Source organism: Rhipicephalus microplus, chromosome 7 (genome assembly GCF_043290135.1).
Source record: "Rhipicephalus microplus isolate Deutch F79 chromosome 7, USDA_Rmic, whole genome shotgun sequence".
NCBI classification, from domain to species: Eukaryota; Metazoa; Arthropoda; class Arachnida; order Ixodida; family Ixodidae; genus Rhipicephalus; species Rhipicephalus microplus.
The window spans coordinates 16,834,608-16,978,786 of record NC_134706.1 but is presented as its reverse complement, the minus strand read 5'-3'; the positions used below and the strand labels follow the sequence as shown (position 1 = coordinate 16,978,786).

Sequence of the window (144,179 nt, the reverse complement as noted above, 5' to 3'; positions counted from 1 at the left end):
CATGTCGGAAACTTGGCTGAGTGACCCCAGTGTCAGGAACCGCCGCCTACACAAATTGGACCCATCGAGAAAGCTTCAAGTTCCATCGGACCTCTCCCGCCAGGATGCAACTTTACTGTGCCGCCTGTGGTTAGGAGTAGCTTTTACAAAGGCGTACTCCTTTCGCATAGGAATGGCGGATAGCTCCTGATGTGAATCGTGCGACACTGACGAGACAATACAACATCTACTGTGTTCATGTGAACGTTTTGCGAGCGAACGCAATCTGCTACGCGAAACGTTGGAGACACTAAACAGTAGACCTGTTTCCGAAGAGAAGATACTTGGCTCATGGCTCTACGCGTCGCTGGCCAGCAAAGCGACGCGGGCACTGCTAAGTTTTCTGAAGACGACCGGACTACGCGACCGCTTATAAGCGTGCAATGGACAAGGTCCTACCAACATACACGTTGCCCTTCACTTCTCTCTCTCTTCTCCTTTAATCCCCTCACCCCTTCCCCCAGTGCAGGGTAGCAAACCGGACGTGCGTCTGGTTGACCTCCCTGCCTTTCATTTCTTCCCTTCCTCCTCCTCCTCCTCCTACTTACTGGAAGCTCACAAGTATCTTGCATACTTACTTTAGTAAGTGAGTGAGGCCGCATAAGGCCGGGCGAAACGACAACGCTGATCACACAAACTTGTGGCAATAAATTGTTTTATTGCAAGTCAATCGACGTTTGCATAAAATAAAGGTCACGTAGTAACGTTTTAGCATGTACAGCAGTGAACAGTATGCGTGCATCAGCGTTCATGAGCAAACAAGGTACGCACTATGCATAGCTCCAACGCAGATGCCCGGAGTGCAGAAGCTGTCCAGCGCTGGCTGATACAGCCATCGCACTCATGAAACGTTCGCTTCAGTAAGTAAAGGTGCACTGATAACGTTTTAGCACTTCTGTAGCTGAAGTTGTCGTAACACCTCGCTGACAGTATTCGGCAAACTTCTGTATTTAATATCAACGTAATTCCGAGCCTTTCGCGAGCAGTGCGGCACGACTGTTTGTCTTCTAGTCCACGTTGCCATTTAAAGTGCGTCACTTTCCAACTTTCAATGCGTTCGCGCCACGCACGCTTCTGAACGCCTAAAATAAATGAGAAACGGTTTTTTTATGCTTACCATTCTAAAGTTTAACAAATAAAATCGTCAAAAAAAGGCTTAGATAGCGTTCGTTTGCCGTCACCGGTGGGGCGCTGTCGTCGTTTTGATGGTGGCGACGCCTCACGGCGCGGACGCAAAGCTCCCAGCATGCCACGGTCCTGGCGCCACCGCCAAAGCCGAAACGACACATCGTGCGACTAGAAATGCTCCAAGCTTAAAAGTTGTTAACAATTTAGAGTACGAGGTACTCTACTATGGGAGAGCATATAGCCGTCCCGTGGGACTCACTCTTGTTGAGGCCATATTGACAAAAATACATCACATGCAGGTGTGTATCATGATAACTAACACGCCCTCGAGGCCTGAAACGGAGAGTTTCTCTCGCGTGTGGTCAGAAGAAGTGCTCAACGATGTACTGTACTATAGGAGAGCAGAAAGCCGTCCCAAATCCAAGGAGAGGCCACCCGGACAAACAGTTTCAGTTAGTTCAATGCAAAAGATTTTGGTCGGTCCAATGGTTCAAGCACCTGATGAAAGCCCATGCTCAAAGCCCACCTATCTTGATCTGGTGGCTGCGTTCGTACATGGGAACATTGTCGACCAAAAAGCGAATATTACGCATATTCGAGGGGCATCATGAACACGTAGATGTAAGGCAGTGCGTCTCTTTATTTAGAAAATGCATTTAAGCGTATTTATTAAGACTGAAGTGTTCATTATGCTGCGCTGACAGTGCGATACTCTCAAAGAAAAACTCCCAAGCATTTCCCCGAGGGTGAACATGGTTAAGTGCGAATGCACGGGGTGATGCTATGAAGGGGAGTAAAGTTAAAATCCGTTGGCATTCGCCAGTGAATTAACGTAAACTCCCTCTAGTGATCACATTGCAATTCCCAGGAACCATTAGACGCTCTCGGGAAATCTTATTGAGTTTACGCGTATATGTGAAAGTAAAATCGCACTATGACGATGTTTATATCCGCCGCCCGCTTCGCCCGCTTGCGCTCGGCAACACGGGCCTTTCGCCGCGCTGCCTATCTTCAACCGGCGCGACGTCTTCAACGACGCGTGCAATGCTCACATTCGATTGCGTTGTACTCGCAGTTGGAGGTATCGCAGTCGAGGTTGATGCCTGTGATGAATCCATGCCTATGACAACTTGCCGATCTCGAGCAAGTCGTGGTGGCGCGGGCAGCCACGGAGCGGAGGGTGGAGCACGCGCAATCACGTGGTGTGTGACGTCGCTGCGCCGTTGCTACAGACGCTCCTCTCCGCTCCTCGCGCCGTTGCTAGGGGAGAGGAGGCGCACCGTGGACGGTGGATTCAGGGTCGTTTATAAAGTGCATTTTCACTTTAAAAAATCACCGCATGTTCCCGGAGTGAATGATGATGAGTGGGGCGAAGCTTCGTGGGCTCTCTGCTCGGGATCTGCCTGTCTTTGTGCACGTTTCACCGCCGCCTCTCAGGCATGTGTCTCCAGCAGATCTGTCTGACTCCATGTCATCTAGTGATCGTTTCACGTGCTGCAATGGTGCAGCGCCATCTAGTGAACATTTCAAGAAGTAAGGCGTGGCTTCCACAATGGAGGAGAGACTGAGCCACAGCGTAAGGAGCCTCGCCCCTAAGAGTGGCTGTTTTCTACGCTTCGCTGAAAACTTCAGAGACTATCACTGAAATAACCCGGTGCTGCCACCTACCAGTGGCTCTGCGATCAAAAAAAAAAGTGAACTTTCGTTTTTTTCACATTACTGCCACATGTCTCCAATATCTGATGCAGAGTCTCAAGACACGAGACTATCGTGTTTCGACGTCTTTCATTTTCTAAGCAATCCATTGATCCTATATAAATAATAAAAATGTAGCGTTGGTCACGTCAAAACAAGTGACGTAATAAAGTCATTGTCATGTGATGATGCCACAGATTCAAAACATTTTGGCGTCAACACTGCGTCACTACGATATCACATAACACCACGTCACAAGAAGGCGTCATCACATAAAATCATGGCTTGGTCAAAGGTGCATCGATCTCGGAGGCACTGTTAAACTAGTTCAGGTGCTCAAAGCTTGCTATGCATTCGATCTCGGAGCTCATACAAAACGATGTTAGGTGCATAATAAAAACCCAGAGCAAGAACAGCAGGAAAGAAAGGAGGAGACAGAACAGAGGAGCGCTCTGTGCTGTCTCCTCTATTCTTTCGTGCTGTTTTTTCGCTGGGTTTTTAATATGTATCTGAAACAACTTGCCCAAGCTTTAACCTTAGCAGATGTTAGGTTACCAAAGCTCTCGGGGAAGGGTGCGGATATATGCATATACTGAAAACAAGAAGAAGGCTTGTATCTTTATTTGTGTTTATTTGATTTGCACAAAAGCCCCGCCACGGTGGTCTAGTGGCTAAGGTACTCGGCTGCTGACCCGCAGTTCACGGGTTCGAATCCCAGCTGCGGCGGCTGCATTTCCGATGGAGGCGGAAATGTTGTAGGCCTGTGTGCTCAGAATTGGGTGCGCGTTAAAGGACCCCAGGTGGTCGGAATTTCTGGAGCCCTCCACTACGGCGTCTCTCATAATCTTATGGTGGATTTGGGACGTTAAACCCCACATATCAATCAATTGATTTGCATACAAGGATACGCAAGTACACCGAGAAAAAAGTGAAAGAGACTGGAGGGGCACAGAATGTGCTTACTCTTACGGGAGAAGGAAACAGACAGAGGTAAAGAATATACTCCAGTATAACTCGGTGTTGGGCTACTTGCTACATGTCTGAATGAAATAGTCAACTTCGCGCCAGAATCACGACCACACAGAAGAAAACACATAGACAGGACAGACGCACACGTAGAACTGTTTATTCCTGAAGCAAACAACCTTTTATAAACACACTTCTCGTCAACGCATGCGCAACATATTCGGCCATCACTTATATAATCGGGCTATCGAACACATGCTCTCTGGATAGCGTGCTTCCGACTGATACAGGTCGAGTGACGTAAAATCAAAAGTAATAGTAAGGTCTATCACATGAAGCAAGGTCTATCACATCAGATGGAAGCCTATCACACGAAGAAACGGTTGATTAGTTGTGTTAGCGAAACGTCATTCAACCTGTGTGAGTCGGAAGCACGCTATCTAGAGAGCATGTGTCCGATATACTCTCAATAAGTAAGCGGCAGCCGGATCATGTTGCACCTGTGTTGACGAAAAGTGGGTTTAATGATATGATATGTGGGGTTTAACGTCCCAAACGACCGTATGACTTTGAGAGACGCTGTAGCGGAGGGCTCCGGATATTTCAACTACCTGGGATTCTTTAACGTGCACTAAAATCTGAGCAAATGGGTCTACAGCACGTTCGCCTCCATTGAAAATGCAGCCACCACAGCCGGGACTCGATCCCGCGACCTGCGGGTCAGCAGCCGAGTACGTTAGCCACTAGACCACAACGGCCGGGTGGTGAGCACCCATCCTGCCTATGTTTTTTCTTCTTCCGTGCGATTGTGCCCCGCCGCGGTGGTCTAGTCGCTAAAGTACTTCGCCGCTGACCTTCACGTCCCGGGATTGAATTCCGGCTGCGGCGGCTGCATTTTCGACGGAAGCGAAAAGGATGCAGGCCCGTGTGCGCAGATTTGGTTGCACTATAAAGAACCCCAGGTGGCCAAAATTTCCGGAGCCCTCCACTACGGCGTCTCTCATAATCATATGGTGGTTTTGGGACGTTAAACCCCCAAATACAATCATCTGTGTGGTTGTGATTTTTGGCTTGAGGTCGACTATTTATTTCATAGGTAAGGAAGACAGGTAGAAACAAAAGGAAGAAAAAGATAGGAGTAAAGAAGAAATGACGAAGACATATACATTTAAGTCATCTCTATGTGCACAAGAAATAATTTGCCTTCTGAGACCATCGGGGTTAAATACAATCGTACCAATTCGCAATTCTCGAAGTACATATATATATATATATATATATATATATATATATATATATATATATATATATATATATATATATATATATATATATATAGTTGGTAATTCGTTCATCCACTTTTCTTTCTTCTTATTTACATTCTATTGGTTTTAATAACTTCCCCTTTACATTCCTTGGCATTACTGTCTGTTAGATCTCATTAATATTGTGTTAAAACACGGAAAAACGAGCCCTTAGGTATACACTTCTTTCCCCTAATTTTTATATATATATATATATATATTTGCACATTAAAATTTCATTTGAAAAGCTCCAGCAGGGAAAGGCATGCTAAAACGCAGAACTGTATTGCGAATCAAAGCAATGCGCCACCTTAGCACTCACCGTTGGTGCACGGTGAACGTAAGTTAACGAGTTGCGGAGTTAAGACGACACACGCACTCCACGAAGAACAAGCTCTCTGTAATCCACACGAGGATAATCATAATTAAAATGAGTATTTCCTGACTTTCGGATTTCTCTGGCAATTTGAAAACGCGTGAATGTCGAACACCCATTTGCACATTCAATCCATCGAGATCTGATTCGAGCGCTTTGCGAGAGGAGAGTTTAAACCCCGTCTTGTTGATCTGAGCACGGTTTCATCGTCGGGGAAGCGCGAATCGAATTCCTTAAATTCGACGCTTCTCGTCAAGCGCCCACGTATTGTCGCAGTACGGTGCCGTGGTAGTGTTTCGTGTAATTACTTGCGGAGGAAGAACGGACACCGAACGCTGTTGCGTGCACGGAAATGGTACAGCGTGCGTAGTGGCACGTCATTACAGTACTTCCCGAACACACGCGCCGCGCTTTAATTTAGAGAAATTTATTCTCACAAACAGTGAACACCAATTACAACCGAATAAAACATAGCGACGAAACACAGCATTCACAGACACACAAAAAATATTTACAAAAATATATGTTTACTAATGTACAGGGAACACAACATACAAAGATACACGAGAATTGTTACGAAAAGATATATTTACATATTTATAATACATGGTAAATGAAGAACACAGAAATGAACTGTAATGATCTATATGTTGGGTATTTACATGGTATTTTGAAGGTATTTGTGCGAGCACTGAACAGAGATTAACCTACGAAAACCAGGCAGGCCTGAAAACAAGCTTTACACGTCTTTCGCAGACGAACTCAAAAGGGCAGGACCTGTGTCGAAGGAGTTTCTCCTCACCCAGAAAGAAGAGTTCCTCCGACAAAATAGATCGTATTTCTTTGTACAGTCGCTCCAAAATGGAGAAGAGAGCACGACGGCGACGACCTGCTGCAACAGCCTCACAGTCATTGCGCCAAATACAAGACAGTAGGCATCAGCAACATTGAGAAGGTCGGCGAAGCGGCCTCGAGAACGACTTCTAGAAGAATCGAAGCGGTTCACTCCGAGGCAACGAAATCCTGCATGCACAGCCCTCCAGAAAACACGAGCAACGACGCATTGTCTTAAAGCATGCTGATTTGTTTCCCGCGGGGAGCAGATCGGGCACGTTGCCGACTGGACCATTCTCCACCTCTCGAGGTGGTCAAGGGTAGGAAGAACATACCACCCCAGCCGCCACATGAAATCCCGACAGTGGCCAGGCATAAATGATACCCCCAGCGTGCCAGCGTGCCAGGGGAACTAACGGGAGCAACAAAGCGGCTGTTATGTCAACGCTTTAATCATTTAAGCACTTTTTAGTTTCGTAAGATTGTTGACGTGTTGTACGCGAACAATTTTGCCGCCGGGGAACCTCCATAAATGCGGCCCTCGAAAGTGCACCGGAGGCACCCTTATTTGTATGCGACGTTTTTTTTCTTCTTATTAATCAACGCTCTCTCATGTATGCGCTTGTGCGCATCCCTGACATTCGAATGTGATCTTTTTTTTTTTTGAGGTCAGATGATTTTTTTTACGGTGCCACATTTCATCGTCGCCTGGACTCGATATGAGCGAACGACCGTCGTTATGGCATGTACAAACTGAATGTTTGTCTACTAATCCAAGAAACAGCTCCTTTAAATCTCCTTTTGCTAAGCAGGGGTATAAGGGTCCCATTCCCTGCGTGAATGCGTAAAATGGCTAGAAGGAAGCAGTGCACAATTTTGTGAAGAAAAAAAAGATTAAAAAAGGAAAGAAAAAATTAAAGGAAGGAAATAAAGGGATAGATAGATAGATAGATAGATAGATAGATAGATAGATAGATAGATAGATAGATAGATAGATAGATAGATAGATAGATAGATAGATAGATAGATAGATAGATAGATAGATAGGTAGATAGATAGATAGATAGATAGATAGATAGATAGATAGATAGATAGATAGATAGATAGATAGATAGATAGATAGACAGACATAGAGATAGATAGATAGATAAAAAGATAGATAGATAGATAGATAGATAGATAGATAGATAGATAGATAGATAGATAGATAGATAGATAGATAGATAGATAGATAGATAGATAGATAGATAGATAGATAGATAGATAGATAGATAGATAGATAGATAGATAGATAGATAGATAGATAGATAGATAGATAGATAGACAGACAGACAGACAGACAGACAGACAGACAGACAGACAGACAGACAGACAGACAGACAGACAGACAGACAGACAGACAGACAGACAGACAGACAGACAGACAGACAGACAGACAGACAGACAGACAGACAGACAGACAGACAGACAGACAGACAGACAGACAGACAGACAGACAGACAGACAGACAGACAGACAGACAGACAGACAGACAGACAGACAGACAGACAGATAGATAGATAGATAGATAGATAGATAGATAGATAGATAGATAGATAGATAGATAGATAGATAGATAGATAGATAGATAGATAGATAGATAGATAGATAGATAGATAGATAGATAGATAGATAGATAGATAGATAGATAGATAGATAGATAGATAGATAGATAGATAGATAGATAGATAGATAGGCTTATGATTCATGAAAGAACGAAATACGTCCTAGATTGCACACAGTATTCACATAAATGTGAATTGGCGCTGCGTAATATGGCAGTTCAAAGGTTGTTATTGACGCATTGGCCCTCTCCACTAGCCACTGCTATTGATAACGGTCCTCGCATCAGGGTCAACGAAATTGCCTCCAACTAGCAGCTAGTCTTCTGAGGGGAGATATTTTAATTGGAAAGTCTTAGATGCCTCATGAAGTACAAAACACAGCGGTGCGTTCCGGCAGCGTCTACACGATTTACGCAAAATTAATGACGCCATAGCTTGTCCAAATTTGCAACGTTATCATGGCATTGTTATATTGCAATAAAGCTCTTGTTTCAGTTAGTTCATGCATTCTAGAGCACACATTGACGCGATGCACATAACTTATGTTTGAGCAAACAAAAAATGTCGGGCAACGACTTCACAGATTTTGGCAACCTGTGACGGGTCGTGATGACGTCATAGCATGGAGTCACCTCATGACGACAGTTTCTTAAAAACGCCGACGCCACATTCCCCGGTGGCTCCATTTTGTGTTTTTCGAGCGATATAAGATTGACACCTTTTACGGATTGCACTGAATCACTGAGTGAGGCAGTAGGTTGCCGTTAGAGACAGCGATAAGAGAGGTGAACAGTGTTGACAGAGACGCGTTACAAACAACGCCATGACTACTAACGCGTTATCTTTTTTTGGTTAACTTATTAACGCACTTATCACTATTTAGGAACACTGACTCGTAACGCTCTCACGTTAACGCCGCACAAATTAAGTGGCGCGCTAGCTGCACAAACATCATATGGAACTGTAGGCTTATGCCACAGGAGCGAAACAGAGACACGCCTGAACGATAACCAATGCCAGCCCCGGAACGTGAGCCGTGGCTTCACGTGCCACGGCCTAGCGCCTTCTTTATTTTCTTCTATCGCCATCGCGCGCTCTCCGGTTTGCGCGCCGCCCGAACGAGGGCGCTACAGGGCCCCCCATGTAGACTGGAAGTCGGATTGTGACATGCCGTTTGTGGTATTCCAACGGAAGATCACTCGTAGATGAGAGGCTTTCAAGGGCGGTCTCCAGGTACGTCGGCTTGAGTCGGTCCAAGCTGACTGTCTCTTCACGGCCGTTCTGAAGTAGAGTGGCAGTTTTGGGGGTGCGGTGAAGGACGCGGAATGGTCCGTCGTAGGCTGGTGTCAAAGCTGGTCTGACCGCGTCGTGGCGCCCGAAAACATGTGTTGCAGTGGCCAGATCAGGGTGGGCGAATATGGTCTTGTGTTCGGAAGGTCTGGGTGGAGTGGGCCGGAGGTCTTGAACGCAGTCGAGGAGGCGTTGTAGGAATTGCTGTGGCTGGTCTGGTAGCTTCGTTGACGTGAAGAAGTCTCCCGGAAGCCGTAGAGAAGTGCCATACACCAGCTCTGCTGTTGAGCACTGCAGGTCTGCCCGGATGACAGCTCGTAAACCTAAGAGCACCAGTGGCAAGGCATCAACCCAGGTGGCTCTATTGAGGCGGGTAGTCAAGGCGGTCTTCAGTTGTCGGTGAAGGCGTTCCACCATGCCGTTGGCACAGGGATGATAAGCCGTGGTACGACAATGTCTGGCTCCGAAGATGCGATTAAGGCAAGTAAACAGCGAGGACTCAAACTGACGTCCACGGTCTGTTGTCACGGTGCCAGGACAGCCAAAATGGGATACCCACGTAGAAATGAAAACGCGGGCGACTGTCTCGGCTGTGATATCTTGAATTGGAACAGCCTCTGGCCAGCGTGTGAAGCGATCGACCATGGTCAATATATAACGGTACCCCTGAGACACTGGTAGAGGGCCCACAATGTCTAGATGAACATGGTCGAAACGACGGCCGGGTGGAAGGAAAGGTTGGGGCGGCGTCTTAGTATGACGGGAGACCTTTGTCATCTGGCAGGGCAGGCACATGCGCGTCCAAGCGCGCACATCACCGTTGATTCCGGGCCAGACATAGCGCTGGGTGAGAAGACAATGAGTAGCCCGAATGCCAGGGTGACAGATGTCGTGTAAGGAGTGGAAAACGGTGCGTCGTAATGAAGCGGGAACGAAAGGGCGGGGAAGGTCAGCTGAGACATCGCACCACAAGCGCTCAGATGATAATGGATGAGGCACCAGGCGTAGTCGGAGAGAACGGGGGTTCTCCCGAAAAGCGGCAAGCTTTCTATCATCAGGCTGTGCCGAGGAGAATGAGGCCCAGTCGATGGTTGGCGGTGGAGAGTCAACCGCGGATATACGAGAAAGGGCATCTGCGGTGGTGTTGTCAGCTCCTTTCACGTGGCGGATGTCAGTCGTGAACTCCGATATATAAGCCAGATGGCGGAGTTCACGGGGCACGTACTTGGATGAGTTAGTGCAGAAAACATACGCCAGTGGCTTATGGTCAGTCAGCACGTAAAACGAGCATCCTTCCAGGAAATGCCGAAAGTGCTGTATTGCAGCGTAGATGGCTAGTAATTCCCGGCCAAAGACGCTGTAGCGGGTCTCAGCAGGAAGTAGCTTCCGAGAGTAAAACGACAAGGGTCTCCACTCGGAGTTAATGCATTGCTGCAAGACGGCTCCGACGGCCACGCTGAATGCGTCCACCATCAACCGAGTAGGGGCGTTGCTGCGTGGATGAATGAGAAGCACGGCGTTAGCGACCGCTTGCTTAGCAGCAGCAAAGGCGGCCTGGGCCTCTGATGACCAAGGAATGGCGGAGGACGGGCCGGCGGTCGACCGAAGGAGGTCGGTGAGCGGTCGTAGCAGTTCGGCACAGTGTGGTATGAAGCGCCTGGAAAAATTCACAAGCCCCAGGAATTGGCGTAATTGGCGCAGTGTTGTAGGCTGAGGATAATCCTGAATTGCTTTACCGAAGGCATGAATCGTTCCAGCACCTTGGTTTTAAGGTGCTGATATGGCGTGGCGTCCGAGGGGTTGGAGAGGACGTCGGAGAGCTCGCTGGCAACGTCAGGAGGAAGGACGGAGGCTACGCGTGGTAGTAGCGTGTCGTTTCCGAGGCGATGCGGTACAGGGAGAATTGCGCCTCGACCTGATGAAACCAAACTTGCGGGTCCTGTGGCCAGAAAGATGGGAGACGCAGTTGCACGGCCGAGACGTCCTGCGGACGTGAGGCTTGTTCGGTTGAGGGTGCATTCGAGTCAGTCATTGTCTTCGTCCGAGGTCACCACTTGTAGGCTTATGCCACAGGAGCGAAAGAGAGACACGCCTGAACAATAACCGATGCCAGCCCCGGAACGTGAGCCGTGGCTTCACGTGCCACGGCCTAGCGCCTTCTTTATTTTCTTCTGTCGCCATCGCGCGCTCTCCGGTTTGCGCGCCGCCCGAACGAGGGCGCTACCGAACTAACAGTACAGATACCCCCGCGGCTCCCACCAGAGTAGTCTTTTCATTATTTCCATGCGATGTTTTTGCGTCAAGTGCACAAAAAATTCGTTCTTGATCAAAATCTGCTCACAAGATTGTGAACATGCTCCCGCCAAGGAAGCCAATTCATCCTAGTCGTATTCGTTTTCGTGGCCAGTGCCCTGCTTTTAATTTTTATGGTGTTACTTCTCGACCGGACGGACTTTCATGAAAGCCCGAACGCTCGGGAAGTAATATTCATTGGGTTAGCATGTTGAAGTAACCTAATGTTCACATTACTAGTTACTTTTCCCATTTTTTGATAGTTTTGGGAAAAAAGGTAATTAGTCTAATAGTTCTATTTCGAGAAAATGAAAGAATTACAAGAAAACATGCCATGCACTTCTACTTACAAAAAAAAAAAGTTCGCCCCACTCGAATGTACAATATCTTTGGTTGCACAGAAAAGAAAATGAGGCCTCTCAAAATCAGACATCTTTCTACTAACGTGCTGCTGAATAATACCTCTATTATGAAAGAAAAACAGAAGTTGACACAGCTCCATTTTCTTAGTAAGCTTCGCAAATAGTTCGTTTTAAACTTTCAGCCACCAAAAACACCCTTAACAACAGGAACCAATGAAGGGTAAATACGTTATTTTCGCATGGAATGTTCAGGAAAGGATATCCTTTTTTTTTTTAGTTGTACGAGAGAGTGGCGATGTTCACGCGAAATGGTCGGCGGGAAATTTCTTTATTTCCAAGAAATTGAAGGAACATGAGCAAACCGACTCAAACATTTTTTTACTGAGCACCTAGCCGGAAAACACCAGAAAAGGAAGTTTCTATCGGGCTTTGTCACGGTTTTATGAATTGAAGAATCAGGTAAAAACAATAATTATGATCAATCTACCAGAATTCCTGGCCCTGTGTTCAGTTTTCAAGATGATCTTTGATCTCACAGTTCATTGAAACACAGCAAAAACAGGCGATAGTTTTTTCACGAGATATTCAACTACTCTCGTGACCCTCAGGGCTGCTCGGGGCGTTGTCAAATGGAGTTTATTACATGACGACTTCGAAAATTATCCTCATAACTTCTGCTAACCTGTCTGTAAAAAATGCGCTTTTTGTGGCACAGTACTGTGCTGCTGTTCTGCAGTTTTTAGATGCGATGCAGCTTACGGCGGAGTTCAATCAGTTCGTGTGTGCCGTGACCACCTTTAATGCGCATGCGCAACAAGTGGCACAAGCACTGCCAGAACGCGCTGACTCACTAGCGCATTCCCGCATCTCTCTGTATTTCATCTCCCTCATCCCCCTCCCATGCACAGGGTAGCAAACCGCTGGCAGCCTATAAGCTGGTTAACCTCCCTGCCATTCTTTTCCTTCTATTTTCATTCCCGCGTGTGTAAGGGGCTGGGTAAAACGCTCGGGCATCTGCCCTTTACATCCTCTTAGAAGTCACGTGATTGCGCCGGGGAACCCACGTGCTCGCGCGTGGCGTCACAATAAAATCACGTGGTATGCTTTAACGAGAGTCGGGGATGAATAACAGCATCATTAACTACAGTGAACGCATGGTGTGCTCCACTTGAAAAGACGTTAAACGTCCAGACAAAAGTCCGCAAAACAACATTCCTATAGTGAAGTACAGTTTAAAAGAATAGTTTTTTTTCTAATCATGAAATGTAGCAAAGCATTTACTGGGACCCAGTCATCTCTATTTGTTCGCGTGCTCGCCTAAGAGCCGTACAAACTCCGCACGCAGATATTCACTCAGACTCATTGGGTTCTGCGATTCGGTAGATTCCACAAAATCTTGGAACAGACGAAAAGCAGACGATGTGAGCATGCCGCACATTAGGGCCTTGATCTGACACCGAAGTCGTTGAATTGATAAAGATATATTGCGTCAAATTCTATCTGCATAATTTTAATCAATATTTAGTCTGTAAATGTGATCTGGCGAAAAATAAATGAGATGACCAGAAAAATCATTCGGATTCCTAAAACTTACAACAAATGAAATGGACAAATGATTGTGCTAATGCTCCAGCGCCATAAAAAATTACGTCCGATAACACTCGTTTTGTTTTTCTTGACACACAACGGGGCTATTCAACGAAATAAAAAAAACGTCCATAATGAACATGTACCGGTAAGGTTAATCATCGAGACTGGACGTAGTCATTTTGAATGCGAATGCACTTCTTAGTCGGGCTGTGTCAGGCATCCGGCGTTGTCCGCGGCGGTGTCCGCGCGCTAGCAGGTGTTATCTCACCACTGTTTCTCCCTCTCCCATAGGAACCGCTAAGGGGGGGGGGGGCACGCGCTTATTTCCGCCCCCAGCAACTGGAGCATGTGGTGCGAGAGAGTATAGGAGAGGGTAGGTGCAGAGCTTCGCCGCTCGTTCTCTCACCGTTCGCTCTTTCTTCTCACTGTGCCCCACTCTCCCGTCCACTCGCGCCGCACTCTCGACCGTCTGCTGGCTCGGCGCTTCTCAAGAACATCCGGAAATGTGTGCTCGAGACGCCGCTGTGAAACGCCAACGCCAAAGTCGAGAATGATGGCACCCATTTTCCAGTCCGCTCGCTCCTCATTCTCGACCGTCCACGGCTGGGCACCTCTCAAGACAATGGCATACGTCGGTGAAGGCGGCTGTCTGAAGGCAACGATACCCTTTTTTTCAGCGCAAGAAATGCACTCGCACTTCCTCACGATTTCCTTCAGAGAAGGGGGGGGGGGGGGCATTTTTTGCCAACTTCTTTTTATAATTCAGGTAGGCTCAGCTAGCAACAAACGCTCGTAATCTGAGGAGAATTCTCTTTTTAGCTGTCTAGCTTTATCTCCTGAACTATTCCTTAAACCTGTGCTCCTGAGTGTAAGGGTTTTTTTATGTACGTGTTACACTGTGCTTTGACGCTGCCGCACAAGGACCTTTCGTATTTTTGTTGTAATGTTGCTACGCGGACATAAATTCCTAAACGAGAAATTCCACATCGACAAAAGACTCTCTTGTTCTTTCAATCCACATGCTTCCTTTTACAGTCAACGTATCTAAAAAATTTAAGGCTAATTTTTTTTGTACAGTCATCCTCATAAAAAAAACTGAAGTCAAGCTCAATAAGAAAGAGCCAACCACATGAATCGGCTTCCTCAAAACTCTAGGAATCGACAAAGGGACATCAACTTAACAAGTACTTTCTAGAAATGAATACCTCTTACCACTACTATTTCCAGCCTCCATAAATAGGGCCGGAAATTTAGAAAACGCTAGTGTTGTGGTAGTAAGGTTAGCCTACGAGACTTAACTAAAAGCTCCTTTTCTTTGATTTAATTTCAATATCGGCAACAGCAAGCGAACTGCGGTGGTCTCGGAATGGCAGAAAAATGTTAATAACCATAACAGAGTTCTGTAATGAACTGTCCACTTGAATAAACTTGGAAGGACTATTTCCATCTGTCGCACGGCGCTTTTCGCTTTTCTTTACTCTCTTCTATGCATGGTACCCCCAGTTTTTTTTTTCTGTAAGCTTGAAGCTTAGTATTCTCGAGTCATGTCTATTTATCCAGTTCTCTAGTCATGTTCTTCAGTTCTCGAGCCGAGTTTATTTATATCGTAACGTAGTGGCCTCCTTGTGTATTAAAACAGAGAAGGCATCAAGCATAGAAAGATTAGTAAACGTTTGCAGATTCAAAAAAAAAAACACAACAACGACACCAGACTGAGATTTTTATTATTCAGATGCTCTTTAAGTCCTTGGTATGTCAGTGCTTCTATAATTTCCTTTTCTTTCAAATTCACAATTACAAATTTTTTCAATTTTCAATTACAATTATTTCTACGGCGGCCTGAAAAGCAACTTCATAAAAAATGCGAACACCTTCCTAAAACACCTGTTATCGAACACTCGACTAGATAGGTGCTTGTGATGAATAGCTGTGCGTAGTCAATAACAAAATGATGAGCTAGAATGTGTGCCATTGGTATAACTTGGAAACGTGTGCGTGTGAATGTTGTATCTCAATGTGAACTGCTGCACGGGAACTGTCATTGCTGTGTTATTTTCGGATAAGATGAAATATTTAGATGTCACATAAAACAGGAAAAGTTACCGTGAGTGCCAACGCATGTGATGCAAAAAGATATTGTGAAGATGTGTCCATATGAAGCTCCAGCGACACCACAAATTGGCAAAAGACGATGACATCTCACTGACGTAACATAAAGCAACGCCACGTGATGACATCACGTGTCATCATGACTGAGTCATAAGTTGGCCAATTTCGAAGACACGCTATGTGCAGCAAAGCTTGGAATTACTACGGAATTTGGGGGCTAACTTCTTGATTTGGTTGTTTTTATTGAATATTGTTTTGGGATGTGACATTGCTGTTTTATTGTACAAAGGATGCTCAACATTACCAATTCTATCTGAATAGTGTGATAAGTGTATGCAAGTTCATTAAATATATTTCAGTAAGCACTATTCGTTCTTGTAATATATTTATTGTAACCTGTTTTTATACATTTCTTGTATTTTAGATTGTTCTTGGAATTTTTTACATAATGCACTTGCTTTTTGAATTGCCCTCCCTTTATGCTCTCAGATGAGAGCAGTAGTATTGGAGATAAAAAAAATATTTATATCAAGGGTGTAAAGTCTCAAAACCCCGATATGGTTGTGAGAGACGCCGTAGTGAAGAGCTCTAAACATTTCGACCACCTGGGTTCATTACCGTGCAAATAAACCTAAGTACGTAGGCCTAGAACAATTCCACATCTATGGAAATTATACAGCCACTGCAGCCAAGATTCGATCCCGCAACCTTTGGGTTAACAGTCACGTGCCATAACTAGATCACTGTAGTGGGTCTTCTTGTTAATTTCAATGACTGCGTAACATATCCGACGCGTTTCCATAGTTTCAGATTGCTATATGTTTTGTAGTTGTTCATTTGGCGGAAGGGGGGAGGTGGAAAGGGGGAGCGGACTTTTTATTCGCTGCCGAAACTGGAGAAATGAAGTAACAGAGAAAGTGTAAACCTAGAGGTATCAATACAAGCCAATAAAAAAAAGACGGATTTTATCTTCTTCCTTATCAACGGGTAAGCGTCGTACTGTGATATATTGTCACTGAAATTGGGTCGGACGTCTCGCTTCCTGGGTTTGCATGAATGAAACATTTTCAAAAAACAAAACAAACGTCTACTACCACACGCCTGCGCGCACGCCTATACGCGGAACACTTAGAAACGACCGTGGTTGTTGCTTAGAAAGCCACTCAGACATTAATCTTGGGTGTCGTTTTCAAGTCCAATAAAAGGAAGGCGCTGGGGGTAGTACTAAGTGAGAAATGTCTTGGGAAACACGGAAGCTTGATTTCTTACTAAGCAGTTCAAAGTGACAGCTAATATATATATTTCTCCCATCACCTAGAAACCAGCATTACTTCAGTAGAATTACACGAATATAAAAGTACACCGACAACGTAAGAGGCACACCTACCGCATACTTTCATTAGGTTAATGTGCCACTGAACCTGTTTACATTAAGGCACTAGCATTGCAGAGATTTTTTCGCTTAATTCTGGTCTGGGCAAGAACGGCGTTAGGTGTCAGTGAAAATTGAGCGTTCTCCGTGAGGGAAAGTTAGGGATTGTTCCAAGCAAGCAATTACTATCAATATGTCATTTGAATTTCACTCGAACACGGAAACTTGGTGTGGAAATGAGATACTGTACTATAGAGCCACGCCCAAGCTCAAAATTATTTCCATAAATGTCACAGCTTTGTTGCAAGGGCGAAGCAATGAATGCGATAGCAGTGAGTGGGAATGTCACAAGATCAACGGAAACCAACCTTGTACTTGCGGAACGATGCCCCGCAAGTACCAAGCAATGAACGCACAAAAAGAACACATACAGCACGAGCTCCAAGTATCAACTGTCAAGGCTTGACGCTAGCACCAGGCTGCTCAAACACACAAAACGACGCTCGAAAAGAAAAAAGACACGCGATTAAGTCGAGCTCACAACTGTAACTTTACACTTAGTGCTTCAAAACATTCTTGTGACAGTGTCTACACGTGTGATAGGTCGGCAACATAGAACGTGGAAGGGAGCGTCTGTGGCGATTTCAATAGAACTGAGCCAACATTTTTCGCTCCATATTGCAATAAAACTTCTTTTTAACAGGTAGCTAGCACAAGTCACTAGGTGCCATTAGCTGAACTAGCTGAAAAGAAAGCTGTCCTTGCATTTAGGAAAAGGTATATTGCTGTATTGTTCATTAGACTCATTTGGTTAGCTGTCGTAAAGAAACAAGGCCATCAAAATAGATTTCCCTGTTTTGGTTCTTTCATCCTAATGCACACACATCCTGCGACGGCGTCTCTAAAGCCGCTTCTATAAAAGAAAAAACTTCAAAAAACGTCCAAACGCGCATGACACATTCCTGAATGAGTAAAAAAAAATAAATGAAACGGAATTCTGAAGTGAAGCGCGTCGTCGAATAGCGACGCTAACGTCAGCGTTTTGCGTGCGAATAGTTGCAGAAGTAACGTCTCCTTGCGCGCTTTGTCGTCTGCTATGACATGAAGCAAGAGTTGGTGCTTGAGAGAGAATTGTATCGCCTATGTGACATTCCGTACAGTGAAGGATGGGGGAAGAAAGGAACACATTCTATAAACGTTACAGTTGCCCGTCTCTTTGAAGCGTTGTGCCGCTTGTTTTCTGATACTAACCGACAATTGGAAATTCCGCATGAGCTTGTACACGTGCTTGAGCTCTCCTTGGACGTTGTAGTAGGGTTTTTTTTATCAAATTTATGAAGAAAAAACATCATTTTTTGTGGTTTTCTTTTCTGCCCGGAAGACGCTTATCTTTCGCGACACGCCAGTATGCAGTCTGGCAGTTTCTTTCTATTTCCCTGTCATGCTGTTCTCCCGCTGCCATATATTTGGAAAGTCTTGCGTTTTGTTTTTTTTATTACTATCTCGCCTGACCTCGAAAGCGGTCGTCTCTGCACCGTCTCAGGAATGTGTCACCAGAGCTGAAAAATGCGAAGTGTTGAAATGAGAGAAACCTTTTTTTCTTTTTTCTTGATACTTTTCGCGCGCTTTCCAACATTTCTTTTCGTCTGCTTCCCGGCTGAAGATGCCGTCTGCTGCCGTGTAGGTGTTGTCGCGAAAACCGGGGAAAGCCACAATTTAGGTGCAAGGGCGACGCGTTCAATTTGATAGCTAAAATTGAAATCGGAAACTCATCGCCTCCTAAATCTTGCAGGAGTCGTTCAGTTTTCCAGAGTGTCGCTATCACGGTGATTGTGTCCTCCGTCCGGTGAAACTGCGGTTTCGTCACGAACTCAAAGCTGAATATGTCTCTGCCTGGCTCAGTTCTTGCGAATCACGTGCCTGGAGACGACAACGCGTGCAACAACAATTTTTCGGGCTCCTCTGCCCTCCTTGCCCCCTCACTACACGTGCCACCATGGACCCCTCGCCACCGCCGATAACTCTTTCAGCAAGGGGGAGGAGTGTCTTTCCAGGCAAAGTGAAAGAAAAATTAAGGACCACCTTCCCGAAGGGTACCCTGATGAGACGCGAAGCAGCAGAGGTGCACACGGCGTTGACCAGGTCGAAACGAACGTCGGTGCGGGTGCTGGAAGAACGATTTGAAGCGAAGCTCGATGTAGCGCTTACTCGAGTAGTCCCCGGCGCGGTGGTCTAGTGGATAAGGTACTCGGCTGGTAACCCTCAGGGGGCGGGATTGGATCCCGACTGCGGCTGCTGCATTTTCTATGCAGGCGAAATGCCGTAGGCCCGAGTGCTCAGATTTGGGTGCACGCTGAAGAACCCCAGGTGGTCGAAATTTTCGGAGTTTTTCCCTACGGCGTCTCTCATAATCATATAGTGGTTTTGGGACATCAAACCCCAGATGAGAATCAACACACGTAATGTGACTTTCGACTGAATACAACTAAAACTATTAGTTTAATGTCTTTTTCAAACTTGGTTGTTTGTAAACCAAACTTCGACTTTGTAGATACGTAGACACATACATACATACATACATACATACATACATACATACATACATACATACATACATACATACATACATACATACATACATACATACATACATACATACATACATACATACATACATACATACATACATACATACATACATACATACATACATACATACATACATACATACATACATACATACATACATACATACATACATACATACATACATACATACATACATACATACATACATACATACATACATACATACATACATACATACATATAGTGCTGTGCATGGTGAAATCGTAGGTATAAATGTAGGAAAATTACTGTGATTATTAAGAGGTGAGTGTCTGGTGGAACATCCAGAACGGAAATACCATTGCGGCGTGATTTATGATTTGAAAGGTGATTAGAGAACTCTGGAATATTCATTCTTATTTATCTTGAGTTTATTTAATAGTTCCGGTTTTGAGGAGACAAAATGGAACAATATTGTTCGTGCAGCAACCACTATGACAATTGGTGAATACTACTCAACCCCCTGACCCCCCAGTCCCATAAACAATCTTTACCCCTCCTACCGCCACTGTCTTCTTCTACCCCCCTTGTACGTCGCACACTCGAACAAGGTTTAGTTTATTTTTTCATCTGGGTCTATCCGTAAAACAAATCACAATCGAAACCGAACTGAAAAATCTCACCCGCAAAATATTTAAGGAGGCTCATTCTCGTAGACGCAAGGCAATAATACAAGAAATGAACGCTGAACTCGAAGCGTCCAGCGTGTCGTGAACTTGTCCGTGAAGAAACAAAAGAAGATTATATTGTGAACAGAGCAAAACAAAACAGGTACCCTTTTCTAAACAACGCAAAAAAAAGTGAATGTGACCAAACTTCGTCAGGTCGAATCTGCAGGGAAGCCATTTGCGCTTGTCAGGCGGTGCTAGTTTGAGAATGGTTAGAGAAAAGAAGCTTTCTAAAGAAAAAATGCAGTTTATGGCTATGAGTTCGAAAGCAACGACGAGAAAGGATTTTCTTGGAATGAAATAACGTGATGCCGAGAGCAGCACGCAGGTGTTTGCGCAGCTCTGCAAAAAGAAGAAAAAAAACTTTATAAATCAAATAAGTGTAATCAAATGCACAGCATCTCGCTACGTAGAGAGTTTCAACAGTGCAGCTGAGTACACACAGAAAAACGACACCTCGTACTAAAACACGCGAACACGCACAAAGAAGAACCTGGAAGAAAACGTTTCCTAAGTGCAAAAAGAAGAGAAAAAAGATACGAGTGTGAAAAAGTTGTTTCACCTATATAGGTGTGGAAAATGAAAGACAGGAAAGCTCAGAAATGGTGGTATTCCTGAAAAGGACACAAACCTTTCATAGAGCTCTTTCTCTCGGGTTTTCGGATTTGTCGGTTGTTTCCAGAACGTGTACGTGATTCAGGTCCATGCACTTTGTGCGGAACAAATTGGTTGATTTTGCTTTCGGGCATTTTCTTTTGTTTGTTTTTTTTGCAAGTCCGGCTCTCGCAAAGAGCACGTCCGCACGGGTCCACACCTACAATCGCCATTTTGTTTCTCTTTCTAGTTCTTCATCGCCGTTTTACAAGGCTTCGTCCTCTCTAAATTATGGGGCATGACTCTTCTTATGTCCAAGAGTAAAATTCATGGACTAAGGTCTCAAAAAAAAGTATACACAAGAGTGAAATTGCTGAACTATGCTAACATGACCACTATTGTATAGCAAAGAACGAAATATTTTCTTTCTCGTCAAGGTATATCCTCTCTTTCTAGCTATTCATTGCCGTTTTACAAGGCTTCGTCCTCTCCAAATTATGGGGCATGATTCTTTTCTTGTCCAAAAGTAAAGTTCATGGACTAAGGTTTCAAAAAAGTATACACAGGGGTGAAATTGCTGAACTATGCTAACATGAACACTATTGCAGCGCCCCCTTAATGAAATAGCTGCCCGATTCAAAAATAACGCAAAACACGGAGACAGAGAAAACAGACGTAACCGAGCGCCATTGCCGGTGGTCAGCTCTTTGTGCTGTCTCTGTTGTGTACTCACTTTTAGCTCTTATGTACAGTCATATATGCAGCCACGAAGCCATAGCAAGCCGAGTTTCATATCCCTTTGAAATCGCAACCCTAACTCGACAAAATGCATGCAAGGTCTTCCCTGCCAAAATTTTCTTTGCCTATTTCATTGTTTATATATACATCAATTTCCTTTACGCTCAGCACAGCTCTGGTTTAGTCACTGTCTGATCACTTTACAAAAAAGTTCAATGTGCTTTTGTTTTGTTTTTTTACGCTTCAGAAGAGCACTATCTCCGTGCTACCCCACCAGATGCCCGCACAACCTGGGCGATCAAAGTGAAAGCGTATGGATAAAATATACAGGCTTTCTTATCCGTAACACCCTAAGCATAACAATTGCCCCTTTCCGCCACACCACCAGCTAACCAAGTTCACGGAAGAAAACACAGAGCGCTTTTAGAAACTTTAGGCAGGAACACTTTCTAACCGTACCTTTTCGCACGTCATGTATCTCCCTAGTTACCGAAACGACTGCAAATTCCGATCTGCGACGAATACACTCTGTAGCACGATATGAGTATTTGGACACTAGCCATCAGTGCCCCATGGCATTGAACGAAACCTCGAGTGCTTGAAGGCCCAGCTGATGAACTCGGGCCGGAAGGACAAGCGACCTCTGTTGAGCAGGAGAAAACTATCAGCTAAGGCCCGCGGCTTCCTGTACGAGGGACGCCATCACCTTGAACATCCCTGCCAACTGCTCTTGGTACTGAATTAAGTTCACTCCCATTCCTCTTGCAAAAAAAAATGTTCTAGTTTGCGCTACATCAGTCTAGGTGCTGCCGACCCTCTGCTTTATTGAATAACACTCAATTTCGCCCTTTTGGAGACTTATTATCTCTGACAATGTGACCGGAAGGTTGCCGACGCCCTAGTGTGGTTTCATACAGGTGTAGAGGTTTAAGCCGCGTAATTTTTACATAGGTAACCTTTGTCTATTTTTAACAAAGTATAGGAATCTAAGTATCTTCGAAAACATCTAAATTTAAATTTTCTTTACGCGTATTTCAAAGATTGGCTTTCAAATAACCCCGTTCTTGGTTAATCTCCTTGGCAGGATTTGAGCCAGCACTCGAGTGAGCTTTATGTTTCTACTAGAACCTGTTAATAAATGCTGAGGTTTAACATCCCCAAACTGCGAACTATGACAATGGGGTGCCCACTAGGAGAGAGATCTCGAAATTTTCACCCCTGTGGGGTTTCGTGAATGGCCATCTAAATGTAAGAACACGGGCACCTAGCAGTTACGCCTCCATCAAAATAACCAATGTAGCCGTGATCAAACACACAACATTCGCCATTTGTGAAATTCTAAAAAAAAACTGCGAAGTCACTAAGATTTTCAGTGTACAATGAACCATAGTGTAACGGTAACGTATATTTACGTAGAAATAACGTCCACGCACGTCGTGGTAAGCATCCCATTCGCACATTTCTCGAATCGCCCACCTGTCTCATCACGGCACCGTTTCACGAGCCGCCAACACGTCACTGCCTCGCGGACCGCCAACAGTGAGTGATTCAGTTGGTCAAGCTGAATACCTGCGCCCGGTCGGCGGAAACACTCCACCTTATACTTCACCACTCGGATCGGATAGGCTAAATAGGGCACGTCGTATCACTACCCTGGCTCTTTTTGGAAACTTCGGCACGGTCCATCAAGTTTTGCGCCAGCTTAGGATGCCGCGAGACGAACTCGACGGCACTAGCGCAGGAAAGTGACTGGTTGTCGCCGAGCTCGAAGCGCGTAGCCCGCTAGATGAGGCTTCGACAGTTATCGCGCGAGAACAAAACGACGACACAAAGACAAGAAGGACACGAAAGACACAAGCGCGTCCTTCTTGTGTCTTTGTTGTCATTTTGTTCTCTTGCCATATCTGTCGTCATGCCATACCAACTAGCCCAAGCTGCCACACGAGGCTTCGATTACGCTTGGCGACCTCCACCTCGACCTTCATCTTTTCGTTGCTGCCCTTGGTTTGGGAGGCTGACATTCAGCAGAGCATGTTTCATGGCCACCATGGGCACGAGAAGTTGCAAAAAGCGTCCACTGTCGGGTGCCGACAATGTAAGGACAAGAAGATTCGGACTGCGTCTACAGGCGTAGGCCAGCACTTGGCAGTCCTCCTCGTACAAACGATACTGGCGCAGTGTCAGCTTATGTGAGCTTATTCAAGTTCCAGTTACACGACACAGCCTCAATGAGGGGACTCTCCACTGCGCCATTTGGGACGTGAAGTTGTGGTACGGGCCCCCGTACAGGTTCACCTCGAAGTCCCTGAGCTGGTTGGGACCGATAAGGTACGAGGTCAGGGCGGTTAGCACAGAGTAGTTGAAAGTGTGATTGATCAGATGCATCTAAAGGGAGATAAGGTTGCCGCACATGGCCGGGGCCCTGAACACTGACCTAGTGTCGCATGAGGCGGCTGGGAACCATTGCGAATAGACAGTGACCGCTTTCACTTCGGTGCGCGTGGGCAAATTCATCATGCTGTGTGGCTCAAAGAGTAGTTCCTGATGATCAACTCGCTCCGTCAGGCCGTACTTCCGAATCACGCCGCACGACTGCTCACTGAAGCCCCACTCGAGCAACCTGTGCACTGTCATCCTCCAAATGCTCGGGTTTTTGGACAAGGCCAGGAACAGCATGTGGCGCTCGTTCTGGAGGAAACCCAGCATGTCCAGATAGAGGGTTTAATTCTAGCATCGTGGTGCACTCGAGCCCCTTGAGTCAGTGACGCACGCTTCGAAAGCAGCCTTTGGGCTAGTCGAACACGTCGTTAAACACGTACCGTTCCCGCCATGGAGGCAGGAGTACAGTCAAGTGGCGCAGGTAGGTGCTGCAATGAGAACATCCGCAAAAATGTCTGTACCTTCACTCCCGTAGGGCGCCATGTCCAAGACCAGTTCCATAAGCGCCGTCATTTCGTAGATGGTGCTGACGAGCCTCGCCTAGTCCGGTGCACTGTAGAAACCGAGCTACCTGAGTTCCAGACTGTGCAAAGTGGCCCTGGCCTTGGCTAGGTAATCGGTAAATTCCGGTGACGTCTTCAAGCCGGCGAAGGTGCACACTGACGTGCCGACGGCGAGCTCGATCAGGGTGTCATTGTTCATGAGCAGGCTGGTCTGCATGGTCACTTCGGGACCTCTCAAGTTCAGCTCAGCTAAAATGAGCCTTCATATTCATATGGTGGTTTTGGGACGTTAAACCCCGCATATCAATCAATCAGTCAAGCTAAGTTGAGCCTCTTGAGAGTTGTTGCAACAGCTCTGTTGAGCGAGAACGTAGGCGGGGGCACGCTGTCGATGGAAGGGTGATGTTGCTTGAGGAACACCAATTCGTCCGCGTGTTCCATAGAGGCAATCAGGTTGAGGATGACTTGCGTAAGTACTGGGTCTCTCCGCGGGACATCGTGGAAGTCATAAACGTGCAGTCGCTTCTTTCCCACGCCTCCTCGGAAGGCTGACCGGAGTGGCTCGCATCTGACGACATCGTAGTACAGCTCGACCAGCGTAATGCACCTGGATATTCAATAGCAAAGTTCCGTCGTGGGACATGAGTTGGGCAAACATTGTCGGGCTTAGTAATATGAAGAACTTTATTCAAAACATGCCACTTGAGCACAGTTGGGCCCAACGCTGATCTTGTGTTTTTAAAGGACCTCTAAATAACCAAGAGGCCGAAATTCAGTTGTGTTTACGTTTGCCCTAAACCTTAACAAACGCGCAGTCGCGAGAATTTTCGAAGAGATGAAGAACACCCGTTTGAAGTTGCAAAACGACCCCACTTCGTCCCTCACTGTGCTCTATCCTTGGCTATGCTCCGTTCATCAGCTTGCCTCTCATGAAGAAATCTCCTCCTCTCCTTGCGAGCAGGTAAATGCGCGAGCGCCCGTGTCAGCAAGCAGACATGCAGGTTCTTTGTGTAGGTGACATGGCAAGCCCGATGAGTTGATGTGTCAGCTGACACTGGGCATTACTGAAAGGCCTGGAGATAAAACGGAAATTTTCATTAGAACTCGTCATGGTTGTCCACTTGTTATAGCACTCGAATGCTCACTCTGATTTGGGGGGGTTTAACGTCCCAAAACTACCAACTACCATATGATTTTGAGAACCGGCGCAGGGGAGGACTCTGGAAATTTCGACCACCTAGGGTGCTTTAACGTGCACCCAAATCAGAGCACACGGGCCTACAGCATTACCCACTTGGCTGTTTATGAATGGAATTTACAGGATTTACCAAGTTACCGAAATGTTCGTCGTGTTTTTTCGCTTGAAGTTGTCCTCTTGGAACCAAACTGCGTAAAACGCTGAACAGTGATTTATCTTACCGACGCTATATAAGTCTGCCACTCACAGGCATTACATGAAAAGCCACTACCACCATGGCTACTCAATACAGCTGAAGGATTAGTTCTGGGCACGTAGTGCACGTGCACAGCTGACTTCGATTTGCAGCAGTGCGCCCCGAAAACTCGGTTATAGGACGCCGATTCTTCCAGGTTTTCGCAACGAATTCTGCTCAGCCAGAGCAATCTCCGTTTTGACGACAGCTCAGTTGCTTTCACACACTCTCCTAGTTTCACTTTCAGCACCCCATAAAAGCATACCGGTCCAAAATTTTCGTTGTAGAGCTTGCTGATTGTGTGGTTGGAGCAACCGTAAAACGCGCTGTTGATCATCGCTGATTTGATGTAACTACTCCGTGGATGTAACTCGACCAGCAACATTGTGTAGCTGCTGCCCGGACACTTATACATATCCATACTGCACGCATGGCTGTAGACGAAACTTCCAACGCCGAAGTATTCAAAATGTAACTCAAAAACACACGGAAGGCCTGGGAACACCACACAGCACTCGTCACGTAATCACACCTTGTGCTTATGTGACGGCATCCAATTGCAGAATACGAGCGCGCGTGTTGCTAGGTCTAACCATGATAGTTATAGCGCGAGAACGGAAGGACAAAACAGAGACAAGAAGGACACGAAGGACACGAGCGCTCTAACTATCGAGTGTCCTTCTTGACTCTGTTTAGTCGATATGTTCTCGCGCTATAAATATCTTCATGTGATACCAACTAGCCCAAGCTGCCACACTTCTGAATTACCGTATAGGATACAGCACATGACGACATTGAAAACATGCGAGACGATGGCCGTGCTGCATCACTGTCCACGCTGTTTTCGCGTGCTATGCCGCTGGTGAATCGCGCTTGTCTTCGATTTTTCGGGGAAGAAGGCAGGGAGGTTAACTAGGTAGCAGTCCGGTAGGCTACATTGTGCAGGAGGAAAGGTGAAAGTGGAGTACAAAGAAGGGAGAGAGAAAGGAAGTTTCCCAGTGTGCTTTGGGAAGAGGCACACGTGCAGCCTATGCAGAACTTATTCGCGCTGTTCACGCGTTTTGTTTGTTGCAAGTTCTCTGTGGAGTAAAGTGAGCTTCGAGAAATGCGACACGACGGCAGGAAAAAGGATGATGCCCTCAAAGAGAAACGTTGCGGAAGACGGTCGCGGTTGTTCTCATCACTGAGATGAAAAGGACTCATACCGCCGCAGTGCTGTGAGTTTCGATAGCGTAGCACGAAGTCATCTTTCTGAGGACGGCCCGAAACGGGAGCACCCTTTTTCGTGGCTCATGTTGTGCTTCAAAGCGACTTCGAAGTGACAATCAAGCTGATGAAGAAATTTTACAACTTGGGTACGAGTCGACCCTTTGTGGAGAAAGCCTTTAATGGTGTACACGAGCCATTCACTGCGATTAGACAAACAAAAAGTCATTTGTTTTCTTAGGCAGTTGCCTTCGAGGCCACTAGAATGTGAGGACCTTGTGTTTTTAACAGCGGATAACATTAAGGGGCCGAGCTGTCTTGTGCTGTACGTTGTAGTATACTGTCATCGTCCCCAGGCGTAATGCTGCAATTGTACCATGTCGAGCGCGCGCCCACGCCAAGGAGAAAACTTTGCATACATACATACATACATACATACATACATACATACATACATACATACATACATACATACATACATACATACATACATACATACATACATACATACATACATACATACACATACACACATACGTACGTAGGTACGCACGTACATACATACATACATACATACATACATACATACATACATACATACATACATACATACATACATACATACATACATACATACATACATACATACATACATACACACATACGTACGTAGGTACGCACGTACATACATACATACATACATACATATACATACATACATACATACATACATACATACATACATACATACATACATACATACATACATACATACATACATACATACGCACGTACATACATACATACATACATACATACATACATACATACATACATACATACATACATACATACATACGCACGTACATACATACATACATACATACATACATACATACATACATACATACATACATACATACATACATACATACATACATACATACATACATACATACATACATACATGCATGCATACATACATACATACATACATACATGCATGCATACATACATACATACATACATACATACATACATACATACATACATACATGCATACATACATACATACATACATACATACATACATACATACATACATACATACATACATACATACATACATACATACATACATACTGCAACGAGCAAGGTTGCGTAAAAACACAGGTTATTATTCCAGAAACGTTAGCCGCAACAAGCTGGTACAGGCAGGAACCCGGCAAGCACGAGCCACACACGGACGTCAACGTCTTCTTTCACGCTGGCACAGAGCTGGCGCCACTATGCTTCGGTACAATTACTCCCCGCGCAGAAAGGAGCCAACCTGGCGACCTAGGGAAAGCACACGACAAGGGGGTCATAGCACGGTTTGAGGCGTGATACGTGTACTGTTTCACGCCCACGGCAGCGTTGGTCCGAAGGTGGATCGATGGGCTCAACTTCATAGTTGAAAGGAGATGTTTGCCGCACCACACGGTAGGGGCCATGGTATTTCGACGAAAGCTTCGGGGAAAGACCGGGAGGGGTAGACGGGACCCAGAGCCAAACCAGCATTCCTGGGTTATAGTGTACAGTAGACGCAGAGGAATCGTGGTCAGTTTTCTGGTGCCATTGGTCTTGTGCGGTAAATGAGCGAGCGAGTTGACGACACTCTTCGGCATAAGCAGCTGCTTCGGAAACAGGCGTCGCTTCGGAAACATCAGGCCTGTAAGGGAGAATGGTGTCCATGGAGCATGATGGCTCACGTCCGTACAGGAGGAAGAAAGGAGAAAAGCCAGTGGTTGTTTGTGGCGCAGAGTTGTACGCGTACGTCACAAAAGGGAGCACTTGGTCCCAATTAGTGTGGTCGTCAGAGGCATACATGGCAAGCATATCTCCAAGGGTACGGTTAAAGCGTTCCGTCATGCCATTGGTTTGAGGATGGTATGCCGAGGATTTCCGATGGACAGTGCGACATGCCTTGAGTAGCTCGTCGACGGCGTTCGAGAGAAACACGCGTCCACGGTCACTAAGTAATTCACGAGGTGCACCGTGTCGCAAAATGAGATGGTGAAGAAGAAAGGACGCAACGTCTTTCGCAGTGGTAGCAGGCAGCGCAGATGTTTCAGCGTAGCGCGTCAAATGATCCACGGCGACGATAATCCACCGGTTGCCTCGAAGAGAGTTGGGTAGAGGACCATAAATATCAATTCCGACGCGGTCGAATGGTCTCGCTGGGCAGGTTAAGGGTTGCAAAGGGCCAGCAGTGTTGTGAGAAGGCGTCTTGCGTCGTTTACACGTGGTGCATGACCGAACGTGTTGGCGAACGTGCCGATACATGCCGCGCCAGTAGTATCTTAGACGAAGGCGAGAGTAAGTCTTAAATACTCCAGCGTGGCCACACTGGGGGTCATCGTGAGAGGCAGCGCAGATGTTCGAACGCAAATGACGAGGGATGACAAGGAGCCACCTACGGCCATCCGTCACGTAATTGCGGCGATACAACAAGCCTTCACAGACAGCAAAGTGTCTTGCTTGACGAGAGAGGGAGCGTGAAGTCGTTTCTGACGAACTGTGAGAGAGGACGTCGAGCAAAGAATTGATCCAGGGATCCTTGTGCTGTTCGGATGGCATGTCAGTGATGCTCAACGATGACGAATCGCAAATGGCAGTTGATAAGCAGGCAAGGTCAGGAGGCAGTGGAGAACGGGATAGTGCATCGGCATCTGAATGTCTGCGTCCTGAGCTATAAACAACGCGGATATCGTATTCCTGAAGGTGTAAAGCCCAACGAGCGAGGCGGTCAGTAGGATCTTTCATGGACGCTAACCAGCATAAAGCATGGTGATCTGAGACAACATCAAACTGGCGTCCGTAAAGGAAGGTGCGAAATTTTCCTATAGCCCAAATGATAGCCAAGCACTCCTTTTCCGAGACGGAATAGTAAGACTCTGCCTTCGTTAGTGTACGGCTGGCATAGGCGACAAGTACTCGTCACAGCCATCCTTGCGTTGAGCGAGAAGGGCACCGAGGCCGACACCGCTTGCATCCGTGTGAATTTCAGTGGATGCATTGGGATCGAAGTGGCGGAGAACTGGCGGAGACGTGAGTAGCCGGCGTAGCGCCGTGAATGCCTCATCGCAGTGGGAATTCCAGCCAGAGAGGTCCGCGCTACGGGAGAGAAGCTGAGTCAGAGGGGCAATTATAGAGGCAAAATTTCGAATGAAACGCCGAAAATAGGAACACAAGCCTACGAAACTACGAAGCTCCTTTAAGGTAGTAGGCTTGGGGTACTCGGCAAAGGCACGCAGTTTGGCAGGGTCTGGCGATATTCCTTCTTTTGAAACGACGTGGCCGAGAATTGTGAGTTTGCGGGTGCCAAAACGACATTTCTTGAAGTTTAGTTGCAACCCGGCTGCCGTAAGGCACTGGAGAACTTGTTCCAGACGGGAAAGATGAGTTCCGAAATTCGCCGAGAATACAACTATGTCGTCTAAATAGCAAAGACAGATGTGCCATTTAAGCCCCCTGAGGGCACTGTCCATCATTCTTTCAAAAGTCGCAGGCGCATTGCAAAGCCAAACGGCATTACATTAAATTCATACAAGCCATCAGGGGTCACAAACGCCGTTTTTGGACGGTCTGGTTCAGCCATTGGCACTTGCCAATATCCAGAGCGCAGATCCAGTGAAGAGAAAAACTCCGCACCTTGAAGGCAATCCAAGGCATCTTCTTTCACGCTGGCACAGAGCTGGCGCCACTATGCTTCGGTACAATGCATACATACATTACTGTGAAATCATGTCACACATTCGAAAGCGCCTTCAGTTCCATCCGGCGTGAAATATGAACGCCTACGTGTCTGATTACACGCCTGAAGAAACCATCATAAACTATTGGAAGTATTTCGCGTGCACAGAAAAAGACGAAAAACAAAAGGCGAGAGGACAAACGGACGTGAACGTGCAAGCTCGTCTGCCTTCTCGCCTTTCGTTTTTCGTCCATTGTGTTCATGCCGAAATGTTTGCTATTACATTGTAAACTAGTTTCAATGTGGATATTGCCCAATTTCTCACGCGATTCTTCATAAAGAGTTCAAGAGAACGTTGGTTTTGTACTAGAATTCGCACCTTTATGTCATTTGTTCATGTTTCGTTTAGAACGCTGAGTATGGGAAAATGAAAGATTCGGCACTTCTTCTTAATCCTCCGGGTGGCGACAACCGCACACTACATGCATCATGATTCTGCTGATGTTTGCTCTGCATCGGCACGATTGTTTGTTGTTGTTTTTGTTATTGTCTGGTTGCTGTTCAAGCTTCCATGCATATTGTGACACCTCCGCAGTTCGAAATGACATTTGTACTTCCTCCCGCAGTGGCGAAAAAGACAAAACAAAAATAAGTAGATAAACAGGATGCATCGAATCGCGACACTTATCTGCAGCGCCACCCCGTTCCTGCTACTTTGTTTCCAGAAATATACGTCTCTTTATTCCACTTTCAAGACACAATTTTTAGGATCTTTCGTTAAACCGTAACGGAAGCGTTTTTTATTTTTGACGACTCTGTATGCATTTGACATATGCTCCTCTCTAGCGCAACTTCCGAGACTCACTCCCCACTGAACACTGATTCTTGTGTTTTTCTGCTCACATAGCTTTTTGTTCTCGCTCCATACTGTCGTGCTCATTTCGAGGCTGCTTTTGCGATTTCGCATTCATAAGTACACGACAGCTGTCTGTTTCGCTTAGAACGGTGACATACGAGGCACTATAGGCGATGCAATCTCTGTCAGTCGCAGACACTGTGAAAGGAACTGGGAGATTTGTTCGTCCGACAAAATCTACGCATCTCCATGAAGCTAATGGTGACGAGTGGGCTAAGCCAGGCTCCAAGGTACATAACGCCTACGTTGAAGTGATCGACTAGTATAAAAAATGGACAGATGCACGGACGCACGGGCGGACAGACAGACGGATGGACGAGTGCTCGTGTGGACAGGCAGGTTGAAAGAGGGACGGATGCACGCACTCGTGGACGGAGGGACAGATGAACGCATGGATGGATGCATAGATAGATGGCCGGACGAATGGACAGATGAATGGGGCATTTGATCCCGTATTGTGATTTTATATGCTCGAGTGATGTACACATAAGGTCGGTCATTTACACAAACGTTTTCGTGTTTTGTTGTGCAGGTGTTCAGTTTCGGTTTCGTACAGGTGGTGGTAGTGATTAGAAGAAAGAAAAGACGCCTAATTTCTGCAGCCCGTTATGGAGCACGGCGCAGCGTCTGTTTTTTGTACAGCGTGACGGACGCCAACAACGCTAGGCTCTAAGGAGCTCCCTCTAAAAAGAATAAAAGGAAAACTTGACAAAGTATAAGTGAGCTTAAAATACTGATTGCGCACACAGACGAGTACACCGCCAGAAATGAGCTTAAGTACTTGTGTTTGGATTCGAAACCGGCCTTATCGTTTTGTTGTACAAGTAACAAAACAATGTCGTTACTAACGACATAGTGCGTTTAAGAACATACGACACCTTTGTACGCGCTTCGTACAGCACTCGTACTTATACAGAATTGTATTAATTGAGACTGACAAAAAAAACAGTCTTCATAAAACAGTGCGATGCGGTCAAAAGAGGCAATAAAAAACGCCATTGTTAGTGCTTTAAAATTAGGCTGCGACTGCACCACAATTCCTAAATACTTAGATGACCATCAGTGAGAAAAAAATATATTGGAACAATATGAAACACGGAAAAGCAATGTTATGCCTAATATAATACATCAATGCAAAATTTCCAGTTTTCAACTACTATTCTTCCAAACCATACACGCGATAAGCATGCACACCCTCGCCTTATCGGGAGAAGATTGCCGTGTACATGCCCAACGTATGACTATGTACTTGGAGGCGAAATCCGTTTTTTTCTCTTGTGATATATTGACCATTCGTGCGCCCTTTCAAAAGTTTTCTGCACCTACCATGATTTTTGACTGCCAATAGGTTCACTGCAAACTTTGTGCTTTTTTACCTGATTTCGTACTCCCTCCGTGACTAGTCAATATTCGACCGAGCCAAGTTGCCATATATGATTGACGAGACATTTGACATCACGTCATGTGAAGTCGTTTTTTTTTATTAAATGTATGTAAGCAGACGTTTTCAATGTGAAGTCGTAGTGTCATCGTCGTGGCGCATTATATTTTAGCGGTATATGACATCATATATAGATGCCATCTTGCGATGACTTTTCTAATCACTTGTTTCCGCCGACGCCGCGAAACAATGATCGATGGCGACGATCGAACTTGCGCATTTGATGACACATCTCAGGCTTTCACCCTAAATCTGTGCACACTTCACGAAGATACATGCAAAGAACATTACGACTCAGGTTAACAGCGCCAAATAAAAGAAAACACGCCCACTGGCATGAAATACATCCAACTAACCCAATGCAAAACCAACTAGCCCGGTCAGCAACTTCATTATGAACGAGATACATTTTTATTGTGCCAGTGGTGAATCGGGGTAAGAGCAGTATTTAACAGACATATATGCGCAGGTAGTTTTCGCGCGTGTAGGACTAATATTTGTTTCGCCTAGTCATAACCAGTTCTACTGTAAGAACAGCATAAGACACATACAAATAATTCACATCTCGTGTACCGTGTCTTTTCACACAAGCAGGAGAGAAGACTGAGGTATGAAGTTGGGCGTGTTGGTAATGGAAAACTGAAAACGTAGCGCGAAATATAAGACGTGGGACAAGGGAAGTGATGAAGGAGAGCGCTATCTTTTATCTCTTCTCTTGTCCTGTGTGATATTTTTTTTTGTGCTGCGTGATCACGAGAGAACACAGGACTCGGATATATTGTAACCTCCTCCATATGGCAGGCGTCCGACTGTGTTAGGTGCTTTGCCGGATATCAGCAGCAGAAATGTAGTTATAGGAGCCGTCATAGCATTCTTGGAAGCCACTGGACTAGATGTGCGCCTTTGGATTTGCCCCAGTGTGACAGAACCATATTCGTATCTTCACACTTCACGATTGTCATTCGTTACGCTGTCGCTCTCCTGTGCCCCCTCCCCATCGAGTGTAGTGTAGAAGGCCAGAGCAAGCTGTAGCTCAGGCCGATCTCTCTGCCTGTCTGTCAGTAAATTTTCTCTATCTGTTCGACAATACCAACCTTTATTTGACAGGTGTATAAATTCAACCAAACATAGCACGTGTCTTCTGGAATCACATCTTGTCCGAGTAATTTTTCAACTTTCGTTACACGTACCGATTCAAGAGGTGTTCGCGTCTACGGGACTCATCCGAGTGAAGAGATTCTTTCAGCTTCTGCGTGGATGCACGTATTTAATAAGAGACGAAATAGATGATGCTCTTTCGCTGACTTGTCCTGTTATGTCGCTTTTATGGGGCATCTCCTCCCCTCTATTGCTTCTTTATTATTTCTGTTTGCCTTTTCTTCCCAGATAAAGAAAGGCGCACAAGCAGCAGTAAAAATGAGATTTACGTCGGAAGAACGTTACCAGGCAGCCATTGCCATCTTTCACTTTCGGGACCAGTGACCCTTGAAGATTAACGGACGTGACTCTGACCGAGAGTCGACGACGTGCAGCTTCGTGAAAAGAGCTCGGTATCAAAAGCTTTCCGAGCGGCTTCAGTAGGTACCACGTGACAGCGACAGCGGAAGTTCTTTCATTGCTCCAGACCCAAGGTCATAACCTCGGACAAGTCTGACTCCAGGGTAAGCGCGGGAAGGGAAAGAAACAAGTTAGCTTTTGCCGCGAAGGGTGGTTAGTTGCGCAGTTGGCGAGACCTTCGAAGTTTTGTAACGAGACCATTGCTAGCTTAAGTATGCTTTCCAAGAAGCAATGGTTGCTACAGAAACATCACGTGTGTGTTGTTGATCTTGGAAGCAGTTATTATTATTTCCATTGACACGTGTGTGCGTGTACGTGTGTGTGTGTGTGCGTGTGTGTGTGTGTGTGTGTGTGTGTGTGTGTGTGTGTGTGTGTGTGTGTGTGTGTGTGTGTGTTATCTCCACCCACACTCAGGAACTTTTTATAATTATATTATTACCATCTTTCTTGATTTTCGGTAGGCGCAAAGATTACTTTTCGCTCACAACCATTGACGCCACGACACTGGCATTTCTGCAAAACGAGCTCTTTGACGCTATCGCTTTAAAAGTAAGGATGGTAGAAGGATAAACTGCGATTGCTGCGAAACATACTACGGGTAGTAAAGACAGTCTAAGCCAGGGATCCTATACCGAATTTTTTTAGCAATTGAAAATGAAAGCACTACACGACGAAATAAGATCACCAGGCATTGTGGAGAACGTCCGACGCTGAAAGTCCCTCCACTTATGCGATGCTCCATTTCTTGTTGCAGATGCTCTCGCGAATGAGGCTATATTTGTGCGACAACATCGTTTCACTCCGGAAAACATCTTTAGTGTGCGTTACGAATGCCTCCCTGTTTATTGATACAAATTTCTAACGGAGCTTTTAATAATTTCTAGTGACGACTGTGATTTGAGGTCTCATAGCTGGAATAAAATAAAAGAAAGTTCCAGTTGCGTAGACAGGAGTGAATCACTGAACATAATCGCAACAAATTTCGATCCATTGTAGATTATCACCGCTGTAACAGTTAAATATATTACTTATGAACTTCAGCCATGCAAATCTTAATGCACTGAGGACAATGAGCTGCTTTCTGTTAAAAACCCGGTACTTTTTTCGAACGGTGATTGTGCAGAATGGCGTTAATCCTTGTTTTAATTAAGAAACTCGAGAATATCGTGTGTCTACCCCAAGGCAACTGCGTCGGGCACCAGATTTTATTTACGGGTGTAGTGAGAGAACCTAACTAAAAATAGTACTTTTTCATCGAAAGCATGCGTTATATAGTTAGGTGCTTTGATGTACCTAATGAGGTTTTGGTGCACAAGCCGCGGGTAGAAAGAGAAATGTGTTCGTGTGAACGTTTCATTCTTAAGTGAACTGAAGCAAAGAAACTGAACATTGCCATGCTACTTTAGCTTGTTTCGCTCTGTTATTGTGTTTCTCTTGGCGCTCATTATTCATTTCAGGTAATCTTCGTTAATTTGTTTTTTTCGCTGCGGAACTTTTTGATACAGACTAACGGGAGTAATATTGACCTCAACCTCTCCATATTTATACAGTTAAAACAGAACAGAGCAGTACTTGTTCAATAAACTGGCAAATATACGTACTATACGTTGCGGGAGAATCGCCTAATACATCTTCAGCGATAAAGGCAGAAGAAAATTCCAGCGAAAATCAGAATCTGTTCTGTGGTAAAGACTATTTCTATTCCTGCCACCCACCTCCTTCTCTGCTGTTTGACTCTCTTATGTAGTGTAGCCAAGCTAATGGCCTTAGATGGCATCTCTAATTGCACCTCGCTTAATCCTTTACGTGGAACTCGAGTGGGGCTTCCTAAGTTCTCCCTATAGAGCAAGCAGGCCACACACAAAAAAAAGTCGAGTCACCATGAGGGTTTGAGGGAATACTCGAACGCAGAAAAAAAAGGCTTAGTAGAACGATCGAGTTACCTAAGGAAGAAGCACACAGGACGATATTGATGACCCGTTAAGGTATATCTGTCCGTGTGTCATTACACGGTGTCCGGAGTTCTTCCGCACTAGAACATTAGCGCTAAGTGGCGTGTTGGCGTTGCTTCCCCTTGCTTTCAGGACGCGGCTTTCCACGCCTCCTTATGAGCGGCATTTGAGATGCTTCTCTCTGTAATGGACAAAGAAAAAAACTTGCACTTTTGAAAAGATTGTAGCTTGTATATGACTTTCTTTTTTCTTTCCAGCCTGTTTCTGTCATTAAAGCTTCATTAGGCTTTTTTGGGGCAGATTCGGCTTTCCGGATTCTGGCAAGATAACACTAAGGTCATGACAGAGGAAATTGGCTTCTACCTGTCTTCAGTTCTAAACTACAGCTTCGATACTTTTCACATAAAAGTTTATATATTTCAGCAATATTATGAGCTGACATATTTGGTATAAAAACTATAATACAGCGGGCATGATAAAACAAAAAAAGCTTTTCAGTTATTACTTACCAATTACTTCATGCACAAAACCAACAAAAACTTGAATATTTGTCTCCTCGAATGAAGCTCTCATAGTTCTCGTTATGGTTACAGATAAAACGTGAGGTTGTTTCTCTATATTTGAAAATTGGGACAAGTTTCGTCTGAGCCATGGTCTGGGCGTTCCCAACAAACAACTTCTCACTTCTTTCTTTTATTTTTTTTACATTCCGCAGGGCCATTGCCTAACTCATCCTACTAACTTATTGCTCTTTCCATGCAAGACACTATGCCCTAGCCTACATGCATAGTCGTGAAACAATTTATTCGCCAAGGGCAACAATGACAACAATGCATTCGTATTCATTCAATAATGAAGTGTGTCAAATTCAACTGGTAAGTGACCTCGATAAGGGATCAGACTTTTCTATCAGAAACCTCTGAGCACGGAGAAGCCCAAGATTGAGAGAACCTCAGTTGTGGTGAAGCGCACGTACAAAAGCGCTTGTCACCTGCGCACCGATCAAAATCTAAATTTTGAAACTCTAATGTTTATTTTTTTAAATATTCGAAATGTTGGGGACCATAGTCAAAGCACCTATATTGGGTTATACTGGGACCACGGCCCCTTGCAAACGCGTGACACCGGCAACTACTTTATTGCAATGAAAATGTACAAACTGAGCAAACACTCTTAGTGACAGTTTCAGCAACTGTAATAAAACGTAATTATTGCAAATACTGAACTGAAAATGTGTAACCACAAATGATCGTTATGATTTTCTTATACTTACTAAATCACTGAGTGCGTGTAACGATGCAAAAAAATACAAGATTAGCGCCAAAGTCAGACTTGGCATGTGCCCATGCACTTGCTAAAAATGCATTCAGAGCATGCGCCGGCGAAAATTGCTTATCCGATGCTTCGGAAACAAACAGCACTATTGTATATGTACAGTCAGACGCTGGACGGAGCTGGGATTCTAGCATACGACACCCCCGACAAAATAGACGAGTCGTAACATCGTTCGCTCGCGAAACATTCAGGATGACTCAGAAGCAAAAATAAAGTCATACAATCGGAAAACATTACAAAATAATTGGAAAACTATTTCTCTTAATGTTCAGTATAAATATGATCAGTGTTAAACATTTCTTACAATTGTGTCGTAAATCCCATGCTCTGTGTAGTGCTCTGTTATTGTCTTAAGATTTTTTTTCGTTGCTATCACTTGTGTAAATTGTTTTGCGAAGGAAGCGTGTTGCACTGTATGTTTTTCTTCTTGCATTGTTAGTCTTTTTGCGAATGTCTTGTTATTGTATTTTGTATTTGCCCCTCCTGCATGGGCCAGCATATTGGCCTGCAGTATCAATAAGTAAATAAATAAATAAAGTTCCTCGAACGTTGTGCACGAAGGACACAGCTTCGGGGAGCATTGACATCTCGGCGGTTGCGCGAATAGTCCAGCGCGGCCGTCCGTCCCACGGGCGTTGACCTCATCATATTAACTACCCTGCAGTCAATGCACAGGTTGACTAACTATCAGGGCACGTTACTTCCCCTCACCGTTTGCAAAGTACGACACTAAAAAGCTACACGATAGTGACCCGTGTCGAATGCAAGTCACGGACGCCTCGAAAGCGTTTGACAAGTATCAATAAAAGTTTTGTGCCACTCCGGTGCCTCTCAGTCCTCAGCGCAGGTGACGCCTTTTTGAGACGGTTAGAAGACGGCAGCTTTCGACTTCAAGCAAGAGAAAAAGAAAAAAATGAAAACATGGAAAATTTTTGTCAGCTAAAAGACAGCGTTGTTAAGCTATACAGAAAAAAAAGCAAAACTGTCAGGCTGCATTCTGGGGAGACGTGAAATGTTCGTGCCCTCCAAGACATAACAGTAACACTCGAGAATACAAGATTTTTTTATGTGTACATTAAATAACACAGACGTGAGAGGTAAAGGCAAGCTCAAGCTCGCATGTAAGCCTGTGCAGGGTTCCCCATTGTTGGGCAGCGTCGCAAAACAGGAGACGGAATGCTTCAAAAAAAAAAAACGAGCATATGTAGCTTTTATAGAACATGGTCCTGCTTTTTTTTCTCCATCCTCGGCTGTACGGAATGTCGCATTCACAAAACGTTCCTTTATTGCTCGAGCAACAACTCTTGAGCCAAGTCATGTCAGACGACGATGCGAGCAAGCAGACGCTACTTCTGCAACTATTCGCACACAAAAACGCTGACGTTAGCGTCGCTATTCGAAGATGCGTTTCACTCTGGATTCCGTATCACTTATTTTGTTTTCTGTCATTTTCTCCTTTGAATCGGCAAACCGCCATGCAGGCGTAGACGCTTTTTGAAAAACGTTCTCTCGTATCGATGCGACTTTTGAAACGTCTTCGCAAGAGTGTCTGTACTAGGATGAAAGAACGAAAGCAGAAGGATTTGTTTTGAGGGCTTGTTTTTTCGCTAGATTGGGCTGAATAAATCCATACCTTTTCATAACTGTGTAGCTAGCTTTACTTCCAGTTGGTCCAGCTAATGACTGTCACATCTGGAAGCTGTTCGTTGAAACGAAGTTTGCTTGCCATAAGGAACGAGAAACACAGACTCAGCTATGCTAATATAAACACGCATAATATATAAACATGTGTGACTGGGACCTCTTCTCCCCTTGAAGCATGATAGTTGCTGCCATCAGGTGGGCGAATATGCATCGCAAGAAAGCGCAGCTAAGGATTGTCGAAAAAAGGTGTTCTAGACCAAGAAAGGTTAGGGCACAATATTTGTTTTCATTAAATTTGGTGAGCTAATTATGACACGAATACGTGGTAGAGAGTGGACGAAACGTTATCTTTTCTGTTGGTGAGAAGAACGTTGATTTCAAACTCTTAATTTCTGTTACCCTGCGGGGTGATGGTATTTAAAAAGAAGAAAAGCTTTTTTTCTTGTTTTCATTTGGCCCTCTTGTTGGCAGCTAGCTCTGTAAAGACCTTTGATTCACAAGATTCTGGTGGGATTGAGTGGGTTCATGGCCTTTACCTATGGGTTTAGGGGCGTTGCACCTAAACGGCAGGGCTTGTCCGATGTCCATTGCAATGGCCCCGTTATATGGAGCAACGCTCTGGTAACGGACGGTAGTGTCAGACACAGAAAAAAAAAGCTTTAACGATGGACTAATAGGAATCATAATTGTGACCAAACAATTTTATTGTATGGGTATGTGGGGTTTAACGTCCCAAAGCCACAATTCGATTAAGAGACACCGTAGTAGAGAGCTCCGGAAATTTCGACCACCTGGGCTTCTTTAACGTGCACCCAAATCTGAGCACATGGGCCTACAGCATTTTGTCCTCCATCGAAAACGCAGCCGTCGAAGTCGGGATTCACTCCTGCGAACGGCGGGTCAGCAGCCGAGTAGCTTAGCCGCTATACCACCACGGCGGGTCGTTGACTGAGCAATTTAAACACGTACAAGCACAAACCCTTTGTACAAGTCGGGGTCTCTCAACGTTGACATTGTGAACCTTAGTACTTACCTTTGTCGTCAACTCTTTGTAACTTTATGTCAGTCAATGTACATTACACGGGGCAACGCTCGGAATAGTGTACTGTTACTCACTCATGAAATACCCAGAGATTCGCCCACTCGTAAGGATTGACTTCGTAGAGGTGGGTGGATTTTTATTTTTCGAATGCGAAATGAATGAGGATGGAAAAAGCGAAACACGTTAACACAGAGACAAGTCCTCACGCAAAGCACTCCTCTGAAGGCAATGTGTCGTGGCTTTTTAGTCCTCTTCTGTTTTGCGCTGAAAAAAAAAGAACTTACTATGGATATCACTAAATTTCTTCAGAATACTAACAATAATAACAATAATAAACGACACGCAGGTCACAGGATCGAATCCCGGCTGCGGCGGCTGCATTTTCGATGAAGGCGGACAAGGTGTAGACCCGTGTGCTCTGATTTGGGCCCACGTTAAAGAACCGCAGGTGGTCAAAATTTCCGGAGCCCTCCACTAAGGCGTCTCCCATAATCATATGGTGGTTTTGGGACGTTAAACCCCACTTATCAATCAATCAATTAACAATAATAAACACGGTTTGAAGGCGTTTGTACTTCGCCTTCAAAAGTTGAAGGCGATAGCGTAATTGGGCTCCACGTGCATCGCCTTCTCAATCACTAACGGGTAGCCTGCTTTCGTTCTAGATGGATGCCTCATCAACGCCGCAGAGAAGCGAACGTCCGTGCACGTAAAATGAGACCATTTCAAACTACTAGAACGCCTACGGTAAGTGGCGTCGCTCAATTCTCAGTATACGCCATATATATTGTTTTTGAGAATCAGCGAGTAGTTTGCTACGCTCCCGTAAGACAACACGAGAACCTACGCGGCCGCTCCCTTTATCGGTGATTTTGCTGATAAAAATGGTTGAACACATCTGAGCGTTTCGCAATCGGTGGGCCTTGGAACATCCACTTGCTGAGCTACTGACGTGTTTGCGTGACTGGTGCGATTCGGCGCTTGTGTCACGGAATATTGCACGCACTGAGAAAAACGCCTTCCACTACACGACTTTCACAGTCTTGCAACACGACCGTGTTTTATACCTGGCTTCACCACGGCTTCACGGACATATTTCCGTCACGGATATGACGTTTTAAAACATATATTTAGAGATGGCAAAGGAAAAGTTCCGTCACCGAGAGTCGAACCTATGACCTCGCGCTCCGTAGCGTGTGCTGCGAACTGACTCGGCCACAAAACGCATATCCCTGAGTTTGCTAATGGCGATCTATTTATATAGATCATTTCCAGCTTGCATGCAGTACCCAGAGATCGTTCATTTTAGTGTGTTTTTGTTGTCAGTGTCCAGATGGCGCGCTTTAAAGGTTGTCGCCCTGTGCGTAGCGATGCAATCGCCTCAACAGGGTGAGGCTGCTCTTGCGCGTGCGCTTATCTCATGATCACGGCAATTTGTACGCCTTTCGCTTTCACCACAAGTGTGCATTTGTGTTATAGACAACTTGAGGGACACTTACTAGCTGCAACAGCCTCGCTCGCGATAGAATTTCGCCTCCATCAGAATGTGGCCACGATAGCTTGGATTGAATTCAGCTACGACCTTCGAAGTCAGTAGCTGAGCTCTCTTTGTACCATACCCCCAAGGGCGGCTCAAACTTTTTCCAATCACCCAGCAAGCCAGTTCGGAAACTCGGGACGGAACGATGATATATGTGTTGCAACATTGTCGTGATAGTGGGCTTTCGGGATAAGAAACCTGCAAAAACCTTTCGTAGTCGCGTGATTGAAAAATCTAGTTGTTGCCTTTCAGGTACAAGAAGACAGTAAACGCGGTCAGGGAAGAAAGACGTGTTTGTTATATTTCTGTCGAAATCAAGATGAGAGAGAGAAAGAGAGCCCTTATTGAATTATCTAGTCAGGACAACCTATGTGGGTAAAGGTAATGAACAGAATTCGGCGCATGGTCAACCACACCGTGTTCCGACCTGGATATCTTAGGACGTCGTTTTGCTACAGGCGCGTCGACTGCCGACCGCAGGTTAGAAAAAACTCAGTAGATACTCAATCGGGAAAATTTCCGGTTATGAATGCCAAGTGAACCCCGCCTGGTAAAACGAGAGTGCTCCCACTACCACACTAAGATATCGGCCAAGTCCACACACTTCCCCCTCACCCCTTCCCCCAGTGCAGGGTAGCAAACCGGACGTGCGTCTGGTTGACCTCCCTGCCTTTCATTTCTTCCCTTCCTCCTGCTCCTCCTCCTCCTCCACACACTTCCCAAAGTATGCAATGTGAACCCCGTCCGTCCACTAAAGCAGCACATTTACGACTACCACATTGATGGCTTAGCTATGAACACACATGGTTGCATCTTTTTTTATTTCAGGTGAGTCTTTGTGCAGCTTTCCCAAGCAGAATCTGCAGCATCTAAAGAATCACTGTCGCCACTATGGAGATTACGAAATCGCTTTATCAATCGATGATATGATTTTGGCTGGTAAACGGCATGGTAATGCTTTAACAGCGAACATATATTTGCTAATAATATAGCCAATATTAGCCAGTGTTAGTCAATAATAGCTGTCCTATGGCTAGTACGTTATTCGACAGCTAGATGAAATCAGTTGACGATAGGCAGAATTTACAACACTGGGAGTGGTATTTTGATGCTGAAGTAATTGCTAACGAAAGGGTTACGCATACCTACGCCGAAAAAAAGCCATAGCTAGCCCACGTTTTCTAGGCTGGAAAGGTGCGTGTCTTCAACAGTATACGTGCCTCATTCTAAACTCCAGCAAAAAAAAAAAAAAACCTTTTCATGCCCAAATGTAATGAGGCAAAAACCCCGCAAGAAGGAAAAGGTCAGGACCTTATCATCTATGTTCTAGTGATTACTTCTTAATGAATTCCTACTAACTTATCTCAGCTCGTTCTCGCAAAAACATATTGCCTTTTACATAGCTAGCGCATGCCACAGTCAGTATTGACGGACGTAGCAGCAGTGGAGAGAAGAAGACGGGAGACTTGCAGACGAGAACTGCCACACAAATGAACAGATGAGTGGGGCAACAGAAGGCGTGATAAATTAGGGATGGTGCAGAAGTTGGCCCCTTTCTTGATCCTTACGAGCAGACTCACTAAGGCAGATCGAATAGAATATTCTTCGACGCTTGTATAGATCTTGAGACCGATCTTCTCGCCTCTCAGTATTCTGTTTTATTGAATTGTCTAATGCTGTCTTTCCCGATGGTATCGACTTTCATACCGCCGAGTGTTTGTTATCTTTACTATCGTGGTATGCTCAGCCACCTTGAGCCCAGGAACATGCTCATCTTCATTTACAAAGAATAGATAGATAGATAGATAGATAGATAGATAGATAGATAGATAGATAGATAGATAGATAGATAGATAGATAGATAGATAGATAGATAGATAGATAGATAGATAGATAGATAGATAGATAGATAGATAGATAGATAGATAGATAGATAGATAGATAGATAGATAGATAGATAGATAGATAGATAGATAGATAGATAGATAGATAGATAGATAGATAGATAGATAGATAGATAGATAGATAGATAGATAGATAGATAGATAGATAGATAGATCATAAGTAAAGTTCTATACACAGCGATTTCGACACATATTTTACAAATCACAAATATGTCATGTCAATTGTACACCACCTGGGCGCACACAAAAACTCGTGGTATGAGCTTTTGACAATAGCGGGTCCGGCTTACTGCTAAGTGGTCACTAATTTCTGTAAGATTTTTTTAACATAAACTTGAATGTATTTGACTTAAAGGCAAGTTTCGTTCATGCATGACTTGGCTCCTCATAGGAAGGTCACGGGTTCGATGCCACCCAAGGTGGTAGCGTTTCGATAAATGCAAAATAGTAGAGTCCTGTGTACTGTGCGATATTAGTGTGTGCTAAAAAACACAAGATTGTCAAATGTCCTGAAACCTTCCATCATACGCCTTTCTCATAATATTATCGGAGTTACGGGCCGTAAAACTATAGATATTATCACATCACAATTGTGCTCGGCCGTGGCTTTGCCGTCATTTATTCAAATTGTGTCTCTGCCAGCCGTTGTTAAGTCAATTAAATGTTTTAGTGCAATCAATATTGCGACACTTCTTGTGCTTCACTATCACGTCTTTTGATGCATCTGTATTGTTTTTCTTCAATAATAATTGGGAACTTTACCTGTGATATCATGTGCAGTCTCGTAGTTATCACGTAGTGATCCATAGTATGATGTCAATACATCTCGTTGAAATCACTGCCGCTCCCAGTGCAAGCGGCTGTGGAAGTCATCCTGATGCAGATATATTACTCGCTGGTTTTGATTTGTGAAGCGCGAGGTTCATGCCAGCAAAATATTTTCACAGAAAAAAAACAAAGACACTCACAGTAATTCAACAAGCTTTTTTTTTATTTTTCCGTCGACGTTAGCACGTTTCCGAAGCACTTGCCATCCAGAGTTTACAGACTGCGTATTATAGGATAACGTTAAAATATTAGCTAATTGTTTCTAAATCATTTTTCTGATCGTACTATGTTACTCATTTCAAATTTTCAGACAAAGCAGCCGCGAACAGCTTGAAATAAAAAGAAAATGCTTAGAATTACCAAGATGTCGCCGCTTCAAGTCTGTAAACGTACTTAAAAGGAGGGCAAGCCCCGAAATAAATATGGCAGAGCAGCAGTCATGGCACTGAGTACTTCACGAATAACTATATTGGGTGCGTCCAGTGCGAGCGTCAGCACTTCATGTCCAGCGTCAAGAACGGCTCTGAGAAAATAGGTTCTCAGCGCACAAGCTTTGATATAGACCACATTCAGAAGAAACACTTCACTGAACGTCTGTTAGGGTACAGGATCACTTCTCGCAGAAACTTCTTGGAGCATAGTCATGATTACCGTAGTAGTTACCATGGGTTATCAGAGCACAGACGTAGCGTAGTCATCTCCAACACTGTTGGTACTTTTCCGCAGTTGACCACTCAGTGGCTTCCGATGGCTTTCCAAGCTCTCTCTCGTGACCTTGTAAAACTCCAGAAACGAAATATCATGCACTTCAGCAGCAATTGTTGTGCGGGGTCGGCCGCGCGATCTGCAAAAAATAACAAAATTTTTAAAAATTCTTCATGACATTTTTTTTTACCTTCGTACCTACAACGGATGTGCTGTTCTGGGATAAGCGGTACTTGCGGATGACTTGTTACGGAAACTCGATTTGTAAAGTTACACATATGAGCGTTAGAGACACAAACAAACTAATGTGTATTTGCTATCGCTACGTGGTTACTGCGACTTGCATGAGCCTATATTTCGGCGGCACATTGCATGAAAAACGAAATGTGCTCTGCCACGCCTTATTCCATTTCTTCGAGAATACTGCATGGAACATAAATACCTTTCTTCTGAGCTGTTCGTTGTCGGTTGTTTTTACACTGCTTTCAAACGTTCTGGATCTTCCACGAGGCAAATACAACGCACAGGCACAATGAAGAAGAGGCATTGCGTTTGTGCCCCCATGCCCAACGGGCTTGGTTTTTGTGAAGTGTGTGCCTTGGGACAATAAATAAACCTGGCGATAATGAATTAGCCTTGTGATAAGGAATAAACCGACAAGCTCGGCTAGGATATTTCAAAACATGTGGCCACGTCGCTTTTTACAAGGCAGTACTTATTTATTACACTGACGCACATCGGTTCACGAGAGGTATTATTTAAACTACTAGTTTACTCTAGCCTTCCCAAAATGGTTTAGCCGAAAGCTTGCAACAACAAGTTCATAAGGAACAAGCTGGAATTACAGTCTCCGGTGAGCTATTCAGCATACAACCTGCAGCACTGAACAAAAGTGCTGGATTAAAAAAAACAAAGCAAAGAGGCTGCAGGAGTGGGCCATAAGACATTCATGCTGTTGGCCGAATCAACGCAAGCTATATCCACATTAAAAACACAGCATATACTATCTTCGCGGATTGCTCCTCATAGTGACTGCTAGGGGTGATTTTTTCAGATAGCCGTGTCACGTGTTTACGAATCTTCTTGCTATAGATGATTGATTGATTGATTTGTGGGGTTTAACGTCCCCAAAACCACCATATGATTATGAGAGACGCCGTAGTGGAGGGCTCCGGAAATTTTGACCACCTGGGGTTCTTTAACGTGCACCCAAATCTGAGCACACGGGCCTACAACATTTCCGCCTCCATCGGAAATGCAGCCGCCGAAACCGGGATTTGATCCCGCGACCTACGGGTCAACAGCCGAGTAACTTAGCCACTACACCAACACGGCGGGGCTGCACACTATAGCTACTGGTGGCTCTGATAAAGTGCTCGAGTCAGCAACACGCCGGTACGACACTAACTGAAAGTGCACGTGCACTGGATAGCTCGAAAGTTTCACCTTGTCAACCCGTGAGCGTTTAAAAAATTAAAACAAGCTTTAGTTAAGGCACAACCGAATTTAGGTGGGAAATTTAGGTGGGCGTTCAAGTGCCTCATGGGTTCGAAATTAATCTAGACCCCCTAAACTCAGATCGTGCTTTGCAATCGCATTCCAATATTCGCTTTTTTGAAAGAAATACACTTTCTTAGTGCACAGGAAACGTTTCAAGAAGACAGATGGGACATAAGGCACTTCGGCGTGCTCTGTCCTGTATTTTTTTTTTCTGAAACGTTTCCTGTGCACTAAGTGAGTGTTTTTTTTTTTTTTGAAAATGTAATACCAACCAGCTCAAGCGGTTACTCTATTGATGGATATTTGCTCTTAGAATCTAAAATAAGTCGTTGTTATTCGCTCGCTTACCCGCCTTTGCCGGTATATTCCATCTCTCAACACTTCAGGCGGGTGTCTTCAGTATCGGGTGACGTCAGCGGAGCAGCTGCAGCGCCGCCCAGCGCCGCCCTGTGTAACGTCCGAAGGAGCGGCGCTCGGCCACAGCAGTCACAAGAGCCGCTCGAGCTCTTGCGAGTTGGGCCCGGACTCGACGTCGTCCAAGTCGGTGTCTTCCTCGGAGGACTCCTCGTCTTCGTCTTCTTCGTCGTCCAGGTCGTCGTCCTCGTCGATGCCTCCCCACCAGCTACGGCGTTGACGCCTGCGTGGATGGAACAGGAAGTGAATGTGAGTACAGTCACCTCCGAAAGTTTGTGGACCACGCGAGCGCTTGGCTAGGAGCCTCTTCGCAACATTTCTTCTACGTCAGCGGCGATCAACAGGAGCGCTGCGTCCGATATGCATCCCTCCTATAGTCGATGACCTGTCTGTTTTCTGACTGGGCCCAAATATTTTTTTCACCTTTCACGTTTTCACGTGACGCGCTCTTTGGTAGCCGTGGCTTCCATTTCGGAAGCAGCCATTCAGCATACCTATTATCAGTAACTATCTGTTATCAGTATCTGTCAGGCTCACCGTTCGGGGCACACCGTGGTATCTTCGATTCTGCCATCAAAGTGTCGTGGTCGTACTGCTGATAAACGCTTTGCGTGAAAATTGTGCACTAAAAATGCGAACCATGGCAGTATGGAATTAAAAGTTAAGTGAATATAACAATAAGACGCAATAGGACACCTTGTGTCACTGATAGATCTATGGCGTACCGCTAGGTGGCATTGACAAGTAGTTCGGACCGCACTCGCCTGCTCCATAAACTTTTGCGGTTGACTGCACGTTCGTTGCGAGGGCATGTCTGCAAGTTCCGGCTTTTCAGTGAGCCAAACAAGTTTACGGACCACGTGAGTGCATCGTCTAAAGCCTTATCACGATATTTCGCCTACGTCAGCAGTGATCGACAGCAATGAAACGCTCAAGACGCATCTCTTTCTTTATTGATAGCCTGGCTTTTTTTCTTCTGGCCTCAGGATATCGCACCTTTCTCATTCTAAGGCTACGGGCTCTTCGGCATGCCGATTCCGTGCTTTCGCCTCGAGGTCAGTCTCTAAGAGCAACTCATAAACAACCGAACAGCCCATGCAGTGATCGAGGTGTGCCGTGATAGCTGCGATTCTGCTTTGAAAGTGGAAGTGTGACGATTGATTGATTGATATGTGGGGTTTAACGTCCCAAAACCACTATATGATTATGAGAGACGCCGTAGTGGAGGGCTCCGGAAATCTTGACCACCTTGGGTTCTTTAACGTGCACCCAAATACAAGAATGAACGCAGCCACCAGTTCAAAATGGTTGGGCGTTCATCAAGCGTTTAAACTTTGGGTGGGTGGCCGAATCGTGTTGTTAACAGACAGACAGACAGACAGACAGACAGACAGATTTATTTATTTATTTATTTATTTATTTATAGATAGATAGATAGATAGATAGATAGATAGATAGATAGATAGATAGATAGATAGATAGATAGATAGATAGATAGATAGATAGATAGATAGATAGATAGATAGATAGATAGATAGATAGATAGATAGATAGATAGATAGATAGATAGATAGATAGATAGATAGATAGACAGACAGACAGACAGACAGACAGACAGACAGATTTATTTATTTATTTATTTATAGATAGATAGATAGATAGATAGATAGATAGATAGATATATAGATAGATAGATAGATAGATAGATAGATAGATAGATAGATAGATAGATAGATAGATAGATAGATAGATAGATAGATAGATAGATAGATAGATAGATAGATAGATAGATAGATAGATAGATAGATAGATAGATAGATAGATAGATAGATAGATAGATAGATAGATAGATAGATAGATAGATAGATAGACAGACAGACAGACAGACAGACAGACAGACAGACAGACAGACAGACAGACAGACAGACAGACAGACAGACAGACAGACAGACAGACAGATAGATAGATAGATAGATAGATAGATAGATAGATAGATAGATAGATAGATAGATAGATAGATAGATAGATAGATAGATAGATAGATAGATAGATAGATAGATAGAATGATAGAATGATAGACCAAGATCTCTGCGTGTAAAGTATCCAAGAAGAAAAGACTATCGTATTTAACATTGTAAATCAATGTTTGTGGGGAAAGTTAAGAGTCATATATGCACACAGATCATATCAGACCAAGATGGCAAGTTGGGACAGTTGGATTACGTTCATAATTAAAGGTTTTGTTGAAGCTCACTGAAAAACAGACGGACAAAAGAGGCTGACAGGGAGAGCGCTTGCTCTCACAACTGAAGTATTATTAGTAAGAAGAATAATTTAAAGTGGTTACATGGTCTTTCGCGCATGTGCATCAGAACATGGTGCAAGAGAAACGACTCGTGTTGGGATTGTCCATATTTTGTGTCAATTATTATATTTTGCAAGCACTTCCTTTTCATGCAGCACGATCGTAGCTTGGCGAACACAGTCATGTCCCCTCTTTCGGATGAGGTAAGATTCCACTATCTCACGTGTTAGCCGGTCCTTGTGTCGCTGTCCTTGTCAGCCTCCTCTGTTCGTCTGTATTTTAGTGCTCTTCAACAAAAATTTTTAATTACGAACATATCGAAGCATAACTCCTGCTTAGCGAAAGGATTATGTAACTGTCAGTTTGGTGAATAATTGGAAGAATCAACACTCTATATCGACTGCATGCCCCGCCGTTGTGGTTTAGTGGCTGAGGTACTCAGTCTGACCTTCAGGTCGCGGGATCGAATTCCGGCTGCGGCGGCTGCATTTCCAATGGAAGTGGAAATCATGTAGGCCCGTGTGCTCAGATTTGGGTGCATGTTAAAGAACTCCAGGTGGTCAAAATTTCCGAAGCCCTCCACTGCAGCGTCTCTCATAACCATATGGTGGTTTTGGGACGTTAAACCCCACATATCAATCTATTGACTGCACACATCACCAGTGATTTACAATAAACCATCATACGACACCTGATGAAGGTGCTGGGGGTTTGGCAAAAGGGCCCATTCACTTTCACTATAATTAAAGTTAGTTGAGTTCTCTTAAAGACCCTGAGCAACGGGGCATTCGGCGCAGCAGTTTTCAATCACGCACTCTTTTTCGCGTACTTCGGCAGTGCGATTAAAGGCGAAGTTAACCCGGGTAATACGCCAGTGGGCACGAACGCCCACACACGTGGGCCTCTGTCAGACACCTGTGACAGGGTTTAAGGTGATTTCCAATTTTAACGATGATAGTATTTCTTGGTATACTTGAAGCAGATATCTTGGTCTGTTTGTTTGTCACACAACCAGCCATCCGGTCCCAGTTTAAGCACTTGCTGAGCGCCCAGCCACCTTGAACCTGTGGGTGCATTCATACTTGCGAACATTGTCAGTGAAAAGCAAATCTGACGCATATCTGAGGTGCGACATGAATACGTAAGCATTAGGTGGTGTGTTTCTTTATACTAGGAAATGCATAGATACGTATTTCTAAAGACTCTAGTGTTCCTTACGCTGCGCTGAAAATGCGACGCAATGCACGAAAAAGACGGACAGCAGAAGGCTATCGTCTTTCAATGGCATTTGCAGTGAAACACGCTGATACGCGGCCAGTATTTTTTTTTTTTTTTTGCTGGTCACCTTGAATGCGATTCCAGTTGGTCGTCTTCGTCTTCGTCCTCCGACCAGTGCTCCAGGGTTCCTCTGTGGTTTTCGAGAGCCAATGGGGAAGAGAAGATGGCGTCACACACGGGGCAGCCAAAGTGACGCTTTCGCTGCTGGTGTCGAGAGAGACGGCGAGCCGAGGGGAAGGAGCGCTCGCACACGTTGCACGTCAGGCACTCGTCGTCTTCTTCATCTTCGTACTCTGCACAAGAGAAGGAGAAAGAGAGTGTAGGGGACAAATCGCACATGGGCATTGTTGATGGGTGATTAAACCATTTACAAAGCAAACGAGTCAATTAATGGGCAAGTAATACAAAACTTCCGCGAGTCAATTCATGAATGATATAGTTAGGTGTTGGCAAAGTCAATGAACGAAATAATTAATGAGTGAGTTAGAGAGTGCTTCCCAAAGTCAGTGAGTAAATAATGAGTCATTGAATTGGTGAGTAAGTGATTGACAAAGTGAATGAGTTCACTAATTCAAAAAATTGAATGAGTGAATTAATACGTGAGAGAGTAGTTCGCAAAGTGTATGAGTAAATTATTTATTATTGAGTGAGTGAGCGACGGACTCTCAAATTGAATGACTGAATCTATTAATGAGTGAGTAATTGAGTAGTTCACGGAGAGGGTGGGATACCTAAAGAATAAATGTGTCAATAAATGAAATAATGCACGGGTGACTCAGTGAATTAACGTATGAGGGATTTACTGACAAAGCGATTGAGCAAGTTAATGAATGTGTGAGGGAGGAACAGGTTTGCAAAGTGAATGAGTGAGTGAGTAAAATAATTATTGGATATGTGAGCTAGTGATTGACAAAGTGAATCTGTGAATTAAGTGATGAATTAGTCAATGATCAACTTATTGGCAGAGGCTTAGTAACAAAATGAATCACTGAATTAGTAAATGAGAGAGTAAGGGACAGTTGAATTAGTAAAAAACTGAGTGAGCGTGGGAGCGATCTGCTGCGTGAATGTGTCGGTAAACACGAATGAAATTGTGAAGGAAGGAGTGAGAAAGTGAATGAGTAAATTTATGAGCGAATCATTGAAGGGAGTGAGTCAGTGACTACAATGTGAATCTGCGAATTAAATAATTATTCAGTGAATGAGTAACTTATTGGCAGAGGCTCAGTGAGTAACAAAGTGAATCAGTGAATTAATAAATGCGAGAGTAAGTGAAAATTGATTCAGTAAATAACTGAGTGAGTGTGGGAGCAATCTGCTGCGTGAATGTCAATATACATGAATATTCTCTTGAATGAATGAGTGACAAAGTGAACGAGTGAATTTATTAGTGAGCAAACAAAGTCACCATTTAAGTGGACGAGCTAGTTAGGTAATGAGCCCATTATTGACGTACGAGGCAAATGAGTGATTTATGGAGCTATTGAAGGAATAATTCACAAAGTGGATGAGTGAATTCATGATAGACGGGTGAATAAGTGACCGACTGAATGAGCACATAATGAGTGAGTGAAAGAGTGATTGCCAAAAGCAGCGAGAAGAATTAAGGAGACAGTGAGTGACACAGTGAATGACGGCATCAATGATTGAGTGAGTAAATTGAAGAGTGAGTAAAGTCGAGAGGTATAGATTCACAAAGTGAATTAGTGAAACAATGAATGTGTGAGCGAGTTAATAAAAAGTCGATGTATGAATTAACTTATGCAAGAGTTTGTGACTCGAAAGAGGTGGAGGAATTACTGAGGTGAGCGAGTGACGAAGTGATAAGTGGATAAAGAAATCAGAGAGAGGGGGAAAGAGTGCTCCCAAAAAAGGACCCTTATAAGTGGACGCAAACCGCATATAGTGGCACAGAAAGTTAGCCACAATGTATATAGCACTGCCCTTAACCTCACCTGTAAGCAATGGTATAATTTGGAAATTCATGAACTGTTCCCATATAATAATAATAATAATAATAATAATAATAATAATAATAATAATAATAATAATAATAATAATAATAAGAGTTGTTGGCAGACCGTGAGTTAGGCGATAAATTTCCTCATATGAATCGGCAAGTGTTATTCTTTTCATTGAGTTTTTTTTTTCACATGAATTCTTCGCCTGCAGTTCAACTTGACATCCTGTCAGTTAGGCCCCGTATGAGTATCCCTAGTAATAAGAGGAACAAGTTACCGTGAATGCGTCCGAGCCGCTACGAAAAAAATGACAGCATATCCACGGGGTGAATGACGGAGAGTGGGAGAAGCACTTATGTATTAAAGAACGCCAAGGGAAACCACAAGTTCTATCGCATGAAGCACAACGAAGATCGAGAGAGATGGTGGACGAATTTCGACGACTCGAGAAACACGAGCTGTTCGCCGTCACGCAGCGGCACCTCTAGTTTTTGGAGTGAGACGTCGATCGAGCGACCGAATTCACGTTCGCTCTCCTCAACGTTAGTTCCCTCACTGCAGACCTATAAGATGTGGAACGGGACCCCGTACTTTCTAACGTCGACGTCTTTTGCTTCGCTGAGACTTGGATAGCCGCGAAACTCTACATCACAGGATGCGTTCCTGTCGCGTGCATCGATGATTTCGAACGGCCTGCCGGTGGCGTCTTAATTTACGTGAGGCAATCGGAAAAGGCCGAAGTAGTAAAACTACCGCTTTCTAGCGAAACCACCTAGAGGGCTACAAAACGCCTTTCTCGTGTGGGGCAATTTCGCATCTCTCAGCGTATATGCATTCGTTATATAGTACAAGTAGCGCCATCTATGACCAGATTTTAGACTTAACGAGCGGTGGTTACAAACGAACGACAACGGGGACGAACGGGTGACGCCATAGGGAGCTTCGCCCCTGAAAAACAAACGCTTGATAACGCGTTTTCACGCTTCTCCATTAGCGCTCACCACTGTTTTATCGGTATGGACGTTCGAAAGGCTGTTACCCCATTGGGACTACAGGGAAAATCGGCCAACGGTGGCACTCAAAACAGGCGCTCGTTCAACGCTTACACAGCGCAAACTTCTGGGTGGGAAATTATATTAGCGAAGCTGCTCGCGCCACGAAAGCTGCGACCTCGTTTGGGAAAACCAGCGGTGCAGTCCGCAAACGCGTCTGCAAGCGCCTGTTGCCGCAGCCTCTCCGTCGGGGCGAATTAATTGCTCGGGGAAATTTTCTCGCCATGACCCAGGTTACTGGTTGCTTTGGCTCTTGCCTGTTTACTTATCACTGCGACGTTTACAAAGTTTCCCTCCCGGTGTATTGTCTAGGGATTTGGGAGCGTCAGCCTGACCGTTAGGGTGCATGTATTTTTGTGCGTGTGGGTCCGTAAGTTTGCATTTGTGGGCTTGCATGACTGTAGTGTGTGTGTGTGTGTGTGCGTGTGTGTGTGTGTGTGTGTGTGTGTGTGTGTGTGTGTGTGTGTGTGTGTGTGTGTGTGTGTGTGTGTGTGTGTGTGTGTGTGTGTGTGTGTGTGTGTGTGTGTGTGTGTGTGTGTGTGTGTGTGTGTGTGTGTGTGTGTGTGTGTGTGTGTGTGTGTGTGTGTGTGTGTTTACATCTCTAAATGTGTCCCTTTAAAAGTATGGGTTTGTGTCCGTGCGGTCTTGCACTTGTATGTGCGTTTGGCCCGCCGCGGTGGTCTAGTGGCTAAGGTACTCAACTGCTGACTGTCGCGGGATCAATTCTCCGCTGTGGCAGCTGCATTTCTGATGGAGGCGAAAATGTTGTAGGCCCGTGTGCTCAGATTTGGGTGCGCGTTAAAGAACCCCAGGTGGTCGAAATTTCCGGAGCCCTCCAGTATACGGCGTCTCATAATCGTACGGTGGTTTTGGGACGTTACACCACATATCAATCAATCAATTCTATGTGCGTTTGGACATCTTCGTGTGCGGATGTGTGCGCGTGTGTCTGCGGGCGTCCGTGCGGGCGTCTCTCTGTCTGAAATAACTCGGAGCATCTTCAATCTATAACTCAACTACACGCTCATTAACAAATATTGAGTCAACAACGTTTCACCAACACCTTCAAAATCTCGAATTAGGATGGCCTTTTAAATCATTTGTAAATAGGCTGTAGAGAAACAACACATCTCATTAGTATTAATGAGGGAAGTATGGCAATTCACTTCTCCGCCTCCTTTATGGCGTTCGACACCTCACTCGAAGGTTGCAAGATCAAATATTTGCCTTGTAGGCAACTATTCGATCAAGACAAAATGGTTGCGGCACTTAGATTTAGGTTCGCGATAAAGAACACCAGACGATTGAAATTTCTGGGGTGTTTGCATTATGGCGTAAGCCATAACTATATGGTGGTTGTGGAAGTTAAAAACCTCAACAATTAATAATACTATCAACCTCTTTTATAACTTAATTAGGGCGCGTCAGACCAGTTTAAACAACGACCCGAAACAAGAGAGCCAAACACAAGCACTTAATTTCAACTCTTGTTACATTTATCAAAAAGGCATCCACCCAATCGTGTTAGTCTGACAGGTTACAGGTGATTTCACTTCTATTCTCCGTTTAGGATACTCGTGAAATCCTTCTACGGAGTATTCGGACGGCTTTTATCTTGCATAGTTGTAGCGCATAGGCTGCCTGGTCAGTTCGGAGACCGAAATTTCTAAGTGTGCAATAGTTTGCTTAACCGAGTTCCCAAACCCGTTTTGTTTTTCTACAATGAAGAAAGCTTCGTTTATTCCTGCTATTTCGCAGCACACTCGGGGGCAGGCACTGCGGTTCTGTAGCTTCCACAACGTTGACACAAGGTGCAGTCGCCGAGTTTAGTACGCCAGTGCATTTCATTCAGGTACCCTTTCTTACGCAGCTCAGGTCTGTCTTTGAATTCAGGTCGTTTCGGTGTAAACTTGGGTTTTCAACTGCCTTCGGCATCGATCTTCATTCATCTGTTATCATTCCGCGCGCAATCATGTTTCAATCGTTCAACAAAATAAGGCCGGTGGTTGAGCTGACAAGTGTCGGCTATCCAGGTCAATAACATTGACATAGTGTTTTCGTAAATACTAACACAAATTTGATTCGTAATTTAATTCTGACAGGGGTTGCTGAAACGGTCCGTAAGGCTAGCGCTCCGAGCTGAATATTACTACGCCTGAAGGCAGGCTTTCGAAATTACGTTTTAAAAATGGTACAGCGCCATGATGTGTCAGGTCTCAACGAATCCTCTCAGACATAGAGGAAGCATAACAGTTTATTTGTTCCATTTTTTTAATAGGTACACGGGCCATTCCATCTTTAATCATATTCTAGAGAACTTTGTTCACGCTAAAAAATTGAAAATGCACACAGTGAGAAAAACCACTACCGCTTATGGGAGCTCTCCTCTTGTTATTGTTTCATTTCATTTTTATATACCTTCTTGTTTTAACATTTTCATTTACCTGTCTCGTTTTGCGAAGCGCTGATGAAGTCTCTCTCTTAAGGGCCACGCGAAATTGGTTTTTATGTAAACCCTGGAAGCCACGCTGGACACTGCACATGTAGGAGCAGTTTAAGCGCGAAGAAAAGCCATCCTCTCTTCTCCGGTTCGCTTTACGGCTCGCATGAAACAAGCTTGAAGGCAAAGAAACGTTTAATAACTTTCCTCTTCTCTCTCCTTCTTTCTTCCCTTATTTCCTCTATGCCTCCCCTTCCCGAAGGAGAAGGCAGGCTTTGTGCCCCTATAGGTGGCAGTTGTCAGCCTGTTCCCTCTCCTATTTCCTCTGTCTTCGTGCTCTCCTTGTACTAAAACCAAATAAATAATGAACAAACGTGACATTGAGTAAACGTGATTTATTTGCGGAATTCGAGAAGCACACGGTGTGTACCGACGTGACTTTTTTTTTGCACCAGTCGTGGAGAATAATTAACACGGGAATAAGAAATTCGTCGAGGAACACATTTCCTTGTTGCACACGACCAAGTGAGAACAGCAGATAACAGGTGTGAGCACGATATGAATTCATGGATTAACACTCGTCTTTCAGCTGTAGCGCTGCAGTAATCATGGAGTAAATTATATAATTGTGGACGTTTAACATTCTAAAACTAGGACATGGTTATGAGAGGCTCCAGATTCTGAGCACTCGAGCAGAAGGCCACTGTCACTCCTGGTCGCTGTCTACTTTATGGTCTTCTGAACTGTTTTTTTTTTAGATTTACTGCACATGGCCATGAAACAGCTTAGCACATGTTACTGCTGGGAAGTATAAAGATATCGTATGGTTGCTACGACCACGCTACTGGAAAAAAGTTCACAGTAGATGTAAAGTTTAAAAGCGTACAGTTGAAGTAAAATAGGAGGGCTTCATAACTTCATACCAAGTAGTCTTGTTTGACGTGCACCTAAATCTCATTACACGGGCCTCAAACACTTGCACTTCCACCGGGAAACATCGCCGCCACAGTCGGCATTCGATCCTGCGATCTATCTTCCGGTCAGCTGTGAAGCAGCATAAGAGCTCTGTCACCACGGCAGTGGACATGACGTGAATCGGAACGAACAAAAGTGCACTACAAAAGTTCGCGACACGACAGTGAGCAGCCAGTCATGCAAAAAAATTATTAACGTAACCATGCGGAATAAAAAGAGAGCGGAGTGGGTCGGGAAAAAAACGAGTGCTGTGGACCTTTGAGTTTCCTATAGATACACTTGAGGTAACCCTGGCGCTAGTGTCGATGGGAGCTGCAACCCACAGCGCGTCAGCCTGCCTGAGAATGATGGGTAGTACAAGGATGTGTCTGAATTTTTAATCTCCTGGCTCCATTTGGCTTGGCGTGGCTTGGAGCTGCTTTGTCACGAAACGACAATTGGCAAATGTTCTGCAGTTGCACTTCACCACTTTAACCTTTTAATCGGGTCACGATGTTCGCAACGATTCGTTCTTTCATTCGAAAGAAAAGCAAAACGAAACAGCAATAAACCAAGCCACAAGTGCGCTGAAAACCCTCAAGCTCAAAGACTCAACAATTAAAGTACTGCATATAGAGTACTGCATTTTTTAATCGTATGCAGTTTGAGTGTCTTTACTAAGTAGAGTGAGAATATGTGTGCATTCCTTGTACTCACTGTATTGATATTTTGGTATTGTATTTTTTTTTAGTGTACTATTAGTGCCCTTCCTGCAATGACCAAATTACGGTCTGCAGTACGTTATAAAATAAAAATAAAGTTGTGCCCCTATTGTAGAAAACATGATGAAATGGGCTTAAACGGGGCATGTAGCGCGTGCGAAAAATAATCACCGTTAATTAAGGCTGACTGACGGAATTCCGAAGACAATTGTGAAAGAGAGACAGAAAGTTGCGGAGGGCAGGTGGCATTAAGAAATTGCGAGTATAATGTTTCGCTGCAAGCCCATAACCGAGTTTATTAGCTGAATATAGGAAAAAGCCTTTACTCTGTACTTGGCGTAGCCAAGCTGATGACGACATAGATGACGTATTCATGCAATTGGATCTCTATAACGTTTTCTTCGGCATCAAAAGTGGGATCGCCGCGGGCAAAAGCGATCATACCGACATTCCTAGCGGTAAAAATGTTTCTGCCGTAGGCAATACTTTTGTCGAAAATATAATGGTACGGCCGCTTTAGGCACTTTTCTTTATTTTTCTCTGTCTCTTTGTTTCACATGCATTCGGTTAACCACGCGGGGATTTTTCCGGCGTACGAGACCACAGCCAATATGTATTATTCAATTGATTCCCTTTCGGTACACGCGGGTTGGCATTTGGATACATAAAAAAAAAAAACGGTGGGTGAGATGTCTCGTTCAAGTCAGCAGGGATTCGATAGGGAAGAAAATGTATTGAAAGAAGATGAAATTGCGAACATTCTGAAAATGCCCCAGTATACCGACCAAACTGAAATTCAAAACAGTGCTGCGCGTTCAATTCACGAAACCGCCTAAGGTGGCTTTGGCAGCGGCAACATATTAGTCGAAATACTAGCATCTCGAACGTGTTTTTTTTTTTTCGCGCCCTTAATTCTTTTACGCCATTGCACGAGGAACGAGCGTGGAAAGAATGCGTGACATTACAAAAACGCGGGGAATATTTCCGTCTTGACAGCAGTTGGAGCCGATTCGTCGATCCCCTTGTCGGTGTGGATAAAATTCCATCCCCCCTTCCCACCCTTTCTACCACTACACCAAGAGAGGTCGTATTCTTTTCTCTCTTTTTTAAGTCCATCGTTTCGTCTTTACTTTATCTTTTGTTTGTTTGTCATTTCCTTTGCTGCTTTCATTCGTTAAGGTTGGTTCCATATCTTTATCGCTAATTTCTTAGTGGCCATGCATATCTCCTTCGTTCATTATATTATTCTGTCATTAATTCATTGCTTCGTTCACTCCTTCATGAATTATTTTGCTCATTCGATCCTCCATTTCTTTTTTAAATATTTTCATTCAAAGATTGCCTTGTTCGTTGAATCATTAAATCAATTGTTCATTTGATTGTTCATTCGTTCCTCCGTTCGTTCCGTCATTCACTGGATAGTTAATTTGCGGTTTAATTTATCCAGCCACTTGTGCGTTCCTTCATTTTTTTTTCACCGATTCACTTGTATCTTCATTCCTTTTTTTTGCCTTTTTTGCTTTCTATTGATGCTCAAACCTCTCTCATAACTGTTTACTTCATCTATGCCGAGAATCAGATCTCGGTGACCGTGCTTTGCAGCGCGAAATTTCAGCAGCTGCAGGCAACAATAGTGACCGGCCGTTCATAAACAGGTAACAATAGAATGCGGCAAGTTGAAACTACAAGTTTTCTCCATAAAGATTACCGTATCAGAAACGGCAGATTCTTGACAAGCCCATGGTAGAAAAAGAATGATTTACAATGTAACTGGGCAGAAAACTAAATATAACTTTTCCGACTGTATTATGTGCTAACTGCAGTTGGCGCTAACTGTCGTTCACCCCTGTTAACTGAGGTTCGTCGTAACTGGGGTTAACTTACCCGTGTAACAAGAGTATCCTTGTTACACGGGCACGCTAAGCTAAGTTACTACGAACCTCAACTGCCATTTACCCCTCTTAAATGAAGCTCATTGTAACTGAGCTTAACGTAGCCGTGTAACAAAGTCTTTGTGACACGGCTACGCTAAGGTCAGTTACGACGAACCTCAACTGCCGTTTACCCCTGTTAACTCAGGTTCGTCGTAACTGGGGTTAGCGTGTTACACGGGCACGCTATGAATATCGTGCCCATGTAACAAGGATACCCTTGTTACCATAGAGCTTCCTAAATATACACTAGAGGGAACTCTGGCGCTAGTGACTATAGGAGCTGCAATGCATGACGCTTCAGCGAGCATGAGATTTATGGGCGTGGCACGGAATTGCCTAGTCTTCGTGCTTTACGTTCGTTCTGGCTTCGCGTGGCTTCAAGCTGCTTTGTCACGAGACAACAATTGGCGAAGTTTCGACAGTTACGATTCACAACCTTGATTTTTTAGGCTTACCACTTCAAATGGCGTTATAAATGAAAAACAACGGTTTGTTCTTCCTTCAAAACAAAACCGAAACAGAGCAATAAACGAAGCCGTGAGTGCATTCGCTACCCGCGAGCCCGAAGACTAGGCTAATTCCTGCCATACTCATGATTCCCATGGTCGCTGAACGATCGCAGCACTAGTGTGTCCTCTAGTTTATATTAGGAAACTCTAGAGTATACTTGTTACACGGGCTCAATATCCTCAGTTATACAGCGGACCTCAGTTAACTCGAGTAAACTACAGTTATCGCCGCAACTGCACACAGTTATCCCGTGTCAGACGCGAAAAGTTATCCTTACTTTGCGGTATGATGTGAGTCACGTTACACTCAGTTTCACGTTTGAAAATATAAACGGTAACTCAGCTTCGCCGTAACTGAAGTTAGCTTGCCCGTGAAACAAGGCCATTCGACGGCTTCTTCTCTATACAGAGAAGAAGCCGTTGTTGCTCTCTGGCACCACCTTTACCTTCTAAGGGACTTACCAAAATTTATTATTAATATATGGTGTTTTGCGTCCCAATACCGTGATATGCTCAATGGAGATGATGTAGTGGAGGACTATACGAATGTTTCGACCATTCGGTGTTCATTAACATCGCACATCGCACGGCTTCAATACCATTTTCGCCTTCGTCGAAGTGTTAGCGCCTCGGTCGCCATAGAACCCGCAACCTTTGGGTGAGCAGCCGAGCACTGTTGACGTCGAGGACATACTGTAACGCCACCTACGTGATGACGTCACTCATAGGTCCGTGTTGTGTTGTCTGCAAGAACACCGCATTTCTGGCGCTTTTGCTGTGGACACCATGCGCATTTCTCTTTGTTTTCAAAGGGTAAGACCTGAAAATACTGGCAAGTAAACTATGAATCAGTGGCCCCGGTGGCATTTTTGTGTCTAATTTGCACCGTAAAATTGCAACTAAGAACCGGTGCAGCCATGGGAGACGATGCAAGCAAGGCGAGCGCACGCATCCTATCTGTGACGTCAAAACGATCGCATCGCTGGCCTCTCTGGTGGAGACCCTCGCGGCCATGACTTCCGGAGCCCTTCACTACTGCGTCTCTCATAATCACATGGTGGTTTTGGGACGTTAAGCCCCACACATCAATCAATCAACCAGCACTGCTCCACCGCAATGGACACACGCACCGAATACTGCGAGCTATAGCAAGGTTTGCTCGAGAAACGAGCATATATACGCGTGAAGTCGTCACGCTTGATATACCTAACTACTCGTTTAGTCACCTATGTCGAAACACGCGCGAAATAGCATATTGACGAAAAAAATTTTATAGTTGGAAATCTATAAGGATTGAAGCATTGCGGCTGCGTCGGGATTCCTCTATGTAGAAACAAATCTGACACAAACAAAATAGCTATAAAGATTGATTGATTTGATTGATTGATTGATTGATTGATTGATTAAATAATTGATTGATTGATTGATTGATTGATTGATTGATTGATTGATTGATTGATTGATTGATTGATTGATTGATTGATTGATTGATATGTGGGGGGTTAACGTCCCATGACCACCGCGTGGTTTTGTGACGTTAAATTATGAGAGACGCCGTAGTCGAGGGCTCCGGAAAATTCGACCACCTCGGGTTGTTTAACGTGCACCCAAATCTGAGCACACGGGCCTACAACATTTCCGCCTCCATCGGAAATGCAGCCGTTGCAGCCGGGATTCGATCCCGCGAACTGCGGGTCAGCAGCCGAGCACCTTAGCCCCTAGACCACCGCGGCGGGGCCAAGCTATAAAGATTGAAGCACAAAAAAGGACATACATTCCGATGAAAGGGTTGAGCTGTCGGTTCCTATCAGAGCTGAGAAATGTTCGGAACGAATTCAATTACGTTTCGTTTTATCCGCACCGTACTTCTTTCTCTGTGCATTTATTCCGTGTCGCGTTCCCTTTTTTCTCCGTCCAATATTTTTTTTTTACACTCTCCTTTTCAACATTTCACGAACAATATAAAGAAGTATTTCTCACACTTGCCAGGATGCTCTTTCCGAAAGACAGGCTAAAAAGAACGAAAAATGAAATCGAGATGCTATACGATCTCGGTACTACGGGTTCCGAATGCGCCGATGCGGTGAGAATCTCAGCCGCCCGAAAATAGACGGTTACATATTGATGCACGACGTTTGATTCAATGTTCATTGTTTCTTTCTTTCTTTCTTTCTTTCTTTCTTTGTTTACTTCTTTCCTTCTTTCTTTTTTTCTTTCTTTCGTTCGATCGTTCGTTCTTTCCAACTCTTCCCTTATCTCCAACAAAACTAAGTCGTCAATGACAACGCGAGAACGTAACAGCGTTGAAACTAAAAAGAGAGTGGGTCAGTGCTATCCTTTCAGTTGGAAATGTACGTTACGGTGCGGACTGCTAGAATATGTCACGTGGGCTTCTATGGAAATCCGACTAGATATATGAGCGAACAGTAAGTGACGCTCAAAGTGCATTTTCGTGCTAACGTTGCACACGGCTCGGCGTAGGTGTTCGCTTACGAAAAGCGCTCAGCCAAAGCCAATTTGAGGCGCCTGCTACACTGAAGCTCCTTTCAATATTTCAAAGGCACACAATATTTCTCACTGACAAATATTCTTTTATTATGAAAGTACAAACGGAAGTGTTTTTATTTGTGGTTTTGTGTATACATCACTCTGCCTTTCTCTTACACCAAGAGCGTCTAAAAATACAGAAGTACCTCGTATGCCGATCTTTGTGAGTCGTTTCGTCTTGGCGTCTTGGTCGTCTTTATAATTTGTGCAGGTTGAAGAAGAAGGGTAAACGTTTTAATTAAGAAAACGGGCTCTACTCACCGTACTCATCTTCGTACTCGTCTTCGTCCTCTTCTTCGTCGTCTTCGTCGTCATCGCTACTGCTGCTGCTGTCGACGCGCACGTTAGTTGTTCGAGGACCGTCACCCGACGGGCGAGGCTTGAGGAAGAACCGCCGATGACGACCGTCTGCTTCGCAGCTGGCATCTGCATCACGCGAGAGGGCGCAGCATGAGACCACGTGCTTTCACTAAAGGGCGTTAGCAGGCATCCTGACTTCCTAATACAGATCATCCATCCATTCTTGTTACACCTCAACTCGTTCCGAGCCCGCCAAAAAATTTCCTTCAACAGGACACACGTGGTCTTGTCACACGCTGTGACTGCCAGTTTCCATTTCAACTTACTATGGTGAATGAAGTTGTGCTCAGGAGGTTTCGACCGGAGCTCTTACAACAGTTGTACTGTCAATGTGAAACTAGCCGTATTCACTACTGGGGGTGACGTAATCTTACTACTCAATTCTAGTCATGCCAACTGATGCATAGCTTCTTATATGAACTGGCCAAGGGTTACAGCCAGAACATTGCCGTTTCCTTCTACAAGCCGGCCTTCGCTACAATGACACGGCCAATTGGTACCACTGGTTATACGGCATGTTTCACAAGACACAGCTTCACCGCACACACACGACTGTTTTTATAGCACATATCTAATAGACTTAGGCACACAAAATATTATTTCTAAGGGTGACTCTGTAGGCCTGAATGTAAAAAAAAAACTGGTTTTACCACGCACTAATTTCGCACAATGTGCGACCATACATTTTTATTACAGTGTATTGAAGCTGGTTCTAGTACACTCTCCCCATACACAATATGCACATAGGACAAATATGAGAGTGCACGCTTTTATTTTATCTCCTCGTTATGAGTACAAGCAACTAGTCGTACCCCTGTTTCTCTTCAAGGCACTTCCGGTCACACGCTTACTTCAAGTTTTTCCAATATTCAGAAAACAAGTTCAGAAAAAAAAGACTAGTACAAAATGTCGGCTGGTATTGCAAGTTGCAACTTACACTGAATACATTCAATATCGCAGCATACTTATACCTAACAAGGGGGACAGTTTATTGGAACGATAATCAATGAAAATGAACTGAAGAATTCATCGAAAGTGCAAAAGGTTTGTTTATGGGGAACAGGGATCATCGCGGCACCTGACGGACGAAATCCTAACCACGCGCCTTCTTGTATGTGGCCTCTGCGATTTGCTTGGCCAGCGGCAGGAAACACAATGGTAAACCAATGTATACAGCAGGCCACAGAAACGTGGAGGAGTGAGTGCCACCTCCATACAACAATACCTCTAGTTGTTCATTGTTAACAAATGTTAGCTTCACGATACAGAACACAAGAGGTCTTCACTGAGCAGCACGTTGTTAACGGCACACAGAGATTAGTGTATATCATCGCTTATTAATTCATGAGGAAGTGTGGGCGCCTGTGCAGTTGTTCCTCAATGTACCATGCAGAAACGCTTTTTGAAAGAGCGGTGGCCATTCGTGGCGGATGTGAAATACGCATAGTGGGTCACGCTTACGCTAACGCCGACTTGTCAGGTTCTTCTTGAGAGTTGGTTGCGGGAAGTTCGTTTATTTTTTTTTTTTTTCGAGAACCAAAATAGCGAGAGTGCAAGCTGCCAATATAGGTGACCTTGAGAATGCAGTTCGATCGTTGTTCGGAATAAAAAAAACGCTGTAGCGGTGCAGTACGAGATAAGAGCATGACAATGGTGCAGCGTAATAAAAAAAATTTACAGGGAAGCATTCGTTACAGGGAAGCCAATGATATGATGCACTACTTCAAAGGGTTTACCCAATTCACTTGACTCTTCATAAGCCTACGCAGTGCAGCATAACAACCGCCGTGGCATAAATAGCAATCCGTCAAATTCTTCAGGTGGATTTAAATGCTGCAACCTAACGTCTCCAAACGGGATGTTTTAAGCACGCATCTTTTAAATGTCCTGATGGAGAATATCACAATGTACAATACAGTATGCGTTTGTGTCATTTTTTTCTTTCTTTGTCCGATCTTCTAGTGCGCCCTACAAGTTGCATTTAGCTTAACACATACCAATTAACCCAAGTGAATGTGTGTTTTGCTGCAAAACATTTTGATCGATGCCAGCGTCGGGTGAAAAGCGTAATCACTCGCTTCGTGTTTGCTGGTACATCATAACTACGGAGTGCCGGGGCGGTAACTGTTCTTTTTAACTTCTAAACCAAATATTCCAAATTAAAGTGTTTTTGCGGGGTCACAAAAGTAGTATACGTGAAGTAAGAAGCTTAAGTTTTCGGCGTCGCGTACGTAATGGAGTGTTTGTTATTTCCACAATTTTTTTTCGATTTGCAAACACTTCGGAGTGTTGAGATATACCCATATTCGGAGCTCCAGCAGCAGTGAGCATCAGCTTACCGACGTTAAAGTGCATTCGCACCCACTGAAACGTCGCGCTAAGCGCCTGGCCAAGTGGACAGACCTCGCGAACACAAGTTTCCTAGTTTAGCATCGTTCGCATTTTTTTCTTATTACCAGTCAATGTTTTGTTCATCGAAAACTTTCCTGTCAGAAAAAACCGGGTGCCTGCGAGGGATACTCTCATCACTTTCTGCCATGTTTCCAGTCAAAGTACCGAGTCGGACAGAGTGGCCGAGGACAAACCATCACTCATGTTTTATCGCACCTAAAACACCTGTGCCGCATTTCCTTCGTGGTGGTTGCACACAATACGAACGAGCACATTGGCTCCCTGGTGTACTATATATATATATATATATATATATATATATATATATATATATATATATATATATATATATATATATATATATTGGAAGAGAGAGAAAGAGAGTGAAGCGAAGAGATACACTTTGGAAGTCGTAATTTTATTTGCCACGGTTTTGACCGGTGGAACGGTCTTCATCATGGTTTGCGAACAAGTTCAAGTAAGACAAATAGCGTCGCACTTGTTGTGTCTCTTCTCTTCCTAAGTACGTATAGCCCATTCGAGAAACTTCTTCAGTATAAGCTGTCTATTCGTATATATGGCTGGTATGCAACTTGCTCATAGGGATTTGATGCCCAGCTTCGCCGCTTCCAAAGTTTTAGTTAAGTAGCAGGGTTTTATTTCCCAATAGAAAGAATACAAAAAAAAACGTCCAGACGTGCGCGGAATTTTCAGCACAGTCACAGTAAGAGATCGAGGCACACCCTTTATAAAACCTTTTTAATTTATTGAGCAACTACTAAAGCACGCTTTCATGGTGCCCACTGCAGCGAATAAGCCTCCTTCACCATGTCATCATTCGTCATTATTCTGAAAAAGAGTGGCATCCACACTTCTAGGACATTATGCGCTCATTGTTGATGCTGTGACTGACGACTATGAAGAATTATGCCTGCCGCTTCTGTATTGAGTTGGAGCTTTCAACGACACCCTAGTTACGCAATTCGCGTTGTGTGACGCCTGAGCGTTACATTTTTGCTCTAAAATGCTTTAATATTCATGTTAACGCAATTCATTACCCGACATGAAGCATGTACAGGGTCAGTTCGAAACGTTGTTTCACGCACCGTGCATTACGCACAGTTGTAAGAAATACCATTAAAAAAAGAAAACCGGCGTAGCTTGGGTAGGGTACTCGGTTGCCACGTAGAGCACTGAGTGTGCATTACCACCCTAAGGGCGGTATTTCTTATTTAATTTTTTTAGGGGCGAAGGTCCTTATGGTGTCACCTGTTCGTCTTCAGTTATCGTTTGTAACCACCGTGGCACATACCCGAGAAAGCGGGTATGTGCCACAGGGGATAAACTTCTAGGGGCGAAGCTCTTTAACACGTGGGTCGTACGTCCTCGATGTATGTAGTAGGCAGCCACCTCTCGTTTAGTTCTTAGAATTTCGAAGCTCCTTGAGCTGTCGGTCGTTCGTCCCCGATGTATGTAGTAGGTGGCCACCTCTCGTTTAGTACTTGGAATGTCCGCTAGATGGCGGTACTTGTGTATAATCAATATATGATGAAAATATGCGAGATGGTTGTAGTTGCAGTGTTCAATAGATGGACTGACATAAAGACAGGCAGGCGGACAGACGCACGGATCGACCCACAGTTGGACGGACGGACGGACGGACCGATGCACGAACCGATGAACAGACGGACGCTTCGCCCCTCTCATCATCATTCAGTTCACAGATATGCTGCGATTTTTTTTATTTTGCGTGACAGCAGTTACAGACACCGGTGGCTCTGGCGGTGGACAACTACGGCGCCAGAATCCTCAATTCCGCTGTACAATAGTGAGACGTACTTTACGCAGTCGTCAGCAATGTGCCTTTGTTTGCGTTTTCATAGTGCATCCGCCTATAATTATTCTTTATTCTCTTCGGAGATATAGCAGAGGAATCATATATATATATATATATATATATATATATATATATATATATATATATATATATATATATATATATATATATATATATATATATATATATATATATATAATCAGGACTGTGTGATTAGATTAGTTTTGAATTCTTAAATTGTTTAGCGGCCAATCATACCTATCCTAAGTTATGTAAGAAATGATTTTTGGACAACATTGTCTTTTGTTCACATGTACGTAAATAAAATTCACCTCTCCTGTTTCATGTCTGATTGAGACAAATATATAAGCATGCAAAGTAGGAACCACAATGAAATGTGTAATTCTGCTATCAACATACATCATAGCGTACAAAAACTGAAAATGCTCCGCCTGGTTCCAAGCTACCTTGAACGACTATCATATTGATGTGTTTGTAAGACCAGCACAGTCGAATTTTTTCTTGCTGTCAGCTAAAATTGTCTCGGTCGTGTATACTTGGCTATCGGCTCTTCTACCAATTGTAATATAGTGTTACATGTGTGTTAAAATGATTCTGCATTATCGCGTTTGGTCGTATACTCTGAGATGCCGTATTGAATTTCGATCCATCTTTTTTTTTTCATGAACGTGTTTTACGGTGGGGTCCAGCAGAACTTTTCTGACGTAACATCCGTCACGGAAATGTCATGCGTTAAAACGTTTGTGAAGGAGTCAAAAAAAAAAGAAATTGAGGAAGGAAATTCTTTTGGTCGGCAATTTCTGGACACCACACAATTTAGGGCACCTTCATTTCTGATGTTCTAAAAAACTGGCTGCTTAAGACAATCGTTGCAGCAGTCCTTTCATTTTCCCAGTTTTTTTTTGCTACGTCATCATTTGTAACATTCTCAAATTTCTTCCTCTTTTTAAAAGAACTTCTACACGCAGCGCGAAAAATTGAAGCTGTCAGTCTTCCGTCTGCCTAATGAAAACTTAGGGAGAAAGCATTAGCATCTTAATCTTTCTAAGTCAACACGTTAGGTGCACGTACGTACTTAGTTGACTAAATAAGACAGCATCATTTAAATGTGTCACGTGCTCCACGCTAATAAAGCTTCACGGCAAGTTAATGAAGTCGGCCTGGCAAGTGATTCGTGATGTCCAAGCTTAGGTGTCGATCACTCCCACCTTACCCTTCATTAGGACTTCGCAAATCAGAACTTTTCAGCAAGTTTCAACCGTGCTACGCGAGGAACCATTTCATACAAATTCACGAAGCCAGCATTCCCTCTCCACCTCATATTGTTGTACTAACTTCTTGTGTTGTTCATAAACAAAACTTCTATATCAAATTCACCGCTTTGTTTAGCTCTCCTAAAAACTTATTCAGGCTGTAAAAAGTAGAATTTATCCGTGGCACATGCCTCACCCTTCTGAGCCGTTTGTTTAGATGTCACCTATACTAAGACGCCTCGTTCACGCCTCCATGTAGACATATTCACGACGTAAATATGGCGTCGGTAATATATTTTCTTGTGCAAATGTTATAGACAACCTGGCTCCCCTACTTTCCCAAACCCCGCTATACTTATTTTTTTTTCTATTAAGACAACGGTGGCATCAGCTCGAACATCTAATTAACGACTTCATTTAATGGTCTCCAAGACGCCAAACCGACTTCACTTGCCTGTCATGAGCGCAGCCAGTCCCATCCTAATTTTATTTTATTTCTTTACTTAACGGCCATTCAAACCGAGATATCAAATTAAGAACTTTATTTGGTGGACTTCAAGACATTCCTAGACTGTCAGGGGGTCGACCTCGTTTGACCATTTCGCGCATCTCACCACACTTTATTGTTTGCTTTCCTATATCCAGACATATATGTTACGGCTATGTTTAGACGTCTTATGGCTGTAAATGGGATGCCAGGAGGAGAATTTCATTTCTGTACGTCATATGCAACCTATCTCTCCCAACCTCACTGTCTTTACATTTTCTTTCTATTTAGCTCACGAGTTTTAAACTACGACACGTAATTTCGAAGCGCAGATTGGCATCAGTGCACGTTTAATTTTTCATTGCTTCATTGGCAGTTTTCAAATGAAAACTTCTTGTCAAATGTCAACCGTGCTACTTCAGACACTATTTCAATCGAAATCACCCAGCCCCTGATTTTCCCCCTTCCCTCCCATCTACTTTTCTACTCACTTTTTTGTGGTGTTGTTAAAGGTCACCGAAACTTGGACATCAAATTCACAGCTTCATTTAGCTGTCTTTAAGACATCCCGAACTGCCGAAAAGTCGAGTTCATTTGCCTATGTGACATACCTCATCCCACCTTGTTTCTTTATTTACAAGTCACCTATTCGCAGACATTTATTTCTCGCCTATATTTACAGAACTTCAAGACATCGGTGGGATTTCGGAAAGGTGATTTTCGCTTGCACTCGTCATAGCGAACTTGGCTCCCCACTTCTCGCTATTGCCGTAGTTCTTGTTTAATTCACTAGCACCTACACTTGGACATCTGAATCACAACTTCACGAAGTGTTCGTGAAGATAATTTAAATGTCGTGGACTTCATTTTTCTGTCACAGCTGCGTTTCATGCCACTTTCTTTTACTTTCCTTTTGTTAGGCAAACGATCGCCCAAACTGAGACGTCTAGCGCATAGCTTCATTTAGCGGTCCTCGACACGCCGTTGAGACGTACATATATAGACAACGTATCACTCCGCTGTAACATATAGTCTAGTTGCTCTCCACAATGAAGAACGGTAGGAATCGCTTCAAAGTCATCGTTTATTTCTTTCACTCGAGTAAGTCTCTAATCACGCGTGACATTTTAATTTAGTCTCCCCTCCGAAAAACGGAGCTGAGGCACCAATACATTACAGCACGGCTAGCTTGCTCCGTAATTACGCAATGACTGAGAAAGGCTATGAGTACAGTGCTTGGCGAATGTTGCCGCTGTCGCACGAAATTAATCGCTTCAATCTGCCGCCTGCCTGGAAGCCAGACACCTCAAGACGCTCTATTTTGTGCAGAAGCCGCCTGCGCTGCGAAAATAGCTGACGTGAAACTTGGGTTAAGCTTACCAACTTGGAGACTTTTTTTTTTTCATTGGATGCATAAATCACTTGCGTGAAGCGCTTTGCAAGTTTCGGGGAGAAGGGATCTATTATATGGCTCCGAAACGGTTCCTTGAAGTCTATGGTTTGGGAAAAACTCGTCTGGCAAAGAAGAATCATGGTATAAAAAAAACGTGCTGTCGTATTGGAATCGTTTTGCGTTCTCTTTTTATTTGACTAGCGCACGTTTTTTTTTTGTACAATGAAACAGCGCCCAAACAGCCCCCCGAGTCTCTTCAGTCGTTTCCCATCTCTTCGGCGCTGTTCGTATACGGCAGCTACCTGTTCGTGAGACATCGCAAAGGAATAAGCTCTCGATTGATAAACACGATACAAATCGGTTGTCAATTATCCTCTATCCTGCTTTGTGATGCTGCATAAAGCCCGTCCTTCCTTATCTCGCATGCATGTCATGCGTGCGAAGTGCATTTCACTTCGTTTTGTGCGTTTTGTATGCACCGCCATCGGATATAACAGCTCGTTGCTGAAATGCGCAAACTTCTGATAGGCTGAGCGCTGAGTGCTGATGCTGTCCACCTATTTCGTTCAGAAATCAGCGGCGAGAGGGAAATATCCCCTGTGGGAAGAGTTGATTGATTGATCAATTGAATAAAAAATTGATCGATTGAATTATTGATTGATTGATTGATTGATTGATTGATTGATATGTGAGGTTTAACGTCCCCAAACCACCATTGATTATGAGAGACGACTTAGTGGAGGGATCCGGAAATGTCAACCCACTGGGGTTCTTTAACGTGCACCCAAATCTTAGCACACGGGCCTACAGCACTTTCGCCTCCATCGAAAATTCAGCCGCCGCAGCCGGCATTCGATCCCGCGACCCGCGGGTCAGCATCCATAGGAAGAGTAGTGAAAGCGAGAACCTATAGCTCATGTTCTTGAACTCGGAACACTTTAGGCGCCCTTGAAAAGCGAGTTCCCTTCAACGTAAGAGTGTGCCCTTCTTGTATTGATTTTCGGAGCAGTTATAAAATGTGCGCACGATCCGCTTAGTATAGTCTACTTCATGTTATTTTTTTTTATGCCTACACGCTCTTCTGACGTTGCGAAATTACTTTTAAAGATGTCTCCGTCGTAATAAATTATGTGACGGCATATAAACTTTCATAACTGTGACGTCAAAGACGGCATTGAAGTTGTCTAAGGGGATACATTAAATAAATTCACCCGCACCCGCCTTAAAGAGCGGCATTCGCCGGAAGCCGTTTTGTTGCGTCAACGATCCTCGGCACAGTTCAGAAAAAAAAAATGTGGAATTAGGAGTCTCGACATGAGAGTATCCTTCGCGGAAAAGTATCGATTTCAAAGTGACGTCAGCAACATGGAGTACGTGGCTCTGAGGACATTCTTCGCGAAACTTAACGCTCAATGAGGGTTACTAGAAGCTGCGCTGACATTTCTTCGCTAAGTATGCTGCTCACTACGAATCAGTTCTGCAGAATTCCGCAACGGGGCGGGACGATTCAGAAAGTTGATAGGTGATTATTCGTTTGTAGCACGAGTACGTAAACAAATCCGCACGAATTTCTCAGAAATGTTTACTATTTTAGAAAGAGTGTACAACTTAGGGTAGTCTAGGGGTTTTGGTGCTCGACTACTCGCCTGTAGGTCACCGGTTCAAACCCCGCCTGCGGCAACCACGTCTTGATGGAGGCGGAATAGTTGAGGCATGTTTATTTGGGTCCAGGTGCATGTGCAGGAACACGTACAGGTTAAAAATTCTGGAACCCTAGACAAGGAGATGCCTCATCGTCATATCGTAAATTTAGAACATGAAGCTTTAGCAATTATTATATTAACCCTCATTCAGGGCTCGAAAAAGCCTTTAAAGTGGGAATGCCAAAGTAATGTAGGATGTCTCCATCAAAGTGAACGTATACTCTCAAAAAATATCGAGTAAAAAAAGTGTCTTTTTGTCCCACAACAATAATCGTCATCAGGCTTGCGTGCGCTTCCTTTCTTGAAAACTCGGCGCTGGCCACTTTCCTATCGAGAATGCAATGTAACCCTGATAACGGGCATGTCGATCGTGACTGGAATGTACCGGGCGCGGGGCGATAGCGCAAGGATGGAACGCAATATAGATGACGTTTATTGTTGTGGGACAAAAAGACACCCTTTTTACTCGCTCTTTTTTTAGAGTGTATGCCTTAAGAGAACTGTCTACCACTCGAAAAGACTCTCCTGGTTGTGGCGCAAACGAGAAGATTGCTCATCACGTCGGCGGAAACGAGCATGCTTCTGTCCCATAAAAAAAAAGAATTGTAATTTTAAATTTATGTTGAACGTTGACCAAAATTGACCGATAGCGCCACCCAACAGCGATGTTGTAAATCTAATGGTAGGACGAGAAATTCTCGCAGGTAGACACACTTTGCCTAAAAACAAACTTGTATAACCTGAAACTGCATTTTACCCCCTCTAACCAGCTTGAGGCTGTGCCAGAGACCAATTTTCGCTTTTTTTTTTCTCACGCGTTCAAAGGGGCACCCGATGGCGCGGCCACTGATGTGTTGACTTGCCTGCCTGAAAACGGCGGAAAAACACCAGCACAGCTTCTACGGCCACTAAAAGAACAACAAAAAAGTGTGTGCGTGCCTGAAGTGACCACTAGCACTTGTTTTCTTAATAAACAAAACTTCACGAAGCCTACAAAAACCACACGCGGTTTCAGTTTTCTTCTTTCACGGGCAGTATAATTGTGATCGCCTCCACCGACCAGTGTTGTGGGCGTTCATCCCACCGATGGAAGGACACCAAACGCTGACAAAAAAAAATCTGTTTCAAAATTTCTCACACGCTTTCTATTAGACACTTCGGATGGTATGATTTTCATTGCGACACAATAGAAAAAAATCAATGAAGGACAGTATACCGTCTCTTTCAACACCGGTGTGCTGCCTTAATTGTGTATTTAAGTGCAGGATGGTAAGGTTGCTTCTCGGAGGGACCGCACCAGTAAGGCATTGGTCTTGGGTTCGATTCCCAGTCTAAGACAAACTTTAGGGGCGAAGCTCTTTAATGTTGAAGGTTTTTCGTTGGCGTTGCATGCCGTAGCCGCCGCTGACGATAAGGATGGCGAAGTTGCTGATGACGATGAAAAAGCAAGCGTGTCACAGACCACACATGCGCTCTTTCCTGTCTCCCTTGTGTTTTTTTTCTTCAAGTTTGTGCAGCAATTCAATTTTTCAAGTATGAACCAAGTAGTCTGCACGAAAGTATGGTTTCACACATTCTCTTTCAGCCGTCACGGGGCAACACATGCAAGGTATCCAACATCTGTCATGACCATGGCGATAATGACGACCAAGAACGAGAACGTGCACTCACTCATTTAAATGCGTTAGTGGTCAATGTTGCAGGTGATGAACGGTAACATAGAACGACCCGCTGCTTCACCTACTCATCACCACTTTTCCAGTGAACATTCCATGACTTTTTCTCTAAAATTGAAGGTTTCATATTCTGAGAAATCTATATGGGGCTGTATTTCTCGCTTCGTATTTCGAATGGGAGGTTGTTAATGATTCCTTCATAAGAAACTAACTATGACGTTGCACCGAATTCCAATTAGGGCACGTATACAAAAGTTTTAGCACATCTGATTATTTGCGGATGTCCTGCATTTTGGTTGAAGGAGGGGCGAAGCCCGAAGCATTTCTCTGTTGCGATACCGGGTTCGATTTTTAAAAGCGTAACTGCGGCACGCCTGGTATCATCGTCATCAGCCGTACTGCGCCCACTGCAGGGCAAACGGCTCTCCCGTGTTCCACCAATCAACCCGGTGTTGTGCTTACTGCTGCCACGCTATCCCCACAGAAATTGGTAATTTCGTTGGCCCACCTAACTTTTTGTCTTCTATTCGCTCACTTTCCTTGTCTTGGAATTTACCCCTAAAAATTGTTACATAGGCAGCAGGCATAAGTAATCCTCTTTGAGCGAAGCGTGAATGAAATACAGTTTTGGTGTGGTGGTGGTGGTGGCGTGGCAACTTATGACAAGATTTCATGTAGCACGAGGCCAAACATGGACAAGAGAAAGAACATATGGACATCATAGACGCCACTTTGGACATATAGACGCCTATGGACATATGGCCACTATGGACGCCACAATGGACGTATGGACGCCTGTGAACATATGGGCACTATTGGCGCTACTATTATTACGGGCGCCACTATGGACATATGGGCACTATGGCTGCCACTATGGGCATACGGACGCCTGGGGCACTATGGTCGCCACTGTGGCCACTATGGACATATAGACGCCTGTGGACGTATGGGCACTATGGGCGCCATTTTGGACATATGGACGCCTGTGGATATATGGACACTATGGGCGCTACTTTGTACATATGGACGCCTATGGACATACGGGCACTGTGGACGCCACTTTGGGCACGTGGACGCCTGTGGGCATAAGGGTACCATGGGCGCCACTGTGGACACATAGCCTATGTGCATATGGACACTATGGATGCCACTGTGGACGTATGAACACTATGGAAGTGGCTATGTCTTTCCCTTAGCGCTGCATCAAATCTATTCAAGTGTATCGCCAAAAATCCCACATTGCAACTCTCGCGGGTGGCAGCTTAGAGAGTTAAAAAACCTGACTGCGGCAAGCGTAGGGATACGAAAGCTTCAGAGATACGTCGGTCCAGTGTGTATACATGAGCACTGTTTCCTGGTGGTCTCTTGATCGTCGAATCACTAGCTATCAGCCGTTGCTGATAAGAAAATCTGATGGTGTATCAAGGTCAGAGGTATCTTCACATTTACGCATTACATTAGTGCCAAGATTTGAACTCATGACCACTTGTGTTGCCTGTAACAACAGAATTGCCAGCGCTCCTAAGTAGGAAAGTTCACGGTCCCATAGCCGGTGTGGAGGGTAAAAGCGTTCGGTGGGAACATTTCCCAAGTTCGATGGATCGATTAATTGATATGTGAAGTTTAACGTCCCAAACCACCATATGATTTGACTAACGCGTAGTGAAGAGCTTCAGAAATTTTGACCTCCTAGGGTTCTTTAACGTGCACCTGAATCAGAGCACATGGGCCTACACAATTTGCGCCTTCATCGAAAATGGAGCCGCCTCAGCCGGGATTCGATCGTGCGACCAGCGGGTCATTAAGCAAGTACCCTAGCCTCTAGATTACTGCGGCGGAGCATTTCGCGAATTCGAAGAAACAAAAAAAGGACATGAATGAAAGTAAGAAAGAAAGAAAAGAAGAGAGTAAATGGAGAAAAGACAGAAAGAAAGAAAGAAAGAAAGAAAGAAAGAAAGAAAGAAAGAAAGAAAGAAAGAAAGAAAGAAAGAAAGAAAGAAAGAAAGAAAGAAAGAAAGAAAGAAAGAAAGAAAGAAAGAAAGAAAGAAAGAAAGAAAGAAAGAAAGAAAGAAAGAAAGAAAGAACATTAAGCACGCACAAGCCACGCATCGCTTGCCCTGACTTTCCGCGATGGAAAATAGCTCCTACACTTCTTTTCCGTCGCTTCAACAAATCCAAAACTCGTAGAAGCCGCTTTCCGTGTTCTCGTGTCTCTGTATGGAATTATAGCGAGCCAATACCGTCGCGACGGTGGTAGATAAACAAGAACATAAATCTGGTCGAGTGAGCCACAGTAGAACTCGTGACGACGAAAGCCCGAGTCTCTTTCGCTCGCGAAAATAGGTCGGTGAAGGGATTACTCCGATGCAGTTACGGAGCGCGTGGGAAGACATTCTTGAAGGAAAAAAAAACACTACATGCAAGCCCGCCAAGGACTTCTTCAGAGTTTCCACGGCAGCTGCTCCTTCAACTGGAAGTGGCGAATGGCTTCATTCCCGCTGCGGTAGACTTAAAAGGCTCGTTACTTTCTAAGTATGGGCTGAGATTACGACAAACTCCGAGTATGCTCCATTTTATGCCACTCTATATTCTTAAGGCCGCTTTGAGCTAGCTGAAAACTCCACCACAACTACGCCTACATACCCTAGTGTATTTTTCTCATTCGAATTGAAAGGGAAAGCCCTCTCCTTCTTTTTCTACTCGGTCGGACTGAAGCACTCCCCTGATACTTAAAGCTATTCGTATTCAATGTTGTATTGAATTTCCTTCAAGATCGGAGGCAATGGAAGCTTCCTGCATTTTAGGTTTTTTCACGTAGCCCCCGGGAGTGGAGTAATTGAACACTTCCTGCACCTCACATGGTCTTCCAGAGTTATTAAATCATATCAGTTGCGAAACAGCAATCCGAAACCCAGACACGCAAATGGCCCAATTTTTCGGGAGTTGGCAGACTGTTGCGCCATCTGGAAGCGCAAGCAAAAAACCCAAATAATATGTTTGATCGCAAGTGTGCTGATCAACAGTAGCGCGACCATCTGCACACTCCCGACATCTGGGCCAATGGCGAGTCCGGGTTTCGATACAGAGAGCCTATGAGGTGCATCGCAACTATTATGATTGAATAACTCTGACGGTCTTCCGGTGCCTTTAGGACGGGTGACGACGTGAGAATATCATGTCAAGCTGTATTACGTCACTAAAATTGGTGATTTGTGTTGTTATATTGACGTGAAAGGCTTACATCCACTGGTATAGCCATGGTTAATGGAGATTCAACCCCCCCCCCTCTTTCCAATTTTTTTTCAATGTTTTATGTGTAAACAAAAAGCTGCGCACACAAGCGTACGCAAGAACACGCATACAACCTTGACGACATATTGAGCGCCAAGAGACAGGGACATCAGAGAGAGGACAACAAAGTCCCCTCTCTGATGTCCATGTCTCTTAGCGTTCAATATGTCGTCAAGTTCCGCTTACCAACACGCCCAAAAACGGCAATGCACAGGACCTGTTTGAAAGTTCTGTTTTATGGGCACCATAAGACCACTGTTTCTTCGAGCACCCGTAAACAGTCGATTTTTCCACGGTCGAAAAAGCATGAATGAAATGTTGCCTGTCACGCTGCCATATGATTGCGATGCACGCTGTAGTGGGGTTAGACGGATTAGTTTTGTCTGCGTGGGATTCTTCAATTAGGTTCTGAATCTCTCGACACAACGTTCTATTTTTTTACAGCGAAAGCTGTTATGAGATTACAATGGCCATGTGCACTGGTCCGCCGCCGCCGGTGTCTGTAACAACTATGGCACACAATGGGACTTGAACCCCAATTAACTGCGTGCCAGCCCAGCATTCTACCGCAGAACCACGCTGAGCTTAAAATTTCCTTTCAAACTGGCCTTGGGCAGGCTTGATGTCGGCAAAAGAACCGCGTTAATATTAGTAATAAAGCGTTTTATAACAGTAAAAGAACAACCACGCGTCACACAACGCGATTTGCGTGACGAGTGCGTCGTCGAATGCTTCAACTAATTACAGAAGCTTCAGGCATAATAATTCATTGTCGTCAGCTACGGCATCAGAAGACAATTGCACAAAATTTCTTCCAAGTGTGTAGTGTATACCAGGCTTCTCCGCAGAATGACGAAGAATAGAATAAAAAAATATGATTGTTAATGGCATAAAGGGTACCCTGCAAGCGTGCTTGAAAGTTGGAAAGCCTCTGAAAGGCCGCTCTTCTAGCTGTCACTATGACTGTGTTGCGCGTTCCGAGCAGGCTTGCAGTGTTTTTTTGTTTTTTTTTCGTTCAAGGGTGAAGCTCTCACAAGCGTGGATCTATTTATCTCTTATATGTATGTCCTTGACCACCTATAGTTCCACATTAGCCGACTGCCCACTACATTGTCCTTGCAAACATCCTATTACGCCCCACCACCGATTCACCACTTCAACGATCATAAAGCAAATACTGTTGATAAGTAGCCAATATGAAATGCAAGATGGTCGTGTACTTTTATCCGGGTGCACGTTACAGAACCATACATTGTTCCACAGTGTCCATTCCTCATTTCTACGTGACCGCCTATAGTTCCACCTTTGCAAACTGCCCAATACTCCAGCCTTGCGAATATCACGCTATGCCCCTTCACCGATCCACCACTTCGACGACCATAAAGTCGTTATAATGAAGGGGGAACGGAAGCGACGTATAGCTACCACTTACGAATAATAAAGTACCTTGTATAACTTTACATTTACTTTTTCACGTCTTTGATGACGTAGTGGGCGATTTTTGCGGATGGTTCACTGTTTATCGATGAAACCGTCCTGCGCTTGGTCCCACTCATCAGCATTCACTCCGTCTATATGCTGTGATTTTTTTTTCCTTTCGCTTTATTGAAAATGTGGCTATTATGAGCGGGCGGATTAATCCATGGGGTGAATCAACTTTAGAGCTTCATAGGGAGAAAAAAAAGTTATGAAACATAATCATCCTCAATGTAAAGACGGGCTTTCAAATACAAACCGCACTCAACGTTGTTACGAACGATCGTGCATGGTGTGAAGCAACGTTAGAGATTCTATCTTTAAAGCGACATTGTTAAGCCAGTTTCGCTGTGTACCTTCGCATGGCTTTGAAGCGTGGAACGGATACCCCATGACAAGCCACGCGAAATTTAGTTGGGGCGTCACATTTATGCACCCGCCTATTGCGAACGTGCTTGTCAGCTCGTCTGTGTACTTCAACGGATGCCCTTCCTCAACGTCAGAGGTGAAAACCTATGTAGTTGAAAGCTTATATACAATATATATCAAACTTCACGCCACCTTCGTGTTTCCGAGCAAGTTTCTGTGCCCTGAAAGATAATTTTTCAAAATTAGTCAGTCGCAGCAAATATGGTAAATACCTAAAATTTTAGTTTCATCTTAGCTAGCCTGTATACATAGCGGGATATTACATGTTGCGGCGTCCACTGCACCTGCGAGTACTGCTTGTTAGCCGTGGCCAAATTGCTTTGTAGAAGCACCGGACGTAAAAAATTTTTGCTGTTGGTATGGACACCTAAAGGCAGTAAGGAGCTGTTTATTAGGTCGCGAGGCGGAGCTCAGAAGCTGCCAAGTAGTGAGCGATCCTCCCGATCCCTTCCTCCTTCTCCTTTCTAAATTGGAGTGGCAAGCGCGTTCACCGTGGTCTTCGTTGTGTTTGTTCATGTGCGCAAGTATATATATATATATATATATATATATATATATATATATATATATATATATATATATATATATATATATATATATATATATATATATATATATATATATATACATATATATATATATATATATATATAAGGTAAAGAAGTGTATACCTAAGGGCTCGTTTTTTCGTGTTTTGACACAATATTAATGACATCTAACAGCCAGTAACACCAAGGATTGTATAGGGGAAGTTATTAGAACAAATGGAATGTCAATAAGAAGAAAGAAAAGTGGGTGAAAAAATGACCAGCCGTGAGCAGGAATCGAACCTACGACCTTTGAATAACGCGTTCGATGCTCTTAATAATCTCATTAATTTATATACATTATATTATACTATATATATATATATATATATATATATTTCGTCCACTTTTCTTTCTTCTTAGTTACACTCCATTGGTTCTAATAACTATCCCTGTACATTCCTTGGCATTACTGTCTGTTAGATCTCATTAATATTGTGTTAAAACATGGAAAAACGAGCCCTTAGGAATAGACTTCTCTCCGTTATATATATATATATATATATATATATATATATATATATATATATATATATATATATATATATATATATATATATATATATATATATATATATATATATATATAAGTGTGTGTGTTGGGTATTGGGTGTGCAGTAAGATGCAACACAGCCTTATCCGTAGATGCATACGTATTGACTTGTTTTGAGGCTTGAAGCTGGAAGCTCACCTGGCTCTAAATACCCGAATAGTAGAATTCAACCGACTCTTATGCATGGACGCTCTCAGAACTACTAATACTGAGTGCTTCTGAGCGCTTAACGAACATTTGTGTGCCGCCTGTGCTGGTACACGCCGCGCCTTTGAATATTCGTTAACGCATGCTTAAGTTATCTGACACGCATTCGTAGTGTAAATACGAGTATTATGTATACACCAGTGCCACAAGTGAGTGAATCTAGCCTGTAACACTATCGCTACGTCGTTCACCATCCATGCGTAGGTGTGACTTCGTGTATTGTTTATGTGTAACGTATACAAGCCTTTATGCATTTGCATTCGTGGCTTGTTTTGGCGCAAGTTCACGTGGTCTAAAACAAACAAAGCATGACAGCACAACCACGAGCGCGCAGTTTTGCATCGCGTATCCACCCGAGGCGACGGCACACGCACTTTTTTCTCGCGTGTCACACGCAAAGTTTGCGTGGATAAACTGCCTATTTATGTTTTCCCACTTCCCGGGCTCTCCATTAATAATTCAACACTGATCCCCCAGTTATGACCCGCCTGTGTGTGTTTATACCCGAGGCGTAAACAGTGTCACATGCTGGCCTTGACTTGCTATGTTATGTTCTTTTTACTTTAATAGTAATTATATGAGCACTCTACGCGAGCATTTTCCGTCGCCGTCGCCGTAACGTCCTGTATAAAACCAAATCAACGACGTCGACCCGTGTTTCGTAGGTTTTACAAGTGGTCAAAAGCTTGCGAACGCTGCAAAATGAAGCATGAAGGGGTGTGAGGAACTTCAATCGAAAGCGTAACCAAGTTCGTTTCTGATCTAGTTGGCTCATAATCTAAAATATTTGAAAGTGTTTGTTGGCCACACGGATGGGATGGAACACAAATGCACAGTACAAGCGCAATATTGTGCATCAGTATTCTTTCTCTGTCCATTGTTTTATTATCGCTATTCAGTATTCAATATAATATTAAAATAACTGTATGTCTTATGTTGCATGTGCGAGGAAAATCTTGCCAAGACTGCTCACATACGTAGCTCAGACACCTATGTAATGCGTTAGCCTGCTCCAATCGTTTATGAAGCGTGAAGGCCATTAGTTTTCTAAAATACTAGAGGGGACTCTGGCAGTGCGATTCTTCGGAGACCACGGGAATGATGGGTAGTACACGGATTTGCCTAGCCTTCGTATTTGCGGACGGCGAATCGTACTGGTGGCTTCGTTTCTTTCTGCGTTTCGGTTTTGTTTCGAAGGTAAGAGCGAACCCTTTTGAACTTCGTTGCCCAATTCGAAAAAGTAAGCCTAAGAGAATAAGGTGGTGAAGTGCAACTGCTGAACATATGCTGATTCTTGTTTCGTGAGGAAACAGCTTCAAGTCACGCAAACACTCACGGAGCCAGAAGTGCGAAGATTAAACAAGTCTGTGTACTACCATTCATTCCCATGTTCGCTGAAGCACCGTGCGTTGAAGCTTCCGTAGACACTATAGTGCAAGAGTTCCCTCTAGTGTGTATTCAGGAAACTCCATGCATGAAGGTGTGCCGGCTAGGGGATTAGGGGGCGTCGCTCAAGCAGCGGCTATACTTTTTGGAAGAATTTTTTTAACATTCGTTACAAGCACCATTCCCTTGACTCTTTCCCATTTCTGCCTTCGTAGAAATATTGCGCTATACCATTTCAGGGATTGAAGAGCTCCAGCATTTTTTTCGTGCTTTATGACAGATCGTTGTAAAGAACCGACTCTGTGTAGCTCTCACGATGGTTCTGAGTCTGGGCGGCTTTGAGGTTCCCGCGGGACATAAACCATCCGGGGATTTTCGGTTTCACCCCATAGTTGACTCTTCGGCGGTGAGGCTGCTTGTCGGCTCATACAACGTTTCTTTTTTTTTTCTACCGTTTGAGAAGAGCTAGCTGACTCACACGAAAATCTACTTTGGCGTTCACTCGTGAAAACAATACGAGCACTGCCGACATCACTGCATTTGTCAAATAAAACATTTTGCATACTGCCGCTGTTATGTACCTTCACTAAAAAAAGCCGATAGGAACGTGGAATCGTTACTTCCATGGGATGCGCGCGTGTAAAATGAGCCTGAGCTCAAACTGCTCGAGTGGGAATATACGAACCTTAACTTCAGGTTTCAAGATGGCTTTTTAGGTGAGCATAGCACTCAACTAAAGAAGCTAGAATTAACTTTAAATGATTACCTCTACTTTCGTAAAACTTTAGTAAGTTTTCTATGGAGACTTAATTGCTTGAGACCCGTGTACCTAAATTTACGTACATGTTAAAGAAACCCGGGTGGTCGAAATTTCCCGAGCCCTGTACTACGGTGTGTCTCATAGTCATACAGCAGTTTTGTGACGTTAAACTCCATAAATTATTGTGTGAAACCTGCGTAAGCGCCCGGCATAATCATGCAACGATTCTCGTTTGTACAGTTCTCACTTCTGAGTTTACTATACCGCAGATGATGTTAATGTCTGAAGTAATTATGTGCGACTTCCCAAGCGCGACTTGAATCTTTTTGGTGAGATTCGCAAACTTGGTATGTGACGTTCGCCCAACTTTTCGCATACTTTTATCGACTTCCTCCCAGTTACGGCAGTTTGTATAACTGTCTTCTGCAGCACGTTTCGCCAGAATGTTCACCCTGCGAAAGTTTAGCGACAAAGGCTCCGGATGAGCGAGAGAGAAGGGGCATTCGTGCTTCTCACGAGGCGGTAAAACCATTTTTTTCTGCTGCACACCAGTCAGTCGCATGTTAGCGATGCGTTTTTAACAACTTTGCGTAAGTGATAGTGATGGCTTCTGAGTTATTTGTGATTAAACATATTATTCAGGCGTCACTTGTATAGTCTAGCCATTTGTTGAGCTATCCTAGCTTTCTTATAGGTCTGTGTTTGGCACTTGATTTTAAGATAGACCACGTCACACGAGATAAGTGGATGAAAAACAAGGCGGACCGTTAAAATTGTATTCACTTGAAGTCGTCAGTGATGCCTCTGTCATTGGACTCGGCAATGCAAAAAGATTACAAATGTCTTAACAAAAGAAAGCCAGTGTTCTTTGTCCAGTTATTGCATAATGACGGCTGGTATATCTGGTATATAATCCTATAGTACCATTTCATGTGCACACACGTATGTCGAAGCCTTGCAGCACGCCTCCATCGCGACAACTAGCGTCAATGATCAAGAAAAAAAACTTTGCGGTGGCTGCAGTAGCTAACGTAAAACTGGAAAAAGTCAATGCGGTGAGTTTTGCGCTGAGATGGCACCGGCAAGCACACAATACCTAGTGCGTCACATGCGCAGCTGGAAAGCGTCGTCACTTGAGGCGAGGTGCGCGCTTTCTAGTGATTGGGTAGCCTGCACTTCTGATTGTGCATTCATTACCACACAGTGCTTCACTAACGTGCGAGACAGAGCTCTGAACTACAACCGCGACCGGGCGAAAGCGTCCCGCTGGGAAATGGTGCGTTTCAATGGAGAAAAAAAAAGTATTCACTCGAGCTGTATTGAAACTAGACAGAGTAAAAGTCGGGGTGTCAGCCCCTATGGTGCTCAGTAGGGTACCTCGAGTGAAAGAACGCTGAGGCGGCGCAGCGGTGTGATTACTTGAGCACGTCCTGTCGATCTTGCCAGGAGAAACTCCGGCGCACACTGCAGTCTTCCGCTCCTCCCCAGTTTTTGAAACTATCTATCTATCTATCTATCTATCTATCTATCTATCTATCTATCTATCTATCTATCTATCTATCTATCTATCTATCTATCTATCTGTCTGTCTGTCTGTCTGTCTGTCTGTCTGTCTGTCTGTCTGTCTGTCTGTCTGTCTGTCTATCTATCTATCTATCTATCTGTCTGTCTATCTATCTTTGTTACCCTCTGCACCTTTACCTAAATGTATAGGAAGTGATTAATTCCATGACTAAATTCACATCTTAATTACCTGTACTACTCTAGGTAGCAAAGTGAAGACGCTGCCTTTCCAGTCTTGCACAGCCGCCCTGGTCGTACATGTATGTTAAGGGAAGAAGAGTGCTGTAAAGGGTGCACCACCGCAAGTTTACTTTTTAGTAGGCAAAGCATAACTTCAACAAATTTAAGCCTGCCAGAAAAGAATATTTAGTCAGTAAGTGTTGTTGCTCGTGAGGACCAGCAATTCATATTATGTTACAGCTTCTAATATTGCTAATATTTGTTTTGCTGCTGGCATGGTTACACAACTCTAAAGAACAGCTTACATAAAACATATGCGGCTCTTTAACGTATGTCTGCGTGCATTTTTGCATATCTTTAGCCCCGATATGTAATATTTTGCTCCATAAAAATGTACAAACTAATCAGCTTACATCAGCAAATACTTGGCATAAACATTGATTCCCAAGGTATCTGACATCTGCAGAATTTCGTTCTTCTAATTTTCTATGGCTCCGCGGTTATTACCTGCCCTAAGTATACATAGTCTTTTACAACTTGAAGTGCACTATTACCTATCTCGAAGCGCTGCTCTTTTCCGAGGTTGTTGTACATTACTTTCGTTTTCTGCAGATTCATTTTAAGACCCACCTTTCTGCTCCCCTTGTCTAACTCCGCAATCATGCGTTGCAATTCGTCCCCTGAGTTACTCCGCAATGCAATGTCATCGGCGAAGCGCAGGTTACTAAGGTACTCTCCATTAAATCTTATCCCTAACTGTTCCCATTCTAGGCTTCTAAAAACCTCCTGTAAGCACGCGATAAATAGCATTGGGGAGATTGTGTCCCCCTGCCTTACACCCTTCTTGACTGGTATTATGTTGCTTTCTTTATGAAGCACTATGGTAGCAGTTGATCCCCTGTAGATTTCTTTTAGGATGTTTATATGTATTTCATCGACGCCCTGATTCCGCAGTGTCTGCATGACGGCTGATATTTCTACTGAATCAAACGCCTTCTCGTAATCTATGAAGGCTATGTATAGTGGTTGGTTATATTCTGAGAATTTCTCTATTACCTGATTGATAGTATGAATGTGGTCGATTGTTGAGTAGCCTGTTCGAAATCCTGCTTATTCCTTTGGTTGATTGAATTCAAATGTTTTCTTTACTTTGTTAGCAATTACCTTTGGAAATAGCTTGTATACTACAGAGAGCAAGCTAATCGGCCTGTAATTCTTCAAGTCCTTGTCATCTCCTTTTTTATGTATTAAGATGATGTTAGCGGAGCCTAACCACGAGATTGAAGTAACTAGACGAATAAGAATGAGTGGAGCACATTTGGCAAGCACTCTCAAATTATGACAGGTAGATTGCCACTATCCCTGAAGATGAAGGTATATAACAACTGTATCTTGCCAGTACTTAGCTATGGAGCAGAAACCTGGAGGCTTACAAAGAGGGTTCAGCTTAAATTGAGGACGACGCAGCGAGCAATGGAAAAAAATGGTAGCTGTGTAACCTTAAGAGACAAGAAGAGAGCAGAGCGGATTAGGGAACAAACGGGGGTTAAGGATATCATAGCTGCAATCAAGAAGAAGAAATGGACATGGGCCGGGCATGTAGCGCGTAGACAGGATAACCGCTAGTCATTAAGGGTAACTAACTGGATTCCCAGAGAAGGCAAGCGGGTTAGGGGGAGACAGAAGGTTAGGTGGGCAGATGAGATTAAGAAGTTTGCGGGTATAAATTGGCAGCAGCAAGCACAGGACCGGGTTAACTAGCGGAACATGGGAGAGGCCTTTGTCCTGCAGTGGACGTAGTCAGGCTCATGATGATGATGATGAATTTTCTTTGTCATTGGATGCTGACGTCACATCCGAGATGGAAGTGGTGTAAGTGTAGTTTTGATGGACTACATTTTTGTGTTAGAAAACCAATACATTCAACTGAAAATAAACATAATCAGGAACTGGCCTTCACATTTCTATTGTTTTAGCCACATCGTTTATGGCCGATATGTCAGTGAGGGTTGAACCATTCTGCCTGGAACCAACCAACTAACTTACGCTAATGCATAATGTATCTTAAGAATTTTTATCTGAATAAATATTCCTGTATGAAAAGTAAGAAGAGAGATCCTTTTACAAAAAAACGTAAACGAACTTATGCAAGCATGCTACTTTTTAGGGATTCCTCTATTTGCAGCTTTTTTTGCTTTTGTGTAAACCTGGCGCTCGTTAATGGGTGCGTGTTTGCAGGTGTGTATATGCGTCTGGCCACTACAAATTATGCTGGGCTTTGAAAAAATAACAATGCTATTCACTCGAACCGAAGAGTAAAGGATAAGAAAACAAGAAAAACGAACGGGGGGGGGGGGGGGGGGGCGTGCTACATTGTTACTATGATGGTGTGCGAGATTCACTGTGCCTCATAACATCGACATTTTTTTGCAACTATAACATATACTATTACTACGTGCGAGACTGCGTAATTTGTCACTGTTTGAAAGCCCCCCGTAATACCTACAGTAGTTCATTTGTCTACCATAACCTCACTAATTATCTTATTACTGGGTTGTTTGCTTGCGAAATACTTGGGCATGTTTGTTTCGTCACTATTCGCACGGCACTATCGAGTTAAGTTTTCTGGGCTGGTAAAGACTCCATTTTTTTTCCTTCCTGTTCCTTACTTTTTATGTTTTTTAACCACAGGTAAAGAGGTTATTTGTTGACGGAAGCTGAAGAAGAAAAAATCAGTCATTTTGACATCTTTCTTTCATACTTTTCAACGTCGTGTAAGGACTCGCCATAATCTCCTCAACGAGTAAGCATTAAGATGTTTGAAAAAAAAAGCGGGACTGTAACTTCCTCTTGAAGGCAGTTTGTGAAGTTCTAAACGAGAAAAGGCGGAAAATTTTTCTCGACAGTTCACAACTGCGCACGGGTTAAATATTCAGAGTCCGGAAGCTTCTTAAATGAAGAACGCGCTTGAAATCTAGGTACCGCCTAATTGCTTCCACAATAACGGCTGAGTTGTCTTCGCTTCTTCCAAGTCGAAAAAGTATGCGAAGGGAACGCGAAGATACAGGAGATGAAAAACCCCAGTAAGGACATGCGTCGGTAAACGTTATCGCGAGTTTCAATTGTTTCCGTAGTTATTTTCCATCGCGAAGTAATTAAACTGAAACACGTTCTGAATAGCCACTCGTGAAAGACCAGAAACGTGTAGATTTATAGTAAAGACGTAATGGTCTTTTTAACAGGATGCAAAAAAAAGCAGCCAATTTAAATGGAGAACGCTTGTCGTTAGACCACGCCGGTTCCAATAACGAGAACGACTACGCTATAACTACACGAGCACAAAACCAGGCGAGATGCAATCAATATTGATCTATTAAGAAAAGACTTCATTTAGCGGGCGTCAATACGCTATTTGCCAAAACAGCTGTGATATGACGTATCGATGGTGTATCCAATATCCCTATATTTTTAGCTACGGCCCGCCATTAACCGATATACCAATATTCTTGCTACTTTTTGAGATACTGGTTAAGCCTCCCGTTATGCAGCCAAGCCAGTTAATGACAATTATCGTTTATACCTTTATTCAGGCGGTTATCATTTGCTTCTCACACCCGCTCACTCCATGTAGAATTTTATATAATAATTTCAAGGTCTATTAAATTTCAAATATTGGTTCTCGCGTGAAATACAACTAAATATGAAAGGAGAAGGAACTTCATCATTGACGTGCTTCAAGCTTCTTGGAAGCCACTTTAGGTAATTTTTTTTCAATTGTGCGAGTTAATTACGATAACGTAGAGTAATGCAAAAACTAGCTGTAAGATTCATATTTTATGTTTATTCGAGACAGTACACCATTCCTGAACGTCAAACAATAGTAAAGTTAGAACAACGTTCACAATTAGGAACAGTTTGAACGGATTCGCCATTGTTCTTCTGAACAATGGCGAATTCAAAATTTTATTGTCACTTCACATGTTTCACCGTTGGCTACACTCATCAAAAGGTAGCTGCAGTAATTTATTTCATCTCCTTCGAGGCGCCCAAACAAGCACAAATACTCCCTCAATTATCACTCACATACACGACTTGCTTAAGAGTGTTGCGAAAAGAGATGATGTGTATCTGCAGTGCAGTGTAATGTCTAACCAAGAGTTAAGCGAAGGTTCTTCTGGTCAAGTATGATGATGAAGACGTAGATGCGTACACTGACCAAGTCAAGGTGACAAATCACCGATATGTTTAGGGACCCGCACTGGTTGCCTCTTCATACTGTATATATTTATTTATTTTGACTTGGTCATTCACCACATCTACACCCTCACAGTAAAAAAACTTGTTGCTAATATCACAATTCTTGACAGCTGACGATTCTCTTTTTATAATTTATATTTCTGGTTTTTACTTCTGCAAGCACTCCTAAAGGGCCACTGCAGCCTGCAGTATGCAGTGACTTTTTTTTTCCAGAGGCGAACAGGGGGGGGGGGGGGGGGGACAAGCTACTTCACTCTTGGCTGGGTCACAATATAAATAGCAGTCTTTTAGCCGGCCTTGGCTTGGCTGTGCCTTCAAACCCATATATTTCCCAAACCCTAGCAGTAAACGCTGCCCTTGTTTTTTTGTTTTTCTATATTTTTATATCTATTTTTTTTCGTTCTACGTCTTGGTACATTTGCCTCTCCTTCCTCTCATTCTTGCCTTTTCTTGCTCTCTGTAGTCGTTCTCTAGCCTTCTGTCTTCTTTCTATTTATTTCGTCGAGTTCTGTTTTTTATCGTTTTTTCTCTCCCATTACTTGCTCCCTTCTTTTTTTCCCTCCACCTCACCCTCACACTTCCACTCCACACCACCGCTTCTCTTTCTCACCCGCTCATTTCAGTACACTACGCAAGGCTATGATCAATTTGCGTGCCTGGATATCTGAGCAATTGCGACGCTTACCTTTGCATCGTGACCTGTGGTGTCGAATCTTTCCTCACCAAAAAAAAATTTTTTTTTTGCCGGGAGAGAACAAATATTTTTTCTCTCCCTCTCTACTATTATTACTGCATCCCACGTTATTTAATCTCGTGAGTTATTTCACCCTAGTTATGCCATCGCATGCCGAAAAAAATTCGCACAAGCGTTCAGAGAGGAAGCAGAAGAGGAAGAAAAGGCAGGCGATGAAGAGTAGAATAAAGTGAGCGAGTGCCGGTTTATGACAATTTTCTATCGAGCAGACTGCAAAATTCCTACGTAACAGCTGTGCTGTGAAAAAATAATGGAAACAAAACAATATAGATGACTACAAACGACCACTTCATCAACTTTTTTTTTGTTTTCATTTAAGTCATTTGCCTTACTCAATAACACCGCACCTGGGGACGGGCATTAACAACCTTCACAATTTCGCAAAGCCAAGCCGAACGATGTCGCTGAAACGAGCACCTTTTGTAGACTTACGTCATGCTCTTAAAAATATCTCTCGCATCGTGCCTCCTTTATTTATTTTCCTGGCCACCACCTGTCACTCACACTATTTGAACTTTGTTCTCATCCTCAAGTCTTTTCTTTTTTTTACTTTCCTCCTCCTAACACCACACCCCCACCCAACGTTCAGTGAAAGGTGGCCTGTCACCGAGATGTCTTCGATAAGAGGGTTTTTTTTTTTTTGCAACGCTTGTCACCGTGGCCAACCTCTCGAGACCCGTGTGATCTGTCCTTCCCGTTTTGTTTTTCCGCGCATGGACTTTTGTCTCCAGTTTCAAAAGTGCAAGGTCTTTTCTATCTTTCTTTTTTTTGCTTTTGTGGCGTTTTTTCGCCCTACAGTAACTTCATTTTCCTTTATAATTTCTTCGTTTTTTCTTCTGCTCTTTCTTTCCTTTTTTTTCTTTCTATTCTACAACCATAAGCTCCTCGCATTTTTACCGGATCCATTACCTTTTAGGCCACGTACTGTCCAACCCGCATAGGTTGTTTCTATTTTTTTTTCTCTCCAGTAAAAGGTGCACTGTTACACGCACACTCTTTGTCAGGAGAAGAGGCTTTTGAAAAAAGGGAGATTCAAGCAAACTGATTTGGGGAGTGGTTGACTTGCTATACAACATAGAATACCCACAAAGAACGACCAGCGAGGTATTTTAAGACGCATGATAGAACAATGCATTCAATACCAAAAAATAAGCAAGGCTATACAATGAGGCTGGTGTGAAATTAAGTGGTAGACAAAAAGTAGTGTGTCGTTGACAGCGTAGGTTGAAGGCACGCTACGTGACAGTGGAGTTGCACATGCTCCCCGCGATCGATTGAAAAGAGCTCAAGAAGGAGCTCGCGCTTTAGTGCAACACTTCAGGTCGTGACCATGTTTTTTTTTTTTTACTTTGATCGTCACACAATAGCGCACTGCCTCTATTGGGGCTTCCAGCGAAGGGAAGAAACGTTACTGATGTCAACTTTTCTTCCCGCAATTGTGGCAGCGTGCTAAACATTAGAACGATGGACACGCAAACAACCTGAAAGACTTGAATGCATGTCTTCCTGTGCATGGCAATGGTAACGGATGTTCTCCGCGGTTTCCCAAGGTTAACAATAATTAGGGGGGATTAGTGTACCGAAACCACCACATAATTATGACAGACGCCGTGGTGGAGGTCTCCGGGTATTTTGACTACCGAAGGTTCTTTAACTCTACCTAAATTTAAGCAAAAGGGCCTCAAGCATTTTTCGACTCCATCTAAAATACTGCCGGGATTCAATGCCGCGACCTGCGGGCCAGCAGCCGACTGCCTCACCCACTACAAACACCATCGTGGGGGGTGTGGTTTTATGAGATCAAGATTCTGGGTAGGGATAAACAAAAATCAGCATGTGAGCGTTCGGAAAGGCGTCATGTCAAAGAAAAAAAAAAGAGTAGTGACAGCGCAAATCAAACGTCTGTTCTTTAGTTTGGCACAAAAAAAAATGCCTTTATAGGATCATTCAGTTAACTTCGTTATCTATGTATGGCACCTTCTGTAGCCTGCCATATGTGAAGTGCTGCGTTAGTAGATCAATTTATGCTATGTTTCTCGTTCACGTTTGACTAGCCATTGTTGGTAGCACCTGTGATGCACGTCTCCGTCGCTTCGTAGTTGTGTCTTCGCGCCATGACAATCGGTAAACACCGACTAGCACAACAAGCGCCATCCTCGGTGAAGTTAATCTCCTCTCAACCATCGAAAGCTCTCTCAGACGATAGGTCTGGTACTACGTCGCTTACAAGACTTATCACAACAAAACATTTCCATCCGTATTAAGATGTTTACTTTCGGATGTAGAGTGGAAACTGCGAATAATATGGAAAATGACATACGTTTCTGTGGCGTGAAGGCTGCCCGATTTTTTGGCGAGACAGAACGCTACTGGCGCCGCCAAAAGGTTTGAATTCGGAAAAAAAATACAGGAGACATTGGTCTATAGATAAAACACCTGCTTGGCATACTATGTTTCTTTCTTTTTTTCCTTCTTTCCTTTTTATCTTTCTTTCTTTCCTCATTCCTTTCTCTCTTTCTCTGTCTGTCTCTCTCTCTTTCTTTATTTCTGCACACTACAGTTGCCACAGGCAGCATCTACAGTCGTGCGCCAGTATTCACGCAGAAATTAAATGTCGCAACATGAAATGTCAATGGCAAAGTGATGTGTTGGGCTGGTTGGTTGTGCATGATCAAAGAAGTTACAAAGGCATAAGATGTCGGGAAAACACGTAAAGAAGTAGACACGGCGCGGAAGTAGACGTGTGTCTACTTCGTATGCACATAACTGTAGCCAAGTTATAATCGCAAAATGGCACAGCACCTCACTAAATTATTACGTTCTCCTGTCTTAAACGACTCTTTTCCTATGCGAACACAATCGACGGAGCATTATTATTGCAAAAAAAGGGGCGTAGCATTACCCACGTGACCAGCGCGCCTCTGAGGACCTCATCTGTGCAAACCTACTCGCAACACGTTTTTTTGCGTGCAATGCCATCGGCACCGGAATCCATAACTCCTAGACGTGGACTGCCTGCGGTAGAAAGAGTAAGAAGTAAACATTTATTTTCGAAACAGTGCCCCGAGCAATGCACGGTGTCACTCTGAGGTGGGAGGGCTCCTTAGTCCAGGAACCCTCTGGCTTCTCCTGCCCTTTTGGCCCTGGCGATGAGTTGTTGTTGGTCTTCCAGGTCCTCGAGGGCAAGCTTCACCCCCCCCCCCCCCTACGTTTCGGTTACGTCTTCGTTCGGCCGTCCTGCTTCATTATCAGTCATGTGTTGTTGCAGATTACTTCTGGCAATACACTGGCATGCAAGAAGCAAGTGTGCCAGGGTGCCCGGTACACTGCAGAGCGGGCACATAGAGCTATGTCTCGTTGAGTAGAGACGGTGCATTAGGGCCCCGTGTGTGTATGCGTTGCTTTGCAGGCGTCTCAAGCTTTCCTCTTTTGTCTGTTTTGGGTGTAATAATTTTTTCTAAACTGAACAAGAGAAGACAAGGCAAAAAACTACAGATGTAGTTTCCCCTATGCCATGTCTCACCAGCTAGAGAGTATGTCTTGATTTTAAATGAATACACCGTATTAGCCCGAACTGCTGTCAGTCTTCCAATACAGCTCACGAAAGTTGTGTTGCGTGAGCTTGAGCATTGGGCAATTCCAGTTCTCTTTTATGCACTCTGCGGTGTTGTTCTTCATAGGAAGGAACACGTCAGTGCATGGCCAGCGCCCTGTGGCCGCGGCCCGCATCCCCCACATGAATTGACGCTTAAACAAAGCACGTCGTCTCTTGGTGTCGTCTCTTGGTAAACGAAATATAGAGTCATGGTTGTTAAACAAGCACTGCTAAATTGTGCCGCCGCTTCAACCCCGCAAAGAGCGAGGTCACCAAAAGCGGACACACTTCGTTTAGCTGTCGGTTGATGGGGCTGTGGGAAGGTGCCCCTGAGCGCAGGCCAAGCGCTCACATACTTCCTTTCATAAAGGGTGACCGCTTATAAAAGGTGAACAAATCGCAATAATTTAACGCGTATAGAGCAGCAATAACAACAGTCTTGCATTCATCGTTTAGTTCTTTTTTTTGTTTTTTTAACACTGTATTTTCTTCACATAGATTGTAATGCATGTGTTACTTGCAGCAACTAGTTTAGTATTATGTGTTTTATGTACAGAGAGAGTGAGAAAGAAACCATTATTGAAAGGCCAATAATTCAACCAGTCTAAACAAATCACAGACATTCTACTCGGCATTGAATCAGCCTTGCGGAGAAGAGGACAGCAAAAGACGAAGAGAAAAATAGAATAACGAGTGTTAAAGTGGGATGAAAAATAACTAAAATAATCATTGAGTTTTCGGGCTCTTGGAACGAGGGAGGGGGGGAGGGTGCGTTTCTATGATTAGCACGGAGGAAGTATCGCTCTGTTCCGGCGGAAGTTGGAGAACAGCCGGAAGTGGTTACCGGAAGAGAACTGCCGCGCTTTATCGCTCAGAGCTCTAATCACCTCAACAACTGCAGCGGAGATAGAAAGTTAAATAAATATGCGAAACCAACAAAACGAAGTGTTGGTGAAAACGAAATGTTGGTGAAAAACAAAACGAAATGAAAAAAAAAACAAAACGAAATGTTGGTGAAAAACAAAACGAAATGTTGGTCAAAAAGGAACACACACATACAAGAAAAAATTGGGAAACGTTTGAGGCCGTTGATCATCGGGGCAAAAGATCACGCTGAAGCCATTACGTTTCCCAAACCGCACCGCAATCCCCGCCAGGTCGTAAAAGGAAATCAAGTACGTAGTGCACGCAGCTACGAATAAAACAAGAACTAAAGGAGGCACATAGGGTATTTGCTCGATGGGAGGTCAGTTCGCACCATTTCCCCGAAAGGAGCTTGTTCCAAACGATTGCAACGGCAGCTGCGTCAATCTCGTTACACGCTAAATCGCTGCAGCGTTGTCAGAGATAGACGAAGGGGGGCCCGGTGAGGCTGTGCCTAAGTAAATGCGTATTGGAACTGCTTAATTCGCAAATCTCATTTCGCAGAGACGGTCAATGTGCGCGTGGTATTGCCTCGATTTTTTCAAGACTCGTCGTTGCTGGTTTGCGACTGTCGTGATATGTTCAACATTTGCGCGTGCAGTTTATGCAGATCTATTCACGCCTTGGTTGCCTCACCAAACGCAAAAAGTTAGCGTGATCAGTGTAAACGCTAGTGATGGAAAAACTCATCATCAGGAGATGACGCCATTCTATGACGTCGTCACATGAGATCATCACGTGGTCATAGCTGGAGGCACTGTCCAACACAGCAAACTAAGAAAGATAATATGGCTTTCATCTTCAATTTGTCTTTGTCAAATGTGTGACGGATAGTGTATCTAGAGTAGGATGTCAGTCAAATAGGCAGCCCAAGGTGACATTCACAGCTTTTCATTGAAACGTTTCTGTTTTACTCATCAGATTACTTTCATACTATGCCGCACTTTCTTGGACTGTATCAAAACTGCGTTTCTGCGATGCCGGACAAAAAAGCACTCTTGGTGTTCTTGCGACGTAAAGGCCTCAACAAAACGTTATGAAGGACTGCCCCTCTCCTATACCACGCATCTGTCAGATTTGCTACTTCATATTCTCGTGCCCTCCACACCCCATTTAACCTTCCCGTCTGTTTCCTGAAAAAATCACTCTCCTCCCCCCCCCCCCTTGCACTCTTTTATTTATGGAATGTAGCAGTCCCGCCACCATCTTCCAGTGCTTATGTGACATGACATAAATGGGTAATATTACCAAAATAATTGGTGAGGCGTACTTTTTTTTCATATGCTGCAATATGATGCTTGGAGGCCGGTTAACCACGGCACGACTTGTGGCTTGCTGCAGCGCCCGACAAATAATTGATTACCGCTTGTTTATCAACGATCACTCTCAGCTTTGTTTTGCGAGATCGCGCAGATAAAGGCACCGTGTCCCACTAACGCTATCCGGGGCGTTAAACGGGACACAACTGTGACACCCTTCCGCGCTGCCTGCGTCGTCCACTCGCGATCTTTCGCGACTGATGCGTGCAGCGCGAGGCCTTTGTTATCATCGTCATCATCGTCTGCTGGCAAAAACATTGTGAAGTCTTCCATACATTCACCGCGGGCACGGACTTGCGAGCAGCCACGCAAACCACAAAGCATATGGTGGTTTTAGGATGTTACACCCCACACATCAATCAATCAATCAAACCACAAAGCGATGAAAGTGCCCCAATGTTTCCTTGAAGACCCCTGCTGCAGCGGTCACGTTTCTATGGTGACGAAATGGTTGAGGCCCGTGTACGACGGCAAGTCAGCGCACGTTGAAGAACACCTGGTGGTCAAAATTTCCTGAGCTCTTCAGTACGGCGTCTTTCATAATCATATCATGCCCCGTCACGGTGGTCTAGTGGCTAAGGTACTCGGCTGCTGACCCGCAGGTCGTCGGATCGAATCCCGGCTGCAGCGGCTGCATTTCCGATGTTGGCCAAAATGCTGTAGGCCCGTGTGCTCAGATTTGGGTGCACGTTAAAGAACCCCATGGGTGGTAGAAATTTCCGGAGCCCTCCAGTACGGCATCTCTCATAATCATATGGTGGTTTTGGGACGTTAAACCCCACACATCATCAATGTTAATTATATCATGGTTTCGGGACGTTAAATATCACATTTATCAATAACGTTTTTTGGGGGACACCAGGACTTGTCATCAATACTGAGTGGACTAGATTGCGATAAATACTGATTGAACTAGATTGTGCGTCACGACTATGTCTTTGCGCTGCCTAAACGATAACTCTTCGACTCACCCGTGTAGGACGGTACCCTTTTCCGCTTGTGCAAACCATCGAATGGGGATGATAGCTGCATCTGAACTAAGTTTAATTTAGACTGAATCGTAGCTGCGGGGTTTTACGCTCCAAATCCATGGTTATGAATAGGATGAACGTCGTAGTGGAGGGCTACAGAAGTTTTCTTTGGACCTGCACATAAATCAAATTACAACCACTTTCCCCTCCATTTTGCCTCCGCTCGAATGCGACCACTGTGGTCGACATTCGTACCCGTGATTTTTGGTTCAGTAGTCGAGTACTAATCACATTTTAATGAAATCGATGACTTCGTCAATAAGCTATTGGCAATCATACCGCATAGCTAAAGAAGCGTACTTTGATGAGTACAAAACAGAAGCAAGACTGAAAGTTGGGCTAGTTGGTGATACATTATGGGCAGAAACAGCACACAAACTCACGGGACGAAGAGAAGAGACACAAACGAGCGCTGGCGCAAGTGCCACGACAGCACTCTTGCTCGACATTCGCACGTAGCTATTCTTGCTGCCAAGAAGGATGGGTCTTGAAAACATATGTTAACACGAGGAAAAGAAGCCCTTGTAGAAGAAATAAACTTGAAGCAAGACTGAAAGTTGGGCTATAGTTGATGATACATTATGGGCAGAAACAGCGCACAAACTCACGGGACGAAGAGAAGAGACACAAACAATCGCTTGTTTTTGTCTCTTCTCTTCGTCCCGTGAGTTTGTGCGCTGTTTCTGCCCATAGAGTAGAAAACAGACAAGGAAGACAAAAAAAGTGTCAATTCACTATCCATTTCGTCCTCCTTCAAGTTCACCTCTACGACTGTGTGGCAAGATGACCAATCCCATAGTGCCGAGTTAAATTGTCGCTTACTATAGTAGTCTTCCGGAGAGAATGCTTCTACACTTTGCAGCGGCATTCCTTTCTTCAATGCTGTGCACGAGCCTTACGCGAAACCAAGAGAAATGCGATGTCGGCGGCTGCGTCGTTCCGATATTCGAATGCCTCCATCGCCCAGTGCGTCCGGTCTCTCCCTCTGGCGTGCATATACTGTGCTCGGGGTCGGCTGCCTCTTCTCGCGAAGGACATTGCCGATTTCCTAGAAGGACATGTTCCCGCTCTCTTCGTCTCTCTTCGTGTTCGCCAGCCAACGATCTGTGAGCCAAGAACCGCCGGTGCAATGGAGCTTATTGCGCGCCTACCGGAGGGAAGCGACCGAATGAGAAATGCAAATTCCCCTACTCTTTCTTTCTGGCGTCTCTCCTTCTATCTATCTATCTATTCATCCATCTATCTATCTATCCATCTATCTATCTATCTGTCTGTCTGTCGGTCTGTCTGTCTATATATTTATATATATTTATCTATCTATCCATCTACCTATCCATCTATCTATCTGTCTGTCTGTCCGTCTGCCTGTCTCTCTATCTATCTGTCTGTCTGTCTGTCTGTCTGCCTGTCTGTCTATCTATCTATCTATCTATCTATCTATCTATCTATCTAACTATCTATCTATTTATCTATCTATCTATCTATCTATCTATCTATCTATCTATCTGTCTGTCTGTCTGTCTATCTATCTATCTATCTATCTATCTATCTGTCTGTCTGTCTGTCTGTCTGTCTGTCTGTCTGTCTGTCTGTCTGTCTGTCTGTCTGTCTATATATCTATCTATCTATTTATCCGTCTACCTATCCATCTATCTGTCTGTCTGTCCGTCTGCCTGTCTCTCTATCTATCTACCCGTCTATCTATCTATCTATCTATCTGTCTGTCTGTCTGTCTGTCTGTCTGTCTGTCTGTCTGTCTGTCTGTCTGTCTGTCTGTCTGTCTGTCTGTCTGTCTGTCTGTCTGTCTGTCTGTCTGTCTGTGTTTCAATTTCTTTTCGTACGCTTTACGCAGGGGAGGTCACGCACGGGTAGGTCTTGTACGTACCCTCTTTCTTTCCCCTTATTTCGAACTTCTCCGGTGTCCCGCATGCAGACATGGTTTCCAAAGTGCTCACGCATGCGCAAGAGGAGGGTTCCAGATAAAAAAAAAAGGGGGGGGGGGGAGCAGCCTCCCGTATATAATGGCTAGCGCAACGCATTTCCGTCCCTGTCGGACGCTCGAGTGCTCCCGAAAGAGGACGGTATGCGTTTCGGTTATTTATTTTCTTTGTCACTGTTCCCTCGAGGCCTTTTTTTTAGACGACAGAATAGGAGAGAAAAGGCAGGAAACAATCCCGAAACCCAGGAGAGTTGGGGATGAGGCCCTTTATATATCATGGCTTCTCAAAGAGGCACGGCGCATAGAATTCAAGGCCGCCGGGTGTATCGGGCTTCCTTGGGAGATGGTGCACTTGAAAGGAATACTCGTTATTTGTTCGTCTCTCATCCTAGGTTCGCGAACTTCGACCGTTCGATGAACGGAAGTCATTTAGGTGCATTACGGAGGACAATGGAGACGACTGGCGCAACGGTGAGGCGTTGAGCTATTTGCCATTTGTCCCTGCGTAGCACGCGGCGCCACAGAGAGCATTTAAGAAGAAAAAAAACTTGACAAGTACGGTCTGAAAAAAATATACTCTGTTTTTTTTTTTTTTTTTGTCGGGGAGTCCCTGTTGCCCACGTTTAAGAATATTTTCAAAGAGGCGCGTTGTCTGTTCTCGCGACGCAAGACTCTCTGGCAAAATTATGATTTTAAGAGGCTTCACTTGATTCTATAAAGAGAGTCGTATAAGTGGCAAGCCATGTGTCACCAATGAAGAGTCAAAGGGCTATTTATTTTTACTTGGCATGTATGTATGTATGTATGTATGTATGTATGTATGTATGTATGTATGTATGTATGTATGTATGTATGTATGTATGTATGTATGTATGTATGTATGTATGTATGTATGTATGTATGTATGTATGTATGCGTAAACTGAAGAAGTGACTCTTGCCCTTATTCGTGAAAAAAATGTCACGTGCCATGTTCTAATTTAGGGGCGAGTTTCGACGAGTCGATGAATAACCGACCGAACGAATAAATGACTAAGTGAACGAATAAGTTGTTTATTAAGCAATTGATTAGCCACACAATCAGTCTTCGTTGTTCCACATATACGTCTGATAAGTTATAGCTTTCCCTTTTCATTATCCCTCGCATTTACGGTCTTAATGCTCCGTTGCTTCGCGTCACCTCATTTTTTGCTATGGCTTAGTAACATCACGTCATTGCCCTGCTTCAAAATTCTTTGTCAGTCAGCCCACGCTCTGTGTTTATTTTGGCTTTGCGGCTCGGTGCTGTAATCGTTGGTTGACTTAGCGTTCCACAACCGACTCCACTACTTTCTTCGGTCAGCACTTTCTGAACTAATGTGGCCTGTGTTGACAAAGCTCTTGAGCTATCTGTTGTGTTATCATTGTTCGTCTCAGTATTGATGAGGAATGAGAGTAGAATACTGTAGAACTTACAGGCGGCCATACCAGCAGTAGGATATGTAAGGTAAAACCTTCGGTGTATTTACCGCGTTGCGTATTCGTTAGAAATGCGGATGGGGTGGAGGCAGATGTTAACAGGCTATTTAACAAGTTACCTTATCTATTTATTATCGCAATAAAACACTACCTGCCCCGCCGTGGTGGTGTAGCGGCTAAGGTACTCGGCTGCTGACCCGCAGGTCGCGGGATCGAATGCCGGCTGTGGCGGCTGCATTTCCGATGGAGGCGGAAATGTTGTAGGCCCGTGTGCTCAGATTTGGGCGCACGTTAAAGAACCCCAGGTGGTCTAAATTTCCGGAGCCCTCCACTACGGTGTCTCTCATAATCATATGGAGGTTTTGGGGACGTTAAACCCCACATATCAATGAAATCAATCAATGAAACACTACCTGCAGCGTTGCTAGGCCACCAATATGGGAGAGGGGGAGGAAATGATGCTGCAAGAGGCATTAGGTGAGGTGAGTGCTTAACGTGAAACGCAATGTTATGTGCACCGTTGCCATATCATTATACCTAGGCGCATCGAGCTCGTGTATAGGTCGGTCTTGATATCAATAATACGCCCTGCCACCTACTAACGATTGTATCGCACCGACGCGTTATAAGAGATCGGTCGATAAGCTGTCTATGACAGTTCCTATGGTGGGGTCAGTAAAATTAAAAGAAATATAACTAATCCAGCATTCCCATTATTATAACAAGCTGACTTACCCACGACAGCCCAACCAGCACATCTGTCTTATAATTTCGGTTCTGTCCTGGTCACTGTGGTCTATTTATTAATTTATACTATGACATGAAGCAACGTAATCAAAAAACCATTGACCTGATTGATATGTGGGATTTAACGTCCCAAAAGCCACGAAATGGTTATGAGAGACGCCGTACATGTAATGGAGGGCTCCGGAAATTTCGACCACCTGGGGGTTCTTTAACGTGCACCTGAATGTGAGCACAAGGGTGTACAGCATTTCCGCCTCCATAATCAAGAAACCATTCCGCTTAGCGAAGTTCAACTGTGTTCATATAAGCTAAGTATTTAGCTATTTACAAAATGAGAGTACGGTGCTTTTAAGGTTGAAACCACGCAATGACATGAATACTGTGAATGTGGTACTCGGCGTGGCATGGGGTAAATTATTTTAAACCGTTTGGCTTCTGCAAAAGAGTATGACAATAAACTTTGTTTGTTTGTTTGCTTGTTTGTTTGTTTGTTTGTTTGTTTGTTTGTTTGTTTGTTTGTTTGAGGCGAAGTCTGCAAGCGTCTTGCTGTCCCACCCCTTGAGCGAAACTCAGAAGGTGAATGTGATACCACAACAACAGCTGATCTACGTCACTAATGGAGTCATGTCGTGACGTCACAATGTGACGTCCTGGGGACGTTATTGATCTCAATATCTTGGAATTTCTTCACATTGCCTAGCCGCAGAGATAAAGGGGCTCCGCAACCTTTTTTCGAGCAACTTTTGGTTGGCTTAATTAGCAGAGTTTTCGACTCACTAATCGACTGCTGCATACGTTTTTTCAGGATCCTTCATATACGAGAGCAATTGCAGGGATTTGTCACACATCTTAAGCGCTTTCTTTCTCTTTTCATGCCACTGAAGCCACTTCACATGAGAAGAGAGAGAAATAGAAGAAAAAGAACGCTGGGAGTGTGAAGTAGGGTAACAAGCTAAAGATGTGTCTGTTCGTCAGTGGTAATGTCCCTATTTCCTTTTTTTCTTTCACGATGTGAAAAAAAAGCGCGGAACTTTGGTGAGCACACGTCATAATCTCGATCACATTTATTTCTTTTTTCTACTTTCGGAGCGATCGTGGACAGGTGGCGACATCAGGCGGCAAACACTCTAACTATTCAGCTCACAGTGCTCACATCATCCAACTCCCGTAGACTTTTGGTTTACGGTAAGACCATTTCTTTTTATGACATCATTTGTAGAGAGAAGGGGAAGTAAATTCTACCTCACTTTGAGAATTAATTTTTAATTCCAGACTACGTGCTGTGCTACATTGTGTGATCTCAGAGGTCTCGATTACCGGTTGGCATCATTCTCTGACCATGCCGAAAAACCGTTGAAGGCCCGTTTTTCAGTTGTACCAATCCCAGACGCAGTGCAACACATCGTTAGATGCAAAACATTCAGGTTGGGAGCAGTAACATTAAAATCAGCTGGGAAAATCGATTTACTCTAATGAATGTCTCTCGCACAGCGACTCGGTATCTCTTGTTGCTAATCGTGTCCCTGTTCCTACAACTTAATGTGCTATCAAGTGTGCAGGAAGCTTTAGGCGGCAAGTGTAACAGAGTTTAGTGTGCAGATGAACGCCTTCACTGTTGTGAATAAATTAAATTGCGTGGGTTAGTTCCAGAAAATGTGCATGCTACGCCATCTCTCGGTGGTGGCTGGGCGCCCCGCCTTATCTGCAAGGGAAGCACGCGACAAAATCGTTTCCAAATATTGGAACGTGACGTTGAAGATTACTTTCGGTTTCAACTATTAGATAGCCACTGAATGGAATATTTTAGTCATACTTTTCATCTTACGTACCACAAAGCACCTACTTTTGCATACTATTTGAAAATTTTACCATACAGTCTACGAGACCTGCCTCAATTCGAATTGATTTGGCCTCTTCCTGTTCGACTGCAACGCTAGAAAAGAGAGATTTTACAAGTGATTTCTGGTTTCACATTGGCTTTGAAGCAGTCTTTTTGTTGATCTGCTACATTATTGAGTAGCCAAAGCCATGAAACTACCTCGGTCATTTTCGTCGGCTATGTTCTTGTTGTTTCACACGCCCACAGCTGGCTCCTACATCGTAACGTGGTTATTTCGGAACTGCTCGCGTTGTTGGCAGAGAGTCTGAATAAAGTGCACGGCATCATGCGTTGGACTGTGAGACGAAGAGAGTGCTTCAATTCCACTGTTAATCACCCACCCTTGCCACTGATTCTGGCGCGCTGCGCGCGCAATTACAGCTTCTGTAATGGTATCTGTTGGCATCAAGGAAGTTATAGGAGCATTGCATATTCAACGAATTAAAAAAAAAGGAAGGAAGGAAAATAGGGAGAAAGAAGTGCAGGGAGGATAACCAGTCTATAGGCAGCCGATTTGCTACCCTGTGCATGGGAGGGGATGGGGGAGATGAAAGAAAGCAGAGAGGGAATGGATGACGTATGCGCCTATGAGGCATCGATGTGTCTCACGGATAAAAAGTGCGCCTATCTTCTATTAACTATGAAGCTTTTTCCATTACATTTTAACACTTCCGCGCAATACTGATACGATTTTTTTTTTCGTTTTTTATTGCTTTCACGTTCATGTGTTTCTCAAATAATTTTTTTTTCAGTTGTGAGTCGGCGCTCCCCTGTCTCTCTTCTGCATTTACCATCTTTTTTTAGTCTCGTAACGTACCCTAAAATGCTGCCTTACCAATTAACTAGCCCAACTTTCGATACTATTGCGCTATATCTGCTGTCAGCCTCCTCAAATACGTAAATGTCTCCTATTCCTGGCCATGATCAGAACATGAGGCACACCGCTATTGGGGAACCTCAGAGTAAGTGTGACCTCCTGTTGTTTTGTGGCGGGCCACAAACTCTAACCACGGGGAGGGGTTCAGCCACCGTGCACGCGGGAGAATCTTCGTGTGGACACGTGCGAAAAAAAAAGAACTTGAAGGAAGCTTGAGCTTCGCTTTCAAAAGTACAGCTCAATAACGTAATCGGACCCCGTACGCATCGCTTTACTATATGCCACAAGGAAAGAAAAGTCTGCACGCGCGACACTGCTAATTTCAAGCTATCCTACACTGTAAAAAAAAGGGGGGGGGGGCGAGTAAAAAGGGTGTCTTTTTGTCCCACAACAATAATAGTCATCTATATTGCGTTCCATCCTTGCGCTATCGCCCCGCGCCCGGTACATTCCGGTCACGATCGACATGGCCATTATCAGGGTTACATTGCATTCTCGATAGGAAAGTAGCCAGCGCCGAGTATTCAAAAAAGGAAGCGCACGCAAGCCTGATGGCTATTATTGTTGTGGAACAAAAAGACACCCTTTTTACTCGATATTTTTTCACATTGTAGAATTTCCAGTGGTTGTGCTATTGCCAAGTGCCCATCGTGCCATAATTCTTCCTTTCACTGATTGTCGAACTAACTCATCCGTAAAATGTGACGCGCACTTGGCTGCTGAACGCTTGGTAAGGGGTGGCCAGCTACCACCCAATAATTACGCAACTCCTATGTTGAGACGCCTTGTACAAAGCTAGAATTGCGCCATGCAATATTACATGCTTTCAGGAGAATCCATCCGCCACATGGGACTCGCATAGTGTGTTTTTTTTTTTTCTAAAGCAGTTTCAAGCAATTACTTGGCTCTTCGATAGAGCACATGCATGCCACGCGGACGGCCTTAGTTTGATTCTCACTTCTAATAAAATGAAAAAACTTAATATCTCTTTCATTTGCATTATTCTAAATTTTACACTCACGGACAAGACGATAATTTTTCGCTCGCAACCAACGATGACTATGCCGAGACCGGAATTTCTCGCAAAAGAGCGCTTCGGCGCTATTATGTTATAATTAACCAGGTTCGAGACTATGTAGACCCCGAACACTCCCTCTCGCTTTCCAGGCTACGCCAATGCTCGCCGATGCCGGCTTTTGCGCGGACGAGGACGCCATAGTGCCGATTCGCTTATATGCTAGCACGATGCTGTGCCCGGCAACAATGAAGCAATTCAATCCTACGATCAGTGGCAGCTGCCAACACCGTAGGGAGGGGGCTGACACATCCTACGTAGTATGGGCCTGTAAGAAAAATTCAGCTCTCATCCCCCATCGAACCCTGCCAGAGAGGACTAGAAGGTGGCCCCGCTGGTTGCTCAGACATTCAGGCCCAAAGGGCCTTTGTTAAGAGAGCCAGAATTGCGGCTTTGACCAATGGTGTCCCGGACTGTGGACTCCAATCGGTATTTAACGCTCCGCCGTGAGTCCACCTCCACCTTTTATAAACGTTTGATAAATGTTCTCACCAAACCAATAGTGAACTGGGTATACCCCTATTTACAGCACCACACGGATCAAGAGATCTCGCAAGACACTTTACAATCACGACTCAAGAGCCGAGACTGCTTCCAACAACTCCAGGCAGTCCAGAAGGCCCATGACGTGGCGGAGAGGCTTGGCCTTCCCGTCCCGACGTGGGAGTGGCTCGCGGTCCACCCTCAATGAAAAATGGAGGATAACTTCTTCGATACCTCAGTATTGTTTAGTGCCTACCTAACTATGCTAAGGCACGTTGCCGGGCTAGTTGGTTGAGATTCAGCATTTTCATTTGGCCCTTCACTGTCAGAGATGCGGTTGCGTCCCTATGTTCCAAAACACCCGTATACTCTTTAAGGCCCGTGACAGAACCACACGTGAAATTACTGAAGCTTTTGAAATAGACACAATGAAAGAAAAATGCGTGAGTGTGGCTTCCATAGCATTATCATCTAAAGAAAAGAAGTATCTGGAATCTTCACTTTGACGGGCTAGTGTAGATTGTCGCTATCGGTGATGACACGTGCATGGGCTGTGCTGTATTCTTGACGTGACATTATCCAGGTTTTATCGGTCTACTGTTGTATAAAACAGCGTGTGTGATCGCAAATAAAACATTAGTTGCAACTTAGCGCTCTGTGTGTGTGCATCTCTTCTATGTGTGTGTCCTTGTCGTGGTGCGCTATACCAGTGAAAATGGTGAATCTACCTAACTAACAACCAGTGAAATCGGTAACACGTAGTAGCAAGCTTGGCTTCTGGAGTGAACGGGTAAAAGAGCATCGCTCACCGTTTTCGCACAGCTCGTGCGCGTCTTCCTCGCAGCGGTGCTGTCCCACCTTGTGCTTCCTCCTCCAGAAGATCCAGAAGGAGCGCATTCGCTCGGCGAACGCGAGAAGCTTCGTGGCGACGCCGGATCCGAGCCGCCGCAGCGCGCCGCGCACGGCGAGCTTCCCCGTGGGCGCCGACCACGCTTTCCTGGACGCCGGACCTCTCCTCGCCCGGCCCTGCACGGCACCGCTCCAGGTGCGTGATTCCGGCACCTCCCGGACCACTTCCTCGTCGCCCGACAGTGTCACTACCTTTCGCGGGCTCGCACCTCGATCAACGTGCGAACGATGTGACGCAACTTGAAAAATCTCTACTAGCTTGGCCAAGCGGTCGCTGACGTTCCGAGGACCACACCACTCTGCTTACCGCAAAAGCTCGAAGAGTGTATCTTCTCCCGTGCGTAGGGCACCTTTTTGTGACCTCTGTGATAGACACCTCTTTGCCCGGCAGGGTCACTCTCTTGCTGGTCACTCTTTGATCAATACGCGAATGTCGATGCTCCCAACATAAGGATACGTGGCTCCTCTGGTTGATGCGTGACGTTTGCCAAGTCGCACACTGCTGCGCTTTAGTAGAAGCTTGAGAAGTGTGAAGCACCGAGTGTTTAAAGCCTCCAATTTCAGGCAATGTAAAACGTTTATTTCGTCGGCGGACAAAGTCAAACACTGTCGTGAATCCCACTTCACCTCAAAGGTCAAGCGTTGCACATCCCATCTTTCAGATCAATCCATTCTGAGGTCTCCGTTGCAGAAACGCGCTCGATCAACTTGTAAACGTTGTGGCTCACAACATACGTAGCTCGGTCGAGTGACCCAAGATGTTTCGAAAGGCACACCACCGTTTAAGTGTATGACACCTTCTGAACGACCTTCGTGTCAAACACCTCCGTACACGGATGTGTCGCACACTTTAGCGAATCACACCCTACTTGAGATTGAAACGCTTAAGCTCCCAACTTTCAAACCACTCGATGCTGATATCCTCTTCGTTTCATACACGAAAGGAGCTGGGAATTCACAGAACCCACGATGAGCTAACTTCAGACATTCACTCGTTAACGAATAACACACTCGCTGTATACAAGATTTTGTAAAGCTTCGCCAGTTTAAAAGGCCACGAACTACTAACCTTTCAAAACCATCCTTGTTTCAAGTTCATATATCTACGCACTTCCCTGATTTCCCGGCCAGGCACACTTTCTTTCTTTAGAAAAATTCGCCACTTGCTTATCGTCCTAAAACTTCAAAGGTTAGCTCAACCTGCGTCAGTTTCTCACAAACTCTTGCTTTCCGGATTCTTCGCGGTCTTCAAACACAAGTTTCTTTTCGCTATGGGCGTTCTCGCCAATGTCTGCCTTCACCTTTCACTTCAATCACTTTGGCAGTCACGCTGACATCTTGTCTTCGCTCCCGTACCACTAGTGATCACAGCTCGCGACACACGACAGGTTGCAATCCGTCTTTTGGCAGCCGCGATGATATCAGCAGCGACTACGTAGAGCAGCGAAGAGAACAAACAAAAAAAAAGGCCGAACTTTAGTGGCAGTGCGACGAAGTGGCTAACATAACCGCCACGGGATCGCCAATGAGGCTACTGACACGTTCCGGCGACGCCGGCTTCTGCCCCGTCGTAATGCAACCGGCGAGGCAACGAGCAGCGTACGACGAAGAAGAGGGTGAAGCTGGGTGCCGACCAGGTTGGCACATCGCCGCGGCAAAAGCGACGGAGCAGCAGCAACAGCAGCGCCCACTCGGATGTCACGTACCGTGCGTGGCCCCTCGTCGCCGCGATTCGTGTTAGCGCCGGCCTCAGCGCGCCGCGCTTCAAACAGCCGGCTCGGAGAGGAAGAGGAAGAAAGTTCTGCGCGCGAATGCCACGCGCGTCCCTGACGAGCCTGCCACGCCTTCAACGCCGCGACTGCCGTCGTCGCGCCAGTTGGCCGCGCCCCCTTTCCCCAATCCCGACCGCACGCTCCCTCGCGGTCTCTGGTTTCCCTTCCGTCCCTTCCCCTCCCCTATAGCCCTCTCTTACACTCTCGCTCTTTACCGCGCTCCTTTCCGACGGTCTCTCCTCTTTTCCGTTCTTCTTTCCCGTACCCTCCCTCAATCCCCTGCAACACTTTCCCTTTCTCCCCATCTTCCCTAACCTCACTCTCGCCAATGTCTCTCGCGGCTAGATTGTTTCACTGTCGCGCCGCTCGAACAGTAGCGACATCTGCCTTACCACAATAGGTTCGTTCCTTCGGAAATAGCGTGGTTTATTGGGGTTAGACTCCCCCAACTCTAACACCAGGAGCCACTGTCATCGCGTCCCATTCGTTCGTTAAGAGTATTTGTAACCATTCGGCGCTGCGTGTGCTGTTTGTGTGTTGTTCTTCGCGCCGGGAAAACACCCGAGTCATGTGCTACGCAACCAAGCCACAATGCTGAACCTCATCGTAACTGTCACTCTGCCTCCGTCTCTCTCTCTTTCCCCGTCCCGTCTCCGCAGAACAGGAGAACGCAATCTCGAATCGCGCTGCCAACCAAACTCAATGTCCTATTAGTGGAGCCAGTGCCGAACTTTTCCCGCCTTGTGCAATTACCGGAGCACGTATACAGCGGGGAACGTGTGTGGCGTGAGCCAATGGAGCCCGGAACTAAGGGCTACACCCATGGAGGACTATCCTTTTCGGCCTGCAACAATATAAGTTTCTCTCTCTCTCTCTTTCACAACTCTTTCGCCTACGTACTACTTTGCCTTTCGTTCCTCGAGCAGAGTACGGTAAAAACCACACAATCTCAATGTCCGCTGTTCTTCCTGATTTTATTTGCTATCGATCTATCTATCTATCTACCTATCTATCTATCTACCTATCTATCTATCTTTCTGTCTGTCTGTCTAGCTATCTATCTATCTCTCTGTCGGCCGCAGAAAAAAATACGTGGCTGTAAAAAAAAAGAAATAACCACAGCTTAAAGGTATCTTGCAAAAGAAAAACATATACTGAAACCACTCGGTCCCCAAGCTTTTACTCATCTCTGTGTGTAAAAAAAGGGGGGGGGGTGTCACTGAATTATCATAAAATATTTCTTACCCTCCCCTTTTTATCTGCTCTCCCAGCCGCTTACATATGTTGTAAGCCTTCTTTCATACATATTTGTTGAAGCTGTCTGCAAGATAAACTACAGCAACACCAGGAGCTGCAGTGGACGCCGAAGTTACTGCTTTTTCATTATCTCCATTCGTATCCTTTTTTTATTCCCCTATCCCTTTTCTACGCGCAGATAGTGATCCAACTACCCCCCGCTTTCCACGCATAGGATGTGTGCTGCCCTCTACGTTGCGCTAGCTGAGTCTCGCTCGCTAGCTTTCTTCTTTAGTTGGGCGTGTGCAAATGACGGAGGCATTGGGTACTTCACACATTTGCTCACAGATGGCACCACATTGCTATTCGACTCGAGCTTGGCTATAGTTTCACAAATTTGAAGAGATACTTTCAGCTGATCAGAGCACAGCACCGCCTGAAACATTACGCGGCCTTTGGTAAGCTCAGTATATTGTCACGTGGTCGACACGTTTACGAAGGCTCTAGTAGGCGCGTTCAACACGAAACTATTCATTCGGGCGCATTTCCACCTGGAAGATCAAAAGAAATACGAAGTACAAGCGGCGCACACTGTACGCTGATAGAGGTGAAGAGAGCGCCAGCCGCCGGAGATAAGATTTCATCGATCATTCGAGCCTTATCACTGGTAGCCGCGTTAGTTTCAGAACAAAGTTAACTGTTCGTGATTGCTTGCTGAACCCTACGGAAGATTATTAAACACTACGCAACGTTCCCTGACATTCGAGTGTAGTTTACACAAGACAGTTGTTACGCATGTAACGGACCAGTTACATAACAACATCAAAAGAAGCGTGGGTGGCGATGCATTATCGTTCGATGTCTGTATTGTTAACACTTAACAGGACAAACGTAAGCGCAAAGCGTTGCGCTGACTACAAGCGTTGCTCTATGCAGCGCCAACAGCTTATTTTAATATCCTCCACGGTGCAGCGTAAACATGCATAAGGTTCACGTGAACTCACAAGGAAACGTCACGTATGACGTCACTCGCAGAGCAGCGCGTCTTCGTCGACTCTGGCTCTGGCAATAACAGTGCTCACTGCCGGCAAAAACAGTGCTCACTGCTGAGTAGCGCGGCATTTGTTTCTGGCCTATCGGGCCCACACAGACTAAGCAATAACACTATAGCCAGATAGCGATGCTTATGCAACGCCAGGCATATCCTGTTCATTTCATTCGAACTTTTAAACGGGGGTATGACGTCACGGGTGACATTCTTCCAGGTCGTGTTTGCATTCTGTTCGATATAGATTTCTTTCGTAACATCACACAGTATATGCAACGTTTGTTGCATGTATTCATAAATTTGCTCATAGATGGGATCTTTATATGTTATATAAATTTACATTAAGTTCGATAAAAGGAAACACCCCTTACAAGAGCATCTGGACGCGATGGATGTATGGTATAGCAGAAATGTTTAGTGTAATATAGTATCTTTAGTAAATTTCAGAGTAGTACAGTGTGGTATAACATGGTTATTACAGTAAAAGGTGGAGAAGTCTAGTATGGCCCTTCGTAGGCATGCCTATATTTTTGACGCAGTGATATCAAAGTTCTTCTTGCCTGTTGATATAAACTATAACGAAAAACTACAAAACAAACTTCACTAAAATTCTTGTCAGTGTTATTTTTTCTGACTTTTCTATACTTTGCTGGCAATTTATAAATACCTCTATGCATCCAATATAGTATGTATTCAATGGCCTAAATAAGTCTGCGTGTATGTATGTACTTCCAAAAAACAATATTCACAATCAGTCGGTGAGCTCCCATTTGCAGAGCACCTACTACCGTCTATCACGTTGCACGGAACTATTTCCAGAAAAAGAGAAGAAAAGCAAGTGCCAGTTGTTCTCACCGACGCAGTCGTAAAAATGCTGGTCGGGCCAACAAGCTTGCTCGTTCACGTCTTCTCTTGCAGTTTTGATGAGTCCATTAATCCACAGGCTGAGTGGCACGCCCCATTCGGTTTTGTTTGCAGTCCTCTTGTCATCGTTCAGTCCGATCGGTCGATCTATACTGCCCCAGATCGATGTTTTCCATCTCGCCAGAAACCGAGGCCGTTTTCTTCTTTCTCGATGCTTGACGCAATGCACGTAACCTCCGTGGTGTGCGGAAAGAAGACTAACCGGCACTTGTTTGTTTCGAGAATGCCCGGAAGGATCCCCACGTACTTAATCTGTCATTATCAGAAAACTTCTCCGTCTTCCTAGTTCGTGATCGCTTAAGCGTTCTTCGGCCTCTCCTGCTTTTAGCTATACCACTTCGTGGCTACACTACATCGGCTACCTTCCTCTTCTGTGCGCGATTCAGCCTGCCGTTCGTGTCGATTCCTGCTCATTATCGGCAGCTTGCTTCTGCTCTGACGGGAGTTTGGCTAGCAGGTATACTTATTCTTCTACTGCCAAGCGTGCACGGTCGCACACGCATCCTTTTCGCCGAAAAAGAAACGAATATATTTCAGTAGGATATCGACCAAAGCTTCGGGGAGAAAGTAGCATTAGCAACGATTTCGGTGTAGTTAAACACGCAGTATATTAGACTAGCATGCTAGTTTAGCATGCTAGACTAAACTTGCATATATATATATATATATATATATTGTTACATCGTGCATAATGAATAGCACAGCATAAACGGAGACATCTTGTTTATTATTTCTTCTTCCTTCTCCCCCCGTGGCGGCCACCGAGCGCGTGCCACCGCACAGCGCTGTAGTCGGTAGCGACGCCTTATACCACATATCCCCTCTTGCAAAAAAAAAAAAATAAAATAAAATAAAATAAAAATAAATGGTAGAAACACACAAAACTGTTTTTGTCTACTTCCTAACGAAGTCCTTCAATTTCTTTGGGGTCTTCTTTTTACGCTTGCTTTTCCTTGCAGGCGCATTAAATCCTGGACTGGTCAAAGCTTGCGTGCCGTCTGGTGGAGATGATACGGGGTCTGCCCTTTCATGACCATCCGCTCTTGATGTGTCCCATTGGGGCGCACTAGATGACCGATCAGATGCAGGGGACCAGTTCATAAGGGCAGCGGTTTCAGGCTGTAATGCATGAGAAGACCGATTAAATGCAGGTGTCCAGTTCATAACAGCAGGGGTGCCCGATTTCATTTTGTTGACCGCTCCGGAGTGAACTGCGATTAACTTAGATGCGTTCCACACACGCCCATCGTCCAAAAGGTACGAGGCCGGTCCCCGTTTTCCAATGATCTTCTTGGGCGCGGAAAATTGTGAAGACAGCTTACCGTGAGCTGCAGTTGTCTTAACGCGCACGTAATCACCAACGACGAAACTGGGTTCCTTGGCTCCACGTTTTTCATCGGTGTAGCTCTTCGAGATCATTTGCTTCTTTTTGACATGCTCTCGTAGCTGTTCAATCGCCCTTGACGGGTCCGTGCTGAAGCATCTGTCGGGCAATCCCAATATGTCAAGTCTGGTGCGAGGTTGGCGTCGATGAAGAAGAACAGCGGGTGTCGCACCAGTAGTCGCGTGAGGCGTACAGCGATATACTTGCAGGTAATCAAGCATGGCTGTTCGTACGTCACGACGTTCAAGCAGGGCTAGTTGAATGTACGACTTCAGCACCCTATTGAATCTCTCCACCAAGCCGTTAGCTTGTGGGTAATACACGGAAGAGTTGTAGTGCGTTATTCCACGCTCCGTGAGAAACTCGTCAAAGCTTGCTGAAGAGAACTGTGGTCCATGATCGGATACAATACTACGTGGGTAGCCTTCTCGCGCAAAAAGTTCAAGTAAAAACTTCTTCACTGTAGACGTGGTCGCATCTCGCACGAACGCCACTTCAGGCCACTTGCTATAATAGTCAATAACAGTAATCGCAAAACGGCAGTCGGCCGAAGCTTGCGTGAAAGGTCCCACAATGTCGATGGCAATTTTTTCCCACGCCGCGTCAGGAAGAGGAACAGGTTGCAGTGGCGCTGGAAAGGTACGTGCGGACTTGTCACAAGACTGGCAAATCACGCATGTGCGCACCAGTTCTTCAATGTGACTATCCATGCATGGCCACCAATAGGACTCTCTCAGGCGAGCTTTGGTACGACTAATGCCTAGATGTGACTCGTGGGCCAGATCCATAAGACGGCGTGTCAACGTTGCAGGCACGACAATCCTGTCACCCCGGCATAGGATATCACTTACAACAGAGAGTTCAGCCTTCACGTAAAAGTAAGGTAGCAATTCTTTTGACAGTGATTTCTTGTCAGGCCAAGAAGTAGTCGTGAAGTGCTTAACTTCACAGATAATCTGATCATTGGCACTTGCTTCTTGAAGTTCTGGCATGGTAACTACGGGAGACAACAAACAGATAAATTCCTCTTCTGGTGCATCGCGGATTAAACTCTGGACGGGTAGCCTGGAGAGAGCGTCAGCCACGACGTTTTCGCTACCTTTCCTGTATTCGACGGTATAGTTGTAGCAGAGCAACCGTGAGGACCAGCGCGCAATCCTTAATGGTCGGTGACCGGTGCCTTTCGTCGAAAGAAGCGTAACCAGCGCTGCGTGATCCGTTCGTAAGATGAAAGGTCGTCCCCATAGATAAACGTGCCAGTGTTCGCAAGCCCAAACACAGGCAAGGGCCTCACGTTCGCCGACTGAGTATTTCCGCTCATGCGGTTGAAGTGTGCGGGAGGCGAATGCGACAGTTTGCAGTGAGGTCCCGTTGTCTTGCTGAAGTACTGCACCTAATCCATATCCTGAAGCATCAGTTGTAACGAACACAGGCAAGTGAGGATCGAAAAGATGAAGCACTTCGCAAGATGTGAGCAGAGATTTCAGGCGCTCCAAACTGCTCTGTGCTGCCGCACTCCAAACGAAAGAGGCTTGTCCTCGTAGCAAGGCGCGCATTGGCTCGACAACATCCGAAAAATGAGGAATGAACTTGGAATAGAAGCCTGCAAGCCCCAGTAGCGAGCGGAGTTCGTTAATATTTGTAGGTGATGGTGCCTTTGTTATCGCCTCAATGGATGACATCAACGGAAATAATCCTTTGGCGCTCACAACGTGACCTAGAAAAGTCAACTCTGCCACGTCAAAGACACACTTGTTGTTGAGCCGGAGGCCAGCATCAGAAAGACGTTGCAATACAGCGCGCAAGTTTCCCAAATGGTCCTCTCGGGATCGCCCATACACGATGATGTCATCAATGTAAAATAGGACACATTTGCACCCTTTCAAGATCATGTGCATCATTTTCTGGAACGCTGATGGCGCCGACGCCAGTCCGAAGCAAACCCTCTTGAAGCGAAATAGTCCATCGTGAGTGATGAACGTGGTAAGGTCACGGCTCTCTAAACTGAGCGGTAACTGGTGATATGCAGAAGCTAAGTCTAGCTTCGAGAAACGCTGTGCCCCAGCCAGGCTGTTCAGGAGCTCCTCAGTTTGTGGCAAAGGAAAACTGTCTACTACCACAGCTTTGTTTGGCTCGACCCGTGCCTCGTGCCTGCGAGCGCTGCGGCAGGTACACTGACGTCCCCTAGTCCTGATGTGTTCGACCGCGCCATCGCGACGCTGGAAGGTCACTTCAAAACCATATCATATAAGGCGTCGCTACCGACTACATATATATATATATATATATATATATATATAATATATGGAAAGAAGTGTATACCTAAGGGCTCGTTTTTCCATGTTTTGACACAATATTAAATGAGATATAACAGACAATAATGCCAAGGAATGTCTAGGGGAAGCTATTAGAACCAATATAATGTAAATAAGAAGAAAGAAAAGTGGGTGACAAAATAACTTGCCGTTAGCAGGAATCGAGCCTACGACCTCCGAATTACGCGTTCGATGCTTCGATGAATTAGCATCGAACGCGTGATTCGGAGGTCGTAGGTTCGATTCCTGCTAACGGCAAGTTATTTTTTCAACCACTTTTCTTTCTTATATATATATATATATATATATATATATATATATATATATATATATATATATATATATATATATATATATATATATACCAGATTTGTTGAACGTCATTCACGCTGGACCCGACGTATTGTATATATGCAAGAAAGAGACGACGAAACTTTCGTGGAAGCGTCTTTACGTAACGTTTTCAGCTGGTCCACCAGCTGAAAACGTTAAGTAAAGACGCTTCCACGAAAGTTTCGTCGTCTCTTTCTTGTATATATATATATATATATATATATATATATATATATATATATATATATATATATATATATATATATATATATATATATATATATATATATATATATATATATATATACCCACCTATGTGTACTTACAGTTTTTGTTATGCCTATCGATACGGCCATCATAGTAATACACATTCAGTCTACTCTCGAATGCCTGCGAAATAGATCCAAGCCGCAAAGCTTATAATATTGTTCCTTACACTGAAGTATGGTTGTGTTAATGTTAGCAACAAAAGGGGAGCACGAACTTATACAAAAGACTTACCTAAGAGAATGTGCAGCTGTTTTATGTGGGATCATCAAAAGGCGAATATTTTCACAGTTAATGGCCTCAACTCTTGATCCAATATACTTAAGCTTGAAAACATAGATAGGAAATTTTGATTAGTGGAATCCCGAGAGCAATCAGCGTTTGACTACCGGTTCGCTGGATTTTGATGGATGATGCCATCGCGCGGCACTTTCGACCAAAACATTCCACACACGATGCGAGGAGCAGTATTGCGCACCATGTGTGCAGCCCTTTCTGCACTTTAACTATCAGAAGAAGATTGCTAATCTTCACAGCCTCACGGAACTCTACGACTCGCCTTGATGATTCGCACAAGCATCACATTAAAGTGAAGTAAATGTTGTTGAGGTAGTCAGTTCATAGCTTGAGTAGAGTTTATTTTTTTTTTCACTGCGCAAATAATGCAGAATGAAGACAACAGCACACTCACGCACACTAAACGCGGGACTTGTAACTAGGTACTTAGGAAAAGCGGGTGGTTCAGGGACTTAAGATAACAATATCACAGCAAGGCACAATCACCAGGAGATAATTTAAACAAACATGAGCGCGTGCGCGTCATCCACGTAGGAGTGGCCTGATGTGCTTATCTAAAAATTCAATATGTCCCCTTAACAGTGATACAGAAGGTGTGGTAACACGGCTGACTCCTCTTTTTGAACTGTGCAATGTCTCGATGATTTCCTCGTCGTTTTTGCACTTTGACTTCGATAAGGAGTCAGTATTCTTCATGTATGGCAAACGGCTTTGTTTCCGCAACTTTTAGAATGACAGGGGAAGTTTCAGCGCGGTTGTGGTATGCAATCTGCGATTTGTGTGTGGTACTGTATATATTTCTGCTTTCGTCCTGTCTCCTTCATACCGGCGGACTTCCGCTGAAATACCGAGTGGTGCAACCCGTCAGTGAAAACACACATCAATTGTGACTCAGTCGAGAAAAGTGATTCGTTTGCATCTTTAAAAGCACGATAAGATAGCATCTTGGAGTTTGTAACTATTTTAATAAAGTTTGATACAAACGTACGCTATGAAACACCGTTACCGATTACCCTAGTACCTTAATGTAGGCATTTGTCAAAAATTATTGTTTACATCTGATTCGCTTACATTTACGTTGAATGGAATCGAGTTACGATATTTGTACTACACTAAATAATGCACGCATTTTGTCCACATTGGCGAGATTCCCAAAGGGGAACGATATGAATTTGCGCATTCATCTTGACGAGCACGTGAAAGTTCTAATGGGATCTACAACGCGAGATGCTCGAAATGAATTAATGTGGCGTATCGCGCGCACTTCCAGCATTAAACGTGGCAAACAAAAATTTTCGGACATAAAAAGGAGATGGCAAACAGCAGAGATGGCAAAACAAGAGAACGTTAAAATCAATTTTTTTTTTAGAATTGAAAATATGTAACGGGAATGCATGCGTGTATGTTGTGTGGTAACAATTTTTGCCTCCGTTTGCCATAGATGGCGCCACTTGCAATGTCTCGAAAGCAGCCGACGCGGCATCGCGTTGCAGCGCGTCGCGTTGCTGCCCGAGGAAGGCGTCCGGTTGCCCTGCGTCGCGTGGAAAGACGAAGAAGGACGGCGAACTCGTCACCGCCTCATGTCGACGCCTCTCATGTCGCTCCCGTTCAGCTTGCAACCCTGCAAGAGTTTATTTTCGTTTATTTCAACTTTTTCGACTCATTTCATCACATGCACGTTCGTGCCTGTTTTCTAGTCAGCCTGAGCACGCTGCCAGAGGTGGCAAAATAACTCTTAAAATGTAATGCGGTTATATTAGTAATTGCTGTTTCAAAAATCGATTAATATTCATTACAAAGTGCAGCTGACCGAAAGTGATGATGCTAAATTGTTACTTGTGAAAGGTAACGAAATAATTTCGGGATTATTCAAATGTAGGCTAAAAAAAAGACAGTAGTGATGAGAAGTTGGAAGATTCCGAAGAAAAATTTGTGAATAGGGGATGTGCTGAAGATGACGTTTTGACTGGAAGACTTGACTGCTGTCTGCAATTGGGTCTTTTTCAATGTTGCAGCCTTGGAGAAGTCAAGTCCGCAGGTTCAAACCCAAAGACGGCGGGCGTGCGCTATCTCGGAGGCAATGCGCCAAGCACGGAGTTTCCTATGTATACACTGGAGGGAATTGTGGCGCTAGAGTCTATGGGAGCTGCAACGCACGGTGGTACAGCCAGCATGGGAATACAGGGATCTGTCTAACATTCGTTCTTTAGGCTCCGTTTCGCTTCGTGTGGTTTGGAGCTGCCTTGTCACGCGACGACAATCGGCAAATTTTCCGCAGGTACGCTTCACCGTGTTAATCATTTAGGCGCAGCAATTCAAATCGGGTCACGAAGTACAAAACAATGTGTTCTTTTATTTTAAAACAAATTTAAAACACTGCAATAAGCAAAGCCACGAGTGTGTTTGAGGCCCGCAAAAGTGAATACTAAGCAAATCCGTGTACTACCCATTATTCCCATGGTTGCTGAACGATCGCAGCACCAGAGTACCCTATATTTAATTTTAGGAAACTCTATGCCCCCTGGAGGCGTTGGCCGAGCCGATAAGAGCCGCATAATGGAGTGCACCGGCGAAATTAACAAGAATACGCGCCTGGAAACGATGAGCTGCCTATAGGATAGTTGTCTTTGCTACGCTGTTCTGGCTGCGCTGCTCGGCAGCTGACCAGAGAGCAGCGGGATCGAGCGTCACTGCGGCGGTCACATTTCGATAGAATCGAAACAGTAGAGCCCGGTCTACTGTGCGATGCCAGTGCCCCTTAAGCAACACCAGAGGGCCAAGATTTCCGGAGCCCTCCCCTACGGCGTCTCTAATAACCATATCGTGCTTTAGGGGTGCTGAAGCCCAACAATTGAAGATAATTAAAACTACGTTAGGTGCACGACACTTTCGTACGGGGTCGGGGCAGTATAGACTCTGAAAACTACGAAGATGGCTTTTCCGTTCGGTTCGTCTTAGGCGAATCCAAGAGAAACTCCATTAGCTCATTTCACTGCTCTGTCTTGTTGTTCGCAGCGTCCGCTCGTGAAACGAGAGTCGCGTTGCGAAATAGCGGCGTTAATTTGTGACACTCGTAGAAACAAGTCACGCCAGGAACTTCGGAAGTGGCTTCGAACACACGCACCTGAACGTCTGCGTTGCTCAGAACGGCGTGCCGGAGGTCGCAGTTCTGCAGGCTGGCCCTGGTCAGCGTGGCGTGACAAAAGTTGACGCCGTACATCACGCTGTCGTCCATGATGGCGTCCTTCAGGTTGGCCCCTGCATTCCCCATCAGTGTGTGTAATCCTGACAGAACAGTCTGAAACAACAGCGAAGTTTCTGAGCACTACGGTGCGTGTTCGACAAGTGGTAGTTCAATTTTTTTTTTTATGCGTAAACCCTGGTCCCGTCAGATGTGAAGCAGCAAGGATGCGTGAAAATGTTTTCTTAACCTTTTCCTGACGAAACTCACCGCTCAGGTTGGCGTTCCATTCCCACGGCCCGTCTGGGTCCCCCATCTTGCAGGACCGGAAGTCGGCGCCTTCGAGGTTCGCGTACATCATTTTCGCTCCGTAGAGCTGCGCCCCCTGGAGGGTTTGAACGATACTAGTGAGAACATGGTTTGTCAGTTTCGTCCCATGTTTTGTGAAGTTGGGCAAGTAGGTACGTGTTGATTGTCACGTAAACAGGAACAAGAAGCGGGCGGTAGTTAAAACAGCCGGACGTAGCATGCACTAGCGGCGCAAGGTTAAATTAATAGCCGAGCATATCGTTCTATCGGATCTTTGCCATACGAAGTGATACTAACTTGTAGGAAGTGGTACCATGTGATGCTAATGGCGAATTACATTGAGAGAGCAGGCAGCATTCAAAAGCACGCTGAAAAGGCTCTCTTCGGAGCCGGCGTGTTTCAGTAGTCGAACAGGTGCAGGAAGCCCTGTCATCCATTGGTAGAGCGAGAGTGCTTTTGCTGCGCCTGAAGCAGCCAGTAGCAGTTTGCAGTGCTCTCGCCTGAAAACGGGAGCAGGCGCAGTACGACGAGTCACGTGCTCCTTGAACGTCACAGCCTCCAAATTTTCTTTTCTTCAGCTGGCGAGCGTGGCAGAAATGGTAGCAACTATGTGTAGTTTGGCACCGCTGTACGCATGGCTACGATGAGAGCTGGACGTTTGCCGAATGAGTCATTGCACAAGCATACTAGGTATTAGGATGATGAAGAATATGTGGCTGACTGATTTCGCACGCATTTTGCTGCTGCCCCACAAAGAATATGCCGGGGCTTGGACTGTTTCAGTCACATGGTCTTCCTACTCATTACCTTCTCACCTGCCCTCCGAGAGCGCAGCGCCTTCAAGTGGCAGGTTGAATGGCCCTGCTCTCTGTGCTCTGCCCCCCACTCCTCAGTGCCCTGCCCCTCAACTCCTGTTCTCTCAGTAAAACTCGCCATAAGGTATACGAGATAATTAAAAGTGATAGCAAGTTCCAGGTTAGTCTAGCACAGCGCTAAAATCAAATTAGGTCATATCAATCTTCATTTTCAAAGAGGTGTGTGTTTTTTTTAACAATTTAAGGGTTCCTCAGACGAAAAGTGGTTCTAAAAACCACTTGAGGATGTCGGAGGGCAACAGTTGCAGAGTTTACCAAACATAGTACATTTAGAGCAGGAGAAAGGAACAAGATACATTAGAAAAATATTGTAGAAATATAACAGTAGAACGAACTGACACAGAAAAATACTAAATAACTGTATCTGTACTTATGAAAAATAACCGTGACAATGACAAAGAACATGATACGAAGTGTAATGATTTTATTCTGGTGACGTATAATACATAATAAACACACTACAAAGAACACTTTTCTGTCTGTTTATGTACAGAGTCACTCCTTCCTGTTCGTTTTTTAGGCGCGAATTTAGGCGGATGAACATCACAAAAACGACGCCTTAGAAAGATTGTCTACCATAACTTATTTTATACGCGGAACAACAACGAAAACCGCACAAGCCACATCACAGATACGCAAACAGCACTGCCTCGTCCATTCGCAAAACGCAAGGCCGTGTTGTCAGCGCATGTTCACGTAGCCGACGCGTTATCTGCCATTTTATTGCGAATAAAATGAATTGCGGGTTACACTTTTCCTGCGCTTCGTTTGTCTTTGCTTGATGAATAGGCATCTAGATGTTTTTTTCAAGATTATGCACCGACTAGTCCAGCAAGAAGATTTTCTTAGTGTTTTTTTTTCTTTCGTCCTTGTGTACATGGCAGGGATGAAAGCGAAGGGAAATACGCTGCTAAGGAAAGTTGTTGTTACGCTGACAAAGACAAGTACTCCGGTAGAACAGTTGGCTCCTGGGAAGCTCCATGTTCAAGTGATTTTCATGTGTTAGAAGACTCGCTTACTCGAATAATGGAGCCATTAAGGAAGTTCCAAGCTTGATGTGGCATCTATAGTTCAATTCTATCACGACGATTTGACTGGTGAGTACGCGCCACTCACCTCGAAGTCCGAGTGCGACAGATCGGCGTGTTCCAAGTTGCACATGCTTAGGTTGGCACCCCTGAAGTCTAGAAGATGCAGGTCTAGCTGGGACAGGTCGACTGCCGTCAAGTCGCAACCCTGAGCACCACGAAAGTTGATCGATGCACTGCGTTACCGCGCCCTCAAAGGAAGAAAAATGGCACCGAATAGACCCTTTTTAAAACTGTAAGGTTAGCTTTCCTGCTATGCAGTTTGAACAACTAATGGCGGCTAGTTACTTTCTGCAAACAACCTGCTGAAGCATTATTTGCTTACGCAATGACGTGGGAAACGCAAGGTCGACTCCCTTGAAATAAACACTAATAATAGATAAGCCCCAGCATTTTCAAGTAGGACGATGGCCCCACTTGAAACGTGACTGGTGCCGCCATTACATGGGTTTTTATGCAGCGCAGAAAAGCGCACGCATTTGCCAATTACAAAAAGGGTCCATTCCGGGAAAAAAAATGTCGTTGATATACAAAACCCTCCATGCGACGAAGCATATACACAAGATGCCTTCTGAAACGTTATCAAACCCAAGACGCTTTATCAAACGTTAAAATTGATCTACAGTGAAGTCAGCGTGCGACGGGGGTGACATGAACACGAGCGAAGCAAGAATTTGTCATCTTGTGATGACGTCATGATTTGATGTCACAATGGCATCAGAGATCATCGCGAATTTCATTGTAATTGTGACCAAAAAACGCACTAGCAGCAAAACCAGCAAAGATAGAGCAATTGACATGATTGAGTGTAAAGTCAAGATACGTCATCTATTACGACGAAACATCGTCATGGTGAACCATTACCTTGTATTCGATCCAAAACATTTTTTTTCAATTATTCGTACTTTCCTCGCGTTATTTATGAATGATATTGTTTACCTTTCACACAATTGCGTAGCATTACTTTATTTGTTCGCGTACAATGATAATTTTTCACAGTATGTGTCTCAACAAACTTACTCCCACGCTCATCTGCTCTACCTTGGGTGAATCACTCATTACTCGGCACCTTAGCCATACCTGACCATTTGTGCTTATTCTCGCACACTTAAGTCGTTTTCATTGCTTATTCTAGATGCGAAGCAGATTATGGTGGAGTTCAGTCCAGTGTGTGGCGTGACCACCCGTACTGCGCATGTACCTCCTCTCCCTCTCTCTCTCCTCTCCTACCATCTCCCCTCTCTATCCCGAGTCGCCGGCGAAGGCAACGAAACGGTTTGTCAGCAGTATGGCACCAACACCTCCACTGCGCGTGTGCATCCCCCTTCCCCCCTCTCTCTCCTATACTTCCCGTGGAAACGCGTTCCACGTTTCGCCCCACCGCGGTGGCCTAGTGGCTAAGGTACTCGGCTGCTGACCCACAGGTCGCGGGATCGAATCCCGGCTGCCGTGGCTGCATTTCCGATAGAGACGGAAATGTTGTACGCCCGTGTGCTCAGATTTGGGGGCACGTTAAAGAACCGTATGGGGTCTAAATCTCCGGAGCCCTCCACTACGGCGTCTCTCATAATCATATGGTTGTTTTGGGACGTTAAACCCCACATATCAATCAATCATCGTTCCACGTTTCCGTGTGGCGAAGCGCGTCTCCTTTGTTCGTGGCCATTGATAGTGGGCTTTGCGGCGTTCCACGTTTCCGTGAGGTGGAGCCTGTCGGCTTTGGTTAGCACGCGGTCACGTTCTGTGTCTCTGGCGTGTGCGTTGAGGGACTGGCTGTTTCGCAGTGCTATAGTCACGGTCACACGCAACGATGTGGTCACTAGCAGCGTTAGTCAAGTAGAGGTTCTGAATGGTCGCACAACTGCTCAAAGTGACGTAGACGAGTTTTAGTGGGTGTCATTCACCATCTCCCCACTGCTTCGCACCCACACATGGTTCTCTTTAGCCAAAGATGGTGTAATTTTTTTAGTTTGTTCTTCTCACGCGATGACCCCTTCGGGATGGACCCCTCTACGGTCCGCCGTGTTTCTGTTAATAACTAAAATAAATAAATTAGGCATGAGGAAAACACCTTCAACACAAATTTGTGGGTCTCTTCGTAACTTGGCCACGGTCTGCTTGTGATCGAACGGAAAACGCTGTTATTGGTTTACAGTGCCCCAATACATCTGCAGTGTCTACGCAGTTATGACTCACCTTAAAGCTTACGCGTTTTATGCAGGTATGGCAGAGGGCACGGATGACGTCTTGCCGAGTCATGGTATGCGACGGTTCCTGAGGATTTGCACAGGCAAGAAAAGTAAATAAATGAATAAATATATTTATAAAGAGAAAGCAAGGAAGAAAACGAAAGAATAGAGATCGGAAACAGAGAAAGAAAAAAGGAAAGACAGAGAGACAGAAAGAGAAAAGAAAAGAAAGAAAGAAAGAAAGAAAGAAAGAAAGAAAGAAAGAAAGAAAGAAAGAAAGAAAGAAAGAAAGAAAGAAAGAAAGAAAGAAAGAAAGAAAGAAAGAAAGAAAGAAAGAAAGAAAGAAAGAAAGAAAGAAAGAAAGAAAGAAAGAAAGAAAGAAAGAAAGAAAGAAAGAAAGAAAGAAAGAAAGAAAGAAAGAAAGAAAGAAAGAAAGAAAGAAAGATGATCAGGCACCCACACACCAAGCTTCACTTGATCACATTTTCTACATAAAGCAAGGGCCCGAGAATTTCTAAGTGAAACTTAATGGAAAACTCGAATTGTGTAAATATACAAAATAATGGAGATTCCACAATTCAGACGCTATGAAACTGACTGTAGCGAGAGAGGGAGACGAGACGTGAGACGACGTCGTGAAGGCGGCCGACGAGGCCGTGCCAAACGCGCCACTTTATTCGTAGGGCTGAAGCGGACCAGCGGCGGCTGCCAGCGTTCGACACGTCAGGCACGTTAATCCGTTCTGTTACTCGGGCCGCTCGAGCTAGGCATAAGCTGCGCGAGAGGTGCAGCGTGGTGGCTAAAAAATGATGATGATGATGATGATGATGATGATGATGATGATGATGATGATGGTGGTGGTGGTGGTGGTGGTGGTGGTGGTGGTGGTGGTGGTGGTGGTGGTGGTGGTGGTGGTGGTGGTGGTGGTGGTGGTGGTGGTGGTGGTGTGGTGGTGGTGGTTATGATGATGATGGTGGTGGTGGTGGCGATGATGATGATGATGATGATGATGATGATGATGACGACGACGCTACAGATTACTCCCTCCCCTCTTTCACGCTGAAATAAACCTGGAATGAAAGTAGTTGGATGGTATATACAAAAGTCTGCAAGTCGAGAAGCAAAAGGGTTCGTGAGCTTAGAAGTGTGGCAGCTTGGGCTAGTTGGTATGGCATGACGATAGTTATAGCGCGAGAACAAAACGACGACACAGAGACAATCAGTCCAGGTCGTCAACATGAAGGGCACAAGGTCGTAGTCACTGTTACGGTGGTCGACCATGGGAGAAAGGCCACGGACGAAGATGAAGCTGCCGGGTCGCTGTGGTCGTTGACGAGCGGGTCCCACAATGGCTTGGCGGGAACATTCCAGAGCACACCCAGCCTCTCAAGCAGACGCGGCTGACAAAGGTGCCCATAGATGTGTAGGCTGGGCCGCTAGCGTTGGCAGTGGGTCAGTGGTGCTCGTGTGGGCGTCACCGTCGATAGAACACCAACCTCAGCGGTTCGTTGCAACGAGCTGACGGACGCGGAAATACCATGCTCGGAAAAACGCACGATGATCGCGGCGGGTATGTTGGGCGCACAGCGAATGGTTGGTTAGTGCACCGCACAGAGGTAGTAGACCCCTGCGCCTTGGTGTGGAGAAAGCCTGAAGCTAAGGTGCATTTCTGCTTGGTCGTGTCGCCCGTCAAGAACTTCGCAGGATCATTATGAAACCCAGAAGACGTGGACTTTGCTGCAGGCTCGGATGGCGTACCCATGCTCGTCGGGGCAGCGTTGTACGTATCCACCTGCCTGGTTGTTACAGAAGGCGCGGGCAGTTCTGCCACTGACGTAGCTGTCACATGGTCCACCTTTATTCTAGCTGCATCCCGGAAGTCCCACCGAAGCATGTCACAAGCAGGAACTTCAGCTGCGGGATACGTCGAGGTAGATGGTAGTGGCTGCTTACACGACATTGATTGTCAAGACCGCGATGGAAGGTCACGTTTATCAGACATCGCGGACGGTGATGTCTCCACAGTAAGGTGGCTAAGAAATGATTATGAATGACGATGATGATGACGCTACACTGACAAGTGACAATCGTGAGAAATTCTCATAGATCATCGGAGCTAATTAGCTATTCAAACGCTGACGTCTTACCATCATTCGTCGTTGGATATCCGGGATAAGCTCGTCGACACCGAAAAATTTGGCCTCCTCGATTACACCTGTGAATTCAGATATCGCATCGTATTACTGTGTCCTTATATAAACGGCTTCATAGCCTACGGTTTAAAAGTTACTGTACATGATTTTCTTAGTACAGTACTACTTATATGCAGGAAACCGCACCTGTATTTAAAATATTTAAACTCGTGTCTCTCACACTTCGACTTGTTGCGCGTTACAAGAAAGTCTGGTCAGTAATTCCCTAGGTTAACGCTTCCAACGACGTGCGGGTGAGCAGTACAGCTCTATAATCACCAGACCACAACGCCAGGTAACGGTGTACTGCGAAGAGCAGCACAACTGAGAGCACTCACCGAGATAAGACACCTTATCGTTCAGCAGCAGTCTTCCGTTCTGCAGGTATTCAAGTACCGGTTCGACGTACGTCGGGCACCGGTCGAGCAGGTACGCGCCGTGTGCGTCCTTCTCCTTCAGGCAGAGCCCCACGTCCGTGTCGAGGCTGAACAAGCAGCCGAACATTTCATGGGACTCGCCGCGAAACAGCGCGTTCCTGAAATGCGCAGTAGCACCACCGTACTAGCCAGCACTGAAAGCATGCACCACTGCACACGTTTCCCTTTGAAGGAGAAGTTGACCTTGCAGGACATATTGAACAAACCGCGCCAAAGAAAACGTTCTTGGGGGAAAGCTTGCGGGCGTTAAAAAAATACTCAGTTTTTCTCGCAAGTGTGAAGCGATGAATGCGATAGCAACCACTTGGAATGCAACGCTGAGAACGGCAAGCACATCGAAACGTGCATTGCGCTGCTCACGCCCAAACAACGCACGAAAACAACACACACAGTACGAGAGCGAACTAACAATGCTTACACCTCGACACTTAAAGTGTTGTATAAGCAGAAGCGATGCAAGAAACGTAATCACAGGTACAGATGAGTGCTAACTAATAAGTGCCCCAGCTGTTACTTCACTGTGTATAAAAAGTGCTTTCTCTTCGCAAATGGGGTCCGTGCAGCGAGTGAGGTGAGCTTTCTGGACCCGGAAACTAAAACGCAATCGTTCCGGTGAAAGCCGAAGGCGCACGATTCTCCCCCGCCTAATGATAAGCGCGTACGCACAACCATTGACCTTCTCATCCCCTTCCCCCTTGCGGGGCAAAGTACGCGTCGGTGCATCGCGGCCAGCTGGGCGCCGGGCTAGAGAGCAATGCGTGCACCGCCTCTGGCTCCCTACACCGAACGCGCTCATTGCACCATCTCGCTGATAATGCTTTAAAGGGATCCTCTGACACTTGAAAACACAGTTGCTGATTGCATAAACCGTAGCGGCACTCGCCAGAACTACTGCGAGCGGATATGACGCCGGAAGGTTGCCGCCATATGATTGTATAGATGTAACGTAATTGTGATCGCAGCATTGCATCAAAATAGGGATTACTATTTGATATATTTTTTTTTTCATTGGCGTGATTTCTCACTCAAAGCGACACAGAATAAAAGCTCTCCAACTTTTCCAGCTTGAAAACTGCGAAGCTGGTCAAAGAATACGCCGAACGCCATGTGCTAGAAGAAACGCACCGACGACGCTCCGGGCACCATTATTTAAAGAATGCTAAAGGAAAAAAGATAAAAGCGTTGATATATATGCGTCGTTGCAAAAAGAAAGGTCACTAAAGCTACAATACATTATAGAAGCCTTCGAGAGCTGGCTCGTTTCGCACGTGTCGTTCCCTCTTCAAGTACCACATTGTTTGTTGCCATCGCAACGGCGTCCTCAATGCACTAGACGTCTCTTAGATTTAGCTTGCACTGCCTGCACTAGTTCTTAAAAGTGTCGAAGCGGTGCCGTGGGCGCGCAGCACCGGTTCAGCAAGTGCAGGTGTAGAGTTCCTCGAGTAGCCAACGCGGCGTGTATCGATGGTGTTGTTTACCAAAACACTGCCACGATTGCTGCCTTTACGCCGAATAAAGAAAACTGCTTGACAGCGTCCGTGACTCCGACAACGGCGATGTGTACAGTGAAAGAGGAGTCGTTGTGTTGGTCCTTTGCTCATTGTACGTCAAAATGTCACTCAAGTTCTCAGGTTGATTGATTGATTGATTTGTGGGGTTTAACGTCCCAAAACCACCATATGATTATGAGAGACGCCGTAGTGGAGGGCTCCGGAAATTTCGACCACCTGGGGTTCTTTAACGTGCACCCAAATCTGAGCACACGGGCCTACGACATTTCCGCCTCCATCGGAAATGCAGCCGCCGCAGCCGGGGTTTTGATCCGACGAGCTGCGGGTCAGCAGCCGAGTACCTTAGCCACTAGACCACCGCGGCGGGGCGTCAAGTTCTCAGGTACCGGAACACTGTCGGAGGTTCCATTTGTATGATTTAAAGAGACTGTTCATACTGTCTAGAACAATGATTTAGTTGTTTAGTATTCGATCCTGTACTGTTGGCTTTCTATTCAAGTGCGTGCGAAGCCATAGAGCAAGAAAAAGCGAGAAATCCCGAGGGTTCTTTGTCCAACAGTGCCACTTTACTTCACACTATATCAATATAAGACACATGAGCAAGCTCCCTTGAATACATATTTTAAAACAGTCTTTTTGAAGGCTTCCTACCGCATCGATTTCACGCTTTCGTAAAGACGAAGTGAGAACGCAGCTTGCGTCTCGAGCTGCATCTTTATTACTTTAACCTTTCTTTTTCCTACGATTCTTACTGCAGTCAACCACGGTGGATGTTTCTGCTCATTAGACACACATGTAAACAAATCCGTTTAATAGCTGCCGATAAGAGGCAGCTAAGATTACCCGTCGGTGGCACTGGCTTGACTGAACTGTTTGCACGCACGCCCTGAACCACGCGCAGCGCCGTCTGCTCCAAGCTTGGGAGGAGGAAGGAGCGCACGTCATGCTGCACCTCTCTGCACCTCCTTTTGAGCAAGTGCAGGCAGGCAGAGAACTCGTGCATCTCTACGCTTGTACCGCGACAAAACAAGGAAGCCAGTAAAGAGCGCCTTGCTAGCTGGATGCCGTGCCAACCGGTTGTGCCCTCGCGATCTCCGGCGTCAGCGTAGCTTTGGCCGACTGGGCTCGCCCTACGTCACCTCCTGACGCCGACGACCTTCGATGACAGTGTAGCTCTGACTGACTGGACTTGCTCTACGCCATCTACTGACGCCGACAAGAGCTCTCGCAAGTGGTGCCCCGTGCTCGGACTCCTGTGACCGTGTTTCCATCTTTCCTATCTCTCCTATCCCCTCGGTTTGTTGTCGCTCTCTCTGGCTTACCACCTCACGTCTCTTCCTCTTTTCTACACCTTTACTCCTATCCTTTTAATCCCTCCTCACCCCCATCCCTTGTGAGCTACTGTTGAGGTGTCGCTCACTGAAGCAGACAGTTACGGGGCTCACTTTTCTCTTCCTTTCTCTCTTAACAATCAATTTTTCTCAGTGAAGAGCACGCTCGCGGCACCAGTAAATGGAGGAGAAGGGCGCTGCACCCGTTGACCTGGTGCCACCGGTGCAGCCAAATCAAAGAGACCTAGTATGTCACGCGAGCTTCCTGTACAGTAGTGTTTTCAGTTCATTTCATTGGGCAGCCTTCCGACGTCAGAGGGCGAGGGAGAGACGGTAAGGTGAGCCCGCAAAAATTGAGTTGAGGGTAAGCATCCATTTCATTGTATTTTGATTTCTTTACGCTGAATAACTTTGCAGTGCGTGGCCATATCACTACCGTTCCTGCGGCACTTATCTCGTAAGTCACCAGCGTACGCAACCAGCTGGAAAAATATGTAAAACTATGAAGTCGAGTGATTGATATGTGGGGTTTAACGTCCCAAAACCACCATATGCTTATGAGAGACGCCGTAGCGGAGGGCTCCGGAAATTTCGACCACCTGGGGTTCTTTAACGTGCACCCAAATCCGCTCATATTTGGGTGCACCTTAAAGAACCCCAGGTGGTCGAAATTTCCGGAGCCCTCCGCTACGGCGTCTCTCATAATCACATGATGGTTTTGGGACGTTAAACCCCACATACAAATCAATCCATTCACTCAACTACCTAAACCAGTATAGTCGCTAAATAGCCAACTTTCTTGCAACTGCAACTTGCAAGTTTTGAGCTGCTTGCAGTTCTTAACGTGGCTTTGAAATTTTTTTCACTGTTGCTGAAACAATGCACAATTTACACTCAATTACATCTGTAAAAACACGTTTCACCTTCTTGTTATAACGATTCCTATATGGGGGGGGGGGGGGGGGAGATCAGCCACGTTTTTGTGTGCATTTTCCTCCTCCGTGTAGATTGTCCGTAGCGGAACGTCTTTATCTTCAAGCTTTTTGTTTCATTCATTAGGGGTAATATTACTGTTTCTCAACTCGCGTGTTATTTTATGTCTGTTTTATCGACTTTATCGATAAACTACTACTGAACCGCTTTAATAATGAATGCTCTGTGGAAAAGCGCAAGACACGTTACATGACAATTGAAATATACATACTTTGTAATGGAGAAGCATTGTCCGCCCACGTTTAGTGATATGCGATCGGAGTCGCGTGGTGGCGCTGATGGCGTCGGGGCAGTTGGTTGTGTTACGGTATGAGGAGCTAAGTGAACAAAGGAGAGAGAAGGAAATTACTGCAGCGGGTCTTCCATCCACGGCTTCTTTCCGGTCTGTCTAGGATAACAGCATAACGAACACCAAGCACATTCTATGTCCTGAGAACTGTCGGACCGTGAAACCGTAAGCACGAGCGTAAGTGCGGGGAAGACAACTTAGGTCTTTTCAGGCATCCTAATGATGACTATTATTATCCTTAGGCATCCCCACCATCGTTACCATCATTTCGTTTTATTTCTTTCAAGACTTACTGTCTTCATCATACTAATTTACCGTCATGCTGATGAGTATATGAATATATTCATCTCGTTTATTTGACTTCATTTACTCTCATTCTGGTCACGTGACTTGGGTGACACCGGATGATTTTAAAAGTCTCCGTCGTTGAAAAGTTCACATCCGTTCACATTCATCATGATCCCTCCCACAAAGAGTTTGCGTAAATGCTGCATTCAATAGCACCAAGAGAATTTTGTGACGTTCCATATATTTCACTATCCTGAACAGACACACTTCTTCTTTTTTGCCACTTTATTGTTTCAAGCTTGAACGTGTTGGTAAGTTTTGTTGGTGATGTAGACACCAATATGCAGCCGCGGACTAAACTTTTTGTGTTGTAACGACAAAGTATTGACTACAAATTACGTCTACTACAGACAGTATCCAAAAAATACCTATATTTCCAGAGAATGCTACATAGCACGACTCTATTTTACGGTTGAATAGAAGGTGCACCTCGCATACTTTGGAGGAGTTTACACTTTATGCTTTGGTTGTAATGGACTAGAAACCCTCGATACGAATGCAGTGTACAGTGATGCACATTCAGATATTAAAGGAAGCGTCAACCTAATCGCACTGTTGCATACCCCACACTCTTCAAGAAAACAAGAAAAGTCAGTTTCACCGCAAGGGTTAAGCAATGATTGCGATAGCGACTAACTGTTATGTTATACGAAGTGAGATTTGCAATCAACTCTTCTGGATCCGATCTCACGCAACCATACAAAACACTAGAGTAAGAGATTACATCCTCTACAGGGACACTTCGCTCTCCCTTCGCGTTGAGAGTGCAGCACAGGATGGATGGATGGATGGATGGATGGATATGGCTGTACCCTTTAGATCGGGCGGTGGCTAGCGCCACCAAGCCGTAATACTTAATGAGCTCAAAACTATATTTATTTATTTTTTCCTTAAAAAGTGAGTTTGAGGATTCGTACTTTGCAGTGAAGAGTTTAATTTTCACTCGAGCCTTGACTTTAGCCACCAATCAGATAACCTCCTTCTAGTTAAGTCTACTTGCTTAAAGTCTATTTTGCCCTCCCGGTCCCTAAACCCCAGTGCTTTGAAAAACTCTGCGCCATCATCCTGAACTATAGGGTGAAGCCCTTTACAGAACATTATCAAGTGTTCGGCAGTTTCTTCTTCCTCTCCACACGCACTGCATACTGTGTCTACGCCTTCGTATTTGGCCCGATAGAGAGAAGGGTATACGAGCGCCCGCTGGTGGCTGCCTATAGACAGCGCGCGCGCGCCAATGATAGCGATCGCTTCCGTAAAATGACCGTTCACATCGTGAACGTATTTACAGCGCAACACCAGAAAACACAGACAGGGAAGGAGCAAAAGAGAAAGAAGAGACGGCGCTGACTCACAACTGTTCTTTCTCTTTTGCTCCTTGCCTGTCTCTGTTTCCTGGTGTTGCGCTGTAAAGTTCACGATGGATCCTAACCAACTGGCCCAACTTACCGTCTTACTGAATGTTCACAGTTGTTACTCGAGCCCCCACCTCCTACTCCCTCACGTCTTTTCGCGATCGTTGTAAAGACGCGAGGGGAGGGGGGAGTTTTCTCTGCTTGAGCATTGAACGGCTGGTCTAACAGGTGTAGGGTTCTTGTCGCATACAACCTCCTAGCGACGCAGACGGGCTGCTGGCTCATTTGATCTTTACTGTGGCCGCGTTCGCCGCCCCGGCTCGTGTGCTACGAGTCGAGACACAACTCAGTAATAGGCGCGAACGACCAGCCACAGTGTACCGAGCGCTCGCATGTTCCCATGCTTGATCTTGGCCTGAACAGCCCTTGTGCCCGTATTGTTGTAGTGTGGCTCACTTTATCACTTGATGGCACTTTATCTTAAGGCTACTGTCACAAGGAGGCACTGCACAACTGAGGGATGTTCTGCAAGGCGGATTACATCAGCAGGAGGCGGCTTGAATGTGCGCGCTTTGAACGTCAAGGTGCCCGCGGAGACTTCAAGGCTGGATCCCTATTACCCACAGGTAGAACGTATGATGCGCTGCGAGATCTTGTTTATTTATTTATTTATTTATTTATTTATTTATTTATTTATTTATTTATTTATTTTATTTATTTATTTATTTATTTATTTACAAATACTGGAGGCCCTATCCAGGCCCAAGCAGGAGTGGGTACATAACTGTCAGTGAGAATAATAAAACAATCAATAAAAGATACAAAAGTTACGAAAATTTACAACATAAGTGAGGAATGTAATAAATGTATAGCAATATAAAAATACAACAATTCACAGCACTAATAAAGAACATAAATGAGATATAGCAGCATTTCAAAAATAAAGAGACAGATTATTGACGAGATGGGCAAATGATTGTGTTGTGTCAGCATTAAGCTATTCTCTTGGCAACTTGTTCCAGAATGAAATAGAAGGAGGAAATAATGAATGCAGATCTGCGTTGAGGCGACTGAATGGTCGCCTCACTGTCTTGTGACGAATACGATCAAAGCGCTTGAACGGGCAGGTTATGCAACGTTCGGGTGGTATTTTGAAGCTTGTACATTATAGGGGACATTACAGTGACGGCGACGGCGAAAACCCGCTGAAACTGTTTTATAAATGATTTCGCAAAACAAAAAACACGGTACTTTATGCAGTTTCCTAAGATGGCGTAAACGCAAAAGCCATCTGGTGTCGCTACATAATTATGCACTTTGTATCGACGTCCTACAGTCAATAATTAGCGTCAAGCAATGAGCATTCGTGAAATTCGGCTTGAGTGTAATTCTGAAGTTGAGTCGAATTGTTTTACCATCACCATCATCAGAATGAAACGCCTACTGCCAGGCAAACGCCTCTCCCATGTTCCGCCAATGAACCCGGTCTTGTGTTTTCTCCCTGCGCCGGACAAGCGCGCCGAGCAAAACTTTCACCTTGAGCGCAGGTGCAGTGGCAGATGGCTCGTGCTGCACCTCTGGCACCACACTCACTCCCTCAGTCGTTCCCGCCACGAAGCACAGCAAACGCTCTGTCTACCCACTCCCGACCCTTCTGCCTTCATAAAAGTCAGCAGCGTGATCAGGCGCACAGTCGCTGGCGTCCCCCTTGTGAGGAGCTTCGCTCATCGGTTGTATTCGTACGCAAAACTGGCAGGTTTTGTTTAAAGACGATAGTCCTTCTTGGGGACCACGACGCGAGAACTTCGGTCTATCTGTGTGTACATTTGTCTGTTTCTTCACTGTAACAATGCCCCAAACAGCACCACACGATACCCCAAACGGCCAACCCCATCCACAGCACTCACCAATATTGCTCGAGTTTCAGCGTTCAACGTGTGCAATTGTCAATTAGAAAGTAAGTATTGCGCATATGTTAGGCACCATAACAATACGTCACTATTCTGTATGTGTGTCTTTATACTCGAAAAGACAAACATAAGTGATTCTAAGGACCGTTGCGTTTATCATGCTGCGCTGACAATGCAACGCTTGCACGAAAAGGCAAGTGTTTCCAACGCTTTGCTAAGACGACACGGTGGTGTCACCTACCCGTCGCCTTGCGTTCTACATTTTATCCTCCTAGACGAGCGCGCATGCCACACGCTTTGTTTTCCAAGATAACTGCCAGATAGCGCTCATGTCTCACGTGTTACGTGCTTCGATGCACTCGTTCGCCTCCGTTGCACGCATCGAGGCACTCTAACGCAGTGCCTCCAGAGTACCATTCACCGATTTCCTTGCGCAGAACATCAAATAAATGTTTTGTTCACTCTTTCCAGACGCAAGACTATCGTCTTGGGACGACATTTGCAGTGTAACTTGCATATGTGGGGCCAGTTTTTTTTTTTTTTTGTTGTTGTTGTTGTTGCAGTCGATATTATCTTCAGCGAAGCCTTTTTGATAGAAATGGTCTTAAGACGTGCCTGATTTACGCGTGGCACTGGAAGACGGTTCGGGTGATGGTGAAGAGCGGAACACTTCGTCGCCAAACAAGCCTCCTAGCGCGTAATTCGATGCCGAGCCCATGATGCCTGACGTCGTCTTTACGCTCGCTGGCTTTGCACTCGAACGACTGCATCAAAACGTAAGCAAATGCTCAATTCCTGCATTGTATTCTTAGCAACATGCAGAACAGTACATAACTACTGAACTTTATACAAGTTGTACTCAAATTTCCAGTGCGTAATTGGAAAGTATAAATGTCCGAGCCAGCCTACACGAAAGGACAGAGCACATTGTCCTTTTTTAACCACCACCTCAGCCGATTCTGCTTTACCGTTATGCACTGGACAAGTTCCAGTTCTGCTACTGTAAGATAGCTCTTCATATATTCCGAAGTCATGCTCCTGCGCGACCGATTGGTTTAGTGGTTCTGCACATCCATTGTCAGATGTATCTGAAAAATATCCGGATAGCCCCACCCAGACTACCTTAGCGAGGCATATCATTGCCTCTACGACTGAAGAAACTGGTTTTGGGACGTTAAACCCCACACATACCAATCAATCAATCAGTCAATCGACTCAATAAACAGTTCAGCTAATTTATTCAGCAATGTTCTTCAAAGGCGTGGTCAGGGTTGCCACGGCTACATTGCGCCAAGTTGGCTACTTTTTAGCCGGTTTGGCGATGAATATTTAGTGTTGAAGCCACTGATATTTTTTAGCTACTTTTCCACTTCACGTTTCACCTATTGAAAACGGTTATATTTATTCATCAACAGTAAAAACTCTCCGCATATTGCTCTTTACGTTCTATTTGACTACAAATAAGGCGATAGCATAAAATGACACAGCTATGCTTTGGCCTGTTCTGGCTTGAATTATGGCTCCTATTGAAGTTGACCCTTCGGAAACCCTTAGCGTGGTTGCCGGCTGTACGGTTCATGACCTCAGTTTTGTGTGCCCGCCGATAGGTGCAGGATTGTGGGCATCTGCTGTTAAGTGGGAAACGTTTGACCCGTCTGAACTTGTACCCGACCATAACTTTCTTAACTTTAAATAATGTGGAGTAAGCAAGCGGCCTACGGGACTGTTCTTCAGAGCAGCCGTCGCTTCGTCGGCGTCGATGTCGTAAAGAAAGCGTCAGGTGGCAGGTGTCATGCAGCGCACTTCCGAGAGACGTCACCTGGACCACGTACTGCTCGACTGAGTGGGAGCCACGAACCGGTCTGATGTTGATTTGCTCTTCAACTGCGTGGGGTTGTGTGCAGGAGTAGACGGCAGCACTGCTCGGGCAAGCCCACAGTCCGGAGAATCGGACAGGCTGAGCTAGTGGGCTGCTCAGCTGATCATCGGAGTTACGGCGTTGGAGGGGCTGTTGCTTTACTGGGCTCGGCTTCCAACGAGCAAGCTCGGCCCTCGTTTGCCCTAACCTGACGCACCGTGATGATGATGATGATGATGATGATGATGATGATGACGTATTTTTCTGATGGTGCTAACCCACAGAGGGGAGTGCTCCGAGAACCGGATGGTAGTATATTGAATATGAGGTGAAACGACACTGGGAATTTAAGCTTAAACTAAAACGTTGAATAAACTAAACTTACCAACGAGAAAGTGCTCAGAATATCAGTTCAGAATATTACGCAGATAATCAAAATTTGGAAACCAACAATATGTGAAAAAAAGCCGGCACATCCAAACCCTTGTGGGAACCGTTTTCAGGCGAAGCAGATGGCGAACTATTGGGCCATGCGGCATTTTTGGCCTTGAGCCGGGCGTTGCTGGTTGGAGCGACATGTTTTAGTAAGCGTAGATGTTGCGTGCACATTACAAGCTCATCACGTACGTCTACAACACTGACGGTTAAGGGCTAACTTAATGTTCGACGTAACGCCAGCACTAGCAATTACGTCAGTACTATCGAACACGAAGTGCATTTTGCGGTGCAATGATGTGAATATGATGCGCATATTTGCTAAGCGTATACCTCTGAGGTCGAGTAACACTTTAATATAGCTTGCTGAAATATATATAAATAAGTGTAATATTTATTATGAGAAATTGTTCTTTTCTCTTTGATCGTAGTTTTGGTCGTACTTCAATAACATGTTTATTAGCAAAAGCTAACCTCCCGACACCTACACAAAAAAAAATAAAGTATTGAGATTGAAATTTTTCTTTCAGTTAGTTAAAGGTTACTTTAAGTTGGACTTATCACATATACTTCATTTGTCCACAGGATATACCACAAGGCAGAGGCATGCCTTTACAATAACCCCTTTTTCCACCCGTAATAACACATTCAAGTATTCGTTCTTCCCTAGGACAATTACCGAATGGAATAACCTTAGTAACGAAGTTGTTTCCCAGTCATCCTTGAATCTTTTTGCGGCGCAGCTCTAGCAGTGAGTGTCTAAACTCTATGACATGTGCTCCTGTTGTTTATTTCAATCACTGTAACCATTCTCACTTTTTTTTCGTTCTGATAGTGTGTAAATGCCTTACCTGTTTTATATTTATTTGTTTGCCGATTTGTAAAGTTATCAAATGTATGGCCACCCTGCCAAAACCCTATGTTTGGGTTGCAGTATTCATAAATAAATAAATAAAAATTTAAAACATAGGTGGAACTTTCACCATAGATAGAAATCGTGTAACTTTATTTGAAGCGCGGCAGTTTCCTTCGGGCTAGGTGGTAGAAGAGGGGATTGCCAACAGTCCCTTCCCACCCTCCCTCAATTATGATGGCGGTGCATCAGCTAACCGCTCGAATTCCTTGGACCCGGGCGGCATCTCCAGCTTGCCGGACGGCCCAAAGCTGGTCGTCCAGCTCGTCGCTGGAGTGTGCCACCTCCCAGCAGCAACGCAGCCACAGCTCATCTGCAAGTGACCGCAGCCGTGGTACAGGCCGGCCCCCTGCTCTCGCGTGGCGGTAACGGCAGTCAAATTTTCCGGTGAGATATGCCATCGAGGAGGCCACGAATTTAGGTGTTTGTCACATTGGCTAAACTCATTTGCAGGTCTCGGGTTCCTTCAGAAAGTAATGTACTTAGTTTTTACCGGTTATAGACCATGTAGGCCATAGTAGATGAACTCGGGAATCTACGACGTCATGGCGACTGTTGCGAAAACCAAGTGACGTCACCATTCTTGTACTTTGTACGCATTTTCCCGTTTACTAAGAGACTCCTCGTCCCATGCACGGCTATTTCTGTTTATTTTCTGGAAGGGTAATAAATTGATATGGAGAAGTTCGTTTTGCTTCTAAGCGTTCCTTGTAGTCTACACTTCACAGTCACGCAATGCATAAAGTAAGACTGAAACCAGCTATACATGCAAGGGGTGTACTCAAAAAGAAATAATGTGTATGCTCCACCACCAGGCAATAAGTGGTTTGCGCTTTATAAGAATGGGTCCAACATTTTTTGCATCACAACAATCGTAACAATGCATATACAAAACCTGATCATCGAGCGCGATATCGTATGCACGTGTTATTGCAATCAACGTTGTTTCGGATAAATGAGTTATGTATTTGTCTACAGGTAGCAAACATAAGCTGTTCAAGCTGAAAAAATACGGCACATATTCGTTTTGTGCTTATAGCGATGAATGCTTAAAACAGAACAGAAAGTGTCACTGTGTGTTTGTAATAATATCGCTAATTAGTGATCGCCCACTGATACCCCCCTATGTCGTTCCAATGTTAGACGCCAATATCATTACCCCTTGCTACCCTAGTGTTCCCCTAATGTCACCCCGACGCCACTTATTATCATTACCCAATGTTACCCAAGTGTTCCCCTAATGTCACCCCCAATTCATATATAACTCCTATGTTAGACTCAAAACAGCCCCGAAAATGATAGTTGTGTTGGGTTTTGTGGTGCAAAAGCAGCAATAGCTATAATGCACCAAAGCATATTTTTGTACACTTCTCTATATGTCTTATACTAAAAGGTAGTTCGCAGCAAAACACATCACGTGACTGTAGCATGGCGGTTACATCAAGATCATTCGTTTTTTTTTTTTCTTCTCCAAATTCATGACTTCCGTTGTGTAGGTGATTCTAGTTCGTTGGTTTTGTAGTCGGCGGCGTCCAGCCCTTTGGCGCTTGGCTTGCCGATACTGCTGTGAACGTCCGATTGGGCTATGACGTCATCAGTGGTGCGGCCGCCGGCTAGGAACCTTCTCATGGGATTCCTGCAATGGCGATGCGCATCCGCCATCTTGGACGTGTGCTCGCGCGAGAGCAGCGTGCTATCATCGTCTGCAGGGGCGTGGTCCGCACTAATGGCACTTTTGTTGCTTGACGAGTCTCCACCAGGTGGCGATACTGGGCTCTCCTCGGCCGTGCCGCCGATGCTTGAGGTCGCGGCTGGGCCGTGCCTTGGAGACGCGACGCCGGCAACAGTTGGTTGCTCGCTCGGCTTGGCTTTGTCTTTGTCTTCTGGTGCCTAGGAATTGCGGAGAAACAAAAGAACGCACTCATACATTGTGAAAACTTCGTGTGTGCCATGTCGGTCCCATTTTCGAGAACCGCTACTTCAAGAAAAGCTCTTTTCTGCTGCACTCGTGGCACCTGGGCCCTAGTGTGGCGTGTAAAGATGCGCCTTCTTCTCGGGCACAGTGACAAATAATGATTCATGTATTGTCAACACTGAAAATAAATAATTACTTTCACATTTGGGACAATAAGTGTTCCAGCAAGACTTCTAGTGCAGCGACAGAGTAGGGGGGGGGGGCGTTGCATCGCTCACCAATTCGACAGCTGCCACCTCGAGCAAAGATGACGTGCTACGTGATTCCGCCTGGCAAAGAGTGTTCCACAAAACTAGCCTCTTCGGCTATGTTGGAGCAAATCAACTCTGGATTACATTTACGCAAACACCCAACGAAGTGAACAGGAAAAAAAATTATCATTGCTGAACTAGTAGAGTATTTAAAAGTTTTGCGGTGCCGATCCCGTTCACGGAAAAAAAACTTTTTCATCCGTTTAAGTTTATTTCAGTTCAAGTCAATTACTGCACTGTTATTCACAAAAAATAATGTTACTTATGTTTTCCCAGCTGGGTGGCCTAAATTTCTGTTACATCTATTCGATTGCATCTGAAAGAAATCAGAGCATATATATGGAGTGAATTATGATAAGTGGGACGAAGCGTCCATCCGTCTGTCCATGTGTTCATCCGTCCGTGCGTCCGGACGGACAGAGGCATGGACGGACGGACTTACGTACGCATGGACAGACACACAAACGGATGGATGGAAGCACGAAAGGACGGACGGATGGAAGCATGGACGGAAGCATGGACGGATGGACAGACGAACGGACGGACTCGTGGACGGGCGGACGGATGGGCACCACAACAGATAGAAGCACGGACGGACAGACAGACGGACGGATTCATGGACGCATGGGTGGATAAACGGAAGCATGAATGGACGGATGAACGGACGGCAGCACGGATGGACTCACGGACGGTTAGACACACGTACGGATGAACGGACACTTCTCCCCACTCATCATTCACTCCATGGAGATGCTGTGAAAACCACCAACGCCATCTTGTTATCTTATTCCGAAGAACATATACACACAACGTCATCTATTCAGCAAATCATAATCTAGATGTGGCTGCATACGACATACGGACAAGGCAATGACCCGCGGCCTAACGAGCTTCGCTTCTAAAAAATGAACCCTTCAAAAACCCCACTCAGCTACGCCTCTGTTGCTTTAACATGTACGTCCCCACCTGGAATCCTGGGAAGCCTCTTCTATAACTTCTGGAACACTTGGAATGGCATAGGAGCTCTGTCAATGTAGCTTCACTTATTCCTATGTCTCGCGTAGATGACATGCAATTGTCTTTTCACAGCTATTAAATCGTTATGTATAGGTATTTGGCATTCTGGCTTCCTTTTGGAAGTCCCCCAAACTTGCGCAGTCTTCCTTACCATGGCTTTCTTAAGTGCGTGCGTGCGTGTGTGCGCGTGCGCGCGTGCGCGTGTGTGTTCGCGTGCGTGCGCGTGCGTGTGTGCGCGCGCGTGCGTGTACGTGCGTGTGCGTGCGCGCTTGCGTGCGTGCGTGCGCTTGCGTGCGTGCGTGTGTGTATGTGTGCGTGTGTGTGATTGTGTGCGTGCGTGCGTGCGTGTGTGTACGTGTGTGTGTGATTGTGTGCGTGCGTGCGTGTGTGTGTGTGATTGTGTGCGTGCGTGCGTGTGTGTGTGTATGTGCGTGCGTGTGTGTGTGGGTGTGTGGGGGGGGTGGGTGGGTGTGTGTGCGCGTGTGTGTGTGGTGTGTGTGTGTGTGTGTGTGTGTGGGTGTGTGTGTGTGTAATGTGTGTGTGGGTGTGTGTGGGGTGTGTGTGTGGGGGGGGGGGGGGGGGGTCGGTGGGTGGGTGGGTGTGTGTGTGTGTGTGTGTGTGTGTGTGTGTGGGTGTGGGTGTGTGTTTGTGTGGGTGTGTGGGGGGGGTATAAAAAGGGGGTAGCGATTTAGAGTACAGGGTACTCTACTATGGGATAGCTTAAAGCCGTCCCGTGGGCCTCAATGTTCACTGCAAGCCTCAAGAGAGACTAAGAACGACTTCGAGTCACAGGCAACGATACAGACGTCTGTTTAGAAAAAGTGGTGAATTATTTAGAGCACTTGGTGCTATGGGAGAGCTGTGTGTTTCGAAAAAGTGTTGACGATTTGGAGTACGCAGTACTCTACTATGGGATAGCATAAAGCCGTCCCGTGGGCCTCAAAAGTGGTTTAGAAAAAGTGGGTAACGATTTAGAGTACTGGGTACTCTACTATGGGAGAGCACAAAGCCGTCCCGCAGGCTTCACTAGGATACGAGCTACCTACAGCACCAAAACGAATGGCTGAAAAAGTTGAAAGGTACCGGGAAAACTACGTTCTGAATGATTAGAATGTCTCACGTGATGCTTCACACGAAACCTTCTTTCGTATATCAAAGTATGCATACTAACTCATGGTAATGTTCTCATTATCACTCAGTTTGCTATTTTCTTATCTTATTTTTCTTCGGTCATTTCATCTGCATAGCGGACACTTCTCTAAATGATGCGTATTTTTAACTGAGAAATTCATGTCTCCATGCTTTTATTAATGTATTACAATATGAACGTTTACATTGCAATTACCTTTAATAGCATCCCATTTACTTTCCACGTCATGATTGTCAGTTAGTTTTTCTTAAGGTAAGTATTTGCGCTCGAGTGTGTCCTACCTGTCTTTCAGCGTGTATTTAAGTGTTCAATTCTAGCGCGTCATGAGTGCCAACCGTGTACAACCAACTAGCCCCTACTCTGGCCCTTCTAAGTATTTGTGTTTCTTGTGTCACTAATAAAATCCCGAGATGCCTGTCAAGCTGTTTGGTCACGCAGAAGGGACTAATTCTTTTTCAGCTTTCCGGGTCACGTTCCTTCTTAGTTTGATAGTAATAAAACATCAATTACTGAACTGATTACCTGATTAAATGACTGAGTGGATGTGTTGTTTAACTGTTCATAATAATTATGAATTTTCACTCATGGACTGGCTATTTTCCTTGCTTGATTGATTGATTTACTCATTAATTGATTGATTGATTGATTGATTGATTGATTGATTGATTGATTGATTGATTGATTGATTGATTGATTGATTGATTGATTGATTGATTGATTGATTGATTGATTGATTGATTACTATGTCTCCAGTCACAATCAGTACGCGGTCATTGATTCTCATTGCTCACCTTTTCCGCGTTAACTGCCTCAACCTTCTGCACGACCGTTGGTTTCTCTGCGAAGGTGGCCTCAAGCGACGCTGCTCTGGCCGGCCTGTGTTCCCTAGGAATCGACGGATTCGTTTGCGACTTGGCGTCGGTTGTCATGACGCCTTCCTCTGTCCCAGAGGCAACGGATTTCGGAGGCTGAGCTTCGCCTCCCTGCTTGGTCATCGCCCGGTGTGCATCGCACGGGCTGTCTTCTCTCAAAGGAACCTGTCAAAATTTAGGTTAGAGACTTTGTTTTTGTGATCTGCAATTCGTAAAATTGGTTACGTTTCGACTACTCTTCACTGGTCATGACTCACGTCCGCCATCCACTGGATACCATTGGTTTAATGTACGATATTGTTCGCTAGTGTTACTGGTGCACGGCACGAGCAGCTATTCCATGGCACACACGAAACTTTTTCGTCGTGGCGTAAGTCACCCCAATTACGGTATATAAGAAAATATTACGAAAAACACAAGTTAGATTCGTCACCAGCATGAAGCAACAGATTCCATAGCAACATGTTGAAATGTTGTGCTAAGTAAGGCTATTTATTCATTCACAAAAAACCCCACAGGCTCCATCAGGAGTATTGTGTGAGGGGGGTATATACAGTGCATATTCACATTTAATTGAAATATCAAAACATGATTATACTCGTTATATAACAAAAAATAACGTTATATAATTGTTAGCGAGAGCAGGCCTGACATGCAACTAGTAAACAAAATGCAGAGAAACTCATGTGTAAGCGTGCAACACATAACTATAACAAATAATACAATATACTAGCTGATCACTTCTTCAGAAGCGCTGGCGATGCACAGATTTAGGTGGTCTTTTGGTTGTTTATGGCTTGAACACCTACTTTGCGATGAATTCGAAACAGACACAAAACTATAATCAGTCTGCTCAGCCCATCTAAGACCAGCGTGTGACGGCACCCATTCGATTCCGCCTTTCGATTACGCATTTCCGGCCAGAAGCACACATCGTACCACCCCCCCCCCCACCACCCCTGGCTCCCTCCTTCATGCGACGTTGGCGCCACGAATGACAGCCGGCGCGTTTCCTCTGTGTATCAGCATCTGTCGTCGACATGCACATAGAACATAGGGTGTTCCGAGCGATGTTGTTTATTTATATGGAACATCATTGTAACGCCGACGGTGACGATAACGGCAAAAAAGGACCCTGCACTGTTCATGACTGCAACCGCAATAAAGCAAGGCCGGAGGGTAAGGTGGGCGAGATGTTCCCGGTTGGTACTTTTGTGTACCAGTGTGGGTGTCAAGTCAAACAGAAAGCTCGGTCAACTGCGTTGATTTGTTTGATGAAGTCTGCGTTTCTGTGGCAGGTGGGTCCATAATGTGATCTTACGCAGACAAGACCACAGCGACAAGCCATGCAATGTGTGTCTGGTCATTGCCTATTTATGTGTCAGGTTCAAAAACTCACAGGACGTCCACCTCCATCGATTAGAACGCGAGAGTAATAATCTTTTCCTTCTAAGTCTGTGTATTTGACCTCCTCAGCACACCTACCGAGTGCCTTCTGCAAGTAACGATGTTTTTCTAAGGCCTCCAAGATCGCAGACTTCGTAAGCTCTATGCACCTGCTCTGGTTATGCACTGTCACCGGGATCGGCCCGTTTTTTATCCAGCAGCGGTGTCACGATATGACGTCAACATGTGACGTCAACGTTATATTGTATTTATGACGTCATATCGCGACGCCTTCACTTTATGGTTTTGTTTCCTGCCTCACTCGTGCCGACAACGCCGATGAGGAACGCCAACGCTGGATGCCCGTTAACTTTCAGGTTTGAGGAGGCATGTAAGGCTTCCGCCGTAATAAACCGTTCCGTTGTTAGCCAGCGCTTGCTGTCTGTGCCGTTCTTGAGATTTCAGACCGGTTGTGTCGTTGTAGTGCGCTGTTATGGAAAAGGGACTATTATCGCGCTCAGTACGAGCTACACCACGCGAACGCGCGACCAAGAGC

At 44.9% G+C, this 144,179-nt stretch overlaps 2 protein-coding genes across 2 annotated transcripts; both read right to left on the bottom strand.

Moving 5' to 3' along the window:
• Positions 1–45,206: 45,206 nt before the first annotated feature.
• LOC142767312 (uncharacterized) lies at positions 45,207–106,579 on the bottom strand. The gene is made up of 5 exons (XM_075868775.1): positions 106,086–106,579; positions 63,648–63,812; positions 51,335–51,560; positions 47,619–47,907; positions 45,207–45,909 (listed from the first exon to the last, which is right to left on the bottom strand). The coding sequence occupies exons 1-4, from the start codon at positions 106,171–106,173 to the stop codon at positions 47,757–47,759; spliced, it is 630 nt and encodes a 209-aa protein (XP_075724890.1). The 5' UTR covers positions 106,174–106,579; the 3' UTR covers positions 45,207–45,909; positions 47,619–47,756.
• Positions 106,580–116,081: 9,502 nt separating this feature from the next.
• LOC142767311 (uncharacterized) lies at positions 116,082–126,126 on the bottom strand. Its single transcript, XM_075868774.1, has 7 exons — positions 125,934–126,126; positions 125,551–125,618; positions 123,411–123,488; positions 121,243–121,362; positions 119,213–119,327; positions 118,886–119,019; positions 116,082–117,382 (listed from the first exon to the last, which is right to left on the bottom strand). Exons 1-7 carry the CDS (start codon positions 126,097–126,099, stop codon positions 117,332–117,334), a joined length of 732 nt encoding a protein of 243 aa, XP_075724889.1. The 5' UTR covers positions 126,100–126,126; the 3' UTR covers positions 116,082–117,331.
• Positions 126,127–144,179: the final 18,053 nt, after the last annotated feature.

Bases quoted from the DNA above. Each gene is read 5' to 3' on its own strand.
- LOC142767311 (XM_075868774.1), bottom strand. From the start codon at position 126,099: ATGTTCGGCTGCTTGTTCAGCCTCGACACGGACGTGGGGCTCTGCCTG. The intron at 119,328-121,242 runs GTGAGTGGCGCG...CAAACCCTCCAG, and splicing joins TGTCGCACTCGGACTTCGAG to GGGGCGCAGCTCTACGGAGC. The intron at 119,020-119,212 runs GTGAGTTTCGTC...TGGGGAATGCAG, and splicing joins ATGGAACGCCAACCTGAGCG to GGGCCAACCTGAAGGACGCC.
- LOC142767312 (XM_075868775.1), bottom strand. From the start codon at position 106,173: ATGCGCTCCTTCTGGATCTTCTGGAGGAGGAAGCACAAGGTGGGACAG. The intron at 63,813-106,085 runs GTGAGCGATGCT...CGCGTGATGCAG, and splicing joins GCACGAGCTGTGCGAAAACG to ATGCCAGCTGCGAAGCAGAC. The intron at 47,908-51,334 runs GTGACCAGCAAA...CCATCCACGCAG, and splicing joins CAACTGGAATCGCATTCAAG to GCGTCAACGCCGTAGCTGGT.